The 144,179-nt window shown below is 40.8% G+C and overlaps 3 protein-coding genes across 3 annotated transcripts; 2 read left to right on the forward strand and 1 right to left on the reverse strand.

Moving 5' to 3' along the window:
- Positions 1-1,991: 1,991 nt before the first annotated feature.
- Positions 1,992-68,952, forward strand: Nme8 (NME/NM23 family member 8). The gene is made up of 15 exons (XM_052156628.1): positions 1,992-2,024; positions 2,102-2,159; positions 2,330-2,436; positions 4,444-4,515; positions 6,781-6,897; positions 7,472-7,538; positions 8,745-8,818; positions 17,376-17,468; positions 25,845-26,038; positions 27,075-27,250; positions 61,184-61,328; positions 63,145-63,252; positions 63,911-64,062; positions 67,447-67,591; positions 68,715-68,952. Exons 1-15 carry the CDS (start codon positions 1,992-1,994, stop codon positions 68,950-68,952), a joined length of 1,779 nt encoding a protein of 592 aa, XP_052012588.1.
- A 14,321-nt stretch (positions 68,953-83,273) lies between these two features.
- On the reverse strand, positions 83,274-91,894 carry Sfrp4 (secreted frizzled related protein 4). Its single transcript, XM_052157075.1, has 6 exons — positions 91,450-91,894; positions 90,173-90,253; positions 90,021-90,086; positions 88,374-88,572; positions 85,610-85,673; positions 83,274-83,689 (listed from the first exon to the last, which is right to left on the reverse strand). The coding sequence occupies exons 1-6, from the start codon at positions 91,892-91,894 to the stop codon at positions 83,498-83,500; spliced, it is 1,047 nt and encodes a 348-aa protein (XP_052013035.1). The 3' UTR covers positions 83,274-83,497.
- A 4,172-nt stretch (positions 91,895-96,066) lies between these two features.
- On the forward strand, positions 96,067-128,050 carry Epdr1 (ependymin related 1). Its single transcript, XM_052157290.1, has 3 exons — positions 96,067-96,595; positions 118,928-119,136; positions 126,527-128,050. The coding sequence occupies exons 1-3, from the start codon at positions 96,327-96,329 to the stop codon at positions 126,721-126,723; spliced, it is 675 nt and encodes a 224-aa protein (XP_052013250.1). The 5' UTR covers positions 96,067-96,326; the 3' UTR covers positions 126,724-128,050.
- Positions 128,051-144,179: the final 16,129 nt, after the last annotated feature.

The raw sequence follows: 144,179 nt of genomic DNA on the forward strand, positions 1-144,179 counted from the left end.
CAGCAACCGGAAAATCAACGCAAAGCCCCGGGCGTAGAAACCCAGAGCTCTTCGTATCTTTGGTGTCCCAGGTTGTCCAGTGCTCCTCCGTATACTTCAGGCAGCAAAACTTCAGAGCCCAGGAGACAGCGCGTGGTCAGAGATTTTGTGCGATTTCCTCCTGGACAACTTCTGTCTAAGACACAGAAGTGCATACTGCCACCTGATGGACATCCTGAGAAGTTGAAATTAAGGGTTTCTAAGTTTCGACTAGAAGAGACAGTAAACAAAATAAACATACAAATGTGAAACATGCATATATAGACTTCAGGAAGAACATACTAAGGTGAAAAGATCGAGATTTTGTTGAATGAGTTAAATAGCATTAGCAAACAGAAAATTCTCAAAGCTCTTACTGTTTTAATATTTTTAGGAACCAGGGGTTCATGAACCTCTGTGAAAGTTTTGTTAGAAAACTCACTCTCAGCACAGTAATTGGTAATCTGATATTTATTACACCGAGATCTGGCCTAGGCTGGCTGTTCATGTGGACAGCGCTCTGCTGAACTCTGTGCTCTCTGGCACATTGTATGTCTTTTGAAGTCATGCTCTGTCACCAGGTTTTGTTTCAAGAGGAAACAACCAAAGAAAATAGGAAAGAAGCAAACACACACGGCCACTCCTTAACCAGTGTCTTCATTTAGTCCTTTACGATAATGGACCTCACAACCACACGGCTACGGAGTCACTGGAGCCTGGGGACAGAAGGCGATGCTGCAAGGAGCATGTATGTAGACGCTGGCCACTGTGAAGGGGAACAGAGAGGTGAGACCATCAGAGTAGATTAGCAAAGGTGGAGTCAGCTCAGCGGAAGGAAAGACTGTTTCTGCTCCAATTGGAGCGATTTCTGTGTTTACTATAAGGTGTGGCTCATCACACAGGATTCAAAGCCTAGGAGAGAGACTTCAGGTCCGCTCTTGAGAATCCCTGGGAACTTGTAAGGCTGAGGTGCACTTGGGTATATTGATGGGGGAGGGGTGGCTACCCTGTACGGGCTCAGAGACTGCAACTCAGTAGGAGGCAGCAGAGGGAGGGATCTTGAGGAAGTAGAATCAGTTTCCGGAGCAATGCAGCAGGCGTCAGGGAGGATTTTTAGGCGCCAACTGCTCTGCTTGGGCTTGGTGTCCAGTTCTACCTGATGTGAGCAGCATCCTCGAGCCTCCACCACAGGGACGGACGGGCCGGCGCCCCAGCCGGGCCTCGAGGGCTGAACGTTGGCTTCCTTGCCCTTCATCTTCCAGGGGGTGATGCCAGGCCTCCCTCATCCCCTCCTTTGACTGGACCTGCTGGGGAAGAAGGCACAGCAGGAGCCCTGCCACCTTCAGCCCGGGGCCTGACCCAGCGGTCCAGGTACTGAATTTCAGGAGTTCATATTATCAAATTATCAAGGGCCGTAGATCCCAGAAAGAGAGCCCATTTAAGTTGTCTTTAAGGATCCCAGTCTAACAGAGAGGATCCATTTCGCTATGGTGTATAGCAGCTTGGTTGGGAGCTATTCCTTTCTTTCACCTTAATGTCTTCTTGATGTTATTACTATGGAATATTTATGTTGTACTTGAGAGAACAGGAGTGATTTTTTTTAAAAACTCAATAATATTGGAGTATATATATCTAAAAAGCATGTTTACCATTAATTAATATGTTCTGCTAAACGTATAGAAAACCACCACTCTATTAGCACACACAGACACACACACACAGACACACACACAGTAGGACTTCAAATAAAAGCCTGCAACATGCTGGCATTTCTTAGGTTTGTTGAAAGAATCCCTGTCCAGCATGCAGTAGTCTGCCTGTGACACTGACTCTTCTCTAGAATACTGAGCCGGCCAGTATTTTCTAAAGGGAATTGGATGGTACTTGAAGATGTGGTTTTGGGTATACAAAGAGACCATTGCTTAAATTCCATGTTTTGTATCTCTTTTCCTATTTCATGCAGAAGTAGACAAATGGCAGGCAAAAAGCGTGAAGTCCAGCTCCAGGTGGGTCTGTCCTGCCAGCAGGTCTTCTTCTGCTGCAATGACGCTTGCTGTCTCTTACCATAGTTTGCTTTTTGCAGACAGTTGTCAACAATCAGAACTTGTGGGATGAGATGTTGCTGAACAAAGGCTTAACAGGTACTGGGGCTCTGCTGTTTGGGCTTGTTTCCAAGCACCTTGCAGAGTTCAACTCCCTGTTTCAAAGCTGCCCTCCTGCCTTCCTCCCTGGGATCCCTGACCTGGGATGGGAATGTAACAGCCTCCAGATTCTTTGACTCTGCCTTTTGATAAATGGCGCCATTTTCCAGTGATTGATGTTTACCAAGCCTGGTGTGGACCCTGCAAAGCCGTGCAAACTTTATTCAGAAAACTAAAAAACGAACTGAATGAAGATGAGATTCTTCATTTTGCCGTTGTAAGCTTTTCGTTTTTTGCTCAATGTGTTTGCTGTGTTTTAAAGGTCTCCCTGTACGTCAAGTATTTTGTTTGCTTAAGGAACCTGCCAGTCTTCACTCTAAACAAGGCTGGCTTGGCAGTTTTAATTATACACTTAGTTCTACTAGGTTTGAGAATTAGTATGGTTTTCATCTAATTGTCATGATGCTGAGATAACTCATAATGACCGAAAATCTCAGAAAAATATAATAATGGACATATATCTGTTGATATTGCCACATGGCATGGTGAATATGTGTCTGGAGTTAAGATTATGAGGGGCTGTTCCTGGGTGTCATAGAGTAGATCCCTGGGCACCCATCTATGCAGAAATATTTCAAAGTAAGTGATTTCTTCTTCACTGTTAGTTATCAAAAGTGACAAGAGATTAAATATCACAGTCAAATTCACTTGACTCAATTGTACTGATTACTCAATAGTATAACCCAGTATACTATAGAGTTGAATCTATATCCAGCTAACAGTTAGAGTTTTATGTCCAATATGCCTTTATGCACAAACAGAACACTTGAGAACTATCTAGATCAACTGTAGAAATGCATTTTCAATTTTAATTAATTTAAGTTTGAAAATTGAGGGCTATTGAGCTAGTTCAATCAGCAAAGACACTTGCTGGCAGGCATGAGGATATAAGTTTGATTTTTGGGACACAAATGATGGAAGCAGAGAAAGACGCTCTCCATTTATCTGTCTGTCTGTCATGTGTCTGTGGGTCTGTCATGCTCTCCTTTCTCGATCTCTTACACAAATAAATTTTAAAAATTATAAAACTCATGCTACTAAATTAAATTATTGTTAAATTTAGTGTTTGAGACAATTTGGCTATGTGAATCTAGTTTTTATTAGAGTTCAATTATGAATTAATAATTATTTAATATTAATTAAGATATGCTTTAAATGTTAAAATTTTATAAAATAATAATTTTAAGATTTTTATTACATTGATCCATATTGAACAGATAAAGAATAGCTTTCTACTAATTAGGTGCATACCTGAGCGAGCCCTCTGTAAACTGCAGAGACAGATAACTGGTATGTGCACTTTCAGTCTAGGTCTCTTAACTCCATTGTCCATGAGGCAGACATAAAACCTCCAGCCATGGGATCTTTTAAGTGCAGGCCTTTGTTGTCTTTTAAGAGACTCTTGCTCAGTTTGCTTCCTGATCTCACCTATCAACTAGCCCTCCCCTTCTGAAGAAACAGTCTGTAATTCTTTTCTTTATATTTTAAATTGTGCTCATGTGTTAGTCTGAATATATCTGTATCTCTGGATGTGTATGTCTGTGTGTGTGTGTGTGTGTGTGTGTGTCTGTCTGTCTGTCTCTCTCTCTCTCTCTCTCTCTCTGTGTGTGTGTGTGTGTCTGTCTGTCTGTCTGTCTGTCTCTCTCTCTCTCTCTCTCTCTCTCTCTCTCTCTGTGTGTGTGTGTGTGTGTGTGTGTGTGTGTGCAAGTGTCCCAAAAGGACAGAGGTATTTAAAACCCTGGAGCTGGAATGACATGTAATTGGAAAATCATTGCTTTGCTAACAAAGCAAGTAAGACAGCCCCCACCCCTGCCTATAGTATAGTATTGAAAGAGACAATCTGTCCTGGGTGATGGACAGTGGCCTGTCAGGAGGGAGCAACAGACACTCTTTGGATCAAGAACATGTGGGCTGGAATGGAGGAGTGATGGATGGCAAGACCAGACAGCGAGGAAGGTAGAAACAGGTGAGTTTGACTAAGGAGAGCACTTTTGTAAAGGAGAACTCTGAAAGGCACAGTTGGCTCCAAACAGCACAGGGCTCGAGTTGCTAATGCATGCTGTTTCATGCATTATCATACAATTTCATACAACTATCACAAACCCAGAAATGTTGCTGTCCCCAGGAAAGTTGTGCATGCTTCTAAATCATTTGGACATAGCATAGAGACTAGTGTGGATATTGCTTTCTCATTATTGTATAAAATGTTTACCATACCCTTCAGGCTGAAGCTGACAACATTGTGACTCTGCAGCCATTTAGAGATAAATGTGAGCCTGTGTTCCTCTTTAGTCTCGTAAGTATAGCATTCATCATCTCATTATCTGATTCACGTGAAGGAGCAGGTAGCCCTGAAAATTACCAGGAGCTATTTGCTGGTGTGGTGACTGCACAGTGTTTGCCTTATCTCTATTTGTCTAATAATAAAATTTAATAATTCACCTCATGGAAGTTTTTTAAGACTATCACACACCAAGCTGATTAGAAGGGAAAAAAAGACAAATAAGACTGCATTTACCAGCATGAGGGGCTGTTCTCAGAGGAACTGCAGGAGAGAACTGGCTCTATTCATGGGTCTGTCTAGTCACTCTTTCTCATGCATTTTGCTTTCATCTGCATGTTCACAAATGTTCAGAATTAGTGTAGCGAGCTTGTTCCTGGAGCTGGAATCATTGCTTTCTACCTGGGCTGGAGGAGCTGTTTCTTCTTTATACTTGCCTACACTTTACCTATATTTTCTAATAGGTACACAAATGTAACAGTCAAGAAACAACATAGTAAAACTTATTTTTTAAAACCAGTCTAAAGTTAAGTACTCAGCCACGTGGTAGTCAAGAGAAACTTCAATGGAAGCATATACCACCAGGCCAACCTTCTGGTGCAGGGTACTTGTCTCTCGACAGTAGAAATAATTATTAATAACATCTCTATGCATAAGCTCTCAATCCTATTAAATAATAGACTTGCAACTATTTCAGGAAATGAATTAGTGAGTTAGTCGAGTAAAAAATGTGACATGTTCTTGCCTCATGTTGAATTATACAGTTTGATGTATAGAAATTTCACCTTTTAAAGAAATATGGTCTTTGTAGAGAATGTCAGTTTGGTGCCATCTAGTTTAAGGAAAGAGAATAAGAAACTACACAAAGGAGAGGATTGCTTAGTTTGAAACCTGCCTGCAGCCTGAAAGTGGTGGGTTTTTGTTTGTTTGTTTGTTTGTTTGGTTTTGTTTTGTTTTTCAGATCTTGTCAGATTCCTGAGCAAAATAGATCTCTCTCTCTTTCTTTCCTTCCTTCCTTCCTTCCTTCCTTCCTTCCTTCCTTTCTTCCTCCTTGCTTCTTTCTTTCTTTCTTTCTTTCTTTCTTTCTTTCTTTCTTTCTTTCTTTCTTTCTTTCTTTCTTTCTTTCTTTCCTTCCTTCCTTCCTTCCTTCCTTCTTTCTTTCTTTCTTTCTTTCTTTCTTTCTTTCTTTTTCTTTCTTTCTTTCTTTCTTTCTTTTCTTTCTTTCTTTCTTTCTTTCCCTCTCTCTTTCTCTCCCTCCCTTCCTCCCTAACTCACTCCTTCCCCCCTCTCTTCCTCTTGTTAATGGTTTAGTTGCTTTATCTACCTTTGTTATTTAGAATCAATTACATTTGATTACTTTTCCTTTTCTCCCACCTACGTCCTGTCATTTCTCGTCTTAGCACGAACCCTGCTCATACCCTACAATTCGGCATATGGTGCAAAGTATGATTTCCAAACCCACGTCCTCCTGCTCCCAATTTGGTTTCAGACACCCCACTCTGCCCTGGTTTGTGAATTCTTTATTCTCCTTTCCATGAAAGATCTTTCCTTCCAACATACCTCCAACTATTAAGTCCGGTGTTCACGCCTCGAGCGTCTTTCTCTGAACATACCGTACTGATGACCACTTATGGAAGAATAATATTCCCTAACCACAAGGCTGCCCTCCAGTGCATTGCTCACTTACTTAAACACTTACACACCAACCTCTTTGTATTAGGCAGCTTTTCTAGCTGACAAAAACTTCAATCTAGCTAGTGTCAGTGGGAGCAGGCCTTCTCGAGAGAATTATCAGGCTGGTATAGAACTTAGATAAGGAAGTATAGTCCAGATAAACCTTTTCTCTCAAAATTACCCTTAAGCAGCATGTTTTATCCCAACCAACAGAAAGGAAACCAGAACATCATTAGAGCAAATTAAAGGTCCTGTCTAGAATCCCTCACATATAAAGCAAGAATGAATGAGGCAGGTGCTCCTGATTGGTGATAACGGGTAACCACTCCTGTAGGGTGGTAAGGTGTTGGAGGTGATGGGGTGCAGTCAAACCTGAGGTGCAAGGAGATGGAGACAGAACCATGACCTATATAGAGGACAAAGTGTGGAACTCTAATTGGTGGAATTAGCACTCAACTTTCCCACCAGCACTACTTCCAAATGGCTGATTATAGGAGCTGTAAAAGCCGGTGGGGGTTGGGAGCAGGGAGAGGCAACATCGTTCAGAGTAAATGATAATCATTGACTTACTATGAAAATGAAACTTTTTTTTACTTCCTCTTGTAGAATGGTAAAATTATTGCTAAGATTCAGGGTGCAAATGCACCACTTATCAACAAAAAAGTCATTGCCTTGATAGATGAAGAGAGGAAAATTGCAGCAGGCGAAATAGCTCGCCCTCAGGTAATATTGGTGAATGGCTATTATAATATCTTAAATGCATTCACTGTATTTTATATTTTCCTAAGGTATTCTCCCTAGCTATATGTGTTAGCCCACTTTATGAAACTGTGATAAAATACCCAAAACAGTTAGCTGTTAAAGAAGATTATGTTTTGACTACTGGTGGCATTCCATTGTCTTTCCTTCCTGTTGCTTTAAGACTGCAGCGAGCTAGTCACACAGGGACAGGCAGTTTGTAGTAGACCAAGTTGCTTAACTCGTGGGGGCCAAGAAGTGAAAAAGAAAGAGGAGCGGAAGAGATCCTTTAAGGACGTGTCCTAAATGAACCACCTGCTTCCTGTTAGGCTTTAACTTAAAATTTTCCACAACCCCCCAGTAGCACCACCGACTGGAGCTTCAGCCTCTGACATAAGACTCTTCACTCTTCTATAACGAGCAAGGTGCTGGATGCATGGTGCCAATATAAAACAAAGGGGTCTTTCGTGTTTTACACTCTAATCCCCTGCCTTTTGTTTACTAGAATCAAAATATCTAGGAATACTTCCACTGTTACACTTGCATTTCTCTTTCACAGTATGTTGAGATTCCACTAGTAGATCCAACCGATGAAGAATATGGGGATGTACAGTATGAAAGTGCTGGTAAGTCACAATGTAAGAGTCGAGCTACTGTTTCTGCACATGCTCCTTCGCTACACTACCATAGCAACAAAGAGCTGCTTTATCTGTGTAGGTCAGTACAGGGCTGTTGGAATTCACAATGGCTCATACATTGCAAGACATGGCACCTCTTTTGGTTTCTCCTGCCTCTTCTTCTGGTTAAAGACCCTTCAAAGCTTACCCAGGAACATGAGCTTCTATCTCCTGCAACTGATCTGGGCAGCCAGTTTCTAGTTCATTTTTCACCTCCTAACTTTGTTCAAATAATTTCTCCTTTGAATTCAGTAGTTTTTACTTACATCTCAGTTGAAAATTTCATGGCTTTACTGGATTGTTTATGTATTTGTGTGTGTGTGTCTGTTCTACTGTGTACATGTATTCATATGCTTGTATTGTTCTCAGGAGCACCTGCACACTCTTGAGTGTCTATGTTTATTTTCTGAGGAGCAGCAAAGGAAAGAGTTACTCATATCCTGTGATCTGATATGACAGTTAGTGTTAAATGTCGACTTGGCAGAATCTAGGATCATTCAGGGCAGAAGTGTCTGTGTATGCCCTTGCAAGATTCCTTTGATCAGGATATCTGAGGTGGAATGATTACTTGTAGATAATACTGTTCTCTAGGTTGGACTCTGAAGTGCATAGGCAGGGACTAATAGCTGAGCAGCAGTGGTCACTCTTCGCACTCCACCTCTCAGCCGTAGTATGATATGGCCACATGCCCCTTGACTTCCCTACCATGGGAGCTGGTTTGCTTCATCTGTGAGCCAAAAACCCCTTTCTGCTGAAAGTCATTTCTGTAAGGCCTTTTGTCATAGTAAGAGGAGAGGTAGCTAAGGCACAAGAAATCTGTAGTAAGAGAGTACTTCTTATATGGTAGCTCTGTTGGTTTTTGCACAGCGCGTAGCTGAAACTTCAGTAATTGTTAATGCTGAATGGTAGGAACCATGGGAGGAATTCTAATCTGTGAGAATTATTTCAAAAGTATATGCCTATATATAATATGTATATATATATTATATGTTATATATATGTATGTGTATGTGTATATATATATATATATATAAAGTCTCCTTAAAAATCCAGACATTATGAATTCATATTTCTATTGCCAGACCTTTCATTATCCTGTATCTGAACTAAAATAATAGTAATAATAATACAAATAATTTTTAAATTTTCTCTTAGTAGAAGTTTACAACATGGCAATTATCAAACCTGATGCTGTACTCATGAGAAAAAATGTAGAAGTTAAGGAAAAAGTAAGTAATACTTATCAAAAATTGTTTAAATTAGTTATAAAATAATAGGTTAAAATAAAACTGAATTGCTACCCCTTGCTCTCACTAAAGGAGTTTGATTATTCTGTCTTACAAAGATCCCATCTACTCCTATATCTTCCTTGAATTCATTGCTTTACCACCATCACCCTACAGAACTTGTCAGGATTTTAGTGTTATGTGGAATTGTTGTAAATGTTAAAATACAATTAGTGACTACTGTCTTTTATTCTGTATTTTTATTTGGTATCTTAAAGAGTACATTATACTGATATTGTTTCTCATGTTTGGTTGGGTTTTATTTCTATGCATTTTCTTTTTATAATAATATAATAAGGTATTAGAGAGCTTTTGTGGATCCCACCAGCAGATCAATAAGACAAGGAGACTTTTATACAGTTTAACAGTTTAGGCCTTTCACTGGGGCAGTCTCTCAGTTAGCTTATCTAGATTTATCGTAGTGTTTATACCATATGGCTAGCTCTTTACTGCTCTTATCTACTCATGTCTCCATTCCCTCTGTATCTGATTCAAATCTCTTGTGTCTTCTTGCCTCCCCCGTGTCACCCTCTCTGCCCAGAAGTTCTGCCCCCCCCACTTCCTGTCAAAGCTCTTGCCTGTCAGTTCCTTATTGCAAGCATTCAGAAATGAAATAATGTCTGATACATCTCTCTACTACTCATCTACTGCCTAAGGAAAGTGAGGAAGGACAAATATTTACAAAACAGAAAACCCTGTGATGGGCCATAAAAGCAAGACCAAAATCCTGCCAGCACTTAGCTCTTTGCCCATACAGAATTAACAATTGAAAATATAGAGACAAACCTTCACACAAAGTGAAGAAAGATTATTCCAACATCTCCCCCTTTTAGCCCAAGAAATATCTTTATCTCTAACATCAATAAGAAAAATTATGAGAAATATGAGGAAGGAATTACATTCATAATGTAAATGAGTTGTATGTGTACATATACCTTAAGCAAAAGTTGAATCATATGTACAATATGTTATAGTAATTATAACCTTAAATTTCTATCAATATATAAAAATCCATGCCAATGTAAAATATTTAAGACTTGTTGCTTTCTAGTTTAAAAGTAATTACAATAATCTCCCCATCTTTTCCCTATCAATGATCTATCCTCTTATCCCCCCTTCTTGTCCTTTCATCTCCCTAAATAGGAGACAAAAAATGATAGAGGGAAGACAGACAAGGAGAGAAAGAAATCCCTGGATCTAACATCCTTTACTTTGTTCCTGACAAGACCAGTAATGACTTGTATCCAACCCCCCTAAATGACAACAAGTATCTATATCCCGTTGTAAAAGCAAAAACAACCCACCACACCCTTCAAGAATGAGCTCATCGGGCTTTTTAAATTGATGTTTGCTGTCTTGGGTGGGAAGGCATCTCTTGGGGTTCCTAAGAAAATTGGGACACTGGCCAAGTCCTGGGAAAGCTTGCTGTTTTGCTCACTGTCTAGGCTCTGTAAGATCATCTGAGACCAGAAAAATGCATAGCTTACCTGCAGTCCTGGCTGAAACATTCTATGAGTCTGTACCACCTGGGGCTAGCTACTTAGAAGCTGTCCTGGATACAGTTTTTGAGGAAACAGTAGTTGAGGCATTCAGTAAGGCTGGGTCACCTGGGCTTGTTTTATCTTCATTGGTGTCTTGTCTGTTTCTTCTGTGAACACACAAGGTTTAAAGGTAATATTGTAAGGATGTTTTTATATTAGCACATGTATGGAATGCTCGGTGTGCACAAATCAACTAATGATGATTCTCTATGTCTGAGAGGGTGAAAGGCATCTGTCAATCTCTATAATCTGCTAGTACTGAATAACAAAGCTGTAATATAAATCTCTATCCATTCCATATGAAAGGATAGCATGCAGTAGTAAAGCATGAGGATACAGTTGCCAAAAAAGATTTGTTGCCTCTTCCCGGAACTTTCATGTCTCAGACAGCATCTGAGCTGTTTCCATGTAAGGGAGTCAGCATTTGTGCCACAATTCTGATGTTCTTCTGGGTCTCTTCTTCCACATTATCAGCCAAGATTTTCAGGATTTCTTTTATGGTCAAGTCTGATCTTAATTAACTTTCAAGGAATTAATATCTTCTTTTTGCTTCCTGTCAAAAAAAAAAACATATCCTCTTCTCCAACACATTTTTGACTTCCATTCTGTGGTAAACACATCCTTAAAGTCTAAAGGATGAATTAATTCAGCAATGAATTTTCTGTAAACCTAGTTCATATCCCAGATAATTAATAAAATCTCTTTGTATATTTTCAAGAGCAATTTGTAATAACCAGCAGGGAAAAGTTTTCTGTACTTTGTCAAACATTTTTTTCAAAGGTATCTGCATCTGAATGGGCCAGTAAGATATCATCCATATAGTAATAAATTATAGATTAAGAAACCTGTTTAAAAATTGTTTCTAATAGCTGTTGCATAAAATACTGACAAAATATGGGACTGTTTAACATTCCTGAAGACCCTACATTGGTATTTCTTAGTTGTTTTTTCATGGTTAAATATGGCACAATGAAGGCAAATCTTTACCTTATTTCTCTAGGGATACTGAGAAAAAGCAATGTTTAAAGTAATCACTATAATAGGCCATAGGTAACAAAAAACTTAAGGTTATTCCAGGTTGTAAGAAACCATAATCCAAATAATTTTATTGGTTGCTCTCAAATCTATCAGTATCCTCAATTTTCCATATTTCTTTTTAATGAGAAATATAAGAGAACTCCAAAGGCTGGTAGACTCTTCTATATGTTGAGCCTCCAGCTTCTCTTCAACCAGCTATTCTAGAGCCTGTAACATTTAAGGAATATACCCACACAAGCTTGTTAGGTAACTATTTTAATAGTAGAGTGGTTGGTACTCTATCAGCAGTGACCCTCTACATAAATTTGGAGAGCCAACTTCTGCTGTGGACAGCCTGGATAGTCTGTATCTGGTTTTGATACCAATATTGAAGAACCTCATCAAGATCATCTCCTGTTGTATGGCTTGTCCCTGAAGTTGGAGGAATGCTAATCTGTGTTTCCCACTGTAGCAATAGTTCTCTCCTGCATACATTCATTGTTATATCTACCACATACGGCCTTAATATTTGGTCTTATACATTTTACCCTCTGGTCTTATACATTTAATCCATTTTAGACCTTTGTTTTTCCTGAGTCAATATCTCAATCAATTGGAGCTATGTAGATAACTTTAAAAGTTGGATTTAAAGAATCTTGTAAAATTATTGTTATATCTGTTTTAGTATCTGCTAGACCTCCAATCTCAATTTTATCTAAGTATAATTTCAACTTTGGTCTCTGGTAATTTATGGTAGTTTGCCAAAATACCTGTTTTCTAGAATCTTCAGACTCTCCTGTTCTACCCTTTGGAGCTGCTCTGTCTCTGTTAAATGCTGCCTGTCTTGCCAGGCATTGACTTTTCAAGTTGCTCTCTAGCACAGTCTCTCCTTGGCAGACATGGAACAAATGGCTCATGTTGGTTTTTTGTCAGGGCCTGAGCAAAATCCCTTAGGAAGTTTTCCAACAATAAAGAGTTGCCTTATAGACCTCTACATTCATAGAAGGAATTCTATTCCTTCCACATCTTTTATATATCCCAGGAAGCTTTCTCCCTTTATTCCCATTAGAGAAAATTGCATCTTTAAAAACTATTTGTCTACAGTCCTTTAGGAAACAACGTGGTTTTCCCTAGCCAAAGCATTGGACATTCTGAGCTCTCATACCTTTTACCTGTCCAATCAAAACTGAATTGTAAGTATTAGATCCAACAACTACAGTAGTTTTAATTCATTCATAAATAGATGCAAATCTGGCCTTTTAGGGTCTAATAGCTTTTTGCACTCAACATTAGAATTCTCAAAAGCTAAAAATTCCAATAAAGTTTTTGTAGTATTTGGATATTTTATTGCTCTATTTACAGATGAATTCAATCCTTGTAAAAAAGTCAGTAAAAGATTCTTCTGAACCCTGGAATATCGTTGTAAATGATCGATATTGTTTTTCCTATTGTTCAACCTTATCCAAAGCACTGAAAGCTACTATATGACATTTCTTCAAGTGACATCATTAAATATAATCTGCATTCTCAATTCAACATATTGAACTTCACCTAGCACCCGATCCTTGACAATATTAATGCCTCTAGTCCGATTATATCTCTCCATAGCTGAAGCCTCTTCTTTCCACCATGTTAGCCATTGTAGTTGAGGGCCAGCTTTTATACTGCTGACATTAAATCTGTCCAATATTTTGGAATTATATGGTTTTGCATGACCCAGTTATTAAGTATTTGTTTCACATAAGGAGAATGCATGCCATAGGCCATTATTGCTTCTTTAAATCTTTTTAGATATAGCACTATTATGGGTTTCCACCCTAATCCTTTATAGCCTTGTGTATTTATCTCATCTCATCTCATCTCATCCTCTGTCTGTCTGTCTGTCTGTCTGTCTGTCTGTCTCTCTCTCTCTCTCTCTCTCTCTCTCTCTCTCTCTCACTGAGTATCTTCATTTACATTGCCAATGGTAAACCCTTTCCTGATTTCCCCCCTCCCCAAAGACCCCCAACCCCTCCTCCCACCCCCTGCCTCCACGTATATGCCCCTGCACCCGACCCACTTCCACCATCCCACCATCGATTTTTCTTTGTTGGGGCATCTATTGAGCCTTCACCTGACCAAGGACCACTCCTTCCACTGATGCCCAACAAGGCATTCCTGTGCCACATTTTTGGCTGAAACCATGGTTGATGGTTTAGTTCCTGGGAGTCCTGGGGTGTCTGGGTGGCCGAACTCATTGTTCTTCCCATGGGGCTCTAAACACCTTCAGCTCCTCCGGACCACCCTCCAGATCCTCCATTGGGGACCCCATGCCCAGACCAATAGTTGGCTTCTAGCATCTGCCTCTGTATTTGTAAGGCACTGGCAGGGCCTCTCTGGAGACAACCCTGGAGCTATTCTTTTACTGTGGTTGGAAAAACCATTGTAGGCTTTCTAATGGGCCTAGACTGCTATCCTACAATGTTGCCACAAGGTTGGCATTCTTCTGACCTATGAGAAAACCTGATTTAAAGATTCTATAATTTTTGTTCTATTGCCTTTAATCTAGCATTCCATCTCTTAGTCTTTCCTTGTCTGAGTCTGATTTATTTTGATCTTAGAGGGGATATAGAAAACTATAACTATTACTGAACAAATTATAATCATTTCCAGACTGATAATCCTAACAAAATTATATAAGGTCCAAATGCCTTAGTGTTTTCCATATTTTAACACAAAAATGTTTTCTACTTTAATCTCTGTAACACTCTCATTTCATCAGAGACTTCACCTTATTATTTAATTAAATATCTTCTAAGACTGTTTATAGTCAGTTTCTTTCCTTTTTTTTTCCAGATTCAAAATGATTCTACTTGTTCTCCTTTTACTTCTTTTAAACTTAATGTTTATTTCCATATCTATGTATCTCTAAACTCTCCTATGCTAACTGCACATTTGTGCACGCATTTCTAGTTCAGAGGTCTGCTAGCATTTGCCAGAGTGGCTATGAGTTCCAGGAAGGTGCTCCTTGTCTATGCTATCTAGATCTGGTTTTAGGTCCCCGCTGGCCACCTTTGACTCTAGAAAGCAGCAGGCAGCATGCTGCAAACTTCCAGAGACAGAGACTATGGAGTCTGAAGGACCACAGCTCCAGTTCCGACTGCAGGTCCTGCTCCCGACTGCAACTAGCTAGCTGGCAGCTCTGGACAAAGATGCTTCCCAGTCCGATCAGTGTGAGGTCTCTAGGAAACCATCCAACAACTGCTACTGTACCCGGGGACTCTTGTCTGTCTCTCGTGTCTAGAAATTTGTTCTAATGCCTGGATGCAGTGCTTGAGCTTGGATTTCGTGCCACATTTGGTGTGTCATATATTGTGGGACTTTCACGGATCCCACTGAGGTTCAGTAAGACACAGAGACTTTTCAATAATTTAAGGTTTTAGGCATTTCACTGGGGTAGACTCTCACCTAGTTCATCTACACTTATCTTAATTTTTCTGCCACATGGCTAGCTTTTTACCTCTCCACTCTACTCTAGAATCCCTTCCCTGCTGTGTCTGCTTCAAATCTCTCATGTCTGCTTGCCTCCCATGCATCACCCTCCTTTCCTTACTAAAGAATTTTCAACTTTGTCAAAACGTTCTCTGCTCTGATTGAAGTGACCATGTCTAGCTTTTATTTCATTTACGTGCTAAGTTGCACTTATAGATTTGTGTCTATAAAATAAAACTTGTATCCTCCAGTGAAATCAACTTGATCACGATGTATGTTTTCATAAAATATTTTTAAATTCTGTTTGCAAGACTTTGATGGAGCATTTTTGTTTGTTTGTTTGGTTTATGTTCACTGGGGAAACTGATATGCAGGCTTGTTTCCGTGTTGTTTCCTCATCCCTCTTTGGTATCAGGGTGATGCAAACTTTAGAGAGTGACTTTACTAATAACTCCTTCCTTTTCTTCTTTATGGAATAGTTTGAATATTTGCTCCTCTTTAAATGTTCGGCAGAACTTAACAGTGAATTCATTTTGATGTGAACTTGTATTTTGAGAGGTTTGTGTATTCCTGCTTCAACCAGACTGACTTACAGATGATCCATCTAAGTTGTTTGTGTCTTGAAGTTTTGCAGGTAATATGTACTGTCTTAGGATTTCCATTGTTGTGAAGAGATACCATGACCAAGGCAACTCTTAGTGTAACATTTAATTGGGGCTGGCTTACAGGTTCAGAGGCTCGGTCATTATCACGGCAGGAAGCATGGGGCTGGAGGAGCTAAGAGTTCTACATCTTGTTCCAAAGGCAAGCAGAAAACTAGCTTCCAGGCAGCCAAGAGGAGGTTTGCCAAGCCCACCTCCACAGTGACACACTTCCTGTCAAAGGCCACACCTCCTCATAGTGCCACTCCCTGGGTCAAACATATTCAAACCACCATATACATAGAAGGTTAATAATTTCTTCTGAATTTTCCTCATTTTTGAAACATAAATCTTCAAAGTACTTATTAATCCTTCTCTGTGTTAAGTTCCCCTATTACCGGTTCTTATTCACGGATTTAGGTCTTCTTTCTCTTAATTATTTTGATGAGATGTTTTCCCATCTTATTTTATCAAAGAACTGAATCTTTGCTTGACTGGCTCTATGTACTGTGGTTTTAGTCTTTAATGTCTAACCTGAACCTTATTATTTCTTGCTAACACTAAAAGTAAGCTTGAGGTACAACTATGAGTTGTTTCCTTGCAAATCCTCAGATGCTTCTTTTTCTTCCTTTTTCATTGCATATTTGTCATGTATAAATTGATAGCTACAAAGTTTCCTCTTACACCTGTCCTAGCTATGTCAAAGGAGTTGGTACCTGTTGCTTTCATCGCCATTAGTTTCCAGAGACTTTTAAATTCCCTCTTTCGTTCTTTCAATGACTCACTAGTGTTTAATCTCAATGAAATTATGTAGTTTTCATGTTATGGGTTTTTATTTTAATGGGACAATAATCAGATAAACTACAGAGAGCTTCTTTTCTAGTGTTTGATAAGTCTTGATTTATGGCCTAGAATGTGTTCTATTTTGATACAGTTACATGTACTGCTGAACATAGTGTGTTTTGTATCTTCAAATGGAATATTCTGTATCTGTCTGTTACATGAGCTTACATTGTTGAATGATGAATCTGAAATTGAGAGTAGGGTGCCAAAGTCACTTATATCCTGTTCAAATTGATCTTTGAACTCCATTAGTGTGTGCTCCATAATATTTGTGGTTGAGCATTTGGTGCATATATATTTATTGTTGGCCATCTTAGATATGTAATGTCTTCAAGAAATTTTTGTGACTAATTTTGGTTTGACATATACCTTATCAGATATCTAGATTGCTATGTCAAGTTGTTTTCAGTTTCTCCTTGCTTGATAGATCGTTTCTCATCGTTTGATTCTCAATCTGTAGATGTCTTTACTGGTGAGGTGTGCTTCCTGGAGACAATGTATTATGGAATCTAGTATTTCACTTGAGTTAGCCTTCAAAAATGGAAACATTGGAACAAAAGAACCTAAAATAATTTTGAGCATAGTTAAGAAGTATTTTTAAATTTCTATCTTATTCATAATTCAGAAAGTTTATATACTTTAATATATTTATATATGTATGTATGTATACATACATATATATATGGTTTTTGGAATTGTGCTTTTATTTTCCTCATTCTTTTATGTTAGCATTTCAAACTTTTAGGCAGACCACTCTAATAAAAATGTTGTGAAATCTTTGAAGTTTTAAAAATATCGATATCTAGGGAGTATCAAAAGATATATTTTATGCATTTTTTGAACCACTTCAAATCATGGATTTTCTTGTGGCCTTTACCTGAAAATATTAAAATCTAGGTAGTTTAGTGAGTTCTTAAGAAAATATCTCTAATTAGTTTTATGTGTTTTCCTTTGTCATGTTTGCTTCTGATCTGACCTCAATTGAAGATAACCAAAGAAGGATTTGTCATAGAAATACAGGACAACATGATTCTCCCTGAAGAGGTAGTGAGGGAATTCTACATTCATATTTCAGACCAGGTAAGAAACTTTTAAAAATCCATAGTATGTATACTGAACTACAAGGATTGGTATAAATTGGGATTTCCATTACAGATTAGAAAACTGATAATTCTAGCCAATTGAATAAATTTTGGTGTCTTGAAGATGTCCACACATTGATGATGCCAAAGATGGTATCTCTGAGACCATCTCCTGTGGAAGCAGTAACATCTGGCATGATTTCAATGATTAGTTTTGTTGAATATTCCTTTCTGGTATGTTCTCTGAAAATGATATAGGGTTTTAGAATTGTGCTTTTGTTTTCTTTTCCCTATTTTATTTTATGTTAACATTTCAAATTTTGAGGCAGTCCACTTTAACAAGAATATTGTGAAATCTTTGAAGTTTTAAAAATATGGATATCTAGAAAGTATGCATGTATGTCCATCTGGTATGCAGGGATTCTCTAATTGACCCTTTATCTGAATAATTTCTCTAAGGTCGTATTCCAGCAGGATTTTTTTCTCGGGAGAACATGGTATAATATTTCAAAAAGAATTTTAAAGTGGGTGTGTGACTTGGATATCAGGAGATCTATCTTCAAAAAACATTCTTTCAATATGATGGGCAGTAAATACATGTTCCTATTTGAATTTAAGTTCATTCAAACTAAACCACATTTAATTTAAATTGGAGTCTTATTTACACTATGCACATTTCAGGTGTTCAATTGCCATATTCAGGAATATTGTTAGGGAGTTTTGATGAAGTATGTTACCCATGAGAAAAGTTCTACTACTCAGCACTTTTAAACTGATCTAGTACTCTGTTTATCCAAGTTTCCATGTGTGTATGTGCATGTAGAATTTTGCCAGTTGTGTTACCAATATGTGTGGACTTTTATGAAACACTACCTTAGGCATGTTACCAGCAGTTTGCCAGATTTCTATCACTGTGTTCAAATATACCAGAGAACATTAACTGAAAAGGAGGAGAGTTTTATTTTGGTTCATGATCTGAGACATTTCATTCCATAGTGGCCTGGAGCCATAACCTTGGTATCTGTGTTGAGACAGAACATCAAATTCAGGAGATCATGGTTAACAAAAGCTCCTTCCTTCCTGAAGCCATAAAACAAAAAGTGGTAGAAAGGAAATGTCCGGGTCCTGATAACTGTTTCAACATAATGCCCAGTGACCGTACAGCCTTCCATCTATATGTTTAATTGCTTTTGGTAGCAATTGCATGTTGGTGACCAACCCTTTAGTACATGGCCACTGGAGACATTGGATCCAACTGAAACAATTAATTTGGGATTGAGCACCAAAAAAAAAAAAAAATCTCTCTGTCTCTCCCTGTCTCTGTTTCTGTCTGTCTCTGGCTCTCCTTTCTCTGGGTGTCATGTGTGTTAGTTCTTTGAAGATTTTGTACAATATATATAATCCTTTCCTCCCTTTCTCCCAACTCTTTCCTGATTTGCCATGCTTCCTAACCCACCCAATTTTGCGTCCCCTTTAAAAAGACAAATAAAAGAAAAAGAGAAAAAAGCAAGAAGAAAAGAGAAAAGAAAAAAAAGAAAGCCATTAAGTTTGATTGTGATACCATGCATAAGACCAGACGAAGTTTCAACATGGAAAAGGGAAGAGGGCACAAGGTCCCACCTTTAGTTAAGGACCTATTAGAATGACAGCAGCAGGAGAGAGAGAGAGAGAAAGAGAGAGAGAGAGAGAGAGAGAGAGAGAGAGAGAGAGAGAGAGAGAACTGATGTCATCCTGGTTTTCGAAAGTAGTTCGGCTACACTGTATTTAAAATCATTTTCTGGGCTGGAGAGATGGCTCAGTGGTTAAGAACACTGACTGTTCCTCCCGAGGTTTTGAGTTCAATTCCCAGCAACCACATGGGTGGGGAGGCTCACAACCATCTGAAATAGGATCTGACGCCCTCTTCTGGTATGTCAGATGATAGCAACACTATACTCACATAAAATAAATAAATAAATCTGGGCGGCAGCAGCGGTGGTGGCAGCAGTGCTGCAGTGGCTGGTCCAGCTGAAGGGCCATCAGCAGTGGAACCAAGGCGACACAGGGCCCAATTAGGCCCTGTGCCCATGACCACTGACCTTTGCTGGCCAGCCGGGCTGCAACCAGCTGCAGATTTACGGTGCCTTTCACTGCACAGAAACCACTCCAGAACTCTGCCTCCTGCCAGTCAGGAGAGACTCACCTCCATCTTGGTTTCGGACTCCAGAGAGATCAGACAGACTGAGGTACACAAACATAACCCAAGGCCAACATCGCGGGGGTCTAAGCCAGACGGGCGTTGGCCTGCACCCAGGCCCTGGGCTGTTCGGGGGGCCATGGGGTGCCAACCCAGCCAGGAGGTTTTTTTTTGTCTGGGCCAGCACACGCACCGCCATTTTGTCTACAGGACGCCAGAGAGCTCTAGCAGGCAAAGCCAGCTAACAGGCATAGCCTGAGGCTAACAAAGCGGGGGTCTAGGCCCCAACAGGACCTGGACTGACCCCAAGAACTGGGCGGCTTGGTGGGCCATCTGTGTGTGTGTCAACCTGCCCAGGTGGTTGTTAGCCCAGCAGACTCTCCCGGCACATTCAGGGAGCACGAGCACACACGCCCTCCATCCTGGCCACCTGACAGACCCAATTAACAGTCATAGGCCGAGGGGAACTTTGCTCGGACCTTGGCCTCCCAGGCTTTTACCTGAACCCAGGGCCTGAGCAGCCAGGCTAGCCTTGTGTGCACCAACCTGGTTGGGACATCAGTTGCCCAGCAGAGTGATCAGCATGCAGAAAAGGTCCCGGCAGCACACACCATCAGCACTCCCTGAAGTTGCAAACGGGCTCCATCTGGTTCACAGACACAATCTGGGGCAAAGCACACTAGAGCTGCAAGGGCACCCAAGAGGAAGACAGCACATCAGCAATGTGCTACAGGGGAAACCCAGCGATATAGTGTTGCAGTAATAGCCCCAGAGCCCCTCAGGGGGCCCAAACACCAGCCAGGGACAAGACCAACTAACTCCAGAGAACAAGATGGCAAAGGGCAAACGCAGGAACACTACTAACAGAAATCTAGGCAATATGGCAGCATCTGAACCAAACTCTCCAACATCAGCAAGTCCTGGTTATGCCAACACACCAGAGAAACAAGATTTGGATTTAAAATCACTGATCATGATGCTGTTAGAAAAACACAAAAAGGACATAAATGAATCTCTTAAAGAAATACAGGGGAACATGAATAAGCTAGAAACCCGTATAATGGAAACACAAAAATCACTTAAAGAAATGCAGGAGAATAAGGCTCAAGAGATAGAAGCCAATAAAGAAGAAACACACACACACACACACACACACACACACACAAAACTTAAAGAAATGCAGGAGAACTTGAGTCAAGAGGCAGAAGTCATGAAAGAGGAAACACAAAAATCTCTTAAAGAATTACAGGAAAACACAAAGGGAGACAACTTTGGAGATAGAAAACCTTGAGAAGAAATCAGGGGCCATAGATGCAAATATAAACAACAGAATACAAGAGATGGAAGAAAGAATTTCAGATGCCGAAGATACCATAGAAACCATTGACTCAACAGTCAAAGAAAATGCAAAATGCAAAAAGCTTGTATCCCAGAACATCCAGGAAATCCAGGATACAATGAGAAGACCAAACCTAAGGATTATAGGTATAGATGAGAGTGAAGATTTACACCTGAAAGGGCCAGCAAATATCTTCAACAAAATTATGGAAGAAAACTTTCCTAACTTAAAGAGAGAGATGCCTATGAATATACCATGAGACCATGAAAGCTGGAAGATCCTGGGCAGATCTCATGCAGACTCTAAGAGAACACAAATTTCAGCAAAGACTACTATACCCAGCAAAACTCTCAATCACAATAGATGGAGAAACCAAGACATTCCATGACAAAACCAAATTTACACAATCTTTCCACAAACCCAGCTCTCTAAAGAATAATAGGAGGAAAACTCCAATACAAGGAGGGAAACTACACCCTGGAAAAAGTAAGATAGTAACCTTCCTTCATCAAACCCAAAAGAAGATAATCACTCAAATATAAAAATAACATCAAAAAATGACAGGAAGTAATAATCTCTATTCCTTAATATCTCTTAACATCAATGGACTCAATTCCGTAATAAAAAGACATAGACTAACAGACTGGATAAGGAAACAGGACCATACATTTTGCTGCATACAGGAAACACACCTCAATGTCAAAGACAAAAACTACCTTAGAGTAAAAGGCTGGAAGACAATTTTACAAGCCAATGGTCTCGGGAAATGAGCCGGAGTAGCCATTCTAATATCAGATAAAATTGACTTTCAACCTAAAGTCATCAAAAGAGACACTGAGGGACACTTCTTCCTGGTCAAAGGAAAAATCCACCAAGAAGAACTTTCAATTCTGAACATCTATGCGCCAAATGCAAGGGCCCCCTCATTTGCAAAAGAAACTTTACTAAAGCTCAAAGCACACATTGCACCTAACACAATAATTGTGGGGGACTTCAACACTCCACTCTCCTCAATGGACCGATCAGAAAAATAGAAACTAAACAGGGACACAGTAAAACTAATTGAAGCTTTGGACCAATTGGATTTGACTGATATTTATAGAACATTTCACCCTAAAGCAAAAGAATATACTTTTTTCTCAGCACCTCATGGTACCTTCTCCAAAATCGACCATATAATTGGTCACAAGACAGACCTCAACAAATACAAGAAGATCGAACTAATCCCATGCCTCCTATGAGATCACTATGGTATAAGAGTGGTTTTCAATAGCAACAAAAGCAACAGAAAGCCCACATACACATGGAGACTGAACAATACTCTACTCAAAGACACCTTGGCCAAAGAAGAAATAAAGAAAGAAATCAGAGACTTTTTAGAATTTAATGAAAATAAAGGCACAACATACCCAAATCTTTGGGACACAATGAAAGCAGTGTTAAGAGGAAAATTCATAGCACTGAGTGCCTCCAAAAAGAAAATGGAGAGAGCTTAATGACACACCTGAAAGCCCTGGAACAAAAAGAAGCTATTTCACCCAGGAGGAGTAGAAGACAGGAAATCATCAAACTCAGGGCTGAAATCAATCAAGTGGAAACAAGGAGAACCATACAAAGAATCAATGAGTCCAGGATCTGGTTCTTTGAGAAAATTAACAAGATAGATAAACCCTTAGCCAGATTGACCAAAGGGCACAGAGAAAGTATCCAAATTAACAAAATTAGAAATGAAAAGGGAGATATCACAGCAGGAAATGAGGAAATCCAAAAAATCATCAGATCCTACTACAAAAGCCTATACTCAACACAACTGGAGAATCTGGAGGAAATGGATAATTTCCTAGACAAATACCAAATACCAAAATTAAATCAGGACCAAATAGATCATCTAAACAGTCCCATAACCCCTAAAGAAATAGAAGGGGTCATCGAAAGTCTTCCAACCAAAAAAAGCACAGGACCAGATGGTTTCAGTGCAAAATTCTATCAGACCTTCAAAGAAGACCTAACACCAATACTCTTCAAACTATTCCACAAAATAGAAACAGAAGGAACACTACCCAATTCCTTCTACAAAGCCACAATTATGCTGATACCAAAACCACACAAAGATCCAACAAAGAAAGAAAACTTCAGACCAATCTCGCTTATGAACATCGATGCAAAAATACTCAATAAAATTCTTGCCAACCGAATCAAAGAACACATCAAAATGATCATCCACCATGATTAAGTAGGCTTTATCCCAGGGATGCAGGGTTGGTTCAATATACGGAAATCCATCAATGCAATCCACTACATAAACAAACTCAAAGAAAAAAACCACATGGTCATTTCATTGGATGCTGAAAAAGCATTTGACAAAATTCAGCATCCTTTCATGCTTAAAGTCTTGGAAAGAACAGGAATTCAAGGCCCATACCTAAACATCGTTAAAGCAAAATACAGCAAACCGGTAGCCAGCATCAAACTAAATGGAGAGAAACTTGAAGCAATCCCACTAAAATCAGGTACTAGACAGGGCTGCCCACTTTCTCCTTATCTTTTCAATATTATACTTGAGGTACTAGCTTGGGCAATTAGACAACATAAGGAGGTCAAAGGGATACAAATTGGAAAGGAAGAAGTCAAACTATCATTATTTGCAGACGACATGATAGTCTACCTAAATGACCCAAAAAAACTCCACTAGAGAAATCCTACAGCTGATAAACAACTTCAGAAAAGTGGCAGGTTATAAAATCACCTCAAGCAAATCAGTGGCCTTCCTATACTCAAAGAATAAGCAGGTTGAGAAAGAAATTAGGGAAATGACCCCCTTCACAATAGCCACAAACAGTATAAAGTATTTTGGGGTGACTCTTACCAAACATGTGAAAGATCTGTATGACAAGAACTTCAAGACTCTGAAGAAGGAAATGGAAGAAGACCTCAAAAAATGGGAAAACCTCCCATGCTCATGGATCGGCAGGATCAATATAGTTAAAATGGCCATTTTGCCAAAAGCACTATACAGATTCAATGCAATACCCATCAAAGTCCCAAACTCAATTCTTCACAGAGTTAGAAAGAGCAATCCTCAAATTCATCTGGAATAACAAAAAACCCAGGATAGCTAAAACTATTCTCAGCAACAAAAGAAATTCTGGGGGAATCAGTATCCCTGACCTCAAGCAATACTACAGAGAAATAGTGTTAAAAAACTGCATGGTATTGGTACAGTGACAGGCAGGTAGATCAATGGAACAGGATTGAAGATCCAGAAATGAACCCACACACCTCTGGCCACTTGATCCTCGACAAAGGGGCTGAAAACATCCAATGGAAAAAAGATAGCCTTTTCAACAAATGGTGCTGGTTCAACTGGAGGTCAGCATGCAGAAGAATTCGAATTGATCCATCCTTGTCTCCTTGTACTAAGCTCAACTCCAAATGGATCAAGGACCTCCACATAAAGCCAGACACTCTGAAGCTAATAGAAAAGAAACTGGGGAAGACCCTTGAGGACATCGGTACAAGGAGAAAGTATCTGAACAGAACACCAATAGCGTATGCTCTAAGATCAAGAATTGACAAATGGGACCTCATAAAATTACAAAGTTTCTGTAAGGCAAAGGACACCATCAAAAGGACAAATAGGCAACCAACAAATTGGGAAAAGATCTTCACCAATCCTACATCAGATAGAGGGCTAATATCCAATATATATAAAGAACTCAAGAAGTTAGACTCCAGAAAACCAAACAACCCTATTAAAAAATGGGGTACAGAGTTAAACAAAGAATTCTCACCTGAAGAACTTTCGGATGGTGGAGAAACATCTTAAAAAATGCTCAACTTCATTAGTCATTAAGGAAATGCAAATCAAAACAACCCTGAGATTTCACCTTACACCAGTCTGAATGGCTAAGATTAAAAATTCAGGAGACAGCAAATGTTGGCGAGGATATGGAAAAAGAGGAACACTTCTCCACTGCTGGTGGGGTTGCAAATTGGTACAACCACTCTAGAAATCAGTCTGGTGGTTCCTCTGAAAACTGGGCACCTCACTTCCAGAAGATCCTGCTATACCACTCCTGGGCATATACCGAAAAGATTCCCCAGCATGTAATAAGGATACATGTTCCACTATGTTCATAGCAGCCCTCTTTATAATTGCCAGAAGTTGGAAAGAACCCAGGTATCTCTCAACAGAAGAGTGGATGCAAAAAATGTGGTATATATACACAATGGAGTACTATTCAGCCATTAGAAACAATGAATTCATGAAATTCTTAGGCAAATGGATAGAGCTGGAGAACATCATACTAAGTGAGGTAACCCAGACTCAAAAGATGAATCATGGTATGCACTCACTAATAAGTGGATATTAGCCTAGAAACCTGGAATACCCAAAACATAATCCACACATCAAATGAGGTACACAAAGAACGGAGGAGTGGCCCCTTGTTCTGGAAAGACTAAGTGAAGCAGTATAGAGCAAAATAAGAACAGGGAAGTGGGAAGGATTGGGTGGGAAAACAGGGGGAGGGAAGGGGACTGATGGGACTTTCGGGGAGTGGGGGTCCAGAAAAGGGGAAATCATTTGAAATGTAAATAAATATATCAATAAATTTAAAAAATAAATTTCTTTTTAAAAAAAATCATTTTCTTCTGGCTATAAATGTTTACTGTGCAAAAATTATCCCGAAAGGAGAAGGTTTATAAGGACAGCATAAGATTGCTGATGACCACAAAAGGAAAGAGTTCACTGTTTTTTGTTTGTGTGTGTTTTTGTTTGTTTTGTCTTTCACAATGGCTGCTGTTGAAATACAATTGCCCCAGGAGCCTCAGGGAACGTTTCTCATTTTCTCTTGTAGCCTGACTTTGAAGAGTTTGTATTTTCTATGACAAACAACCTTAGCTGTGTGTTAATTATATCTCAAGGAGAAGACCCAGAGGTTGTTCAGGAAGAAACTCTCCCCCCCAATGAAACAGAAGAAGAAGAACCTGACAGTTTGGAAGAGCCTCACGTTAGGTTTGCACCTGTGCTGGTAAAGAAGAAACGGGACAGGTATAAGACACACCCTTTATCACCTATAATGTGTTACTGGGTGATGGCCTATGATGCCCAGATGTATCAAAACCTAGTGTGTTTCTATAGGTACAAGTTTCCTTTTGGTCAGCCTAGAATATTATATATTCAGAAAATGGGGGGTTTCCGTAATTGTTCATGACAAGAAAATTAGGAAGGGCATAACTTCCTTGCTTACTTTTCTAAGCTTGGAACCCAATCTGGCCTCATTCTCTATTGCTTAGGGAGTATATCAGAGCTATGCATCGCCTCAGCCAGCCCTGTCCATTCTCCCACACCAACCATTTCCTTTCGTCTCCTAGGGCTCTGTTTTACCTCAGACGTTCACTGGTATAAAAATTGTTGGTGACAAAAATCATGTATATCTTAGTAATCCACTTTTAAGTATTTCAAAATGAGCAAGCAGTTTTCAGAATGTTGGCTTTACATGTTACTGTTTGTAACTTTTACTCAGCTAAAGACTAAGAGCCAGAGTTTGATACAAGAGCCTTTCAGGACACACCTGAAAGAGTTTGGCGAGGAAGAAGTTATTTTGATATTTGAGGCTGAAGGCCTTGTGGCTAGGTCTGCTGCTGCTCTGTGACCCAGTACTATAGCATTGTCTGTCTCAGGTGCCCAAGATATTTTTCCTTTCCATATGAACTGTGGGATTTTCTTGTGGTTTCTGTTTACAGCATATTTTTTAGGTAGCAGATAACTTTAGACTTTGTTTTGCTGTTGTATTGCTGGGCCCAGAACCCAGAGCTTTCTGTATGTGTTCCCCTCCTATGCAAGGTTACGATGTCATTTAGTATCAAATTTTAAAGCAGGGTAGAGCGAAACAGAAGGGAATTCTGTGGATGCCAAAGGGCTTTGGAAACGGTGGGAGTTTACGTTCAGAGTGATAATGTGGGGCAGAAAGAAGCATTGCATTATATCATTAAATTCTAAGTCATTCATTAACATAAAAATTTCAGACATAGCTCTTATGCCATTAGCTCATAATGATCTTTGATTATACTTTGTGTTTCAACAGTTTGCAAGAGTATATGGACCGACAGCATATGTCTGATTACTGTGATGTCGAGGACGATGCCGTTAAGGTTTCTAAGTTCATTGACGTATTATTCCCTGACTTTAAAACCATGAAAAGCATGAATGTACAAAGAACGCTAGCATTATTGCATCCTGACATCTGTGTGGAAGAGAAAGGTAGGAAGTGACACACAAATAAGAACGTGGAGGGTAGGACCTGAATATTGACTCATCACTTTCTCAGTAATATAAGGAATCTTTAGCTAAAGAATTTACAAAGCGTTGTCTAACCTGTGACTTTGCTGGAGTCTATCTCAGCACTGTCAGTGCCTTAAAAGACAAAGAGCAGTTACCTCATGACCGCAGTGCCTTTGCACAGAGCTCTAGGAGAGGCCGATCACTAGTGTGATTTGAATACAGTACGGTACTGGGTCTATTAATTTGTAAAAATCAGAAGATGGGAAAGCATACATAGAGTGCCTGGTACTCAGAGTATTCGTTTTTATTTGGTTCCTTGTTTTTCAGTACTGGGGACAGTGCCCAGGCTCTCACTTGTAGGTAAGCACACTGACACAGGGATACAGCCTGAAGCCCCATCCTTAAATTCTGGTCATTTAAAACCCATTTCGTCATCACACAGCAGAGAAAACCCTCCAAAGTGAGAATGGAAGTTCTATACAGCATTGGTCATTCATTTACTCATTCATTTATTCACTCATTTATCCATTTATTCATCTAAAAACACCATTGCACTCGTATGGGAGTTTGGACACAGTATCAGATATATCATAGAACACTGCACTGTAACACTAGCTCTATGCCTATTTGGGTTAGGTCATTTTCTTTTGTGGGATATAGGGTGGGTAGCTAACCACATGCTAGACTGCCAAACGCTTACCATCACTCTTGGCCTCTAGATGTTAGGAGAATCCCTCCTAAGTTAAATTATAACAACCTTCAATTCTAGACATTGGTTGTCAAATTCCCTAAACAAGCCTGAGAATCATTGTTAACGCAAGTCATCTGTCTGGGAGACATACAGATTCTCACTTTCCATCGGTGTGCCTAGATTTCTTTTAGTTTTTCTCCTTAGACAAGCTGACATGTCCATGTGATGCTGCGTTGGTGTTGTACAGTGGTGACACACCAGATCTTAAAGCAAAAGGTTCAGTTTCTGTAACATTAGTGCAACGTTAACTATTGATATGTTTTGGAAGGTTAAGGAAATTTCCAGGTATGACATGGCCTAAGGCAAATTGTCTTTATATATATATATTTTTCTGTATTTACATTTCAAATGCTATCCCCTTTCCTGGTTTCCCCCACTCCCTGAAACCGCATATCCCATCACCACTCTCTCTGCTTCTATGAGTGTGATCCTCTACCCACCCACCCACTCCTGCCTCCTGCCTCCCTGTCCTCTATTCCCCTATACTGGTGTATCTATTGAGCCTTCATAGGAACAAGGACCTCTCCTCCCATTGAGGCCTGACAAGGCCATCCCTTGCTACATATGCAGCTGGATCCATGTGTACTCCTTGGTTGTTCGCTTAGTCCCTGGGAGTTCTGGGAGCTCTGGTTGGTTGATATTATTGTTCTTCCTGTGGGGTTGCAAACCCCTTCAGCTCCTTCAGTCCTTTCTCTAAAACCTCCATTGGGGACAATGGCTAATATTCACTTATCAGTGAGTGCATGTCATGTGTGTTCTTTTGTGATTGGATACCTCACTCAGGATACTATTTTCTAGTTATATCCATTTGCCTAAGAATTTCATGCAGTCGATTTTTTTAATAGCTGAGTAGTATTCCATGTGTAAATGTACCAAATTTTCTGTATTCATTACTCTGTTGAAGGACATCTGGGCTCTTTGCAGCTTCTGGCTATTATAAATAAGGCTGCTATGAACATAGTGGAACATGTGTCCTTATTATATGTTGGAGAATCTTTTGGGTATATGCCCAAGGGTGGTATAACTGGGTCCTCAGGTAATAAATACTATGTGCAATTTTCTGAGGAATCACTAACTGATTTCTAGAGTTGTTGTACCAGCTTGCAATCTCACCAGCAATGGAGGACTGTTCCTCTTTCTCCACATCCTCAGCAGCAACTTCTGTCAGTTGAGTTTTTGATCTTAGCCATTCTGACTGGTGTGAGATGGAATCTCAGGGTTGCTTTGATTTGCATTTCCCTGATGACTAGGGATGTTGAAGATTTCCTTAGGTGCTTCAATTGAAAATTCTTTGTTTAGATCTTTTCCCAATTTGTTGGTTGCCGATCTGTCCTCTTGATGGTGTCCTTTGCCTTACAGAAACTCTGTAACCTTATGAGGTCCCATTTGTCAATTCTTGCTCTTAGAGCATACGCTATTGGTGTTCTGTTCAGAAACTTTCTCCCTGTACCGATGTCCTCAAGGGTCTTCACCAGTTTCTTTTCTATTAGCTTCAGAGTGTCTGGCTTTATGTGGAGGTCCTTGATCCATTTGGATTTGAGCTTAGTACAAGGAGACAAGGATGGATCAATTCGCATTCTTCTGCATGCTGACCTCCAGTTGAACCAGCACCATTTGTTGAAAAGGCTATCTTTTTTCCATTGGATGTTTTCAGCCTCTTTGTCGAGGATCAAGTGGCCATAGGTGTGTGGGTTCATTTCTGGATCTTCAATCCTGTTCCATTGATCCTCCTGCCTGTCACTGTACCAATACCATGCAGTTTTTAACACTATTGCTCTGTAGTATTGCTTGAGGTCAGGGATACTGATTCCCCCAGATTTTCTTTTGTTGCTGAGAATAGTTTTAGCTATCCTGGGTTTTTTGTTGTTCCAGATGAATTTGATAATTGCTCTTTCTAACTCTGTGAAGAATTGAGTTGGGATTTTGATGGGTATTGCATTGAATCTGTATAGTGCTTTAGGCAAAATGGCCATTTTAACTATATTGATTCTACCGATCCATGAGCATGGGAGGTTTTCCCATTTTTTGAGGTCTTCTTCCATTTCCTTCTTCAGAGTCTTGAAGTTCTTGTCATACAGATCAGATAGAGGGCTAATATCCAATATATATAAAGAACTCAAGAAGTTAGACTCCAGAAAACCGAACAACCCTATTAAAAAATGGGGTACAGAGTTAAACAAAGAATTCTCACCTGAAGAACTTCGGATGGCGGAGAAGCATCTTAAAAAATGCTCAACTTCATTAGTCATTAGGGAAATGCAAATCAAAACAACCCTAAGATTTCATCTTACACCAGTCAGAATGGCTAAGATTAAAAATTCAGGAGACAGCAGGTGTTGGAGAGGGTGTGGAGAAAGAGGAACACTCCTCCACTGCTGGTGGGTTGCAAATTGGTACAACCACTCTGGAAAGCAGTCTGGCGGTTCCTCCGAAAACTAGGCACCTCACTTCCAGAAGATCCTGCTATACCACTCCTGGGCATATACCCAGAGGATTCCCCACCATGTAATAAGGATACATGCTCTACTATGTTCATAGCAGCCCTATTTATAATTGCCAGATGCTGGAAAGAACCCAGGTATCCCTCAACAGAAGAGTGGATACAAAAAATGTGGTATATCTACACAATGGAGTACTATTCAGCCATTAGAAACAATGAATTCATGAAATTCTTAGGCAAATGGATGGAGCTAGAGAACATCATACTAAGTGAGGTAACCCAGACTCAAAAGGTGAATCATGGTATGCACTCACTAATAAGTGGTTATTAACCTAGAAAACTGGAATACCCAAAACATAATCCACACATAAAATGAGATACAAGAAGAAAGCAGGAGTGGTCCCTGGTTCTGGAAAGACTCAGTGAAACAGTATTTGGCAAAACCAGAACGGGGAACTGGGAAGGGGTGGGAGGGAGGACAGGGGAAGAGAAGGGGGCTTACGGGACTTTCGGGGAGTGGGGGGGGGCTAGAAAAGGAGAAATCATTTGAAATGTAAATAAATTATATCGAATAAAAAAAATTCAAAAAAAAATAAAATACATACTCATTGTTACCGATTCATAATGATAAAAAAAAAGAAAATTCTTTGTTTAACTCTGTACCCCATTTTTAATAGGGTTATTTGATTCTCAGGAGTCTAACATCTTGAGTTCTTTGTATATATTAGATATTAGCCCTCTATCAGATATAGGATTGGTAAAGAACTTTTTCCAATCTGTCACTTGCCATTTTGTCCTCTTGACTGTAATTTGTCCTTTGCCTTAGAGAAGCTTTGCAATTTTATGAGGTCCCATTTGTCGATACTTGATTTTGGTCCATACACTATTGGTGTTCTGTTCAGAAAAATTGCCCCTGTGCACATGTGTTTGAGGCTCTTCCCCACTTTCTCCTCTATAAGCTTCACTGTATCTGGTTTTATTTGGAGGTCCTTGATCCACTTGGACTTGAGCTTTGTTCGAGGAGATAAGAATGTGTCTATTCGCATTCTTCTGCATGCTGACCACCAGTTGAACCAGCTCCATTTGTTAAAAATGCTGTCTTTTTTCCACTGGAGGTTTTCAGCTCCTTTGTCAAAGATCAAGTGACCATAAGTGTGTGGGTTTATTTCTGGGTCTTCAATTCTATTCCATTGATCTTCCTGCCTGTCTCTGTACCAATACCATGCATTTTTTAAAATCACTATTGCTCTGTAGTATAGCTTGAGTTCAGGGATGGTGATTCTGCCAGAAGTTCTCTTATTGTTGAGTGAAGCTTTCACTATCCTGGATTTTTTTGTTATTCTAGATGAATTTGCAAATTACTCTTTCTAATTCAATGAAGAATTGAGTTGGAATTTTGATAGGGACTGCATTGAATCTGTAGATTGCTTTCAGCAAGATGGCCATTTTTACTATATAACCCTGCTAGTCCATGAGCATGATAGATTTTTTCTTTTGTTATAGTCAAATGTTTTATTTTATTTTATCTTATTTTATATTTTTATTTTCTATATTCTTTGTTTACATTCCAAATGATTTCCCCTTTCCCAGATCCCCCTCCCCATATGTCCCATAAACCTTCTTCTCTCCACCCATTCTCCAATCACCTCTCTCCTTTTTCTCTGTCCTGATACTCCCCTCCAACGCTAGATCAATCATTTCCAGGATCAGGATCCTCTCCATACTTCTTCATGGGAGTCATTTGTTATGCTAGTTGTGCCTTGGGTATTCAGAGCTTCTGGGCTAATTAATATCCACTTATCAGAGATTGCATTCCATGTGTATTCTTTTGTGATTGGGTTATCTCAAATAGGATGATATTTTCCAGATCAAACCATTTGCCTAAAAAATTTGTGAATTCATTCTTTCTAATTGCTGAGTAGTATTCCATTGTGTAAATATACCACATTTTCTGTATCCATTCTTCCTTTGAGCGACATCTGTGTTCTTTCCAGCTTCTGGCTATTATAAACAAGGCTGCTATGAACATAATGGAGCATGTGTCTTTATTGCACGCTGCAGAATCCTTTGGGTATATGGCCAGGAGCGGTATAGCAGGGTCCTCCAGAAGTGTCATGTCCAGTTTTCTGAGGAACCTCCAGATCGATTTCCAAAGTGGCTGAACCATCTTACAGCCCCACCAGCAGTGGAGGAGTGTTCCTCTTTCTCCAAATCCTCGCCAACACCTGCTGTCTCCTGAGTTTTTGACCTTAGCCATTCTGACTGGTGTAAGGTGAAATCTCAGGGTTGTTTTGATTTGCATTTCCCTAATGACTAATGATGTTGAGCACTTCTTAAGGTGCCTCTCAGCCATCTGAAATTCTTCAGGTGAAAATTCTTTGTTTAGATCTGTAGCCCATTTTTTAATAGGGTTATTTGGTTCCCTGGGGTCTAACTTCTTGAGTTCTTTGTATATATTGGATATTAGCCCTCTATCAGCTGTAGGGTTGGTGAATATCCTTTCCCAATTTGTTGGTTGCCATTTTGTCCTTTTAACAGTGTCCTTTGCCTTACAGAAACTTTGTAATTTTATGAGGTCCCATTTGTCAATTATTGATCTTAGAGCATAAGCTACTGGTGTTCTGTTCAGGAACTTTTACCCTGTGCCCATGTCCTCAAGGGTCTTCCCCAGTTTCTTTTCTATTAGCTTCAGAGTGTCTGGCTTTATGTGGAGGTCTTTGATCCATTTGGAGTTGAGCTTAGTACAAGGAGATAAGGATGGATCAATTTGCATTCTTCTGCATGCTGACCTACAGTTGAACCAGCACCATTTGTTGAAAAGGCTATCTTTTTTCCACTGGATGTTTTCTGCTCCTTTGTCGAAGATCAAGTGACCATAGGTGTGTGGGTTCATTTCTGGGTCTTCAATTCTATTCCATTGGTCCATTTGTCTGTCACTGTGCCAATACCATGCAGTTTTTAACACTATTGCTCTGTAGTATTGCTTGAAGCCAGGGATACTGATTCCCCCAGAATTTCTTTTGTTGTTGAGAATAGTTTTAGCTATCCTGGGTTTTTTGTTATTCCAGATGAATTTGAGAATTGCTTTTTCTAACTGTGTGAAGAACTGAGTTGGGATTTTGATGGGGATTGCATTGAATCTGTAGATTGCTTTTGACAAGATGGCCATTTTAACTATATTAATCCTGCCAATCCACAAACATGGCAGTTTTTTCCATTTTCTGAGGTCTTCTTCCATTTCCTTCTTCAGAGACCTGAAGTTCTTGTCGTATAGATCTTTCACTTGTTTGGTTAGAGTCACACCAAGATACTTCATATTGTTTGTGGCTATTGTGAAGGGTGTCATTTCCCTAACTTCTTTCTCAGCCTGCTTATCCTTTGAGTATAGGAAGGCAACTGATTTGCTTGAGTTTATTTTATAACCAGCCACTTTACTGAAGTTGTTTATCAGCTGTAGGAGTTCTCTGGTGGAGGTTTTCGGGTCACTTAAATAGACTATCATGTCATCTGCAAATAGTGATAATTTGACTTCTTCCTTTCCAATTTGTATCCCCTTGACCGCCTTATGTTGTCTAATTGCTCTAGCTAGAACTTCAAGTAAGTACTATATTGAAAAGATATGTAGAGAGAGGTCAGCCTTGTTTGGTACCTGATTTTAATGGGATTGCTTCAAGTTTCTCTCCGTTTAGTTTGATGTTGGCTACCGGTTTGCTGTATATTGCTTTAACGATGTTTAGGTATGGGCCTTGAATTCCTACTCTTTCTGAGACTTTTAGCATGAAAGGATGCTTAATTTTGTCAAATGCTTTTTCTGCATCGTCTATGATAGTAGGCATGAGATTATTTCGATCTTCTTATATTTGTTGAGTCTGTCTTGTGACCAATTATATGATCGATTTTGGAGAAGGTACATGAGGTGCTAAGAAAAAGGTATATTCTTTTGCTTTTGGATAAAATGTTTTATATATATATATATATATATATATATATATATATATATATATATGTGTGTGTGTGTGTGTGTGTGTGTGTGTGTGTGTGTGTGTGTGTGTGTGTGTGTGTTAAATCTAATTGGTCCAAAGCTTCAATTAGTTTCACTGTGTCCCTGTTCAGTTTCTGTTTTCCTGATTGGTCCATTGAGGAAAGTGCAGTGTTGAAGTCACCCACAATTATTGTGTTAGCTGCAATGTGGACTTTGAGCTTTAGTAAAGTTTCTTTTATGAATGAGGGTGCCCTTGCATTTGGCGCATAGATGTTCAGGATTGAGAGTTCTTCTTGATGTATTTTTCCTTTGACCAGCAAGAAGTGTCTCTCAGAGTCTCTTTTGATGAGTTTGGGTTGAAAGTCAATTTTATCTGATATTAGAATGGCTACTCTAGCTTGTTTCCTGAGACCATTTGCTTATAAAATGGTCTTTCAGCCTTTTACTCTAAGGTAGTGTTTGTCTTTGACACTGAGGTGTGTTTCCTGTATGCAGCAAAATGTAGGGTCCTGTTTACATATCCAGTCTATTAGTCTATATCTTTTGTTGGGGCATTGATCCCATTGATGTTAAGAGATATTAAGGAATAGTGATTATTACTTCCTGTCATTTTTGATGTTATTTTTTAAATTTGATTGGTTATCTTCTTTTGGGTTTGATGAAAGAAGGTCACTCTCTTTCTTTTTCCTGGGTGAAGTTTCCCTCCTTGTATTGGTGTTTTCCTCCTATTATCCTTTGTAGGGCTGGCTTTGTGGAAAGATATTGGGTAAACTTGGTTTTGTCATGGAATATCTTAGTTTCTTCATCTATGGTGATTGAGAGTTTTGCTGGGTATAGTAGTTTCGGCTGGCATTTGTGTTCTCTTAGAGTCTGCATGAGATCTGCCCAGGATCTTCTAGCTTTCATAGTCTCAGGTGAGAAGTCTGGTGTGAGTCTGATAGGTCTTCCTTTTTATGTTACTTGGCCTTTTTCTCTTACTGCCTTTAATATTCTTTCTTTGTTTAGTACATTTGGGGTTTTGATTATGATGTGACGGGAAGTAGTTCTATTCTGGTCCAGTCTGTTTGGAGTTCTGTAGGCTTCTTGTATATTCATGGGCATCTCTCTCTTTAGGTTAGGGAAGTTTTCTTCCTTAATTTTATTGAAGATATTTGCTGGCCCTTTAAGTTGTAAATATTCACTTTCATCTATGCCTATAATCCTTAGGTTTGGTCTTCTCATTGTGTTCTGGATTTCCTGGATATTTTGGGTTGCAAGCTTTTTGCATTTTGCATTTTCTTTGACTGTTGAGTCCATGGTTTCTATGGTATCTTCAGCATCTGAGATTCTTCTGTCTCTTGTATTCTGTTGTTGATATTTGCATCTATGTCCCCTGATTTCTTCCCAAGGATATTTATTTCCAAAGTTGTCCCCTTTAAGTTTTCTTAGTTGTTTCTACTTCTGATTTTAGATCCTGGATGGTTTTGCTTAGCTCCTTCACTTGCTTCTTTGTGTTTTCCTGTAATTCTTTAAGATATTTTTGTGTTTCCTCTTTCATGACCTCAGCCTGTTGACCAAAGTTCTCCTGTGTTTCTTTAAGTGATTTTTGCGTTTCCTCCTTATTGACTTTTGTATTCTCCTGAATTTCTTTCAATGATTTTTGTGTTTCCCTTGTAAGGGCTTCTAACTTTTGATCCATTTTCTCCTGAATTTCTTTAAGTATGTCCTTCATGTGTTCCTGTACCAGCATCATGACCAGTGATTTTAAATCCAAATCTTATTTTTCTGGTGTGATGTGGTATCCAGGACATGCTGTTAATGGCGAATTGGGTTCAGATGCTGCCATATTGCCTTGATTTCTGTTAGTGATGTTCCTGCGTTTGCCTTTTGCCATCTAGTTCTCACTGGTGTTAGTTGGTCTTGTCAATTCTGGACTCACCAGTGCAAGCTGCCTCTTCCCAGCTGGCCTCTGGTGCACAGCTGACCTCCTGCCCTGCCGGGAGACAGGGTGCTGTGGCCCAGGCTGTTCCAGAACCAGAAGCAGAGACATGAAGGCTCCTGCCTGAGGCCTTAGGACTGGATCCTCTGCTCTGCAGGGCCAGACTCACCAGAGTGCACTGACTCCTCCCAGCCGGCCTCCTAAGTGCCCTGCTGGCCTCTTGCAGGGCCTGGAGATGAGGTGTTATAGTCCAGGCTGTTCTGGATCCCGAAGTGGAGACCTGAAGGCTCCTGCCAGAGGCCTCAGGACTGGAACCTAAGCTCTGTGAGGCCGGACCCACAGGAGCACGAGAGATCGTTTCATCTTCTGTGATCTTCTTCAATTTCTTTCTTCAGAAACTTGAAGTTCTTGTTATACAGATATTTTGCTTGTTTGGTCAGAGTCACAACAAGGTGTTTTATATTATTTGTGACTATTGTGAAGGGTGTGGCTTCCCTAATTTCTTTCTCAGCCTGTTTATCCTTTAAGTAGAGGAAGGCTATTGAATTGTTTGAGTTGATTTTATATCTAGTCACTTTGCTGAAGTTATTTATCACCTTTAAGTGGTCTCTGGTGGGATTTTGTGGGTCACTTTAGTATCCTATCATGTCATCTGCAAATAGTGATATTTTCACTTCTTCCTTTCCAATTTGTATCCCTTTGACATTTTGTTGTTTTATTGTTTTAGCTAGAACTTCATGTACTATATTGAATAGAAAGGGAAACAGTGGGGAGCCTTGTCTAGTCCCTGATTTTCATGGGATTGCTTCAAGTTTATTTCCATTTAGTTTGATGTTTGGTACTGGTTTGCTGTATATTGCTTTTACTATGTTTATGTATGGGCATTGAATTCCTGATCTTTCCAAGTCATGAAGGGGTGTTGGATTCTGTCAAATGTTTTCTCAGCATCAAATGAAATGATCATGTGGTTTTTTTCCTTTGAGTTTGTTTGTGTAGTGAATAACATTGATGGTTTTATATATATTGCACCATTCCTGCATCCCTGGGATGAAGTTTAAGAGATCATGGTGAATGACCTTTTTGATGTGTTCTTGGATTCAGTTGGCAATAATTTTATTGAGTATTTTTGCATCAATATTCATAAGGGAAATTGGTCTGAAGTTCTCTTTCTTTGGTCTTTATATGGTTTAGGTATAAGCATAATTGTGGCCTCATAGAAAGAACTGGGTAGTGTTCCTTCTCTTTCTCTTTTGTGGTAAAGTTTAAAAAGTATTGGTATTAGGTCTTCTTTGAAGTTCTGGTAGAATTCTGCACTAATCCTAATCCCATCTGGTCCTGGGTTGTTGTTGTTGGTTTTGTTTGTTTGTTTGTTTGTTTTTATTGGGAGACTATTAATAACTACTTCTATTTCTTTAGGGGTTATAGAACTGTTTAGATGGTTTTTCTGCATTTGTTTAAACTTTGGAACCTGGTATCTCCCTAGAAACATGTCCATTTCATCCAGATTTTCCAATTTTGTTGAGTATAAGCTTTTGTAGTAAGATCTGATGATTTTTTGAATTTCCACATTTTCCTTTGTTATGTCTCCCTTTTCATTTCTGATTTTATTAATTTGGATACTGTCTCTGTGCCTTCTGGTTAGCCTGCCTAGGGGTTTATCTATCTTGTTGATTTCTTTTTTTTTCTTTTTCTTTTTCATTTTTTTCCTTTTTCTTTTCTTTTTTTTTTTGGTTTTTTCGAGACAGGGTTTCTCTGTGTAGCCCTGGCTGTCTTGGAACTCACTCTGTAAACCAGGCTGGCCTCAAACTCAGAGATCTGCCTGCCTCTGCCTCTGCCTCTCAAGTGCTGGGATTACAGGCGTGTGCCACCATGGCCTGGCCAATTTAATTTCTTTCTTTCTTTCTTCCATGACTAAGTTATCATGGAGTAGAGCATTGTTCAGCTTCCATGTATATGTGTGCTTTCTGTTGTTCTTATTGCTATTGAAGACCAGCCTTAGTCCATAGTGATCTGATAGGCTGCATGGGATTAGTTCAGTCTTCTTGTATCTGTTGAGACCTGCTTTATGACCAATATATGGTCAATTTTGTAGAAGGTACCATGAGGTGCTGAGAAGAAGGTGTATTCTTTTTCTTTAGGATAAAATGGTTTTTTTTGTTTGTTGTTTTTTTGTTTTTTTTTTATTCAATATATTTTTTATTTACATTTCAAATGATTTCCCCTTTTCTAGCCCCCCCCCACTCCCCGAAAGTCCCGTAAGCCCCCTTCTCTCCCCCTGTCCTCCCACCCACCCCTTCCCACTTCCCCGTTCTGGTTTTGCCGAATACTGCTTCAGTGAGTCTTTCCAGAACAAGGGGCCACTCCTCCTTTCTTCTTGTACCTCATTTGATGTGTGGATTATGTTTTGGGTATTCCAGTTTTCTAGGTTAATATCCACTTATTAGTGAATGCATACCATGATTCACCTTTTGAGTCTGGGTTACCTCACTTAGTATGATGTTCTCTAGCTCCATCCCTTTGCCTAAGAATTTCATGAATTCATTGTTTTTAATGGCTGAATAGTACTCCATTGTGTAGATATACCATATTTTTTGCATCCACTCTTTTGTTGAGGGATACCTGGGTTCTTTCCAGCATCTGTCAATTATAAATAGGTCTGCTATGAACATAGTAGAGCATGTATCCTTATTACATGGTGGGGAATCCTCTGGGTATATGCCCAGGAGTGGTATAGCAGGATCTTCTGGAAGTGAGGTGCCCAGTAGGATAAAATGTTTTATAAATATCTGTTAGGTTCATAATTTATGTTAATTTCCCTGTGTCTCTGTTTAGTTTCTGTTTCCATGATCTGTCCTTTGTTGAGAGTGGGGTGTTGAAGTCTCCCAGTTCTATTGTGTGGGGTGTGATGTGTGCTTTTCGCTTTAGTAAAGTTTTTCTTTTGAATGTGGGTGCCCTTGGATTTGGAGCATAGATGTTCAGAACTGAGAGTTCATTGGTAGATTTTTCCTTTGATGAATATGGTGTCTTTCCTTATCTTTTTTGATAACCTTTGCCTGAAAGTTGGTTTTATTCAATATGAGAATGCTACTTCTGCTTGTTTCTTGGGACTATTCATTTCAACAATTGCTTTCCAAACTTTTACCCTGAGGTAGTGTCTGTCTTTGTCACTCAGGTACATTTCCTGTATGCAGCAAAATGCTGGGTCTTGTTTACATATTCAGTCTATTAGTCTATGTCTTTTTTATTGTAGAAATTATTCTATTGATGTTAAGATCTGTAAAGGAGCCAGTCAGTGGTGGTACAAGCCTTTAATCTCAGCACTTGGGAGGCAGAGGCATGCAGATTTCTGAGTTTGAGGCTAGCCTGGTCTATGGAGTGAGTTCCAGGACAGCCAGGGCTACACAGCGAAACACTGTCTCAAAAAAAAAAAGAAAGAAAGAAAGAAAGAAAGAAAGAAAGAAAGAAAGAAAGAAAGAAAGAAAGAAAGAAAGAAAGAAGAAAGAAGGAAGGAAGAAAGAGAGAGGAAGAGAGAAAGAAAGGAAGGAAGAAAGAAAGGAAGGAAGGAAGAAAGAAAGAAAGAAAGAAAGAAAGAAAGAAAGAAAGAAAGAAAGAAAGAAAGAAAAATATTAAGGAAAAGTGATTGTTACTTTCTGTTATTTTTGTTGTTAGAGGTGGAATTATGTTTGTGTGCCTATCTTTTTTGTGTTTGTTGAAAGATTACTTTCTTGCTTTTTCTAGGGTGTAGTTTCCCTCCTTTTGTTAGTGTTTTACATGTATTATCCTTTGTAGGGCTGGATTTGTAGAAAGATATTGTATAAATTTGGTCATGGAATATCTTGTTTTCTTCATCTATGGTAATTGAGAGTTTTTCTGGGTATTGTAGCCTGGGCTGGCATTTGTGTTCTATACGACATCTGCGCAGGATCTTCTAGCTTTCTTAGTCTCTGGTGAGAAATCTGGTGTAATTCTGATATTTCTCCCTTTATATGACCTTTCTCCCTTACTGCTTTTAATATTATTTATTTTGTGTATTTGGTGTATTTGACTATTCTGTGACTATGCTGGTCCAGTCTCTTTGGAGTTCTGCAGGTTTCTTGTATGTTCATGGGGATCTCTTTCTTTAGGTTAGGGAAGTTTTCTATAATTTTGTTGAAGATATTTTCTGGCCCTTTAAGCTGGGAATCTTCACTCTCATCCATACCTATTATCCTTAGGGTTGGTCTTCTCATTGTGTCCTAGATTCCTGGGTGTTTTAGATTAGGAGCTTTTTGCATTTTTCATTTTCTTTGACTGTTGTGTCAATGTTTTCCTTTTTTAATTGAATATAATCTTCATTTACATTTCAAATGCTAAAGCCTGTCCTGGTTCCCCCTCCCCACAAATCACCAATTCCTCCTCCCACCCCCTGCCTCCAAGTATATGCCCCTCCACCTGACCCACTCTCACCCCACCCCCTCCCCAAAAGACCCCCAACCCCTCCTCCTACCCCCTGCCTCCACAGATACATCCCACCACCAGACCCACGTCCAAATCCCCCACCCCCTCTATTTCCCTTTGTTGGGGCATCTATTAAGCCTTCACCTGACCAAGGACCACTCCTCCCACTGATGCCTGACAAGGCATTCCTCTGCCACATTTTTGGCTGGAACCCCTTGGTTGATGGTTTAGTCTCTGGGAGTCCTGGGGTATCTGGGTGACCAGCATCATTGTTCTTCCCATGGGACTGTAAACCCCTTCAGCTACTCTGGACTACTCTCCAGCTCCTCCATTGGGACCCCCACACCCATTCCAATGGTTGGCTGCTAGCATCTGCCTCTGTATGTGTAAGGCTCTGGCAGGGCCCCTCTGGAGACAACCATGGATTGCTCCTTTTGGTATGCACTTCTTGTTGTCCATAATAGTGTCGGGGGTTTGGTGACTGTGTATAGGATGACTCCCCAGGTAGGGCAGTCTCTGGGTGGCCTTTACTTCAGTCTCTGAACCACATTTGTCTCCTTTATTGCTCCTGTGAGGATTTTGTTTCCTTTCTCAGAGAAACCAAAGCACTTCCACTTCAGTCCTTCTTCTTTAGCTTCCGTGGTCTGTGAATTGTAATTTGTTTATTTTGAGCTTTTGGGCTAATATCCACTTAACAGTGAGTGCATACCATGTGTGTTCTTTTGTGATTCGGTTACCTCACTCAGGATAACACTTTCTGTTTCCATCCATCTGCCTAAGAATTTCATGAATTCATTGTTTTTACTAACTGAATAGTACTCCATTGTGTTATATATACCACAGTTTCTGTATCCATTCGTCTGTTGAAGGACATCTGGGTTCTTTTCAGCTTCTGGCTATCATAAATAAGGCTGCAATGAACACAGTGGAGCATGTGTCCTTATTACATGTTGGAGCATCTTCTGGGTATATGCCCAGGAGTGGTGTAACTGGGTCCTCAGGTAGTACTGTGCCTAATTTTCTGAGGAACTGTCAAACTGATTTCCAGAGTGGTTTTACCAGCTTGTAATCCCACCAACAATGGAGAAGTGGTCCTCTTTCCCTATATCTTCATCAACATCTTCTGTCACCTGAGTTTTTGATCCTAGCCATTCTGACTGGCGTGGGGTGGAATCTCAGGGTTGTTTTGATTTGCATTTTTCTGATGACTACAGATGTTGAACATTTCTTTAGGTGTTTCTTGGCATATACCCAGAAGTGCTATTCAGCTATTAAGAATGATGAATTCATTAAATTCTTAGGCAAATGGATGGAACTAGAAAATATGCTGAATGAGGTAACCCAATTACAAAAGAACATACTGATTAATATATATGAGCCCCAAAGCTCCAAATACCCAAGATACAATTCAAAGACCACATGAAGCTCAAGAAGAAGGAAGACCAAAGTGTGGGTGCTTTGGTTGTTCTGTGAAAGGGGAACAAAATACTCAGGGGCAAATATGGAGGCAAAGTGTAGAGTAGACACTGATGGAAAGGCCACCCAGAGACTGTCCAACTAGGGGATTCATCCCACATACAGTCACCACACTCTAATACGATTGTGGATGCCAAGAAATGCTTGCTGAAAGGAGCCTAATATAGCTGTTTCCTAAGAGTCTGTGCCAGAGTCTGACAATTACAGAGGCAGATGCTCACAGCCAACCATTGGACTGAGTACATTGTCCCCAATGGAGGATTTAGAGAAAGGAGTGAAGGAAGGTGTTTACAACCCAATAGGAAGAACAACAATATCAACCAACCAGACCCCCCCCCTCCCAGAACTCCCAGGGACTAAGCCACAATCCAAAGAGTAAACATGGCTTCAGCTGCATATGTAGCAGTGGATGGCCTTGTCAGGCATCAATAGGAGGAGAGGCCTTTGCTGTATGAAAGCTCAATGGATGCCCCAGTGTAGGGGAAGTCAAGGGTGGGGAGGCAGGAGTGAGTGGGTCAGTGGGGGAATACCCTCATAGCAGCAGGGGGAGGGGCTGGGATAGGGGCCTTGGGAGGGGAGCAGGAAAGGGGATAAGATTTGAAATGTAAATAAAATAAATTTCCAATAAAAAATAGAATAAAAAACAATCACACAGCATGTGGCCTTTTCAGACTGACTTCTTCCATTTATCTATACCCATTAGAATTCCTCATATCTTTGAAGTTCCACAGCTCATTGCTTTTTATTGCTGAATAATATTTAGTTGTAAGAGGGCAATGAAGTTTACCAGGTAATTTGTTAAAGGACATTTTGCCCCATTTTAGTTTCTTTCATTTTCATGAATAAATTGCCATAGACATTACAGAGGTTCCTGTATTGACACAAGCTTCCAGTTTAACTAGGGAAATAACTGGGAATATGGTTCTTGGATCATGTGCAAAGTCGTATTTACCTGTGCAGGAAACATCCATAGTACACATCAGTGTTGGCTCACTATTTTCTGTTCCACAATCATCAAGTAAGAACTCTTCTTAGTCTGCATCACTATCAGTCTTTGTATTGTCAGTTTTCATCTGACTAGTGGATGCACAATGATACCTTACTGATGCCCTTATTTGAGGTTCTCCATGATGTGCATGTGTCTCAGTATTTTTTGTCACACATAGTAATGATGCTTATATCTTCCTTTATGGTGTGTCTTTTAGATCAAATGTGTCTGACCCAATGACATGCTGAATATTTCAAATAATTAAAAACATGCTCTATTTTAATCAGTTTATAAGATCTATTATGCCTTAGTGCCAAGGCCTGCCCATCATCCAGGTCACTGAGAAAGGCAGTGTGCATGGCATTAGCAATTGGGGTCTGCGCTGATAGCAGCTATTGCCTCCTCTGCTGAGAGTGGTGGTCAATTGACAGGGTCAGCACAGTTGAGAGAACAAAACTTAATTATCTGCCAAAAATGCCTAGCAAAAACTCTGAACTTTTTTTTAACTCTTAAGAGGCTGCTGGGAAAAAGAAGGAAGAGAGAAAATCATGTGCTCACATACTTGGCAGGCCTAACCATCAATTTCACAAGTGCACATGCATACTTATATACATATATACCTACATACTTACGTATGTACATATGTCTAGACAGACAGATTATACATATATACATATTATGCATACATATATTCATTTGGTGGATGGAGCAAAACCCCAACTGACACACTTTAGTTTTTTTCTCTTGGCCTTTTTAGACCTTCTTAGATAAAAGTCCTCTATAAAATTACTCCAATGATAAAACACAAAAAGGCAGTTACAGAGAAGGTCCATAGTAAGTTAAAAGTGGTGTTCCAACCTATAAGGTCATTATAAGCTAAGGACCAGTTTCACATGACCTTGCTGGCTTTACCATAGTGCATACCTGTGGCTTCATCCTTGGACCTGACCTAGAATGCATGCTTTTTCTTGATCACAGATTTGTACTAAGCCTGTTTCTCTTCTTTATGCAATATATAGAAGCTCATTGTATTCCTTGTTATGCAGCCTTTACTCACTATTCTCTGAAGAGAAGTCACATTATATTCTTGATTCTAACTTTATTACTTCTTCTGGAAAAAGAACTAGAACTATGTCATTAAATTCTCTTTCTAAAATTATTTTACTCAAATCAAATCAGGAATTCTATAAATTTCATTGATTTATATACACAGCATTAATTCATGAAAGTTCATCTTCCTGTTGATCTGCAGGAAATTTACCCAATAGGATAGGCTATCATACAGAAAGTAACCCACACAGGGCAGTGAGGGTCTCTTGGTGTCCACTCAGACCGAGCCAAATAACTGAGGACTGTGGCCATGACAAACATTACAAAGCACAGCAGTAGCAAGAGGCAATTCTGCGACTAAGTCTCTGGGTCTACTCCTCACGAAAACACACCTAACGCAGAGCACAGCCAAGCAAGATGGGTGGGCCGTCTCCAGGGAGCCCACTTGTCCACTCCAGCCCTTTATGAATGGGGTCTGCCACTTTAGCTTGTATCCCAAGCTGTTGATTTCTTCTTATTAATTTTTTTTTTATTTTTTGGATGTTTTGAACCTAAGTCCCTTTCATAGATGCGGCTTATGAATGTTTTCTCTCAGGTTTTGTTTGAAGATTTTGACAGTAATGTATTTTATAGAAATTTTTTATATAGTCCAACTTAAATGTCATATTACAACCATTTACATTACTATAAAACGATTATAGATAAAACTGATGAATGCATATCATTTATAATTGGACTTTATGCTTTGCAATTTTTCTAAGCTTTTTATGCCTCTTTTTCTGTCTTCTTTTACTTTAAATGAGCATTTAAAGATTTTTTCTTCACTTAGCTTATTGTGAGAAACTAATATTTCTCACCTCAAAAGTGAGAGCGTATATGGTAACAGGGCCTTTAAGAAAATTGTTCATGTTAAGTGAGATCATAAAGGTCAGTCTATATGGGAATCAATGTCATGAATCTACAGAAAATGCTGTTCTGATATGATGAGGCATATTAATTGCTCTTCCCCATCCCACCCCCACAAGACTGACCATAGGAAGTATGACCCACAAGTCCATAGGAAATTTATACGAATCCCTAAGCCAGAAAGGGAGACCTTAGAAGAAACCAAATGTTCTGGCATCTGTATCTTTAAGTGCTTGTAAATCTATAGGAAAACACATTTCTGCTGTTCAACCCACCCAATCACTGGTGTTTTCTCACAGAAACTCAAGCTGACCAGTGTACATTTCAAATATTCTCTGACAAGCACATTCTAGTGACTACCCTAAAGTCTGAAGTCTCAATGGGTAGTTAAACTATGTCCACTTTGAAATAATACTGTGCTCATTTTTTAATACAAATTAATTTGTAATTTATGTATATGAGAATTTTGCATCCATGTCTGTTTGTGTACAACCTGTATGACTGGTGCTAATGAAGGCCAGAAGAGGGTATCAGACCGTCTGGTATTGGAGTTATAGACAATTATGGCTCAACATGCTAGGAACCCTGCTCCTGTGTAAGAGCAGCAAGTGCTCTTACCTTCAAGCTGTTCAAAGCCTTGAAATAATACTATACTTTTGATGGGTAGTTCAGATATCAGGCAATTTCTAGTGGGTTCAGTCTGCCACTTCCATTAGCAAATTCACGTCTCCAGCATAAGTGAATAAATACTAATATACTGAATGCTAACACTGAGCTGAGAACTGTATTTCTCAACTCAAAACCATTGCATGCAGTGGGCTTCTATTGATGTTCTTTTCCCTTGGGAATAATTTGATGTATTCAGTTTTCCTGTATCAACTGCTGTCTAGTCTTTCTATGGCCATCTCAGATATGAGTGGGAATGTTTCAGTGAGCACTGTGCACAAACGTATTCAGAGATAGAGCATTTATAAATAACATTTATACCAATGGTAATAAGTTGTTAAACATTGTTCTGTTTTATCTGGGTGTGGTAGCTAACTCAAGAAATCCCAGTACTTTGGGAACCCAAGGCAGGAAGATTACCATGTGTCAAGGCTAGCATGGGCTATAGAGTTAGACTACTCAGACTCTGTCCACCCTATTACAATGGCTCTACTCTATAACTAGTATTTTCTAATCTCTTATGTGTATGCATGTAGGAAATGATACAAAGTTTCAAGTATTCACTACTACTGAAAGACTTCTCCTAAGCATTCTGTTTCCTTTTGTCCCTGATAGAGCAATTACAGACAGAAAAAGTGTTTATATCCAAGTCTAACTTGGTGCATCAGTGACCTTCATTAGCATTAATTATCGAAGAGGCAACTCCTGTGTAGCTTTAACAAGAGAGGGCCTCCTCCCAGGGTTTGTTGACTACTTATAATGGAACCTTTTTGGGGAGTTATGTCATGTATCCTGTGAATCTCCTGGGCCTCCTGAGCTTTATTAGACTTCTCTGTTCCCTAAGGGGATATTGTGGTCTCGCCAGATGAAGGTCTTGTGATGGTGATCCATGTCATGTATGGAGGAGAGTGACACATTTAGGGATCTTGAGAAGCATCCACTAAGGCTGATGGTGACAGGACACAAGCACAGTAACACAAACAATAAAAGCATTTCTTGTGTTTCTTTTTATCACCTCTATTTTCTGAGACCTCACAGCTCTTTCTCTATCTACATTTCCCACCGAAGCTTAGCAATCATTTCTATTATCACTTGGTCCCTTCACCAGTAATTAGCCCTGAGTATGTAGTCTTAAAAGCAAATCTAGTCTGAACATCTGTCTTTTAATTGCTGTACATATTACATCTCAATTAAATGTCATTATCAATTTAGAATTGTCTCTTTCCTCTTTCTCGCTTTCTTTTAGAACCTGCCTGATTTTTTTAAGTGCCTCATTTTAAATCAACTATAAATTGTATGAATAATTTATTGCGGGGCTTTTGTGGGATCCAGCTTGAGGTTTAATTAAGACATGGAAACATTTATATAGTTTAAAGCCGGCTGCTTTTTTACTGGGGAAGGCTCTCAGCTGGCTTCTTACTTAACATGACTTCTCCCCCATTCCATCTCTCCACTTGCTTCTAGCTGCCTCCTTCCAGCTCCTCCCCACCTTCCTTCTACCTTCTACCACCATCTGCATCTCTGTTTGCCCAGTGCCTTTCCATCTGACCAGAAGTTCTGCCCAAACTTCTTGCCCCAACTCTGACTGCTTGATCTTTATCACAGAGGCACCTTCCCCAGGCAGCTTTCTTTTCTTTTCTTCTCTTCTCTTTTCTTTTCTTTTCTTTTTTTTTTTTTTGTATTTTGATAACTTTTTTTATTCGCTATATTTTTTATTTACATTTCAAATGATTTCCCCTTTTCAGGCCCCCCACTCCCCGAAAGTCACATAAGTCCCCTTTCCTCCCCCTGTTCTCCCATCCACCCCTTCCCACTTCCCTGTTCTGGTTTTGCCCTATACTGCTACACTGAGTCTTTCCAGAACCAGGGGACACTCCTCCATTCTTCTTGTATCTCGCATTTGATGTGTGGATTATGTTTTGGGTATTCCAAATTTCCAGGCTAATATCCACTTATTAGTGAGTGCATGCCATGATTGATCTTTTGAGACTGGGTTACCTCACTTAGTATAATGTTCTCCAACTCCATCCATTTGTCTAAGAATTTCATGAATTCATTGTTTCTAATGGCTGAATAGTACTCCATTGTGAATATATACCACATTTTTTGCATCCATTCTTCTGTTGAGGGATACCTGGGTTCTTTCCAGCTTCTGGCTATTATAAATAGGGCTGCTATGAACATAGTGGAGCATATATCCTTATTACATGCTGGGGAATCTTCTGGGTATATGCCCAGGAGTGGTATAGCAGGATCCTCTGGAAGTGACATGCCCAGTTTTCTGAGGAACAGCCAGACTGATTTCTAGAGTGGTTGTACCAGATTGCAACCCCACCAGCAGTGGAGTAGTGTTCCTCTTTCTCCACATCCTCGCCAATACCTGCTGTCTCCTGAGTTTTTAATATTAGCCATTCTGATTGGTGTAAGGTGAAATCTCAGGGTTGTTTTGATTTGCATTTCCCTAATGACTAATGAAGTTGAGCATTTTTTAAGATGCTTCTCAGCCATCCAAAGTTCTTCAGGTGCAAATTCTTTGTTTAGCTCTGTACTCCATTTTTAATAGGGTTATTTGGTTTTCTTGGGTCTAACTTCTTGAGTTTTTTGTATATATTGGATATTAGCCCTCTGTCTGTTGGTATGGTTGGTGAAGATCTTTTCCCAATTTGTTGGTTACCTATTTGTCCTTTTGATGGTGTCCTTTGCCTTACAGAAACTTTGTAATTTTATGAGGTCCCATTTGTCAATTCTTGATCTTAGAGCATATGCTATTGGTGTTCTGTTCAGGAATTTTCCCCCTGTACCGATGTCCTCAAGGGTCTTCTCCAGTTTCTTTTCTATTAGCTTCAGAGTGTATGGCTTTATGTGGAGGTCTTTGATCCATTTGGAGTTGAGCTTAGTACAAGGAGATAAGGGTGGATCAATTCACATTCTTCTGCATGCTGACCTCCAGTTGAACCAGCACCATTTGTTGAAAAGGCTATCTTTTTTCCATTGGATGTTTTCAGCTCCTTTGTCGAGGATCAAGTGGCCATAGGTGTGTGGGTTCATTTCTGGATCTTCAATCCTGTCCCATTGATCCGCCTGCCTATCACTGTACCAATACCATGCAGTTTTTAACACTATTGCTCTGTAGTATTGCTTGAGTTCAGGGATACTGATTCCCCCAGAATTTCTTTTGTTGTTGAGAATAGTTTTAGCTATTCTGGGTTTTTTGTTATTCCAGATGAATTTGAGAATTGCTCTTTCTAACTCTACGAAGAATTGAGTTGGGATTTTGATGGGTATTGCGTTGAATCTGTAAATTGCTCTTGGCAAAATGGCCATTTTAATTATATTAATTCTGCCAATCCATGAGCATGGGAAATTTTTCCATTTTCTGAGGTCTTCTTTCATTTCCTTCCTCAGAGTCTTGAAGTTCTTATACAGATCTTTCACATGTTTGGTAAGAGTCACCCCAAGGTACTTTTTACTGTTTGTGGCTATTGTGAAGGGGGTCATTTCCCTAATTTCTTTCTCAGCCTCCTTATCCTTTGAGTATAGGAAGGCTACTGATTTTCTTGAGTCGATTTTATAACCAGCCACTTTGCTGAAGTTGTTTATCAGCTATAGGAGTTCTCTAGTGGAGTTTTTTGGGTCACTTAGGTAGACTATCATATCATCTGCAAATAATGATAGTTTGACTTCTTCCTTTCCAATTTGTGTTCCTTTGACCTCCTTATGTTGTCTAATTGCCTGACCTAGTACCTCAAGTACAATACTAAAAAGATAAAGAGAAAGGGGGCAGCCCTGTCTAGTCCCTGATTTTAGTGGGATCTCTTCAACTTTCTCTCCATTTAGTTTGATGCTGGCTACCGTATATTGCTTTTACTATGTTTAGGTATGGGCCTTGAATTCCTGTTCTTTCCAAGACTTTAAGCATGAAAGGATGCTGAATTTTGTCGAATGCTTTTTCAGCATCCAATAAAATGACCATGTGGTTTTTTTTTTTTTTGAGTTTGTTTATATGGAAATCCATCAATGCAATCCACTACATAACCTGTCTTTTAAATGCTGGTGAGGATGTGACAGTTACATATCCTGCTCACTGGGTGTTTCCAGAGAGCATAGAAACTTGGAATACCTAGTACATAATCTACATGTCAAATGATGTCCAAGAAGAACGTAGGAGTGGCCCCTGGTTCTCGAAAGGCTCAATGTAGCAATATAGGGCCATACCAGAACAGGGAAGTGGGAAGGGGTGGATGGGGGAACATGGGGAAAGAAGAGGGACTATGGGACTTTCAGGTAGTGGGGAGCCAGGAAAGGGGAAATCATGTGAAATTCAAATAAAAAATATATCGAATAAAAAAAAGAAAAGACAATAAACTCATTTGATAGCCAGGAAATACAATTTTGTGGGTCACTCCAACATCTCCCTCTTTAGTTCAAAAAGTGCCTTTACCTCTAACATCAATAAATTATATATAGTAAGAATAATTAGAAGAACTATCCCCCTGTTTTAGGGGGAGGGAAGGGGACTGATGGGACTTTCGGGGAGTGGGGATCCAGAAAAGGGGAAATCATTTGAAATGTAAATAAATATATCAATAATTTAAAAAAAGCAGAATTAAATACTGGGGTACTATCAAAAAAAGAAGAAGAACTATCAAGGTGAGAATTGTATTTACAATGTTTATTTTATTTGTACTTGGTAACTTTGGAGAAAATATTTTACTATCTACTTGGGGTATTTCAGTCCTTTTATATATCTTAAATCATTTTCTTATCACCATTTAAGCTTTCACATCCTCTAACCTTAACAACTTGCATTACCAACCTTTCAACATTTTCTTAAACCCTAAAAATGTTTAGGTCCTTCGAAGTGAAAGTTTTATGCCTTTTAACCTTTGTAAATTTAGCATCTCTTTTGTGAGTTTTTCTTTTATAAATCTGGTAGCAAGAAAAACTGTTAAACTGTAACTATCTGGTCATCAACAATCAGAAACCTGAAAGAATAAATTTTACCTGAGTGAACAGGAAGTGCAGAGTGATCAGCTTCCAAATATAAAAAGAATGATAGAGATTTGCTGTCGGCCTGCACAGTCGTCTAAGTGGCCTTCATGTCACTCGGGCATCCATGTTTAGCTGCCAGGCCCAGAAGATCTCACAGACATTTTTGTGGAGTGGGAACTGTGCTAGGACTATGCTACCTTGTCTAGGCAAAGTAGAGCAGTCAACTTCCCGGTATCCTGCCTGTGCACAGTTTGGACAGCTTGCTGTCAGCAGTCAAGGTAAAGGACAGTTTATGGCCCAGTGGGCAGCTTTGCCACATTTGAAGCAAGCTCCAGGTGGCAAGCTCCTGTCAATGATCGTCTTTGGAGGAGATTGGGAGTTGATGTGTCTCTCTGTCAGAAAAACCTCTTAGTATTATATCATCATAAATGTCATATTGTGCAGATCTCTGAAGTATACCTAGTTAAATAAACTTGTCTGATTTTGTTTAACTTTAAAAATATATATATATAGGAGGCTAAATGAAGCTTATTCCTACAACCAACCATTTTAGTACCTAGCATGACCACAAGTATAGTTCTGAACTCAATAAAAGATATGATTATTTATAGGTGACTGACCACTAACTTGTATTTCTTAATTATCAAACAGTTTACAATCGTAGCTTTTATAAGACAAGGACTGTACAATAAATTTCTAAATGTGTTATGTATGTACATAAACCTTACACAAGAGCTGAATCATATCCAGTATTTTATAGCAAATATAACCTTAAATTTCTATCATTATATAAATCTAAAATGTTTGAGACTTAACATCATATTCTTAGTCTTAAAAAAAAATAAAAATCCAGCTTTCTTCTCTCATTGATGCCCTTTTCCTCTTGCCCCTTTCTCTCTGCTTCCACCTCCTAACACTAGAGAGGTGAGAACAAACAGAGGGGAGAAAAAAGGAAAAAAGGAGTCGTGAATCTAACCTTTTCTTCTCTTTTTCCCTGAGCATGACCATTAACAACTTGCAACTAACCCCCCCAAATGGCAACAAACATCCACAAACCATAGAGTGACCAACAATCAGCCACCCCACCTCTTGAGAATGAAGGTGTTGTGCTCTATAGAATGCTTTCTACTGTCTGGGGGGTGATGACATTTTTGGAGATCCTAAGAAAATCAGAATGCTGGCCTCATCCTGGGAGAGCTGGTGTTTGGTTTGCTGTCCAGGAGGAGCAGGCAGTCTGTGAGGTTAAGCCACCTTGATGTAGCCACGTTGAGGCTGTCATGGATACAAGTTTTGAGGAAACAGTAGCTGAGGCAGTCTGTGCGTCTGGATCACCCAGGGCTAGCTGCTTTGTCTTCATTTCTACCTGATCCTTCTGTTCTTAAGACACACAAACTGTTAAAGGTAGGGACATTTCTGCATTAACACATGTATGGAATGTGCAGTGCACACATATCACCTGAAGGTCATTCTCTGCTCTATACTTGAGCACATGAAAGGCACCTGTCAATCTTTTTAAGTCTGTTTGGACTACATAACTGAACTGTAATAATATGATATCAATCTCCATCTATGTTATATGAAAGAATGGCATGGTAATAATACACCAGGAGGACCAGATGGCTAAAAAGATTTGTGGGCTGCTGCAGTGACATTCATGTCTCATCCGCTCTCCCAAATTGTTGTCATGTAGTGGGATCAGCATTTGTATTACCTGTTTTGTTGTTTTCCTGGGTGTCTTCTTCCTCACTTTCTATGTCAGCAGCCAACATTTTCAGGAGGTCTCCTGTGGTCAAGTATAATCTTTACTAACTTTGAGGAAATCTATAGCTTTCTGTTGTCTGTAGAAATAGAAACATATCCTCTCCCCCAATACAACACATTTCCTTACTTCCATTATGACTACCCCTGTGGTCAAGTATAATCTTTATTAACTTTGAAGAAATCTACAGCTTTCTGTTGCCTGTAAAAATATAAACATATCCTCTCCTCCATTGCAACACATTTTCTGACAACCGTTACGAGATTAACACAGCCTTAAAGTATATAGGAAGGTTTAATTTAGCAGTTCTTTCAATAATCCAGTGTTTTTCAGCAGTTGTGCTACCTGTCTCATTCACATTTAAAAATTTCAAAGTTAATATAGCATTATGTAATCAGCCTCTGGAAGATCTCATATCCCCCTTCTGTTTTATAAGCATTTCCTTTAAAGTGCAGTGAGATTCTTCCATAACTGTTTGACCTACCAGATCATAAGATGTGCCTGTAATATGTTTTATGTTATAATGTTTAAATATCATTACATTTTACTAGATACATATGCCAGATAACACAATCTGTAAAGGACATTTTAATCTAGAAAGCCATTGCTAAGAATAAATATGTAATTACAGAATCAGCTTTTTCAGAACTCAAGGCAAGAAGGCCTTTGGAATCCTGAAGAGGTATCAATTGTACAATTACAGACTTTATTTTTATAAACTCTGCAAAATTAAACATATCCATAATGACAAATACAGGAGAACTCCACAGACTGTTGTACTACTCTATATACTAAGCTACCATCTGTTCTTGAACCAGCTATTCTAGGGCCTGTAATGTTTTCTCATTTAAGAAATACACCCAAAGAGGCTTGCTAGCTAACCATTTTAGTGGAAGAGTAGTTGGTATCTATCAGTAGTAAATTATAGATTTGGAAAGCCAACTCCTGCTATGGTCTGGATGGTCTGTGACTGGTTTTGACAACATGTTTCAAGACCTTTACAGGAACATCTCCTATTTTACAATTTGTCTCTGAAGTTGGAGGAATGCTAATCTGTGTTTCCAACTTCTGCATTAGATCTCTTCCCCATAAATTCATGGCTATGTCTACCACATATGGCCTTCCTGTTCCTATATATTTAATCAACTTTAGACTTCATTTTACCTAAGACAATGTCTCAATGCCTAGGAGCTGAGTAGGTATGTTTTGAAATGTCTAAGTTGGATTCCAAGAATCTTGTGAAATTATTGTTATATCTGTTTTGGTATCCACTGGGCTTTCAATCTCAATTCTATCTATTTGTAATTTCAACTTTGATCTCTGACCTTTTATTGTAGTTTACCAAAGTATCTGTTTCCTGGTATCTTTAGCATCTCCTGTTCTAGTCATCAGAGTAGTTAAGCTCAGAGCAGCACTGTCTATTCTATCAGGTGTTTCTTTTTCTAGGTGCTATCTAGAACAGTCTCTCCTTGGCTAACATGGTATGAATGGCTCATGTGGGTTTTTTTTTTTTTTTTTTTTTTGGTGAGGCCCTAGCAAATCCCCTTCAACCATTTCCTGATTGTCTGAATTGCCTCATAAATCTCTGATCTACATTCATAAGCGCTGTGTCTATTCCTTCCACATCTTGTACATATCTCAGGAAACTTCCTTCCATTAGCATTAGAGAAAAATTTACCTTTAGGAACTGTTTGTCTACACTTCTTTAGGAAATGACTTGGTTTTCCATAGCCAAAGCGTTGGATATTTTGTTCTCTCATACCTTTTATAATTGCCTGTCCAATTAGAACTGAATTATAAGCATTAGATCCAACATCTGTAGTAGTTTTAATCCATTCATAAATCGATGCAAATCTCGCCTTTAAAGGCTTGATAGCCTCTTTGCATTCAACATTAGCATTCTCAAAAGCTAAAAACCCAATTAATACTTCTCTTGTATCTGGATCTGGTATGGTTCTATTTACAGCCAAAGTTAATCTTTGTAAAAAAGTCAGTAAAAGATTTATCTGAGACCTTGTTTATCTTGGTAAGTGATTTGGACTGTTTTCCCTGTTTTTCAAACTTGTCTCAAGCATCTAATAGGACTGTGTGGCATTGCTCTAAGGCAACATCATCAAACATAATCGATGCTCATAAATCAACATACTAACCTTCCCTGAAACTTACTCTTTGTGTGTTACTGCCTCAAGTCCTACTACTTTGTTCATAGCTGAGTCTCCTCTTTCTACCGGGTCAGCCACTGTAGTAGAGGGACAGTTTCTAAAATAGCTGATGTTAAGTCTTTCCAGTCTTTGGAATCATATGATTTTGTGTGGCCCAGTTACTAAGTACTTGTTTCACACAAGGTGAGTGCATAAAGTAAGCCACCATGATAGATCACTCTAGATCTATCATTTCTATGGACTGCCATCCAAATTCATTAGAACTTTGTGAGTTTCTCTCAGCTAGAGGCAACTGCTCTAAGGTAGCTGGAAAAATTATTGTAGGTTTTCTAAAAGGCCTAGAATGCCATCCTGCAATTTTGACATAAGGTGGCACCATAGGCTTTAGATCAAATTCCAAGGGGTTATCTTGAGAAAATTCTTTATTCTGATTTAAAATATCCTTCAATTTCTGTTCCATTGCTTGTAATTTAGCATTCCACCTCTCAGTCCTCTTCTTATCTAACTCTGTTTTCTTATGATCTTTCTTAGAGAGGATATAGAAAACTGCGATTATCTGAGGTCAGGAATTTCAGCTTCTCCATCTTTGCTCACGGATGCCTCTGTTCTACTCTCCTGCACCCAGATCCTTTGGTCCAGGTTGTATGTCTGGAAACCTTGTCTAATCCCTCTCTAGGCTCCCACACCAGGATCTTGGGCCCTAACCCAGATTTTGTGCCTCACCATGCAGTCTCTCACCTGGACTTCTCATTCCTAACTACAACGTAATGTAGCTTTCTTGAACCACCCTCCCCACTATAAAGACTCTCCACCTGCAGAGACAACCCTTATTTTCTTCTGGCCTCCAGAAGTCACTATTCTTTCGGTTTCTATATGGTTAGCCAGCCATATGAGATACCACATTCAAATGATATTCTTTAGTGCTTGTTTTTCCATGATTGGTTTGTTTTGCTTAATACAATGATCTCTTCGTCCATACACAGTCTTATAAGTGACACACTTTTATTCTTTTAATGAATAAGTGTTATTCTGTGGTGTGTGTGTTGCCTTGTTTTGCCCATTCATCATTTTATAGACAGGTGTTTCCATTTCTTGCCTCTTGTGAACAGCGCTATAATAACACAAGAGTATGCTTGTCTCTGACAAGCTGTCTTCATTTCTCCTGAATATATACCCAAGAGTAGAATTCTGGATCATAAAGTAGTACTTACAATTTTCTTAACAAAAACATGCAATTTTTGTTTTAATTATGTTTATATTATATATGTATGGGTTTATACATGTGAGTGAATATGGCAGAGAAGGCCATAGGTGTAGTATTCCTTTAGAGTTGGAGTTATAGATAGTTGTGAACTTCTCAATGTTTGCTCTGGGAAGTGAATTCAGGGCTTCTGAAAGAGCAGCCTAACCCTTAACCATTGAGCCACCTCTTTACCCCTTGGAACCGCTTTCCAGGATGCCTATATTAGCTTACGTTTCCAGCAAGAGAGCCAGGGTATCCTCCACATCCTCAACAGTAGTTGTTACTTTCCTAACCAGAAAAAAAAACCACTCTTCAATTATTTGAAAAATGAGTTAGCATGTATGACCCTGATGTGATTATCCAGAGGGTCCTGCTTCTGTAATTCCCCCAACACACTTTAGCAATTTAACACAGTTAAAACACAGTTTTTGTACTAAAACATCTCCAAGGACTGCTTGAAAATTCATATTAAAGAGGTCTTATATAAACAATATTAACCATTTAATAATATTTGGAAAAGAACAAATTTAAAAGAAATGATAGTCTATATATTTCATAAGCAGTTTGAAAACTTCCTTTTGGCATTTTCACATACATTCACATGCATGTGCACATACAGAGACAGAGAGAAAGAGGAAAAGAGAGATATTTTAATATATTTATTTTCAGTTTAACATTACAATGTAAAATGTAAAGATTTGTGTCTTTATTCTTTTAAAACAAAATATTTATATTAATGCATCATAAAAGTCAATGGAGTTCACTTCTTTGGGGTGTACCTGTGTGTGGTTACCTGCATGCCTATGCATGCAGGTGCACTTTGTGTATGCATGTATACACATGTATGAGTGTGTGTGTGTGTGTGTGTGTGTTACACAGAGAACAATCTCAACCTCAGCTGTCAGCTGTCCTTCCTCAGATACCATCTACCTTTATTTGTAAGACTGTGTCTCCCACCAGTCTGGAAAGGAAGTCTGGCCACACTGAACCCCGGGATCCCCCTGTTTCTACTTCCCAGTGCTGGGATCATGATCCCTGGACTTTTCTCAGTACTGGGAATCAAACACTGGTCTTCATTCTTGCAAAAGAAGCACTTTACCAACCAAGCATTCTCCCTAGCCCTTCAAGCTCTTATATATTGTTATATTGTTTCAATTTTTGAAAATTAAGATGATAATGAATATGTTTAAGTACCATTTGCTCTATTTCTAATTCATTCATAGAAGTAAAATATTATTGTGCCTAAGCGACTCTTCTATATATTGCTACATTGCTTCTTGAAGCTAATTGTTGCCATGTCTCACTCTTGAGGAATATTTAGAGTACCTATCGAGAATGCCTTTTAGCATTGTAATTATTGTCATTACTATTTGTGGCTTTGGGAAGTGAACCTAGGACCTGGTGCGTGATATAATGTCTCTATGACCATTTACAATTTATTTGGGACATGTAATTCTCTTCCTTAAAGATAAAATTAAGCATTACTCAACACAATTTATTTGTCTAGCTCTATATTTTCTGATTGATTGACTGCAGTGCTATAATTCTACATATATCACCTCTGTTGTGCAAGGACTCTCCACCTGCAGAGACAGCCCTTATTTTCCTCCAGTATCACTTTCTCCCCCAAGGCTGAAGTTTTCTAGTACTACAGAGATATACCCCAATATGTTAATAATCATAATCCAATGACACTCAGATTAACACCAAAACCTCCATTGGATCTCAGTATCCTTAGCCAGTAGCTCATATCTGTGTTCTCCTGCAGTGACACCTCTTCAACAGAGCATCTCTGAAGGCTTCTCACCCTTGTCACTCCTTAATCTTCCCATGGACTATCTACCAGAACTCCTGGTCATACTTGTCCTCTAGATGGTCAAAGTCATGATGGGTGCCTTTGTTTGGGCTTCACATGAATACCAGGCTCCCATTACTGGGCAACTGAGACATTCTTTCCATTTTTCTAAAGAAAACAAGCACACTCCAGTCAGTGCCAGAAACCTTACCCCTTTAAACAAAATCAGTTTTCTATCCTTTATACATTTTAATAGAAGCTATTAAAATAACAGATGTTCTCATGGTTCCAGGGACCTAAGTGCTGCCTGAAGCTTCTGGGATGATGATAAAGGGGGAAAATGGAAGTTGCTTCTCAGGCATCCAAATCTAATTGCCCTTGCTCTTTTTTTTTTGTTTGTTTGTTTGCTTTGTTTTGTTTTGGTTTACCATTTTTAGGCTTATATTATTGACAAATGATAGTGGCAATCCATCATACTTCTTTTCCAATAAAGTTCTATTAAATTTTGGTATTTTATTGTTTTGGACCACTTCAAGAAATTCTAAAGTAAAGCCCCAGTGGATTATTTAATTTATGCAACATCAACATATTTGGGGTCGGGTATTAGCTTGCTGTTCAAGAATAAGGACTTCTGATTCTATCACCTATAGAAAAAGTCAGGTCCATTCTTGTGATCTCAGCAATACAAAGATAGAGATTGATGGATCTCTGGGGCTCACTGGTCAGCCAGCCTTACACTACTTGGTGAGGGCCCAGTCCCAGTGAGACATCCTGCCTTAAAAAGCAATGTAGAGAGCTCCTAAAGAATAGTACCCAAATTCTTTGTTTAGCTCTGTACCCCATTTTTTAATAGGGTTATTTGGTTTTCTGGGGTCTAACTTCTTAGACAAATGGATGGAGCTGGAGAACATCACACTAAGTGAGGTAACCCAGTCTCAAAAGATCAATCATGGCATGCACTCACTACTAAGTGGATATTAGCCTAGAAAATTGGAATACCCAAGACATAATCCACTCATCAAATGATGTCCAAGAAGAATGGAGGAGTGGCCCCTGGTTCTGGAAAGACTCAGTGTAGCAGTATAGGGCAATACCAGAACAGGGAAGTAGGAACGGGTGGGTGGGAGGAACAGGGGGAGGGAAGAGGGCTTATGGTACTTTTGGGGAGTAGGGAGTCAGAAAAGGGGAAATCATTTGAAATGTAAATTAAAAAATATATCGAATAAAGAAAAAGAGTAGCGCCCAAGTTTGATCTCTAACCACCACACACAGAAATGTGCACATATAGTCACACATATACATATAAACACATGTACATATGCTTGAACATGTATGCTTACACATACACACACAAATAAAATTGTCACATTCATTATTTTCATTTCAAAAAATATAATGCACTTCTATTCAGTTTCTCTCTCTTACATATATATAGAGAGCCTTATGCTTAATATTATATGTATATATACATATATATCTTCTATTTAATATGACATTATTTCATATTTCTTATTAACTTATATTTTTAGGCAGAGTCAAAAATTGCAAATCAAAAATGATTTGCTCCAGAGCATGCTATCAGCAAATATTGGGGGTTTTGAGGTTGTTGGTGTTTTAGTGCAGACACATCTATTTAGGATCTTTCCATGTTTGGTTTGTTACTAGCTTCTCTCCTATTTTTAGTTTTTTTGTAAGAGAGATAGTAACTTCTGTATTTATTTTTCTCAGTGACATTAAGCATAAGACTCTGATCAAGGTAAAGCAAATACATCTGATATATTATCTCTCCCATGATGGACAGGTAAATCTACGAACCTAGAGTGCAAAGAGCAATTGTTAGGAAAGAAGAAAGCCTGAGGGCTATCCTGCATGTTTGCAGTTTGGTTTGCTTAGCAGTGACTTTGCTGTCTTGTAACAAATGACATTCGTAACAAATGAGGCAATTGGCCGTCATAACTTCTTATACTGACTTGGGAACAAAGCCTAGGGGAAGCCATTGGGGGTTGCAGCTAGTGAAACTGCACTTATCAGAAGAGTAGCAGTTGATTGTCCTTGTGTGTGCCTCCCTTAGCTTATACACTCTGAGTCAGAGGATTGGAAAAAATTACTAACCATGCATAATACTGACTGGGCTCTGGGTTAAGATTTGTATTTTTTGACTTATCCGGTGATGTCTACAGACTCCAGCATCATGTTGTTAACTGTTAAAAGCAGAAATCCAGTGTAGAGCAAGAAGATTTTCCTAGGAAGCTCTTTCAGAAACATCTCAGCATATTTTTTATAGTCACACATCACAGCTGGGTTCATTTACATACTTGGAAAGAAGTGAAGACACTTTATCTTCTGTTCTTCAGCTGAGAGAAACAGGCTACTGAGAAGGAAATGGAGACATACTTATGGGTATTCAGTCAACTTGTTTCTCCCCAAATAAACAAGTCAAATAATAGCCTGCTATTCATAAAGATTTATACTTGAATTGTTTCAATATTTAGCTAGCTATCTTATCTTAGCTTTTTTTTTAATTGCTGTGGACACTATAACCAAGGCAGCTCATAAAAGCAAGTATTTAATTGGGTGCTTGCTTAGTGTTTCAGAGGTTGAGTCCATGATCACCGTGGCAAGAAGCAGAGGCAGGCAGCAGACAGGTAGGCAGCAGACAGGCAGGCAGCAGACAGGCAGGCAGCAGACAGGCAGGCAGCAGACAGGCAGGCAGCAGACAGGCAGGCAGCAGACAGGTAGGCAGCAGACAGGCAGGCAGCAGATAGGCAGGCAGCAGACAGGCAGGCAGCAGACAGGCAGGAAGCAGACAGGCAGGCAGCAGACAGGCAGGCATGCTGCCAGAGAAATAGTTGAAAGCTTGCATCTGATCCAAAAGTGGGAGGCAGAGAAAGAGCTAAGTAGCAAGAGCATGAACTTCTGAACCGTGAAAGCTCACCCTCAGTGACACACCTCCTCCACCAAGGACACATCTCCTAATCCTTCAGTTTCACCAACTTGGAAGCAAACATTTAAATGTATGAGCATGGGGGTCATTTCCAATCAAGCTATCATATACCTGCAAAGACATAGTGCAGGTGCAGCAAAAGAAATTACTTCCTGAGACTTTTTTTGTGTAAGAGTGTGTGAGTAATTAGTATGTGGTCAGAAAAAAATTGAAGCAACATTCTAATTTATAGATTAAGAAGTGCCATTCTTCTCGAAACCCAAGAAGTTGTTTATATGAATTTTGCATGTCACAGGAGAATTTAACACATAAAATACCCTTCACAACCCCTTGCCACAGATTGTGTTTATAGCTAGAAATCTGCAAGTTTGGACCTTACTTTGTCATAACCGTTTATATTTAGATGACGTGCTGAACGTTATTGAGAATGAAGGGTTCACCATACTGATGCAGAGGCAAACAGTATTATCGGAGGAAGAGGCAAGAACAGTGTGCAAGATCTATGAGAATGAAGAGTATTTTGATAATCTTATAGGACACATGATCAGGTAAAGCAGTGTTCAGGGTTAGAAAGAGTTGTGATTATAGTCTGACCATTTCAATGTTTTCTTAAGCTTTTTTAAAAATTAGGTTGGAAAACTTAGAAATTCTATAAACAAGCTTTTGGTCTATGTCTTTGTCAGTACTGTTACTTTCCTCATTCTCTGTTCAAATATCTGTTTCTCTCCCTTTCTGAAATATTGTTAGAACAAATAATAGGTCCTATTGGCTGGTTTCCAGTAAAGAAGGATGCAACATTCCAGACTGAGCCATGCCCAAGCAGAGACCTGTCTGGCCCTTTGGGCAGTTGGATTACTGTTTGGGGGCCTTTGATAATCCTTCCATATGACATGTCCTGGACGGATGGGCGGTGGAGGCAGGCAGATTTCTGAGTTCGAGGCCAGCCTGGTCTACAGAGTGAGTTCCAGGACAGCCAGGGCTATACAGAGAAACTCTGTCTCAAAAAAACCAAATCCAAAACAAAACAAAACAAAACAAAACAAAACAAAACAAAACAAAAAAAGACATGTTCTGGAAAAGAAACAAGACCCTGACCAGAAAGTTGCCTGATATCTAGGGGAGCAAGCCAGATGCAGCTGAGGCAAAAATTGGTTTATGAGTACATAAACCTATCTAAGTAAGGCAGACTGGAAATAATCACCCCTTCCTCCCATCTTACTTCTCAGCTCATCTGAGTGTGCTTTTGAGTAGATGTAGACATATAGTATTCTTGGACTTGTTATAGATCATTTGACATGCAGTGTCAGTTTAACAGCCACATACTTGTGTTCTTCATAATCAGCTTCTAAGGTATTCTTTCATTGTTTTATTTTCTATTATTATTTTATTTATTTACATTTCAAATGTTATGCCCTTTCCTGATTTCCCCTCCCAAAACCCCCTATCCTGCCCTGCCTCCTGCTACTTCTCTGAGATTACTCCCCCCCCCCATTCATTTCTGCCTCACTGTCCTAGCATTCCCCTACACTGGGGCACTGAGCCTTCACAGGACCAAGGGCCTCCCCTCCAGCTGATGCCAGATAAGGCCATCCTCTGATACATATGCAGCTAGAACCATGGGCCCCTCCATGTGTACTCTTTGGTGGATTAGTCCCTGGGTGTCTGGTTGGTTGTTATTGTTTTTCTTCTTATGGGGTTGTAAACCCCTTCAGCTCTTTCAGTCCTTCCCCTAACTCCTCCAGTGGGGTCCCTGTGCTGGTTGGCTGTGAGTATCTACATCTGTATTGGTCAGGCTCTGGCAGAGCCTCTCAGGAGACAGCTGTGTCAGGCTCCTGCCAGCACTTCTTGGCATTGGCAATAATGTCTGGATTTGGTGTCTGCAGATGGGCCGCATCTCCAGGTGGGGCAGTCTCTGGAAGGCCTTTCCTTCAGTCTCTCTCTGCTCCACTCTTTGTCCCTGTATTTCCTTTAGACAGGAGCAACTCTGCATTAAAATTTTAGAGATGGGTGGGTGGCCCTATCCCTCAACCAGGGGCTGTGCCTAACCTCTGGATATGGTCTCTACAGGTTCTCTCTTCCCTTTGTTGGGTATTTTAGCTAATGTCATCCCTACTGGGTCCTGGAAGCCTCTTGCTTTCCTGGCATCTGGGACTTTCTGGTGGCTACCCCCAGTTCCCCATCCCCCAGTGCTACACATCTCTGTTCAATTTCCTGACCCTGTGAACATCTCCATTGTCTCTTCCCATACCTGATTCTGCCCCCTTTCCCCACCCTCTTTTCCCTCTCAAATCCTTCCCACCCTCTCCCTTCTATGATTATTTTGTTCTCCCTTCTAAGAAAGACTGTTTTTGTTTTTTCTAACAGTAATTACTCTTGTGTCCTTGCTCTACTGAGAGAAAATGGTGTGGAATATTGGAAATCATTAATTGGGCCAAAAACTATTGAGGAAGCTTATGCATCTAACCCACAGAGGTATGTAGGGCTTACATTAGGGCATTCCATACTTTCCCATGCAATACAGTTTAATTTCTTTTGATTTTTAAGATACAGGAAATACAGTTGTAGTTTGAGACGGCATCTTGGGAAAGCGTCTGTTCCTGGTGGAGTAACTATTTATTGTGGAGGACTGGTCTAACGGCAGCTTGAAGATGGCCATAGTTCCGCAAGAAAAGATAGGATGCTTGACTTGGCGCAATTAAAAACAAATTACCCAGAGAAAGTTGTGGTCATAGCTGCAGCATTTTCAATTGAGCATAAGAAATTTGAAATGTGGATGGGAAAAATCAAGATCAACCTTAACATCACTGTACAGAGATCTTTAATCTTACTAAGTGAGGTCCCATGGCTAGCCAGGAGTTTTTACTACTGGGGTCCTGTTCTTTATTTTTCTCCCTTGATCATATCCATTAACAATGAGATTTTAAATATGCACCTATTTTCTTCTTAATATCTACTACCTCTCCAAAAGGGCATAGTATTTCCAGTCAGCTGCTAATTATTTCCTTTTGTACAGTACTTCAGTCTGGAATGGGTGCTGTTTGCTTGTTTTCTTGCTGACTTAAATAGTGTTGTGTTACATTGAATTGTTATATTATATTCAAATTTTAACTTAGCTCTTTTCTTTTCCAAGTTTATGTGTACAGTTTGCTTCAGGAAATTTTCCTATCAATCAGTTCTATGGCAGCAGTTCAAAGGCAGCAGCTGAGAAGGAAATAGAGCATTTCTTCCCTCCTCAGAGGACTCTGGCATTGATCAAGCCTCACGTGACTCATGAAGAAAGAAGTAAGCATCTACTTTATCTTCAGCTCCTGACATTTTGTGTTCTGTTTGATTTATTCTACAGAGAGATTTCCCCCCTGAATTTTCTAATTGGAATATTAACTTTTTTTTCCATTTCATCTTTATTTTGGTTTTTGTTTCCCTTCAGTGTTTCTTTTTATTAAACTCAGTCTTTAAATCCTGATTTATCTCCATTCGCACACTTGGTTGTGTGGTTATATGTTCTTACTCAAGCACTTAGTTTTAGCTACCTGGAGTTCAGTGAAATGTATCTTTCTATACCTTCTTTAGATTCACTAATTTATTTGGTAAAGTTTATGATTGTTCTTCTAAATTCTACATTCTGGGTTCTCCTCTAGGACTAGTGGGTTTGATAGGAAATGGACTGTTTTGACCATTCATGTTGTTTTGTGATTTAATCGAGGTATGTGGAATTTTTTTCTTTGCTTCTGTGTTTGATATGATAGTCAAGCCTTTCTTAGGTTGGGCTAGTACTGGAGAACTGATACCCGAGTTAGGTCAGGTAAAGCTGGTTGATGGACTGTTTAACTGGACCAGGGAAGATTGCTCCCAAGCCAAGGGTCTAACAGGCAAAGGAGATTCATATATAAAAATGGTTCAAAGACTCCAATCTAGAACTTGGATTGTTGGTTTGAAGAAGGCAGAGGGCTTTGGTGAGGGGTGCTGTCTTGGTTTGGGTTTTATTGCTGCAAAGAGACACCATGACCAAAGCAATTCTTACAAAGGCAAAGATTCACTTGGGGCCGCCTGACAGTTTCAGCGGTATAATCCATCATAATCATAGCAGGAAGCATGGCAATATGTAGGCAGACATGGTTGTGGAAAAGGACCTGAAAGTTCTACGTTGTAATCCAAAGGCAGGCATCCACAAGACTGTTTTCTGTGGGCAGTTAGGAGACGAGATTCCACACTGCCCAGAGTCTGAGCATAGAAAGAGCCCTCAAGGCCCACCCCCACAGTGACACACTTCCTCCAACAAGGCCACATCTCCTTATAGTGCCACTCTCTATGGCAAAGCATTGAAACAATCTATTGTAGCCAAACCTATTAAAACCACCACAGGTACCAAAGGGAAGAAGTGACTTTTCTAAAAAGAAAAGAAAAAAAAAGGCTGTCCTGACATAAAAGAGGGCTCTGGGACCTATCTAGGAAAGGTGGTCCTGCAACTAGGCCTGGAAAGGCAACTATAAAGAGCCATTTTATTGATTAATTATTGAGTAACATGAGACCAGTTCACTGTGGGTGGTGCCAAGCCTCGGCAGGCACCACCTGCCAAGCAACTGAGTGAATACTGTTCTTCTAGGGATTCCTCTTCAGTTTGGGCTTCTTGAGTTCCTGCCTGCTCTAACTTCCTTCAATGATGGACTGTGATGTGGAAGCATATGATGACATAAATATTTTGATTTCCAAGTTAATTCTAATCATTGTGGTTTTATAACAGCAATATAAATCCAAACCAAGACAGAAATTGTTACCAGAGCGTAGACTATTGATTTGACAGAACCGACCATGACTTGGGGAGGATTGTGGAAGGATATTTGAACTTGGGGCTGAAGAAACCATCAGGGGCTCAGAGTTTAATGGCCTGTTCACTGATATCTTGGCAAACAAGAATGTTGAATCATGTGAAGTTCTCTCTTCACATTTGCTACTAGAGGGCCCCCTAGTCAGCCTCGCTAGTTTGAAAGGCCCAGTCTTCTTCATGTTCTCTGCAGGTTACATTTCACTCACCATTCCTCGAAGCCCAGCACCTCTGAATGACTTTTATTTGATGTGAAAAATCATTTATTTTTCTCTCTCTTCCTCATTCTCCAATTCCTCTACATCATTCATATTTCCCCCTTCTTTGCCTGAAAGCTCTAAGTCTTTCTGTAAGGTAGCTTTTGTTCTCTGAATTGTTTCTGGGCAGCTTACTGTCTCTGTCTGCTAACCTAGCCTTAGTCCTGTGTACAATCTAATCTAGACCTAGATGTTTTCAGCCTCTGAGACTTACTGCTCAGTAAGCTCATCCTTTCTTGTTCTTTCTGAACTCAAGCGGGCTGGTTCAACTCAGCTGTTCTGGCTCAAACTCCTCTCTCAGTTGAGTTATTCAATCTGGCTTTTCTCTCGGCCTCTGAATTGCTCTGCAATCTTTTCTAATCTTCTTCCTTCTTCTAATTCTCTTTCTCATTCTGTTTTTACTTGTGCCTAGCTTGTTTTCTCTTCAGTCTGTCTCTGTAAAACTTTCCTAGCAAAACTCTCTCCTTCTCCCTCTCTGTGAGGCTCTACCCTCCCTCTCAACTCTCTGCACCACTCTCTGTGAACTCTGCTGTATTCCTGCACTGTGCCCTCTTCTTCCTGTACTGTCTGGCTATCCCTTATGTAGCCTCCCTTTTCTCTCTCTTCTTGTGAGAATTAGACATATTCTATCCTGTCAAACCTTTCACTGACTCATCACCTTGCCACTCACTTAGACATCACTTTATCAAACTTGGGTGCTTCCTGTTTGGGAATAAAGGAGAGTGGTAAAAGATGAGTCATACCCTAACTAGAAATAAGTTCGAATATCCTGTAACATCTTTCAGTCAGTTCCCCTGGGTCTGGAGAATGCAAACTTCATCATGTAGAGTGTTGGTGAGATTCTTCCAGGATTGCCTGTATTGATGCACTCAGCAGGGCCTCTATGTTTCAGGCAAGAATGTTTGCCTTGACTCTCCCCCTAGCACTGACCACATAAGCCATTTGTAGGCATCTGGGGCATAAAGATGGAACATTTTCCATTTGATACTCTCTTGTTGATCAAAGTGGGACATCTATGCTAATATCCTGTCTTAGTCAGGGTTTCTATTCCTGCACAAATATCATGAACAAGAAGCAAGTTGGGGAGGAAAGGATTTATTCAGCTTACACTTCTGCATTGCTGTTCATCACAAAAGGAAGTCAGGACTGGAACTCAAGCAGGTTAGGAACCAGGAGCTGATGCAGAGGCCATGGAGGGATGTTCCTTACTGACTTGCTTCCCGTGGCTTGCTCATCCTGCTCTCATATAAAACCCAAGAACACCAGCCCAAAGGTGGCACCACCCACAAGGGGCCCTCCCCACTTGATCACTAATTGAGAAAATGCCCCACAGCTGGATCTCATGGAGGCACTTCCCCAACTGAAGGTCCTTTCTCTGTGATAACTCCAGCCTGTGTCAAGTTGACACACAAAACCAGCCAGTACATATCCTAAAGGACTTCTGGCTGTGAACTTTTAATTTTCACAGTGTGCTCTGTCTAAACCACAAGTTTAGCTATTATGTGCCTCTAGTATTTTTATACCCTTGCATGCACCACGGACATGAAATGAATGATCGACAATGGTACCTAATGTTTGCTTTCTTAGTGGAGATCCTGAAGGCCATTAAAGAGGCAAGATTTGAGCTGACCCTGATGAAGGAAATGCACCTGACTTCAGAGCATGCAAGCAAAGTTTATTTCAAAATAACAGGAAAAGATTTTTATAAAAATGTATTGGAAGTCTTAAATTCGTAAGTTTCTAAACTGTGGTTGTTTGTACTGTAGAAGTGGTAATTGTACATTGTAGAACCTGTGGGAAACAAATTATTTTGAACAACTTTATATCAAATCTGACTCATGAAAAGACACCTTGTTAACATTTAAAGTTTATAATTATTTTTTTTTTTTTTACGATTTCTTCTCCTTTCCCTTCCTCTTTGGATTTCTTTAGTTCTTTACACTACTTGTAGCAGCTCTCAGAGTTAAAGGTCTTGCTTAGCTAATGCAGAACTATGCTAAAATTTCCTTATTTGCAAAATGAAGAGAAATCCATAGGACCCGAAAGAATCAGGAATTTGTAATATGAACACTAAGAAAGCAGAACTCCAGGTGAATCTGTTGTAGGCAGATTTGCTGTGTGTTACCTTGAGAGTTCATGTTTCAGGCTATGCATTTAGAGGATTGTTTGGAGGAAAGGAAAAAGAGGTTAGCAGGGTAAGAGAAAGTGGTCAGGGCGTTCTACAGAGAACTGAAGTCTCTGCTGATCAACTAGTGGTCATTCAAGTGGTAATGCAGTGAGGTGAGGTAAGACATCTTTATAATTTATACCAGCAAATCACTGAATAGAGTACATCTTGGGAATGAAGATAGTCTGGGCAAAGTGGCTTTCTGCAGTGGAGGCATTCTCTAAAGGACCTGGCAGTTTGGGGTAGCATAGCAGCTACCCTGCCTATCAGATATTTACACTGTTATTTATAATAGTAGAAATTACCATTAACAGCAGCAGCAACAGAATAATTTTACAGTAGAGGGTCACCTCATGAGGAACTGTATTAAAGGGACACAGAATTAACAAGATTGAGAACCACTGGACTAGAGACTGAAGGGTGAACTTGAAGCAAAAGTCTGGGTCCGTGACGATGGTTGTGTGGTCCCCAAGGTAGTAAAAATATGAATCCATTTGCGTAATTTTCTAGGGTCAAAGTACAACACTCAAAACCACAAATGTGTAAAAAAGGAGAAAGCAAAGACAGCATATGATCATATTGATTAGGGAAAAACATCCTGTATGCATCAGAAGCATTCTGTCTTCAGCAATGTGTGTAACCCATACCCTTGAAGCACCCTGCCTTCTAAAAGAATTGCTATTTGCAGGGGCATGTCATTAATCATGGTTCTGACCAAGTGGAATGCTGTTGCAGAATGGAGGCGAATGATAGGTCCAGTAGACCCAGAAGAAGCAAAACTGCTCTCCCCAGATTCCCTCCGAGCCAAATATGGACTAGACATTTTGAGAAATGCTGTTCATGGGGCATCTAACGCGTCTGAAGCATCAGTGAGCATTAATAATGTGTTTACAGAAGCTAATCCTGAGGACCAGAACAAATTCTAGAGTAAGTACTATAAAGTATATACCACTTTAACAAATTTTGTTTTCCTCTTTAATTTTAGTTTTGAGACTATAATTATGGCATTTCCTATGTCTCTTTCTTCCCTCTAAACCCTCCCACATACCCATCCCTTCAAATTCATGGTCTCTTTTTCTACTAATTAGTATTGCATGCATATATATATATATATATGTGTGTGTGTGTGTGTGTATGTACACACACACATATATAATCCTAAATATAATATATGTATATTTCTATTATTTTTATTTATATTTTTGGCTGACCATTGGGCACTGAACAGCCAATTGATATGAGACAGAATCTCACAGCAAACTCCCTGATTCTCTGCTCCCATTTTCACAATGTTTCCTGGGTCTTAGATTCAAGAGTGTCTTGTAGATGTATCTATTGGCAGCAGGCTTCACAACTCTGCACTTTGATTGGTGGTGATTTTCTGTAGTGTTCCCTGTCTATCACAAAGAGAGCTTTTCTTGATGAGTGATTAAGGCTACACTTATCTGTGGGTATAAAGACAAATGTTTATAGACTGTTTTTAGGAATTATGCTGATTTAGTAAATTAGTGGTTATAGATTCTCCTTCAACAACCAACATGTCAATAGCATTGAACAGTTAGCTAGGTTTCCAGTACCAGGAGTTGTTTCCTTTTTGTTGAGCAGTTCTTGGGCATGCAAACCCATCTCTGAGGTCTGGGACCCACACCAATGACTGGCATGCCGTGATAACCCTAAGGATATGGTAGTGGCATGCCATGTCATATGAGATATGATGTGGGAAACGAGTGACACTTTCCTCCAAGCCTGCTTTCCCACCTTATGTTTGGAAGTAGACTTTAAATGTCTGCTGTATTGGGGCTGGAGAGATGGTTCAGTGGTTAAGAGTTCTGACTTCTCTTCCTGAAGAAGTCCTGAGTTTAATTCCCAGCAACCACATGGTGGATCATAATCATCTGTGATGGGATCTGATGCCCTCTTCTGGTGTGTCTGAAGACATTGACAGTGTACTCACATACATTAAACAAACAAACAAACAAACAAACCTTTTTAAAAACATATATCTGCTGTATGCCTCTGGCTGGAATTTCTAATAACAAACCTATGTGTGGAATTATGTTGACATATACCAGGCCAAGATGAAGTACAGTCTCTATAAGAAAGTGAGAAAACTCTGTGACCCTTTCAACAAAGTCTCTCAGGGATAGAAGAGAACATTGTGTCTTAGGGATACTATTGGTGTGATCAAACACCATAGCCAAAGCAACTTGCGGTTATTGGATTTATACTTCCTGATTTTAGTCCATATGGAAGAATGTCGAGAAAGGAACTCAAACAGGGCAGGAACGTGGGGGCAGGAACGTGGGGGCAGGAACGTGGGGGCAGGAACGTGGCGGCAGGAACGTGGGAGCAGGAACGTGGGAGCAGGAACGTGGGGGCAGGAGCTGATGCAGAGGAGGACATGGACGGGGGCTGTTTACTGGCTTGCTCCTCATGGCTTTCTCAACCTGTGTTCTCATCAAACCCAGGCCACCAGCTCAGGGATGGCACCACCCACAATACAATTTTTCCTGTTTAGAGTTTTTGTAGATGACGGAAGTTGAAAAGAGCCCCTGGGAAGGGGTGCTTTAAATGAGATGGGATAGTAGATCAAATCATAGGTAATTTGCAAGCAGAGAGGGTTTAATAGGACTGGAAAATTTTAAATCTGGAGGGGGTGGGAGAATAGTGGAGTGGAGCAGGGAGGGAGAAAACCAAAATGAAGAGGCCTGAAAAACCTATAATCTTATAAGAAAACCAAACTGCTCTAAAAATCTCTCTATAACATTGCCCTTTATTGTATGAAGTGTGTTTTTATTCATTTCACAGAAGCTCAAGGAGGTGATTGAAGAAGTTTTCATCAACATAAAATCACGAGGCACAACTTTCTATGAAGAGTAAGAAGAAAAATTGCTCCAAGGAAAACATGGAGACGAAAACTTGCATGGCTATGCATGGTAACAATAAAAACCGTAACCCCCAAACAGAATCGGCAGTTTATTTTTCATCAGTGACATAAGATGGATTCTGTAAACATGCACTGCACAATACAACAGAAGTGAGGAGAAACACGAGCTAGGAAGAGGTCAGAGTAGATGCAGCCTGCAGACTTGAGAAAGAACGTGTTAGGCTGGACACGAGTTGGTTGGTCATGGGTTTGACACTAAAGTTTCCAGCCAGAAAGGCTAAGAGTTTGGAATATAGATAAAAAACACTGATTATTTTTTCAGATCTTAAAAGATTTGTTTTATTTTATGTGTGTGACTGTTTTGCCTTGCATGCATGCATGTGTACCATGTAGTCGCCTGGTGCTGACAGAGGACAGAAATGGGTGTTGGGTCCCCTGAACCTGGAGTTATATGTGGTTGTGTGGGAGTGCTGTGACCCAAACCCAGGTCATCTGCAAGAATAACAAGTGTTCTCAACTCCTGAGCCATCTCCATGGCTCCAGAGGCTTGTTTAATTTGTATTCTTGCTATGGGAAGGCAGAGACCATGCTCCTAGCCCCCTGCAGTATAATGCTGACCCTATTTGCAGAGACAGGGACAGAGTGGGAGTTTTCATTGATTTTTATCTTTTCCTCTCTCAGGTGACACTGCAGCACCCTTTCTCGTAGTCAGGGACTCCCAAGTTCATAACCAGGTTCATGTGCAATTCTCAGCCACTAGATGTCATCTCCTTCTCCATCCACTCAAGAGTTTGCTATGCCTGGTGAGTTAGGAAGGTCTCCTACTTGTTCCATCAGATCTTAGTAATAGATTACTCACTTGAAAACTGTAGTGTTCCAACACTGCTTGATACTCTTGAGTGATACTTGTGAGTGGTTCTTAATTATGTAAGATCTAGTTACATGAAAATTGTTAAGAAAAACATGTATCATTTTAAAAATCCCAAGTGATTTTAATGTAATTATTTTTTAAGAATATCACATGAGTACTGTATTTCTCAACTGAGGTTCCCCCTCTGAGATGATTCCAGCTTGTGTCACATTGATAAGATCCACAAGTATGACAGGACATATATGGTCTTTGTCTTTCTGCATGTGGGGTTACCTCACTCAGTGTAGTTACTTCCTAGTTCTACCTATTTAGTTGCAAATTTCAGGATTCATTTTTATAGCTGAACAGTATTCTATTTTGTATGTGAATCACATTTTCATTACCAATTCATCAGATGAAGAACATTTAGGTTGTTTCCATTTCCTAGCTAGTGAGTAGAATAGAAAAGAATGCGATTTGTAAAGTAGCAGGCTGACTCCTTTGGGCATATGTCAAGAATTTGTATAGCTGGTTGATATGGTCAATATACTTTTGACTTTTGTGAGAATTTTCCATACTGACTTCCAGACTGTCTGTACCAGTTTGGAATCCACTAACAATCAATGAACTTTCCCCTTTCCCCAAATCCTTGCTAACATTTGTTGTCTACTTTTTTTTATCTTAGACACTCTGACTGGAATGAGATGAATCTCAAAATAGTTTTGATTTGCATTTCCCTAATAGCTAAGGATTCTGAGCGCATTTTAAAAATATTTCTTAGCCATTTCTTTTTTCTTTGAGTACTCTGTGTTCTTATGTATAGCTTTATTGTTGATGTTGTTGTTGTTGATGATGATGATGATGATGTTTTCAAGGCATGGTTTCTCTGTGTAGCCACAAATGTCCCAGAACTCACTCTGTAAACCAGGCTGGCTTTGAACTCAGAAATCTGCCTGACTCGCCTCCCAAGTGCTGGGATTAAAGGTATGCACTACCATGTCTGGCTAAATATAGCTTGTCTTTTAATTGGGTTACTTTCTTTTCTGAGTCCTTGTTGAGTTCTTTGTATATTAAGAATATCAAATCCTCTATTAGACATAGATCTGACAGAGAGGGGTTCCTACTCACAAGATGCAGAATAAACAGAAAACATTTATAATGGAACAAGTTACTAACTTTTTGTAACAGTTTGAAATATGAACTTGTAAGCACAGCATTTTAATCAACCTGTTCTAGGATGCAGAATTTCTGATTAAGCAAGACAATGAAGAGAACTGGAATTCAGACATATGAATCAATATAACTGAAATGTGAGGCCACATCACTACAGCTCTATGATATTTGATAAAAATGCCAAAAAATACACACTGAAGAAAGCATCTTCAACAAACAGTGCTGGGAAGCTGGATGGCCACATGTAGAAGGATGAAATTAAACCCATATTGATCACCCTGCACAAAAAAAAATCAACATCAGATATCCATTCACTTCCAAAGGCATCACATATATTTAAAAGATTATTTTTAGTGTGGTATAGTGGCCTATGCCTTTAATACCAGCACTTGGAAAGCAGAGGCAGGTGTGTCTCTGAGTTCAAGACAGCCTGATCTATAAAATAACCTGTAGGATATCCAGGACTACACAGAGAAACCTTACCTGGAAAATAAATGAATGCAATATTTATTGTTATTATGTGTATGTGAACACACATGGGTTCCCAGGGAGGTCCTGATGAGTTCTCCTAGGGTATCTGATGCCCCGAAGCTAGTGTGGTGGGTCACTGTGAGTCTCCCAGAACTCATTTCTTCTGTATTAAGCCGCAAATGCTCTTAAGAGCTGAATCACCTCTGTAGATCCCCAAGTCCATTTTAGAAATGAAAGTCACCAGCGTCTTTCTGTGGATTGCGCTGAGAAACAAGCAGAGTCAAAAACTTTACTTTCACCACTTCCTCTCTATCAAGTTGGGCTCCACTGGCTAGCCTCTGCTTTAGGTGGCTGTGTTCCAGTGCTTATTAAATAATTAGCATACTGTAATTGCCTAAAAGGTGATCCAAAACTTTGAAAATGTTATATTTTGCCAGCAGATGGCAATCTCCGTTCAGTTGAATACATACATGGCTCTGTGCAGAGATTTCATATACACCACATAGAGGAAAAAGCCATTTTGTCTCCTGCTGTTACTGTGGGATATTTTGTTCTTGATTGTTTCTTTCAGTTTTGTCAACTTTAAGTAAGCTAGAGTCATCGAAATGTGGGGTCCCCAATGAACAAGGGTACTCCATCATATTGGCTGCTGGCCAAGTCTATGGGGCTTTGTCTTGATTAATGATTGATGTGGGAAGGACCAGCCCACAGTGGACAGTGTCATCACTGGGTTGCATACAAATTCAAGCTGAACATTGTTCTCTGAGAGGCTCCACCCAGCAGCTGACTCAGACAAATGCAGACACCCACAGTCAAGCAGGGAATGGAACTTGGAAACTCTTATAGAAGAATAAAAGGAAGGATTGCAGGTCACAATGGGATAAAACTCCACAGGAAGACCAACAGAGTCAACTAACCTGGACTAACCCTTGGGACTCAGATTCTGAACCACCAACCAAAGAACATACACCAGCTGTACCTAGGCCTCCAAGTACATTTATGTAGTAGGTGTGCAGCTTGGTCTTCATGTGGGTTTCGAACAACTGGAGTGGGGGCTATCACAAAAGCTGTTGCCTGTCTATGGAATGTGTTCTTCTAGCTGGGCTGCCTTGTCTGGCCTCAGTAGGAGAGGAAGCACTCAGCTTCACAGAGACTTGAAGTGCCACAGCGTGGGGGATACCTACCCACTCAGAGGAGAAGAGGAGGGAGATGTGGGATGTGGGAAGGATTGTGGGAGGGCATGACTGTGAAGGGGGCAGTGAGTGGGATATAAAGTAAATAAGTAAACAAATTAAATTAAATTTTAAGCTGAATACTCCATGGAGGATAAATTTATTCCCCTCTTGCCTCTGTATCAGTTTCTCCTCTCTTTCCTCTAGACCCCAGGCCCCAGCCCAGAAACATTCTCCTGAGCAGTGATCTTATGCAGCCTACCTGCAGTTTTGAGAAGTCTGTTATTTTACAACATATCGCAAATTGTTTCAGCCCATTAGAGCTTTTCAAATCTTGGTTAATAGAAATTTTTGAAATCTCTGCTCCGTGGCCTGGCACTGGTGTGACACAATTGTGGTTTTATAAACCCTGCTCTGCCTTCCTCCTAGGTGGAGTTCTTTTTGGCATGAGCCTGCTCTCCACTGCTGGCATGTGAAGGACTCAAGCCGACCTCTGTTGAGGGGCGTTCTCCTCTTTCTGCTGTGGGTACAATAGTTTCTGACCTGCTGGTCAGAAACAGTCATAGTTAACAAGAGACCAGTACCCCTGGAGAGAAACCTGTTTACAGGGATGATTGATGCTGCCTAGCTGGGGTTGAAAAGCCCAGGGTGATTAATAAGAGACCTGCATTGCTGGGCTGAAATCTTCTGGAAGAATTTTTTTCAGGGTCAGTGCATAGCTGGGGTCTAAAGGGGGCCAATGCTGCATTTCCATCTGGCAGCCAAACTTGGTGATGTGTACAGGTTTAGGTGATGTGAGAGTTGCAGAATTGAAGGGGTCATGCAGAGAACACCATGAAAGGAAAGGGAGAGAGGGAGGGAAGGGGAGAGGGAAGGAGGAAGGGAGAGAAGAAAGGAAGGAGGGAGGGAGGGAGGGAAGGAGGAAAGGAGGAAGGGAGGGAAGGAGGGAGGAAGGGACCATTAGTGGTCATGCAGGTGGTGACCCCAGAATTGATGGAGTCAGGGGGTGAAGCTGAGGCTTAGCACTGTGCCAGGACTGGATTCCCTGCAGAGAGTGCCTGGTGAAGGTACAGTCTCAGTTTTCACCAAGGTCGCGGATTTGAAGGAGCCCAGTAGCATATGGTCTCCTTGCCTGCGAGTCAGTTTTGCAGGAACTCGAAGCCATGGGTTACTGCTCTATTGCAGTCATTCTGGCTTCCCAAGTCTTTACGTCCCTTCTGCCTTCAAAGTGGATCCAGGGCATTGACATTTACAGGTGGATGGGACAAGGATCTTCTACCAAAGAGCAGTGCTCAGAGTGACAGTGCAGGACCTGGTCTTCTTAAGCAGGCATGCCTCAAAATCCCACCCCTTAGTAGGCTGTCCTTAGCCTCTCCAGGAAGGTGACCCTGAGGCTGAGATTGAGCCCAGACCTAATGTTGGGAGCCATACCCTACCCAGCTATGTGCCTCACAACAAGCTAGGGACAGATAGACAGACTTCTAAGACTGAGCCTCTGCGAGTCCACGGCCCAGCGGCTAGGACACCAGTCTGGGTATCTGATGCCCCCCATCCCGTGCACTGCTCACCACTGTCCAGCCTTGTCTCCTTTGTTAGTCAGTCAGTGGTCTTTTCCTTCTCTAGCACTTTCTCAGAAAAGCCGCCCATGACCCTGTGGTGCTCTCCCTGTCTCCTCCCCTTCCCATCTCCCACTCTCACTTCTTTCTCCCTGTCTCCTAACCCCTGTTCTCTAGTTCAGTGTAGGGTTGTGGGTCCCTCATCTGCTCTAACCCAAGGCATAGCTGCTTGGGGAGGCAGAATGCGGGGAGTTTGATGGTGCTTGTCCCTTGCCTCAGAGAAGCATTGCTCAGGATGGGAAAGCACAATCTGAGGCGCAGGACAGCGGGAGCTGGTTCCGGGGTCCGGTCTGCCAGCCTGTGAGAAGACCAGGGCTGACTCCTTTTCAGGTTCTCCAACACCACCCAGGCACTCCTGGGAGCCGCAGAAGAGTTGAGAACAGAGTTGGGGGATCCCCGGGCTTCTTTTTGTCAGGGCTGAGGTAGGGGTGGGGGGAGGTGGAAGGGGGCGGGGATTGGGCTGGAGGTTGGGGGGGGGGGAGGACGGACGTGGGGGCAGGGGAGAAGGGGAGCTCTGGCTGGGCCCCAAGAGGCAGCTGATTCTCCTGGGTTCTAATAGCTTCGGAGTTGCCCAAATTAAACTACTCTGCTGGTTCAGGTGCTTGTTAGTAAATTAGCTCTGTAAGCCCAAACCATCCTGTCTCTAAAGCTCTGCACTTGTTCAGACCCTTCCCATCCACTGCCAATGTTCTAGAGACACCCATGGTAGCCCTGTGTCCCCGTGTGAGCCCCATGGGACCCAGAATGTTCAGGACCCACTATATGGGTCCTCTACATGGGTTCAGTCCCCACCTTGGAGACATGTTTGAGTTCATACTGGGATCCAGGACCCTCTCTCATCGACTGTACCCCACCGCCTTGCTTTCTTAAGCAGACTTAGAGATAGTGTCCTCCCTGCAAACACCTCCCCCAAGACTCAGATCTTTCCGAGGAATACTAATTCCTCGCTCTTTGTGGGATTTTTTTCTTCCTTCCTGGGATCATAATGTTAGAGGTCCCGTTTCACCTGGGTCCTCAGGGTCAGGTGGCTTCTCATTTTTTTAATGGGGAAGGCCAATCATTCCTCCATGGTTAATGAGTTCTGCTTCTCCCTCAGGGTTGTTGCAGGATGGAAATGTGGCCTTGTCTTTGGAGTCATGTTGCTTTTAGAATCCCTGTGGTATCTGTACTGGACTCCTCAGGTCACGTTTTTTAAGGAAGGGCTTTGGGAGGACTCCTGCTAGGGGAGAAGGGAGTTCAGTTGGCAAAAGATAGAAAAGCCCAGGGATTAGCGGATTTAGATGTTGTGAGACTCTTAGACTGTGCTTTAGGAACCAGGATGTGTACTCTACAATACAATCCTATGTTTCTTTCATTAGATACATATTTCCTTGGTTAAAATAGTGTCATGTAGTATATAATTGTAAATTAATAAATAAAAGCAACCTAGTTACTATAAAGTAGGCCACATAGGCTGTGCGTGTCCTCTTTTGTACTTCCTCTGTCACTAGCCCTCAGGTTTCTGCCTTCAGCCCTGGAGGAGCAAGACCTGTGTTGTCAGTTTACCATTGGAATTGGACCTGAATTTTTATAACTTTTCAAATGGGTTTGATTGCTCACTTCTTTCACACTACATAAATGGACCTGCCTCAGGTTAATCATTTCAGACAGTGTTTAAGGAGTCCTGGCTTACACCTGCTCCATTTGGTAAGGTCTGTTGACTGGGCCTTTGCAAAAAATAAATAAATAAATAAATAAAATAAAAATAAAAAATAAAAAAATAAAAAAACCCAGAATCAGGCCTTCTTTGGTTGTATTTGTTGGAAGATCGGAAGCTTCAGTCCCTTCCTGTCCTGACTAGACTGGCAAGAAGTGCTTGCCAGTGCCCTCTTACCCCCTCTGTCTGCCCCTGAGGTGTTCTGTAGGGATGAGGTCTCGATCCCCTGGAAGACAGAGGTCACTCAGGGACCATGTAGCCTTTGGGTACAGTTTGTTTCTTACAAGTTAGTGAATAATAATAATAATACTGAGGCAGAGGGAAAGAGAATCATTTTCTTGTTTTGAAATAAGATCTTGCTGTACAGCTCAGGCTGGACAGAAACTAGCTATGAGCCTGATCTGGCTTTGAACTGTTATTCCTCTTACTTCTACCATTTTCTAGGACAGCCAGAGCCAGCTATAGAGGTTTTACTACTCTTGTTTACAAGTGTTCGCACACATATGCCACACTTTCTATAAGTTTCCTGGTAGCAAAAATAGATTTAAAACTCCCTTGTTACATTTGTCATTTTTCTCACTAATGAAATGTGCTCTTATGTAAAGTCTCATCAGATAGCTCAGGCTAGCCTCAAACTCATAATCCTACGGCCTCATTCTCCTGAGTGCTGGGAAGCTGTCCTCTTTCAGACCTCTATGTCAGGGCATCCTCTGCATCTCCACAGCCAGATCTTGATGCTTCCCTTCTCCTGGTGATCTAAGGACAGATTCCACACTTGTGTCTTCACCTAGAGAGTCACACTATCACAGCTTCCTTCTGGATGTGGATTTAAAAAGTTCTGGGGTAGAGTTTCTTTTGTGCTTGGATTCGGCAATCTGTCTTGGCCCTTCTCACAGATGGGATTCTCTGAGTTGTGGGAATCCACTTAACCACTGGACTTTAACTCTGACAAAAGGGAAGAGTAGAGTTTGGAGATTCACATGCTTTCTCAAAAGTAGGTCACTCGCTCTACCACCGTGCCACAATGGATTGCTTGTTCAAACAACTCCTGGGGATACTGCAGGCAAATCTGCCTGAAATACAGGGATAGTATGTGGAATCTCATAGTGACCTAGAACGTGGTCTTCCCTTGCTCTCTCATATCGAGTGATTAGTGTATCAAATTCTGGGATGGCAGGGCTAGTGCACTTTGTAATGAGTTCGACCAACCATTCTGAGGACTCTTCCTGGGACTTCTGGCCCTGATACTGTCTAAACAGGTGGAAGATGCAGCTTTTGGCTGGCCACTAGGTGGCAACTGTGCTGTGATGTCTCCAGGTCTGAGAAAGGACACAATGTCTATTTATTGCAAAGTGGCCTTAGCCAATTATTCTCCTAAGAAGTCTTCCTCCTTGTGGCTTCTCTTGAGGCCAAGAGGATTCCTGCACTGCTAGTAACTGCTTCAGCTCTTGCTTCAGTGACTTCAAAGGAAGTTGGTGGGATTCCATTCACGAAGTCAACAGGATGATCAAGGTGCGGAAGTGCTGGACGTAGGCATATTCTTGACAGTCTGGTTCAGAATGTATGTATGTTGAGAGGGGGTGTCTTCTTCCACAGGAACTATGCCCCATCACAAAGAATGAACAGGCTCCGTACTTGTTCAGGGTCGGTGTTGTTTATAGATTTGGGTAAGACTTTAGCAGGATAGATTAGAGCAACTATTGATTGAAGCAAAATTCTCTTTGGAGCACAGTAATATCCCTGATGGTGCAGTTTATACACTGGGTCATCCTAAGGAAAGGAGTGGCTGACAGTGAGGCAGTGAGGGCCAGGCTTGGCTAGTGTGAGAGGGATGTAGGTCACTGAGAGCAGGTTGTGGGAAGAGCCTCGTAAGCATGTCCAGATTGGTGGTTGGAAGAAATCTGCCTTAAGGTGGGGCTTCTCTGCTTCTAGAACAGGCCTGGGCCCTGAGTGCTGAGTACAGACTTCGTGAGTGTGTTCTTTAGCTTTTGTGATGTCCCTGGGGTAAAAACTGGGAGACTGGCCTTCAAATGCCATCTCATCACTAGCTCCTCAACAGCAGAGAGGGAAGGACTCTCCTCACTCTACTGAGCGGGTCTGGCAGGCTGTGCTCTTTCCTGATTTGTGTCAGACAGTAGTATTGATGGTGGAGACACTGATGTTGATGGTGGGGAGGAGGCGGGGCCTCTCAGCCTGCCATTCTTTGTTCTTGAATGGTAGAGAATCCCTTCATCCTGGAGGTTACACAGTGGCCTTATGCTTAGAGGTTTCGTCTTCAATTTCTCTTTCTTTGATGGTTTAAAGTTACCAGGCTAAATTTTTTTTTATCTGAAATCAGTGAAACTATTCTGTACTCCTTACTGTGACCAACTTCCTCATCAGTCAGGAAACAGAACTGAAGATCTCTTTAAGAAATCAATGAACCAAGAATCAAAACTATTGTTGCATTCTAATAACTCTTGCCAGCTTGTTGTTTGCATGGGAGTGAATCTTAACCACTGCTCCCTGTGGTGTTCAATCAGCATGGGCCCAGGAGTTTATACATGAGTCTTTGTCTATACTTCCAAATAAACTTCCCTGAACTATCTGCACCAGATGTTTGGTGCATTGCATTGCTGGTAGCATAGAATATTTTTTATGAACCCATTTACTATTAATCCCCAAATCCAAAGCAGCTATGTCTGGTACAAAGACACTCCTAGACATTAAAGATTTCTGTGTAGACAAGAAAAACAGGCATTAGTGCAAATCTTATACGTGGATGGCTATGCACTAGAAGTGAGAAGAGTTGAGGTATCTTAAATAGTTGGGTAGATCGGGCAGTCACTGAATATTCTCTTTTACAGACAGTTTATTGCACTTAGGGATTCTGAATCATGCTGATGAACATGAACAATTGGCTAGGAAGTTCGGCTGAAGCAGCAGATACTCATATGGCAGCCCTGGCCTTGTCTGTCTACCAATCCCAGTGGAACTCCATGACAACAAGAATAACTGTGCCTGTTAATCTTTTGGATCTTGAAAATGTATCCCGCCCATCCCATTTCCCACTGGCATTGGGCTTTCTAGATCTGTTTTAGGGAATAGGACAAGCTCTCCATCCACGCACCCACATTCATATCATCCATGTTCTCTTTTCTTCCTTTCCCCAGTGTGTGTGGTTCCAGGGATTTCTGTCTTGTGCATGATTTACAATTAGAAAGTGATTGAGTTGGAGAGACAATTGGGGAGGGTAAAGGGGTTGGACTGGCAAGGGGATTTGCATTTTCAACCTTGCAAATATTGTAAATATGCTTTGGGGAGACAGGTGGGGTTTTAGCATTATGGTGGTTTGGATATTCTTGGCCCAGAGAGTGGCAGTACTGGGAGATGTGGCTTTGTTGGAGGAAGCTTGTCACAGTCGGGGTGGCTTTTGAGACCCTCCTCCTATCTGCCTGAGGACAGTCTGCTCCTGACTTCCTTTGGGAGATCATATAGAAAACTCACCAACTCCAGCTACCTGAACGCTGCTGTGCTTACAGCCATGATGATAGTGGACTGAAACTCTGAACCTGGAAGCCAGCTCCAATTCATTGGTCATAGTGTCTCTTCACAGCAATGGAAACCTTAACTATGACAAGCATACACTGGTTTCTAGAAATAACTGATTCTCCTCAGTAGGTGGGCTGGAGCCTCTGGGGCATTTGGCTTAAGGAACATTTACTGCAGGGGAGTAAGCTTCCTTGACAGACTCTGTCACTTATCTACGACTGAATATTGATACTGTCTACTGAGAGCAATGGAGCTGTCTGTTAGCAGCTGACTGTGCTGCGGCTGGGTCAGAGAAATGGGATGATTCCACTTGTCTCTCTGTAGGCGCCAGATTTTATGCCTGGACTTGAACTCCCATTTCCCGCAGGGATCTGCTTGTCTCCTCCCCAACAATGGAATCTCAAACACTGCTCTTCAGGCTCAGCTATTATACACGGATTCAATTTCAGTTCTTCATTTTTACACAGCAAACACTGAGCTGACTCAATCTCTTTCCCCAGACCACTATTTAGTATTTTGTGTAATGCTCACTACATAATTTGAGTTAAATATTTGACATAAATATTACTTAGGTTTATGAAGTCATTTCCCAACTTTTATTGCAGTTTTACACTTAAAATATTTTTACAGAAGTATTTTTCCTCCTTTTGCACAGAGTGTGATGAATTTTCTTTCTAACTCTCCTCTGTTAATCAATCTTCTTGTGCTAACAAGCTGCATAGGCTATTAGTAGTTCTTCATGACTTGTCCAGACATATTAGGGTTTAGATGCTATGTGAAATACCTAACTGGACTTCCTTAAGAGTCAGTGGGATTGTTTGGTACAGCAGGATCACTTACTTTGTATTCTATTGATATTGTTGGGTTTCTTCAGCAGCTTGGGGTCACACTGCAGGCAAAGTTAAAGCCTTCGGGAGGCAACTAGTATGCACTCAATACTTCTCCATAGAACTGTTTTTCCTCTTGCTCTTGTCCTGTTCATCTCAGTTTGTGTCTCAATGACTATGATTATATGTCTCTTAACTTTTCTGTGACCATAAGGGGCAAGGTAAATCTAAGTTTTAAGCTTTCATATTGTTCTGCTAATTTCATGTGTAGTAGACAGCCAAGTGGCCTCTGCTCCTTGTACCATGGAAACAGTATGATGCCTAGCACTGTGTAGCACACTGTGACTCAGCTTGGGCATTCTAGACACCATAGCACCACAGGCACTGCATGGAGGCTGGGAGTACTTGCAAGTGCACAGAGAATATCCTGTCCTATTCATGACTGGAAGAACTACAATACCCTGGGGTGAAATGGCCCAGCTCTCCTGATGCATTATCCAAGATGTCTCTTTATTGCTTTAGTCATATAAGGGAAAAGAATACTGTTTGTGGGGCAGCTCCTGGGTAACTGGTGAGGAGCATCTCCAAGATGGTGTGGTAGCCAGATGACAAGAACATAGACAATGACAGTCTGCCCCTCTTTACTTGTCATTTTTAGCTTTGTTTTCAAAGTTTCTAGGTAAAGACAGAATTGAAAGTCTGACAAACACACATTACCATTTCCCACATCCCATAGCTCTAAGCTTTTCAAAGCCACATTCATCCAAAAAATCTTTCTACAGACAACACACATGAAGATCTTTTAAGTACCATTCCTCCTGCCTTTGTCAAAAACATGTTTTCAATAACATTTAATATATCACTAACTCCCTAACAGAAGTCAAAGGATATCCAATATTTTTGTCAAAAAAGTTTTGTTTGACATAGTATGTGAACTTCATAATGTACATACATTATAGGTCAAACTCTCAAAACTGAAGGTCACACAGTATGCACACAGACCACTCTGAATGCAGGCGTCCTTCCCCCAGCTTTCCCTCTTCTACTTTCTATACCAGAAAACCAACAAATAACAGGGCTCTGTGGTTTAATGCGAAACACTGAAGCTATCATTAAGAGAAATGCTGCAAGATGTGTCTATAAAGAGAACCCCGGAGGGTCCTTAAGGCAAGTGGTGGGTGGCCTTCTGTAGGCTGGTCCAGGCAGCACCACCTTCTCCTGCAAGGGTGGCTCCATTGTGGAAAGTAATTAGCTTGCACTTTTCCTCAGGTTTGACTTTTTGGGGGCACTTCTTGCTTTGATGTTCTTCTTTGGACTGGCAGGCTTGGGAGCAGGTGGCCTTCCCTTTGGCTTTGGGGGGTTACTGTGACTGGGGCGGCTGGCTGTTTGCTTCTTGTCCTGAATTGTTCTCTGCTGTTCTCGAAGTCTCTCTTCCCACTGCTGGGAGGCAATTTGTCAATGTTACATGTCACCCTTTTATACTGTTCAACAGATAACAGAACTGACCTGTGAGCTTTCATATTAGTGTAGTTCTTCTGGAATGTCATGGCAATTACTGTAGATTCCCTTTGCTGGACACTTATGTATCCAGTGATTGGAAAGTGCTCTGTGTGCAAGGAAGTCCCAACACTCAGCAATTTCTTTGAAGCTCACAACAGATACTCTGGGTACTGTTTTCACAAGCAGTAAATGAGCATATAGAGCTTATTCTCACAGGACCGTAGAGCCACTTAAAATTCTTGCCAGAATTTAGCATTCTCCAACTGTTTCTAGAGCTCAAGCCCTATCTGTGTGCTCCTAATGGCCAGCCTCAAAACAGTATCTCTACCCAACAAAACTTTCTCAAATAATGTTGCTATTAATAAAAGCAGCAACGTAGTAACGTAGTCTCCCAGCAAAGCCAATGATTTACTACAGTGAAGAAATTACCTCTATCTAAAGCAGAACAAAACCACTCTTCACTGTGTCATTCCAAGCTCTCATATGCATAATCTCATGCACAAGACTGTGCTCTGTAGATGCTATGCCTTTTGTTGCCTATATATACCTCCTATAAGGTTTAACTAATATGTTAGGCACAGTAAAAGATAATATCAAGAATAAAACTATTGCAGCCATGCACTTTAATAAAAGTGATGTCCCTCAAAATGTCTTATTGTATTGTGTTATATTTTTGAAGTATGATCAGATGCAGAAAAACAAAAAAACAAAACATGAGACACAGAGAAGCAGATAGGGAGTTGCTGTAACCCACTAAAGTGTCCAGAGCACTGAGGAATGAGTAACTTGACACATAACTAAGTTTCCTCCTGAACAAAAGTTGTGGTATTCATTCATTCATTTGGTTGTTTATTTATTACTTTGATGTGTATGTATACACACACACACACACACACACACACGTAGAGTATGGAGATCAAAGGTTGAATTTCATTTCTCCGCTGATTTTTTTAATTATATTTTTCGTCTTGAGAACTAGAAATGCAATTCTGCTAGAATATTGTATCTCATAAGAGTAAACACACTTGCCAAGTAGCTCCGCAGTCTCTGATAGCAGTATTTAGCAAAAGTCTAACACAGTGATATTTGGTTCTATTTTGTAGACATGCTCAGTCTTTAGCAGTCTTCTTCCTAAGTGAATTCTTTGTATACTCTCGTGCCTTCCCTAAATATTTTTATTCTTGCAAACTAAAAAACTGAGTAGGAACAATTTCTTTTGAATAACTAAAATATCAATTCTCCTCAATATGTTCAAATTTATTTTGAAGAGCCAAGGAGCTTTAAAAATTCCAAACCAGTTACCATTTTAAGTTGCAGATGATTTTTCATCTGGAGTGAGAAGAATATTTAAACTCTAATATAATCATCAATATGGCAGTGATGGTACCATTGAAATTATACATTTGACCACAAATGAATCCCTTTTGCAACGAGACATGCCTTACATTATTTTAAATGCAATCTAGCATGGTTAGTTGTGGTATGTGTTTTAGAATTATTTGCATACCTACAACTATATGTTAATTCCAACCCCAGTGAATACCAAAAATTTTATACTCTTCACTATATTGACTAACATGTAATTCAATAAAGAAACAAAAAAAGCTCAATTTAACCTGGAAACAACTGCCTTATAATTGCATACAACTGTGTCAACTGTGAAGTTGAATGACAGTTTCTGATAGCAATTCCAGGTAAATTGGGTGTGATTCTCAACTGCAGATTCAAACAGCAGGTGCTCTTGCCATTAATGGCTCCTGTGAGAGCTTAGAGAGAAAGCATTGTGGAAAAAGCCCCAATCTGTAGAATTTTCTTACCTTAATTTCTACTCATTCCCACAATGTTGTTAATTATACTTACTATGGACCTTCTACTGAGTTGATCTCTCCATTTCTCAACTAAACAATTTTCAAGAAGCATCATTCTAAAAAAAAATGTAATTTTTTGGCAATTAAAATTTGATTATAAAGGCAAAATATCCATACAGAAAATCATACTTGTTTTCAAATAATCCTTATCCCTATAACTTGTATATCCACTGTTAAAGATCTATGGATTTTTCTTGTTAGTATATGTTTTTCTGAGCACATTGTATATGTAAACAATACTTTACATAGTTATATTTGTTTTCTGCGATGATTAGAAAAACATAAATAAAATATAAGCAATATGTAGTACAGCTGTGGCTATCTACTTAGCTGTTCTCCACTCTCTACTCACTGTGTTGAATATCCTTGCCCAGAGCAGTGTGCACTGGCTGACTGTTTCCTTTAGGTAGGTTTCGAAAGTAGAATGCTGGGACAAAGGGGGCGTTGTGTGTGTGTATGTGTGTATGAGAGAGAGAGAGAGAGAGAGACAGACAGACAGACAGACAGAGACAGAGAGACAGAGACAGACAAAGAAGAGCTGAGACAGAGAAGAGCAGAGAGAGAGGGACAGAGAGAGACAGAGGGGTGTGTAGTGTAGCGGTTAAAAGAACTGGTTGTTCTTGCAGAGGATCTGAGATCAGTTCCTAGCATCAACACAGAGGCCAACAAACAGCTGTTACCTCCAGTTTCAGAGGACATAATGGCTTCTTCTGGCTTCCATGGCAACTGCATACATAGGATGCACAGACATACAGATGGCAAAACAGCCCCCACACATAAAGTAAAAATAAATAAATAGTTTACCCAGGGGATTTTCAATAGAGTACACATTGTTTTAAAAAAGCCTCATTTTCATCTAATTCACTAACATTAAAATATTAATTAAAAGTAGAATCTCCTGCTCATTTGAGCTTTAGAAATACAAAGGTAAATTTTACTGCTTCTTTACTATTTATACTTATGGAGATTTTTTCTAAGTGGATTCATGCAGACATTTTGCATTGTGTCTTAACGTGTTAAATGCTAATTTTAGAGAACAATATCTCCATTTTCATCACATCCATTGGTATATCCTTTTCTATTTCCTTTTGTGATTGTTGTACACATATATAATATCATCTAGCAGCAATGTGCACTGACATTTTCTCTTGCATGTTTCTGCATTGGTTTTGTACTTATGGGGCACTTTGTCTTCCGAGGGTCAGATGTCTAATCATCTACTTTTGTCCTTTCTGACCACAGTTTTAAAATGGTACCCTATTTAATTCATTTTAAATTTGTTTCATAATGCAGTAAGAAAACAGACTGATTTTCGAATAAATGTATTTGCAGCTAACACATTTATATTCTAATGTTTTGTCACGTGTCCTTCATAATAAAGCATTCTTGTATTTGTTCTCATTGTTTCCAAGAACATTCCCCTTAGCTGGGTCTGCTTTCAGCATTCCTGTGTCTCCAGCTATTTGAAATGGAGACTGAGGTCGAAAGCTCACAGGTTTGGGGTCTGCCTGGGCTACAGGATGAGTTTGAGGTTAGTCTTATGAAACTGTCTTAAAAAATAAAAATAAAAAGTAAGGCTTGAAGAACTTGGCTCGTGGCGTGCTTGAGGCACTAGGTACTATCCTCCACTAGGATGGAGATTTTAAAAAAAGAAAAACATTTCCTTCGGGTTATCTTCCTGACTGTTCTTGAACTACTGGGATCCAAGAAGAGTAGCTTCATGCCAGGTTTGTGCCTCTCATAAGATAGAGCTCTAATTACTTTCAAAATCTTCTTTACATAAGTCCCAGACAAATAGAAAAATATTTGCACTGGATGAGTCTATAACCCACTCAGTTGCCCAGAAAGAATCTAGTGACTAATAACCTAGTATGTCCCTAAATGAACCCTGGTCTGCCACAGCAACATAATACAAGAGTTCAGAGCACTGCCTACTCTTGAGACAGTTGCAAGCAGACTAGCTGGAAAGCTAAGATCGCAGCACACAGGGGAGGGCACAGCAAATGATGAAAGCACAACTAGGCACAGAAATCAGGATATTTTCAAAAGACACATTTCCTTTTCTCTTTAGAGGAATGGAGTCTTGGGCTTTATCAAGAAGCAACATACAAGCATGAATGTCAGTGAATGAAAGAGCAGGCTTGTTACATAAAAAATGCATGAATTTTTATAGATGAAATTACAGCAAGTTATGGGGTCTGACCTCGGATGTAAGCTGCAGAGTTCATGTCTTCATTCTAATGAATGTACTGATACATGGGCGGGGGGGGGGGTTAATAGGAATAACAGCACTCTCAGCTAGAGGTGTGATTATTTAATTATACTTTGCTTTGCAATGATTCAATTTGAAAGTTATATATTCTCAAATCCAGAAACCGATTTAAAGTTTTTATGTAAGTGTGTGTGTGTGTGTGTGTGTGTGTGTTTGTGTGTGCGCACAATGTTCTATGTGACTTAAAATAACTACACTTACTCAAAATAATTTACTTGTGGATATATTTTAAATCAGTTAATGGATTCTGAAATAGATTTTTAAAGATTATTTTAAAATATTTTTCTAACTTCCCTTCATCCTATTAACTGGATTATATTATTTACATTATAAATAAACTGATAATTTGGAAATATAGTGTCTCAGAAGAGACGTTTACTAAAATATTTTTAAATGACAACTGATATTACCTTGTTCTTTAAAACCAAGACTACTGAGTGAGATTCACGCTTCATATGCGATACCTGTGCTCTCCGTAACCTACCTGGAACGCCACTCATAACACATGATCAGGACATCCTGATGGGGCAGGATGTGTGGACACTGGCAGGAGGAATTGGTGATGAGAGGGACTTGCGTTCGAGGGATAGGTGACGACGACTTGAAGATCTCTTTTACATCTACCACAGTTGTGACCTCATTGCAACCACTCCTCTGGACGGCTTTTATTTTGGCATGAATAACTGCAATCAAAAACTCAAGTAAGCATTGTTATGGAAGCCTTTGGGAGAAACTAGAGACATCATTTTGGGGCCAAATCCAGAGATTTGCTTAAAGTGTTATTTCTGTAATTAAGATCATGTCCAAGCAGCCCCAGTACAGGCAGAAAGCCCACAAAGCATCTTTTTGGCAGCATTGTCTGAAAATTAATGAATCACACCACAAAATGAAAAAGAGATTAGAATGCCAATGTTAGCCTGGAATTGGGCTTATAGACCAATCAGACATTTTGTAAACATTTGCATCTCTTTATACTTTCCCTGTGATGAGTTGGTGGATAGGCGTATTACCAGCTTTGGATGCCAAGGTGAAGCTTGTATTCATTCAGTCATCCATGCTATGTTTGAATTACTTTTTACAGAGGAATTCATTAGTCATAACTTCCAGGTCCCTAGGGAATGCTGGTTTTTATCTAACCACCAGAAATCCTCTCATTGTTCAGGCTGGTGAGCTCATTTCTAGATATTTGGAAATTAATATATTCCAACTACAAGGGCTCTGAAAGTTGCTGGTCTCAGTTCATTAATGTCTCATGATAATGCAAGTTCCAGGGAGTGGAGATGAGGCTGTTGTCACAGGTGCATGCTCAGGTCACCCCCTTTGATCAAGTCTTAAGTTCCATTTTCTTTGGATCTTGCTACTACTTAGTACTTCTACTGGAGTTGCAGGTCAGCCCAACCCAGGACTGTTTTGAATTCCACCATAGGAAGCTGCTTGAGGAGGAGCCAAAGGCACACCAAAGGAACAATTCATTATCAACATGGTGCCCCAGAGAGAAGGGTAGCAGTGAAGCTGGTTAGCACCAGTGGAGATCCTGGCAGCCGAAGCACTAATCAGAACAGATTAATACAATATCCACTTAGAACATGTTTCAAGAAAAAGAATTTTTTTCTGTAATTGAATTATTCGCGTTGGTTATTCATGATTCTAAGTTTGACAGCCAAACTACAGGTTACTTCCCAAGAGTTCTGTACCTCTCTTATTTTTATAAATAATCTAAAGTTTTTTCAGTTAAAATATGAAAACCCAGATAGGAGGCTTAACCATCTGTAGCTGTTGGTGAAGAAAAAGACGTGTGGTCAGGACTTCATTCCCCGGGCTGGAGATAAACAAACCCTTGCTGAAAGCCCTGTCCTTCCTTTAGGAAACAACCAGAGACAGAGCAGCAGCCTCGGCCTCGGCAGCTCTGTGCACAGCAGTTTTCACTGAGACCATTCTTATGTGAGTTACTTATCTTGTGCTTGATTTCCTTTATGCAGAAAAGAAGCTTCACAGTTGTTGAGTGGTCCAGAAGCCACGTAATTACCCATCCATCGTGCCCTTCTCCTTGACTACTATATCCAGTCTCCTGTGATGTCAGTGCCTTGCTGCACCAAGTCCCCAGAGTAAATGTTGTTATCAGAAAACTTACCATAGCTGTAGTTTTTGCTCAGGTATGTTGCCAAGGTTGGCTTCACCTTCTTGCACTTGCACCGATCTGAAAGAGACATAAAATACGTGGACAGTGGGGAAGAGACATCACTCTGGCCCCCAAAACAAAGGAAACCTGAGAATGGAACTCACCAGGGCTCAGACGTTTACAGTCCGCATCAAAGGACCTTTCTTGCACCATCATATCTGGTGTGATGTCTATCCACTTTACATCTGAAACACAAACAGGGCCACAGGGATATAGTCAATGACTGGGTCCTGTCATTCAAATGGAGTAAGGAACCATGGGAGGCCACAAGCCAATACAAACATCCAACACAATATCGCCATTGTAAAAATAATGTGATTTGTTACCTATCTTTCTCACTACAACTCAGGCCTAAGAAAAAAGTCTTGGAGCAAGAATCTGCTTATTCAAACAGAATTTGATGCAAATGAACATCCATGACACCAACCTGGATCAGTCTCACAGCTTCCCTCCATGAGCCACCCTGATCCTGCTGCTCCAAGGTAACAGGTCTTCTATCAGAACCACCAGACTGTTTCCACATTGCTACCTCACACTGCAGTGCAGAAACAGTCCACAGCTGCGTATCAACAATGCTAGGCCGAACTTCCAGGCTTAATGAAGTTGAAGCAATTGTCTAATTTGAAACTTTTTTTTTCCTAGTATTCCAAATAAGAGAGGAGTTTAAAGCAAGGTTCATAAATCACACCAAACCCTCTACCACTTGACTCACATCCTAGATGCAGTCTCTTTAAATAGAGGATGATCTGGTTTAGGGGAAGCCTTGATAAAATAATGCAATAATGTTCTCAGGTTTCGTTTCAAGAAACGAATTCATAGTGCTCCTTCCAACAATAACAGTAAAACAGCATCAGAGGAAATAACGGAGGAAGGGACACCGGATCAGAGTAACCAACATGCCACAGTGCTCGGCTCAGTGACCACAACATAGACACAGAGTGTAGTTTATCCAGGGCAACTACATTTACAAACTTTATTCTGGCTAGGGAGTGGGAATTTTTATTGCTCCTCGAGAAAGAACTCTCACTCAGTGTGAAAGGAGAGCATATCAGCCACCACGTGGTAAGACTGCTTCAAGCACCAGAGAAGGTAAAGGATTTTGCCTAGGCTATTGTTTCTGTTTTTTACCTTAAAGAAAAACATTTAAGTGGGTCATCCTCAAGCAGCCTCATCCCAATGTCCTTCAGGGAGCTCTCTTTCACTGCCCTGCGAAATCCCTAAGAGGTAATCTTCCAGGCCCTTCACCTCCCCCAAGGCTCCGTGAACTATGTTGGGGCAAGAGCTGGTGGGCTCTAAGCAGAAACCATCTGCTTCTCACGTGAATGTGTCGGTTCCCTACACAAGAATCTTTTGGCTTCCTTAATACCTCGCGTACTCTTACCTTCCGGAAGGTCAGTGACTATCGCCTCTGGAGAGATGCACACTCCACGGTCATAGACCGGCAGCTCATCACAGGCCAGGCTGTCTGGCCAGCTGTGGTTATACATCTTCATGAGGGGCTCGCAGTCGTCACGTGCGCGCTGGCACACAGACTTGCAGGGCTTGATGGGATCGTGCAGAAACTCCAGGGTACAGATGGGTGCGTACATGGCACAAAGGAAGAAGCGCAGCACGGAGCTGCAGTTCACGTCCACTAGTTCCTCATACTGCTCGATAGCAAGGATGGCGTTCTCCTGAGTGCTGTGGTGCAGGTGGTTGGGCATCCGGGTGATGTTCCAGGGCATGTGCCTGCACATGGGGATGCGCACAGCCTCGCAGGGCGCTCCGCGCACTCCCAGCGCCAGGCGCAGCCACAGGCATAACGCTACCAGGACAGAGAGGATCATGGCACTGTCCTCCTGGGCTGCAGTCCCTGCTGGGAGGACCCTTTTCTTCCAGCCCCGCTGCTCTCCTTATCTCTTTACCTAAGGGCAGTGGCGTGAGCTTTCCTGCTGGAGCTCCAGTCCGCACTGATGGGGAGTTCTGGGGCTTTAGCTGTAGATTGCCCCTGGGCACAGCAGCGCCAGCACTCAGCCTCCAGGGCACCGGCCTGCGCGGGAAGCTCCAGTCTTGGGCCCCGCAGCTCGGAGCGCAGCGGGCCACGGCCATTGTGGAACCCTATTTATCCAGACGCGTCCCCTGACGTGAGCTCAGCAGCCTTGGCAGCAGAGAGAACAGAGCGGGTTCCCACTCCTCTGCTCCACCCCCAGCCCCTCGTGCAGAAGCGATGACGTCATCTCCGCCGCTCCACAGCCAAGGGCTATAGTTTTGCATTTCCCCCCACAAATCTCTCTCCTTTTTTTAGTTTTCGAGTCTTTTTTCTTCAGATCAAGAAAAGGAGCATCTTGCTTTCAGTCATTTGGGACGCTGGATACAAGCTTGTGCAAGGGAGACTTTGCTAAGTCGGCCTTAAAGTTTCCCTAAGCACGGAGTTGGAGTGACTTGACCCTATTGTCGCCCTTTCATTTTGAAACATTTGTTTTTCCTTTCCCATAGGGGGCGAGAGAGGCACCTCTGTCATGAGGATGGTGTTGAACAGGGAAAGCCTAGCAGGGTAGGTGTTGGAACTAGCATTGGCAGTTTATATAAGCTTCCCCCAGCCTGCCCTGAATCGTGTGGAGTTTGTTATTGTTGTTGCTGATGTTGTTTTGTGGCCACTGGACTTAATTCTGGCTCAAATTTTTACCAGGCATTTGGTTTGTGCCTGCTCCAGGAACTTGGAACTGCCCAGGGGTGCAAGAGTGTCTTTGTGTTGGAGAAGTGTCTCTCCTTGCTTCTTTCTCTAAAATACTAATTTCTGAGCCCAACCTGATTGGAAAACAGAAGAAAACAAAGACAACTTGAGACGCCACATGCTGAAAGATTTTTTCCCAATCTAACAGCTTAATCTTTGATAAAATACAGGTTATTTTGCTTCACTAAGAATTCACTAGCTTTGCAAAACAAGCGTGTATGTTTGCTTTCCTCATCTTTGCATTAGAAAGAGACAGCGACATCAATGCTGGTTCGCAGAAAAGAGATGTTACTGTTGCAAGTTTACACCAAATGTCTGCCAATTAGACAGCAAGACTTCTGATGTAACCTTGCTGTCATCACTGACAATCAGAAAACAAGTCTTCTGAATGTTATCTTTAAAGGTATGGTTGAGCTGAAAACTGGATTTAAGGAAGTTCTTTTGCCTCTCCAAGCTGAGACCCACAAGTTAGCTTAGGTGTGAATCAGACTGAAGATTAAAACAGCTGCACAAAACAAACAAAGAAACAAACAAACAAAACAAAATAAACACAACTACATTTGCCATCTTTACTGTGTAAAGTGTAGAGACAAATATGAGACATTAATGCCTGTGAGTGGTCTGATACCATTTAGAATCTGCATAGAGTACCTATTCATCCAGAGCAATCAATAAAGGCATTCTGGAATAGGTCTCAAATCCCAAAGATGCCAAACTAGGATAGGAAGATATCAAGCAGAAGGGGGTTGCCCAACAGACAGCAAGACTACATTTTCTAGTAGTAAAATCCCAAGTCTAATCTAAACCCCCCCCCACTGAGCAAAAAAGTTTATCAGATTAACTTTCTAATGAGAAGAGAGAGTTGGGGGGGGGCGACTCTAATGGGAAAGACAGAGAGACAGAGAGAGACAGAGGGAGCAAAACTTCCTACCACTTTCCTCCAAGATAACATAGAGGAGATCCTAGGTTCATACCAACACTAAATGAAAACAAGAAAAGAACTAAAAGAAGGACACTGTTAAGACAGTCATTTGGGACAGATGGTAGACCTCATGGATGACACCCAATCATAAAATTATTTGTTTGATACTTTATAACTGTAATTTTGCTACTGTTTTGAATTGCAGTGTAAATATTTGATATACAGGATATCTGATATGCAACCCCCAAAGGGTTGGAGACCCACAGGTTGAGAACCAGTGTTGTAGCTCATACATTCTGCAAAAGGCTTTTGAGGATAGGTGGGTGAGGCCATTGATGCGCTCGTCCCCAGTTCGCGCTTAGCCTGAGGAAGCTGTCATCAATGCTGTTTGGAACCTATCAGGCCCACGGACAGTCAGAATGTCCCTGTGTTTCATAGACTGTTATATAGAGCTGCGGGACTCAGGAAATTCTTGTCAGTTGTCCTTCCTCTTCCTGCCCTCCAAAAAGACTTCCAGCTTCAGCCCTGCAGCCATTGTCCTCTCCTTGAGCGCTCCTCTGGGGTGACACCCCCTTAGACCCTCCATTCTTTCTTTTCTCCCCTCCTGTATGCCTGATGCTCTCAGGATTTTGACCCCCACTCTCAACTCACTCTTCACTCTCCAGTCTATTCTAGGTTTCCTCAGTCTCAGAACTTTTGAAACTTAGGTTGGAGAGTTCCTTGACAAATATCCCCTGGAGGGGACAGGGCAAGAATCACCCCCCCCCCAATTCCTATCAGTGACTATCTCTATGCCTGTGGCTTCCAAATCTATGACTTGGGTACTGTGTGCCCAAGTCATACAGAACTGTCTTTGGTTATCTCTATCTGGATATTCCCCAGTCATCTCAAAGCTGACTAGCCTAACTAGAATTTTCCTTCCTTCCTTCCTTCCTTCCTTTCTCCCTCCCTCCCTTCCCCCTCCCTCCCTCCTCCCTCCCTTCCTCCCTCCCTTCCTTCCTCCCTTCCTCCCTCCCTTCCTTCCTCCCTCCCTCCCTTCCTTCCTTCCTTCCTCACTCCCTCCCTCCCCCCTCGCTCCCTCCCTTCCTCCTTCCTTCCTTCCTTCCTTTCTCCCTCCCTCCCTTCCCCCTCCCTCCCTCCTCCCTCCCTTACTCCCTCCCTTCCTTCCTTCCTTCCTCCCTCCCTTCCTTCCTCACTCCCTCCCTCCCTTCCCTCCCTTCCTCCCTGCCTCCCTCCCTCCCTTCCCTCCCTTCCTCCCTCCCTCCCTTCCTCCCTCCCTCCCTTCCTCCCTCCCTCCCTTCCTTTCTTCTTTCCTTCCTTCTTTCCTTCCTTCCTTCTTTCCTTCCTTCCTTCCTTCCTTCCTTCCTTCCTTCCTTCCTTCCTTCCTTCCTTCCTTCCTTCCTTCCTCAGATGGAAAGCTCATTTACCCAAATCAGAAGCCCCTGCCTCCAACTTCAGTCTTTCTCTGTATTTTCAAGCTGCATTCCATCCATTCCCATTGCCTTCACTCAGCCCCTCAATGGCTGTAGTATGGCAGCTTCTGCCCTGATTCCTGCCACTCTGCCTGGCCCTGCTATTCTCCCTCTGCTACCGAGTGAGCTTTTTAATGTGCATTCCTTATGAGGTTCCTCCCGGGCTGGGCTTTTACAATAACAAAGCACTCAACAGCCTTTAAGGCCCTAAATGATCCGGCTCCAGATTGCCTTCAGATACTTGCTTGACCTCCAATCCTGGAGTTCTTTTAAAGGCACTCAGGAATGCCCAAAACCATTTCCTACTGGCTCAGTTTTCCTCATATTAGGTATTAAGTGGAAATGTAAATAACATTGTAAAGCAAAGGTCTTTAAAAATTGTCTCATTTCTGTCTTGTTTCTATATTATTAATCCAAACATTAAGCACACACACACACACACACACACACACAAAGTAAACCCCTAAAATACACAAACCTCTGGACTGGACTTGAAGGTTTGGCTTGTAGGGATAGAGAAAAGAATCTCATTGAATTGTAACTTAGGCCTGAGACTGGGAACTGCATAGTGAACACCAAAGCAATTTAGTGTCATTTCTTCAGGAAAGGACCTTTGTGACACTTTTAATTTGTAAAAAAAAAAAAAAAAAAAAAAAAAAAAAAAAAAAAAAGTCGCGATTTTCCCAAGGAACAAATTACAGCAACCAAAGAACATGCCACGGTCCTGCTTTGCTCCTGTCCTCCATGAAATCAATCCCACTGAGGGTTGTAGTTCTTGGAGAAAGGAATCCCTTCTCAGCGCATGCCCCCTTAAATCCCAAACTCTTAATGCGATGCCCTTCAGGATGCTAGTGGCATCACTGCCGCTGTGTTTCCTGTTGGCAGCAGAGAGCAGGAAAAACAAGCTTTACTAAGCCTCCGCCAGGGCAGAAAGAGCTCGGGGTGATTCACGCGGCTTCCCCAGGCAGGTGTCCCGAGTCCCCAAGCCGGGAGCCTCTAGAACGGAAAGTCCAGAGAGGCCAGGGTTCCTGCGCCGGGTTCCTGAGCGGGTCCCGGAGCACACCTTCTGCCTGCGCGCAGACGAGCACGCGGCTCGCCCACGCGGGGCCTCGGCTCCCTCCCCGGCTCCACTGACCCGGGCGCAGATCAGGATGCCGGCGCGCGCTCCCCGCCGCCTGGTCAAAGGGCCTCGGGGGACCTGGCTGCTGGGCGGCCTCTGGGTCTGGGTGCTGTGCGGCCTGGGGTTGGCGGGCTCCCTGGGAACCCCGCAGCCATGCCAGGCGCCCCAGCAGTGGGAGGGACGTCAGGTTCTGTACCAGCAGAGCAGCGGGCACAACAGCCGCGCCCTGCTGTCCTACGATGGTCTCAACCAGCGCGTGCGGGTGCTGGACGAGAGGAAGGCGCTGATCCCCTGCAAGAGGTAGGCGGCTTGGAAGGGCAAGACGGCGGCCAGGGGAACGCCAGCTCAGGGGCTTGGCACCCCAACTGGACCCCCCCCCCCCAGCAGCTCCTGGCTCTCCCCTAACCCCAATAACTTTATAGGGGCCCTTGGGAGCGGGAGCGGCATGGTCTGCCCAGTGAGGTAGAGTCAGGCAAAGAAAGGACTCACCAAGGGCAAGATGGAAAAGTCAGGCATTTCTAAGTCCAAGTTAGCCCCATGTCTTAACTGCTGAGTCAGGCTCCTGGCACATGGAGTCCCCTGCAGTGTAGGGCATGTTTTTTTCTAGAAGGGTCAAACAGAATATTCTATCATTTTTGTTTACAATGAAAACATTTTAAAATACAATGTGTGTGGGCGTGTGTGTGTGTGTGTGTGTGTGTGTGTGTTGCCTGTGTGGAGGCCAGAGGATAACATAGAGTCGGTTCTCTCTCCCAACATGTGGCTCTAAGTACAACACTATAAAAGGTGTGGGGGAATGATTTTTAAAAGTTCCTCCCAGCTCATTACACTATTACAATCTGAACATGTTTGTTTCCACCTTGATGATTTTCTCATTTGAAAAACTAGTTAAAACTCCCATTAGAACATATGTACTCTCTCCTTGAAACATCTGTTAGATACATGCACTGCCACCTTAAAACTACAATTTTACTTATCCTCCTCTCTTCTCAGTTTATTAGTTGGTTGGTTTTGTTTGTTTGTTTTTGTTTTTTGGTTTTTTTTAACCTATTTTTTAATGACCACAGCAATTGGAACATGGGAGGGCATGCTATCTATCAGACACATGCTCACACAAATGCATGCACATTTACACACACACACACACACACACACACACAGTCGTCTGTTTAGCTTTCCATTTTGTATCGATAGAGGACATACATTTGTAGAATGTCACCTTGTTTCTGGTCCCTTTAAGACCTCGTTTCTAATTTAAGATCACCACCTGTCTCCCTGGCCCAGCCCTCCGCTAACTTCCAGCGTGTTTCATGCAGTCACACTGACATCTCTCCACACCATTTGTACCACGAGGAGATGTGATGATGGCCAGAGTGTGAGGCTCCAGGGAGCAGTAAGGTTGGTGGGAAACCAGAACCATTAGCTTCTAGCACAAAACAAAGCTTGGTAATACTATTCCTCCTAAAAACATTTAAAGAGTTGGGCTTCTTGGTTAAAGTAGGGGAAAGACAACTTTCTGAACCTCCTTATCAGAGTGCAAGACCACCCATTACCAAAGGCAGGAGACCCACCATACTCTTGAATTTTTTCTACTTTTGAGGATTCAACAAACCATGTACAGAAAATATGTGAAATCATATTATGTACTCAGCACATACATACTATTTTTCTTATCATTGTTAAACAATACAGAACGTATTTGTATGACATTTACATTATATTTGTTATTGTGAGCAACCCAGAATATATGGAAGGGTATTTGTAAGCTGCATGCAGTTTTTTGTCATTCTTATATCAAGGACAAGAGCATTTCTGGGTTTTGCTATCCACAGAGGCACTGGATCCAATCCTCCCTGGTTATATAGGGACAGCTTTACATTAGCCTGGAAGGTGAGACATAGTAGTGTCTTTATGGAAGATTCAGACTGTGCAAAGACTTTCAAGAACATGAATATTTTTCATTGGGTCTTGAGGGACATAATAATATCTATCATTTGAGTGTACACATATATAGTGTACTAATGCTGAAACTTAGCATGTTTTACATAATTTTGTTTAGGGTTCATAACATCACAGTGTAGGTTATATAATTTCCATTCACATAGAGACACTAAGACCTAGGGAAATTAATAAATTTTCCTTATATCACACAACTGAGAGTTAAGAAAGCTGCATGAATTCTGACATCTATAATATACCGTGTTCATATTCATTCATCCATCCACTCTTCATTCAGTAGGCTATTGTTCATGGCAGCTACTGTAACAATTATCAATGGAATGGGTCCTGGTTTTCAGGGGCTAATAGTCTGAAGGTGGAGTCTCATTTAATTATCCCTATGATAAATACATCTATGATGAACACATGACCGGGGCTTCCTGGAGAAGGTGATATCCTAAATTAGTGTTCCCCAGACACCCAAGGGAATCTACCAGGGGTGACATACAGAAAATACTTTGTTAGAGGCATAAATATATATGGACTCCAGGCTTAGAAGATTGTCATGTGGGAGTTTACATGCAGGACCAATATTCTGAGACCAGCAGCCCAGTCACTATGAGGAACAAAAGCACAGAGTGGGTTGAGAGGCCATGCTGAAGGAGTCTGAACAGTTGGAATGTCATCATTAGGTGGCATAAAGATCACTGGATGCATGACTGAGATTTTGTCCTCAAGAGATTTACAAAACTAGAGCAACACAGTGAGTGTAGAAGCAAACACTTGAGAGTTCTGTAGCAGCTTCAGATGCAGAGGTGAATGCAACTGGACAGGTGGTTGCGTTAGGGAAGTGTTAAAGAGGTTGTGACATATAAGTGATCAGAGGCAGGAGGGTGTGGAGGGACAAAGAGGAGACAAGCAAGTAGCCACTATTGGTACCTGGAGCTAACTGTACTGGTGGCATGGAACAGGGATCGCTCTCTTCACTCAGAGTGAGGGTGGGACAGGAAGCGGCATGTACTTAGGACACCTGTGCACTGGTTATCTGTTGGTGAGTAGACATGATAAACATGAGCTGGAACACCAGAGTCCACTGCTGATGCTAACTAAACAGTGTGACCTGGAGAAGACCAAGGGTCCACTCTCACCCAAGGACTATCATTAATTGTTTAAGACATTTGGCTGTGTACTCAGAATCTGGGTCTGAAAGTGAGCTTTTGTAGATTATTGTGGCTTTTTGAGACTCAGTTTCCTCTTTTACAAACTGGGAATGCGTATAACAACTCATTTATTAGAATACTGTGAGGATTCTACAAGTTACGTATACAGAGCACATGCTACGTTGCCTCATCACATAGTTGTGAGAAGGTGTGTCGTAAGTGGTCAAAAGTGGTTTCATCACTACCCACCATCATCATCTCCGTAGATTTCATTTCCCATGGTCTAGAGTCTCACTGACAGCCTCTCTTATCTCAGACACTTGATTGAGCGGCACATATAAGTATCCTCCCTCTGAGAACTGACTCAGGACACAGACTCAAATGCTAAACTATATTTTAGTAAGTTTTATAGCTGGCATGGAGACCAGTCATCCACTGAGATAGACTAGATCATTCTCGCCTTGATTCAAAATGAGGTGCGGAGCCAAATTATGATCAGGAGGTTATGAGCAAAGGCTTGGAGTAAGTACATGTACAAAGGCCTGGTGACTGTCTCTTCTAGGCATTGAGTTTTTTCCACCATAGATAAATGTTTCTTCCCAGGATAATATTTAACAATTGTCAGGTTGTGTGGCCATCCAGCAGCTGTGCATTATCTGGGTTACCTGAAACGGGGCTGGAAATGAGAGAGAAGGATGAAGCCAAGACAAAGTTTCTGATCAAGGCTCAAAGTTTAATATTTAGCACTGTGTTTATAGGAGAGCCAACAGAGTCCATCCTTTGTTTCAGCTGGGTTATGTTGCCAGGCAAGCTCAGCAGGCAGTCTATTCCTGTAGGAAAGTGCAAGTGCAGCAAGGTGGAAGACTCCACCTGGGTCATTAAGGTCCAACTGTGGCGAGCAGTAAGGTCTATTTAGCCGGCTCAAAGCTGGGGGAAGAGCACAGTGTGGGCTAGTTTTTTTGTTAACTTGAAACAAGCTAATGCCATTTGGGAAGAGGGAACCTCAATTGAGAAAACTTTCCCCACCAGATTGACCTGTGGTACATTTGATTGATACAGGGTTAATATGGGAGGGGCTAGCTGACTGAGGGTAGTGCCAATCCTGGGCAGGTGATCTTGGGTTGTATAATAAATCAGGTTGAGTAAAACAAAGGCAGCAAGCCAATTAACAGTACTCTTTCATGTCTACTGATTCAGTTACTGCTTCCAGCTCCCTCCCTTGAGTTCCTACCCTGACTCTGATGATGGACTGTTTAAAAGGAATGTAAGTTAAAACAACCCTTTCCTCCCCAAATTGCCTTTGTCATGCTGTTCAGCGATAGAAACCTTAACTACAATAGAAATTTATACTAGGAGTAGGGTATTGGCTGAGATAGACCTGACCATATGCTTTTGGGAGTATTGTGGTAACATTTGAACTTTGGGCTGGAAAATCCATTGGATGCTTTTTTTAAAACGTAATGTGGAAAGCAGTGTAGACAGTGGAGGCCTGTCTTGAAAAGTTCCTAGATGAAAGTTTGAGAGTCCCTTAAAGACTCTATGGTTATTCAACTATTCAGTAACAACCAAAGTGAAACATTGCGTTGCTTTGCTGGTACAATTGATGTTAGTCAGCTGGGGCTGAAGAATCAGCTGTGATTAAGAAGAGACCAGCATTATTAAGGCAGAATTTCTTCAGAAACGTTTCCCTGGGTTCAGTTCACAGAAGCAGTGATCCAGAGGGGGCCAAGGTTGTACCACATGCTAGCCACCTAACTTGAGTTTCTCAGATCATTCTGGTTGTGAGGTGTGGAGTCTTGGAGAGCAGGCTTGTCGCCATGCAAGGCCAGGAGAGGCCACTGGTGAACCTATGAGGCAGAGATGGAGATGTGGAGTCCTTGGATGAGCCTTGGTGATGATGAAAACACTGAGTGAGCCCAGGCGCCCCACACTGAGCTTTTCACAGTGTTGGACATTGGTTTTGCATTATTCTGGTTGTACCTGTACCCTGGCTTCTCTTTTCTGAAATAAGAAGTATGTAACTTGTCAAAATAGGAGACCACAGTTAAGGGAGTTTGGAATTGTACAGAGACTTTGGAATTTTAGAGAGATAAGTGTTAGAGAGGCTCTGATCTTTAAAAGAGTCTTAATATTTTAAAGAGCCCAGACTTCTAAATTGTGTAAAATTTTGAAGCCTGTGGGACTTTTAAAAGTTGGAATGCTTATATTATGATAGGAATATTAACATGACACCTTGGGGACAAATGAGAAAAGAAAGGATGTCGTTGAATAGTGATGTATTTGTATGTCAACTTGACAAGGGTCAATTGTGCCGAGTGGATTTTTTCAACTTGACATAAGCTAACAGCTAATGTCATTTGAGAAGAGGGAACTTCAGTTGATCAAATGCCCCCCACCATATTGGCCTTTGGGGCATTCTCTTGATTTAATAAGTGATAAAAGAGGGTCCAGCCAACTAGGGGCTGTGTGGTCCACAAGAATGTGGGCTGAACAAGCCAAGAGGGAGCAAGCCAGTAAGCAACACTCAATTCATGGCCTCTGCTCCACTTCTTGTTCCCAGGTTCGTGCCCTGCCTTCCCTGGATGATGGACTGCAAGCTGTAAGCTGAAATAACTCCTTTCCTCCCCACATTGCTTTTGGTCATGGTATTTCATCACATCAATAGAAACCCCAACTAAGATGTAGGTGAAATTGAAGGTAAAAACAATGCCTTTATTTTGCAATTGTGCAGTCTCCTTGCTACTCCCTACTATCCATTCTGTTGGTCTGGACTCTCCCCGCTCTGAACAGTACACAAGTTGGCATCATTCAAGTTTGTGTCAGGAAGTCTCTTTCCTCATAACTTAATAACTAATTAGTGTGGGTTCAGACATGTACACTATACTTGTAAGGCACAGCCTCAATCTTGCTGACCTAGATTTCACATCCTCAGGGTGCATCCCCATTATACCATCATGTGCTGGTTTTACAGTATGGCTTGTAGAAAGCAGTCGAATTCTTCTTCCCATGGGTCTCTCTCACAGTCCTGTCCCTTGCTCTAAATCAGGTGCCGAAAGGAGCATTTAATGTGTGGATATTATTTATATTCTTTATGCACAGATTTGTTAGTACAGACTCAAAATGGTTTCAAATAACAGCAGTATGGCCAAGGAACCAGATGTTATTTGAAAAAAACATGACGGTTGTCTCTTTGTATTTACTAGTAAGTTGAGACATAAGTGTAGAATTGGATCAACTTCTTAAGAGCCTCCTTCCCCATCCAGATAGTTACGGAAAATCCCAGTGATAGTTACCGCGGAATGACTAGGATTTTCCAGGATCTCTGTTCCCTGAGATGATGGAAAAGATTAAAATAGTTTATGAGCTTCAGATAAGACAAGCCTGAACCATGAATAGGAAAAATTAGTAATTGATACTATTTTGTTTTCTGGTTCCAACTGTCTCTTTTGATTTCTGGATTAAACTCATGGGGATTATACTGGGAAGGCTGAAGGAAAAGCAGGCTGATTATTTTTATAATTTAATCAATATGGTGATTTTATGTGAGGGGAGCAAAGTATATGTGAATGTATCCTACAGGCCACCAATAACATACTGCTACTTACCAATGGTGTCTTTGGATTAATGAAGCTACACATGTGGAGGCAGAGTCACTGGAGGAGTACACATGGTGATAGCATTTAATAAGGCTGCTCAGGGGTTGATCGTATGTACTCCACCAGAAATTTTTATTTATATGTAATAAAAAGTACATCACAGATTGAGTAGCAAATGGGTTCTCATTCAAGTTATGATTGTTTCATGTCGGATCTTAGTTGTTTCTAGAGAACAAAATAACATTTAGCTTCTCTGCTGCTGTATGAAACTAACTGTGTCTGGTTGAAAACTGTGAGGGAAGGATGTTAGACAGCCATAGGGTGTGAATCATTTATTTCACTTTTTTTTTTGTTTAGAAGATGTAAGATTGCCAATATCATGAAAGCATATTGGTGCTTTTGTTATATTCAGCTGATTGCTTTCTACAATGATATGGCATAGATTCTAAAATTTTTTTCCTCCCTGTCGTTTGTGTGAATTTAAGCTTCTTTCTCTCCCCCTCCTTTTCATTTAAGCTTGTCCTCAAGAGCAGAAAGAAAAAGCGACCATTCAGTGCTTTGGTACTGAGCCCAACACCCACCTCTTTTCCCTGACACTCCATGATCATAAGAATTGAACGGAGTTGCTTACAGGAAAGCTCCTTTAAGATCAATTCTTGTGCATTTGAGAAAGAAGATAATGATTCTTTACCAAACGCATTATCTTTCTTTATTTTTTGAAATTATCTTCTGCTTACATTTACAGTACAAAGAGATTTTTCTTTTAATTTCTAAACAATTGGGGAGTTCATTGACCACCAGATATGCACATGGTCTTCAGATACTGTGGTGTATGTTTTCTGCAAGCAAGGACATTCATTGTCTGTGCCTTCAATACAACAATGAATCAGAGAGTCAACATTGGCTCTATTTTACTGCCTGAAACCCAGGTATTTCCAGGTTCTGTTGGTTAACATTTGGATGCTCTTTACAGCAGAAGAATACAGAATATAAGCATGACACTGGGGTACTGTGTCTCTGATCTCTTTTTGTCTAGAACAATTCCTGAGGTCTTTCTTGCTGATGGTATTTTTAAAGATTACTACTCTGGTGTTTTACTCAGTGTTCCTCTGGTGTCTTGTATTCATGTTCAACTTACTTAGTATAGGGTTTGTCAAAGCTAAGACTGTATTGTATCTGTATGACCACTCTAGCCACATAAAGTTGTCTATCATATTGTATCATTGTGAAGTGATACCCTTTTCCTTCATAATAAGTAATTTTGTAGGAAGATACTTTTCTATCTTCTTCATTCTAATTCTCCATCAAACTCTAAATGTACTTCTTTGTTTCAGTACAGACTGAGGGATCTCATTGTATTCCCTGTTTGTTTTGCCTTCCCAGTTTCCCAGAGCAGCCTCTTCCAGTTGTCTTTTATAGTTTTTAGAACATTTCTCATTCTTTAGAGGCAGAGTAAAATATTCCACAATCATCTTATTTCTCCTGCAATAAGTTGTTCCTCAAGAAGTCCTGGTTACAGATACTGGAGAAAAACACTTGGAAACCAAAGTCTGTGGTCTAGTTGTACTCATTGTTCTCAGGCACTGCTGACAAGGAGTAAGGGGCCATAACACACACACACACACACACACACACACACACATACACACACACACACACACACACACACTCTACATATGCACAAACCCATGCATAGGTACACTCTCATGCACCCATTCACAAATATGCATACATTTAAATCTTTGTCTCTAGAATTCCAGTCCTTATTATGGACAGAATTCTGTGGCCCTTTCTATTCCAGTTCAACACAACATGGTGGATTCTCTACTTGACCCCATCAGTTTTGCAGCTCCCTTCTCATACAATAAACGAAGAAAACCTCATCCACAGATTCACTGAAGACCAATCATGCAGCTAGGACGTTCCCTCCCCACCGTGCCCAAGATCAGTCTTACAGAAATAGTTGGGTCTCTTTAATGGTGTTAGTCTATATTGTTCAAGCAGAGGAAGAAGAAAGGCAAGTCACATTGTTCCTGGATATTTGCTTTGTATTGAATTTATCAATCTGGCATTACCATAGGCCTGCAGAGAGTATCTGTAAGTCTCAGGGATGTAGACTTCACCTTGTTTTACACAGATTGGAATTTTAAAACTTTAAGGCTTGGGCATGGCTTCTCCTTGACCTGTGTTCTCTTTCTTCATTTCTGATAGCTAGAAATGCTGTTTTGTTTTTTTTTAATTAACTAAGGAAAATGTACTACTTTTGGCATCCTGACCCTCCCAAAATAAACCATATTGATTTGCAATACTGACATTTTCTCAGAAAAGGAGACATTCTTAGAAGAACCAAAAGTTGCTTCAAGAGGGTCTAGAGACCTTGGAGCTCAGGGATTTATTCCTTTTACTAAAGGCATAAAAATAGCTGAACAGAGCCAAGAAGAATAAAAACAAGACAAAACTAAAAAAAAAAAAAACCTTTATGAATGGAAGTCATCAGAAGTGGTCACCATACTGTTCTGGAAACATCTTCTTTTCAATAACATTGAGCTTTTTCTTTGTAAGTCTGACCTTAGAGAAGGTGGTCAGGGCCACAAGCCCAAAGATCTGAAAATATGCCACCAATTAGTGGTTTATTCTTCCTGGAAAAAAAATGAGATAGTCTTATATTTCCCAATTCCAGTAAAAATTTCTCATTCCTTCCTTCACAAATTTTTATTTACTCATCTTTAAGGAAAAAGAGTCTCTTAAAGATTAGCAGTGGAAACCTCATTCCCCCCTCTTATTTAAAGTATATCTCACATAAGTCCAATCTCTGTCCAGTCCTTATTTATGGACGGAAGGCTCTCTCAAACCTCTCCAATCAAACTGTCACACAGTTCCATGGAGAATGTTCTGGGAAGGACCACAAGCTTTAAACAACCTCAGTTCCTCAACAGCCCTGATTCTTGTACTCAGTACTTCCCCACATCTAAACAATTCTATTTACTTGTCTCTCTTCCCCCCCTCCAGTGTGTGTGTGTGTGTGTGTGTGTGTGTGTGTGTGTGTGTGTGTGTGTACATGTTTACATGTGTGAATGTGTATGCATGTAGCCAGTGGTCAATGTTGGCTTCCTTCCCACTCTGTCACTGGAGCTCATGGATTCCCCCCGACTGGCTGCCAGTGCATCTCCTATCTCAGCCTTGCCAGGAACTGGGATTACAGGTGTGTGCCAGCATGGCCAACTTTTTTTTTGTGGGTGTTGGGACTCCAAACTCCAGTCCTCATTCTTACCAACTCAGCCATTGTCCATCCCCTGCCTCATTTCCTCTTTTTAGTCTGCTTAGCTCTTCTTTCTCTCTGCACTGCTAATGAAAGGTCAGGGCTGGGCCTTCCATCCCTTTACTTTTTTTTTTCTGAACCCTCTATCTTGGTGAGTTCATGTAAGCCATGGTTTTAAATGTCACCTCTTCACGGGGGAGGGCAGTATCACCCACATGTTTCGTTCCTGTCCAGAGATCTCCCTGATCCTATGTATGGACCCATCTGCCTGGTTGATGTCTTCCTTTATATGAATGCAGCATGTCCAAATGAATGTTTCCTTTGCATGTAATCAAACTAACCAGAACCAAACCCAAACCAAAGAACCAAAGACATAAACTCAACTTCCCCTTTCTTTATCTTAGGTACAGTGGCTCTGCTTGGTCAGCAGAGACCCACGGGTCATCCTTCTCTTCTCTCTTGCCTGCTTCCAAGGAGGCAGGATATAAATCCAATCAATTCTGATTTCAAAAGCTACACAGTATCTGGTTACACCTTCTTTATCACCCTAGTCTTAGTTGTCACTGTTTCAGACCTGGAGTTTTGTAATCCTCCTGTTATACCCATAGTTTTGTTCTGGTCTGCTGTTTGCAAGTATGATGACCTAAGTGATTGTATTCAGATAAATGTCTGTGTCATGCAGCTCTATCTGCTTTAGATTCAATGCCTTCTTCATAGATGTCCCTGTGGGGCTGACACCTGGACCCTCCATGTCCTATCTTTTTGTCTTTGATGCCAGCCCATAGACTAGGCAGGTTAATTTGCTGGAACTTCTGTTGGTTATTCCCACTTACTTAAAAAACGTTTTTCATTCATAACTACTCTATTGTTTAATGGGTTCTCTTCCCTCTCACCATCCTCCTATACCCCATCAGTGTATTATATAGTCAAGTATTACAAGTCATATTTGTTATTATCTAGCATATTGTTTATTATTTTTATATTTTATCATTAGTCTTGCTTCACCTGCAGTCAGGAAGGAGGTCAGAGATTTCTGCATGGCTTTGCTCTCTCTCCAGCATCTTAGGGTAGACCCTGACTCTGGCTGTTTGATCCAGTCAGTTAAGAAGTGAGTGATACCCAAAACATAATACATGCATCAAATAAGGTACAAGAAGAACAGAGGAATGGCCCCTGGTCTGGAAAGACTCAGTGTAGCAGTATAAGGCAAAACCAGAACAGGGAAGTGGGAAGGGGTTGGTGGGAGAATAGGGGGAGGGAAGGGGGCTTATGTGACTTTCAGGGAGTGGGGGACCAGAAAAGGGGAAATCATTTGAAATGTAAATAAAAAAATATATCGAATGAAATAAAAAAATCTAATCCCAAAATAATTTTAGGACATCTAGCAAATCTCTTAAAATAAGAAAGAAATTACAAATCTGTCTTTCATCTAATGGGGTGTACTGTGGTCTAAATTTGTTGATTAAAACTTTGAACATAAAAAAAAAGAAGTGAGTGACAGTTACTCATGATAGAAGGACATCTAAACAAATGAACAAAGACACAATGATGAAGATCGTTCAAAATTTTTCGTGGTGCCTAGTTACTACTATGCCACCTGAATATTTGAGATTTTCACAGTGCACACAGGATGCATCCTGTAATGGACACTGCATTATTACTGGCTGCTTTTCAGATGTAGCACATGTCCAAGCTCACCCAACCTGACAAGTCTGATTACATTACCTCTGAGCTCCTAGTTCCTTCTCATTTCAGATTTTAACCAACCATACCCTCACAAGGGGCCTCTGTAATCACACAGTACAAGCCTCCCTCCCCATAAGGTCTTCCCCACAGGGACCTCCCCATCATGTCCCATGCTCCCTTCTTTTGGCTACTTTCATGGCTTGTCCTTGTCTCATCAGCTAACTCGCCTAGCCTTCACGATGGCTTTTTTCTGTGAATTGAGAGGATATGTGTGTGGTACCAGTATACTACCGGATCCCTTGTACTAAGGCATTCTAGGCAGAGAGTCAGTTTCAATAAATGTGTCAGGTACAGATGTAATAATAAATCCATGCATAATATGTGTTGTTTATGAATTTGGTGTTATTAGCATTATACATGTTCATGACAGAAAAATCCAGACAGTGTTGAAAGCAAATAAAATATTTGTTTTAGTCCATTCATAGTCCTTCAACCAGAATTTACAGCCATGGTACTTGTGTTTTCCAGTTTTTTTCCTATTCCTGTATTTATATTTTTAAAGCGGAAATACAGAGCCAAGCTTTAGCTGAACTTAGGAGGCCTGTATTCCATGTGTTTAATCTCCAGACCTATTACAGAAAAGTAAAATGGAAATATGCAATGTGATTTTTGTTGTTCATGAACCTCATGCTACTAAATGATAAGCAAGCATGAGCTAAAGGTATTGCATAACTTACTCAGGAAATCCCTTATCATGGGACTACCACATTCCCTTACCTCTGTTTTTAACTAGTAACTGACAGTAAAATGCATAGCCTTATATTTTTGTGCAAATGTATATTAAATATTTTTAACTTTATTTTGATAAGTTCCTAGATATGAAAATAATATTAATTGACTTGCACATCTGAAAAGTTTTCAACGGTTAATCAGATTGATTTTTAGACAGATTATTCCATACAGTGTTTCCAACCAACAGACTATGAGCATCCAACTTTCCATATCACATCTGTAAGGAGTCTGAGTGTGTGTAGTGATCTGTGGTACTAAAAACAAGAAATAGATGGTCAGAATAGCACATCTGGGGTGGTGATGTCATACTTTTGTGGTTTGGTTCTGTCTGTGGTGAATAAGGTTATAACTCACCATTGACCCTGAAAAGATGCTAGTTTAACAAGGACATTGATCATTTCAGTGAATAATCACTGGTAGATCTTATAAAGAAAGCTTTCTAGTTTGTGAGTAAAATATGGCCAATTCTGTGATTCATATAACAGACTGTCTAACATGACATCACCTTCACTTTTTTGAACTGAGTTTGGATACATAATGATGTGTAATTCTTTTGATAATGTACCTGAGCTAGCATATACTTGTAGAGATGGCTGTGATGAGTGAAGCAGGCCATTCCACGGGCTGCATGGGCTCCATGGCTTCTGAACCATTCACTTTGTATCTTGATGAGACACTTCGTGAGTCACCTGGAATCTAAAGTCTTACTGCTTGGAGTTCCTCAAAAAGCAGACTTGTCTTCTGAGGGAGAAATTGCGCTTCACTAAGCTCTCAGAGACCCGAACAAAACTCTGGCAGAGAAGTCTGGTTGAGTCCAGTGTGGGAGAATGGAAGTTCCACTTCAGAAGAAAGAACACAGTGGACCAGGAATGGTCTCACAGGCTCACATCCTTAGGAGCAAAGAGTTCTGGAGGAAGAACTTAACATCTCCAGCCTTAACATCCATGGAGATGCCCTGTTGGGTGCTAGCCTCTGCACAACTTAGGAGCTCTTCATTTCAGACCCATGTCCTCTCTCTGCCCACTCGGTCACACACCCTGTGATTGTGGAGACTGGAGCTCCTGACAGCTCCAGGTTTGGCCTGTGTACTCTTAGGGCCCCAGAGAAGCCACCATTATGAGATCTTAATTTTCCTTAAGGAGTTGAAAAAGAAAGTTTGGGGGTCTGGTTTTTCTAACATGAGTACAGTCCCTATTGAACAAAGCAGGTATTTATTTAAGTCCCACTTACCACACTGAAAAGAATTTAACGTGTGTTGTTTGCCATGTTTCCTCATCTGCGATCCTGGATCCAGCTCCTGAAAGATCAACAACTTCCCTTGGCTCCCCACAGAGGGATTTCTGTAAAGTATGTGTTCTCTCCGGTATCGAAGGAGCTTGGTCATGTTTTAGGGGTCCTCCTGTCTCTGTTTCCCTGCATTTGGATAAACACTCCATTGGGCTCAGCTTTTTGGAGCAGGTGCTGGGAATTGAACTCAGGTTCTTATTCTTGCATAGCAAGTATTGTACCATCTTGACAACCTCTGCCGCCCTAAATTTAATTTGAATATGCTTTTCTCTACCCTCATTTTGAAGTGTTTTTTTTTCTATTGTTTTTAAATTTGATGTCTCTAAGTCAGGTCTAACACTAAAAATTTTAAATCTTGTTTCTTGAACAAGTTGAAATTTTGCAGTTTTCTGGCTTGAACCCAAAGACTTTCATATGCTAGGAAACTAGTCTACCTTTGGCTATCCCTATGTCTCCTTATCATCTATTTCTAGAGGTTTAATCTTGTTTTTAACAGTTTCATCCATCTCTTCATTTTTAAATTTCTCTTGTCAAAATAATATCTTGAGAATCTTCTCTTCATCACCATCATCACCATTATTCACTACTTTCTCTTCCTTGAATTGGCTTGTGCTAACACCACTACATTTTTATCTTGACTTCCTTTTTTTCAAGGGTTTTATTAAATGGCCTGTCAATGTGTGTATGTGAGTTTCTATTTCAGCTTGCTGGGAAAGGATACTTACCCGCTTAAAACCTGAGGGCTCACTGCAAGCCCAGCTTCACTGCCCCCACCCATCCCGTCCCTGGGCCATAGCTGGAGAAACATTATGCTTCATGGCAGCACGGTCTCTTCAGTACTAACGAGGCCATTCCTCTGAGTGTCTGTAATTAGCTTGAACTATTGCCTCAAGGAAAGAATGCAGTGTCTACCATCAGATGAAAGAATATTCCTACATGTGCCAGCATCCATCAAGCTGTATTTTTGGAAGAGAAAGCACTTCAATTTTTTGAGCATTTCTTTTCCTTTTGAACTAGTGTCCAAGGACTGAAGGTCGGCCACCTATGGCTTCTTACATTACACACATAAATTATACTTTTATTTAACTTTAACCTCAGACCGCCTTCTTAAATAATCTAATTTTTCTTTTAGTTATATGTGATTGGCAGAAAGTCTACAGTGAATTTTCCAAGTGCTTTTCTTTTTTGTGTCTCATCATTACTGTAGGGTGTAACTCACACTTTGTGTGTGCCAGATTGCAAGTGGCTGAAGCTCAGACTTTCCTCCTGAGAGCTAAGATTACTAATCTACTTATTGCATGTTAAATAAATCCAAGATTTGACCAATAGCTTCCATAGAAGCCAAAGTCCTTCTGTGATTAAATTATATCAGTGCACTCCGTTGTCTGTAATTTAGTGTCTGAGATGGTTATATAGTTATGAGTGGGTGGGGAGCCATTGCTTCCTTTGTGGAGGGAGTGGGAATAAGTCTGATAGATGAGCAGACTTTGAGTCTAATACTGACCCCAATATTCACTACTAAGTTATAATCTAAAATGCATATATGTTTTTAAATATGATTTTTAAAATACAAGTGTTAGTGACAATCAGCTGAATTTGCCAGTGTGTAGACTCCACTTCAGGCTTTTCACCTTTCTCCTGAATATCCCAATTCAAGCCAGAAAACACTTTTATTTTAGCTCTTCAGGCAGTACCTAGTTAGGTTAACTCACCACCAGGCTTGACTTCAATATTTTAGAGTCTAAGATTAGCCAAATGCTTGGGCTTTGCTCATTCTGCAAGGAAAGACTCCTATACAACTTCCATAAGGGTTCCATGCAGTGTCTGTGATGCGAGGTTTTAAGTACCCATTAGTGATACTGAACTAGTGTCAGAAAAGCTGGTACTAGGAGAGGTTTGCTGCTCAGAACTCTTTGATGTATTTGTGACACATGTTTCTAAGTGTCATGCAAGTTTCTTCAAAACCCCAGTCTTTCCTCTGTCTGTTGCTATTCCCTTTCCAGGATGTCTCAGAGCTGCCAGCTGGCACATTGACATACAAGCACCATGTCTTTATCCAACTACATTCAAAGACAGAAATACATACAGTAGAATTGGACAAGCAGCCTTGTCCAATTTTCTAAGAGAAATCTCCATTATTCCTTTTTCAACTTTCCCTACAGTCTGCAAGGCCAGAGCTAATTATGCTTTTAGCTCAAAACGCAAGCAAGAATGAGTTATATGATTCTCCTAGCTTCCATTTTGAGAGGAAGATGAGGTGAAGAAGCAAAAATGCCTGTCGTACCTCTTTTGAAGGTCAATAACTTTCTACTACATACTTGGGTGCAAACACATGTGTAAGCCTTCACATCTAGTTGTGATGTGATGACCTATTTACAGGAAGCAGTACTAGCTCATAAAAGGAGACCTTCCTAGAGCAATCCCTCTATATAGACCATTTGAATACAGTGAATTGAAAACCAGCTCACAATATATACACAAGATAAATGGTACTCTGCTAAAAATACTGTGATCTCCCTTATAAATATTATGTAACTGATGATTAAAATCTCCTCACTAGCAATGATAGTCCAATAGTACATAAACTATATAAAGTACATTAAAAAATACAGCAGAATCAAGAAATATTTATCAGAGGGATGCAAGAATAGTTTATTTTTTAGAAATCTTGTTATGGATACATGTTCCACTAGGATACATGTTCCACTATGTTCATAGCAGCCCTATTTATAATTGCCAGAAGCTGGAAAGAACCCAGGTATCCCTCAACAGAAGAGTAGATGCAAAAAATATGGTATATATACACAATGGAGTATATTCAGCCATTAGAAACAATGAATTCATGAAATTCTTAGGCAAATGGATGGAGCTGGAGAACATCATACTAAGTGAGGTAACCCAGACTCAAAAGGTGAATCATGGTATGCACTCCTAATAAGTGGATATTAGCCTAGAAAACTGGAATACCCAAAACATAATCCACACATCAAATGAGGTACAAGAAGAACAGAGGAGTGGCCCCTTGTTCTGGAAAGACCCAGTGAAGCATTATAGGGCAAAACCAGAACAAGGGCGTGGGAAGGGTTGGGTGGGAAAACCGGGGGAGGGAAGGGGTCTGATGGGACTTTCAGGGAGTGGGGGTCTAGAAAAGGGGAAATCATTTGAAATGTAAATAAAAAATATATCGAATAAAAAATAGGTTTACATATAAAAAAAAAAAAGAAATCTTAATACACCTTAAGACAAGGTGCATGTGAGAATGTCCTTAGTTTGATGGAAAGACAATTGATCAAATTCAATAGACATGACTGATAGAAGGTACTTTACAGGAAATGATGCTACTTTCTTAGCATGATAAATAAAACCCATGTATTTTAATACTGAATTTGTATTCTTTCTGCCACTCAGTGAAGGATCTGTCCTTTCTACTCCATTTAATGATGCTGGTTTTATAGCCAGAGAAAGTGCTTAGATGATGAGCGCTAACACAGACGGAGAAGTGTAGACACATCTTTTTCAAGGAAACAATGTAGTTGGCTTTGAAAATAAAAAACCAAAACTAAATTCAAGCAATATGAATTTAGTATGATGGCTGAGTATAATGAATTCTATACTCTCCATTTATATAAACAATGACCTGCTATAAACTTAACAGTCAAGAAAAGATTTAATTTATTCTATCAACAAAAGATAAAGAATAATTAAAAGAAATGCGCAAAACGTGTTAGAAAAAAAATTATTACTGAACCATAAAATCAAAAGTGGGCACACATATTTGGAGGGATAGAATGTCTTTACATATTATTATTCATTCAGTAGTAATACATACATTTAACTCAAAATAAAATTATTATCTTAGGGTTAGTTGATTTGAGCTAAACAGTTCATTTTTAAAATTTATTTGGAAATTTTAGATCTAGATATCTAGTAAAACTCTAACAAAGAAGAAAACAATTGCTGATGAGTACTATAGGTGTTTTTAAATAAACCAGTGTGACTTTGATGAGCAGACAGGCAACCCAGCAAGATAGAAGTGTCCTGAAGTAGATCCAGGGACAGATGGGGATTTGCTCTTATATCACCAAGGAAAGATGGACTGGTTGACAATGCTCTTGGAGCAACTGTAACATAATAAAATTACGTTTCAGATATTAAATCATGTGTGAAAATAGATTTCAAATTCACTTAAAGTTCTCAATATAGGAGGAAAAAAAACAGACACAGGGAGCATGGAGCCATCCCTTTATAAACATGCTATGGATAATAATTTAGAAATGAAAAAAATTCAGAAGCAATAAAATAGGTATTTAAATTGAAAAATACTTTTTATTGTAAAACTAGAGCTAAGAACATCTGTAACTAAGACATAAAGGGCAAATTAATAATAATAAAAAAAAAACAAAAAAACTGGAGATAATGTGACTAAACTTGATAGAAGATAGTTGTTTTTCGAGGAAAAGCAAGATGTTGTTTAGACAGGTGATGGCGTGTTCAACTGCCCTGCATTAATAAAAACCACCTCACTCATCCTAAGGACAGCACCCAGAAAGCGGGGAGCCTGATTTCTCTATTGTTTTAATATGCCCGTGACCTCCTAGACTATGCCCTGTGTAAACTAATCAAGCATTATGCTTTAGATTTGTGTCTTTTGTAAGGGCTTTTTTTCCCCTCTCCTTTTTAAAGACCTAAAGCATAGCCTTGAGATTCTTATTCTCTAACCTGCTTATCAGATGGGCACAGATACAATTTTGGCAGCATCCTCTTTTGGCAGGGCTGTAAAGAAAGCAAGCACTCATGTATTGCTGGTAAAAGTACAAAACAGAACAGACGAATGGAGAGAAATCTGGTAATGTTTAAAGCAACCACTGATATTCTCACCTTTTGACCTGGGTATTCTGTTTCAGATGATGTTGTGTTTCCCAAACAGAACGGAACAAAGTTATTTGTTATGGTGCTTTTGTCCATGTAAAAATGGCAACAAACCGGAAAAAATTGAAGCTGATGAAAAGTATCCATAAGGCATGTGGGGAAGAAAGGAAGAGACTGGAGCAGGAGAGAGATTTCTCTCAATATGCTTCTCGAGAGGATTTTGAGTTTTAAAACATGACATTCTCACATTTAAATAATAAAGTTAAACCAAGGGAGAAAAATATATCATTTCTAAATTTAGAACAAACAGAACCAAAAGAAGCTAATGATTATTAATCTGAAAGTATAACTGCATAGGGAGTCGACTTATTTCCATTATTAATTTTGGAAACATGCTATTTTTATTTTAATAGAAGAGATAGATAAATATAAGAGCAGTGAACAGAACCTATGATATTAATTTCAGCTAGAAATAGCAACATTACTTTATGATCTTGTAAACATGAGAGGCTGTGATTGATGAAAGGCCATCCCAGAACAACATCTATTGCCTCATTCTGGTCCCATCAAGTCTGATCAAGAGAGCCCACAGTGAGCCTATGATATCTGCTATCATAAAGTCACCAAGCATTCAAAGATCCATAGTTTCACCAAGCATTCAAAGATCAGTAGTATTGTGTGAGCAGATACTGGCTGGAAGGAACTCTCAGTGACTAAACAGGATATGGTGCTTGTACACTTAATATGTGGGGCTTTGAGAGTAGAGAGATTCTGCACAGATTAGGCAACATAGACAGATGTCATTTCTTCTGCCGTTAGTTTTATCATACGAACCTCTAGTGAAATGATTAAAGAAGTGATTTTTATTGAAAATTTCTAGGTCAAGGCTGCCAAGGTATCGCAACAAATAAAGCTGTTTGCCACCAAGCCTAGCTACTTGCTTTTCCTCACTGGAACTTGGATGGTAGAGGAAAGAAGCTTCAAATACATGTAAAATATTTAAAAGCACCTAATGGGTAATGGAAGTTATTAAAACCAACACTAGATAACAGGATATTCCTAGCATCACAATGTATTGCTCACCCATGATGGCTGGTTGCTCAGGGAGAGATGGGTATTATCACATATCTTGGTGGTCAAAGTTAGCAGCATAACAGTGAGAAGCTGAATTAGTTGTTTTCTTGTGCAATAATGCTGGAGGCACAGGCTTGCCACAGATGTGTTCCTTCCAAGCATCCTGAACCAGTCTCATCAAGCCTCAGGTTGATGCAAGAAGAAATGCAATAAGGCAACTGTATACTTTGTTCAGTGTGGATGTGCCATAAGTAGCCCACTTGTCATTAGTCTCTAGAATTGGTCATTGTTCTACACTTTGAATTGCTGCCGTCCATGCTCCCACCCTGATGCCTTGCTTTGTAGGTCCCAAAGCAGCAGGTCCTGTGGAGCTGTGAGCCGAGTCCACCTTTCTTCCTCACTCCTTGTTGACTTGGGCCTTCACTTGAAAGCTGATTAAACAGAATTCTTGGTTTGGACTCTACCTGGAGCCCCAATTTCCTTGACTCTATCAGAAATGAGCACTGGTCATGGGCCCTACAAAGTCACAAGCCAAAAATAAAGCTTTTTAAGAACAAAGAAAGGTAAACATGCCCTAGGGGAGTCGCCGAGCACCTCAGAAAATGATGCAGATGTTGGAACCCCAGCCGGCTAGTTCTTTCTTCTTGCCCATTTGTTCTTTTAGTCTTACTCATTTCATATGGTAGAAATCATCCCCACAGCTTCCGAGTTCCCATATGACAGTGCATTTACACAAAGAGGCTGACCAATAGGCCCTCAGTTCCAATTCTACACACGCAGAGCAGTCTGAATATGGCACACTAGGTCCCATATTCTCATGTAGGACAGTAAGCCCAAGTGATGGTACCAAGGTCTGTATGGGAGATATAGACGGTAGGATGGATTTGGGATTGCTGTGAGTGGGCTCAAGAAGCTGTCCCCATATACATAGATATGAGTCCTTCAGGGGACAGTTATCACAGTTTGAACATCTTGGACCTAGGAAAAGCTTGCATGATGCTAACAGTAGGGAGAAAAAAATTCCATTGTATAACTCTGAGGGTACATACGCCAGAATGTTGGGTGGTCAGCCTGTCATAAAAAGCACCATAGGATAGGATTTGCTTATGGGCAGAGGTTTTTATAATTACTCATGGGCTGTGTCTCAGATTTGTTGCTGACATTTCTAAACTCAGTCAATGAATGGTTAGGCAATATTGTGTTGGAGACTTAACAGGTTGTGAGATAATAGAGAATACTGGCTTATTCTTTGTGGACCCTACATGCATGCTAGAAGATATTAGCTCTATTTAAAACATTTCTGTGTGTGGTGCATTGTAAATATGTGGCGTGCGTATTAGTGAGTGTGCGTGCATGCATGTGTGCATGTGTGCTTGTGGGTAGGTGTGCTCATACACATGGAGACCAGTGGTGGACCCCAGGTACCTGTCTTTGGCCACTCTTCACTTTGATTTTGGATTTGTCTGTCACTGAATCTGAAACTATGCTGCCTATCCAGTGAGCTTCAGGCAACCCTCCATTTCACCCGGTACTGGAACTGCAGGAACCTTTTGACAAACCCAGGACCTTATGCTTGTCTAACAAGCACTTTGACCACTGAACCATCTCTGTAGCCCAACATCACCTCCCTTTTTAAGCAATATTTCATAAATGCACATTTTTTTCTTTCTACATTCATGCCTGCCTTTAAGTGCATATCATCTTTTGATTCACTTTCCCCCCTTATAATCTGGTTCTTGCTTTTCTGGAATAAGAGGGATATAGATATAGATGTAGATGTAGATATAGATATAGATAAATAAAATGAGGTCATGATCATAGATATAGATGTAGAGGTAGATGTAGATGTAGATATAGATAAATAAAATGAGGTCATGATCATATTTCTATACCACCTCATGGAAAGTATAATGCTAACAGTGACACTTTTGACAAAATGGGTAACATTATTGATAATACTTTATTTTGACAAATATAATTTCAAACACAGACTTGGAATAGAGAGCATACATCCTGCATGAACATGATTTGTGAAGCCTGAGGCTCATCGAGCAAAGATCGTTATTGGTCGCCCATTTTCCTCATGGTACTGGGATGGAAGCCATGCCAGGCAGGTGCTCTGCCACTCAGTTATCCTCCTGGCCCATAGTGAGCAGTCTCCTTTCACGTATTAAAAGCATTCTCTAAGGTCTTGGCTTCACTCTGAAATGGCTGTGTGCCCAGGGGCTTTTCAAAGAACCCAGATCACTTAGCTTTAAGAGGGACACCATAGCATACCTAGAGATTTCTGCATCAGATACAGGTGTAAGGCTCATGAGTCCCCCTCTCACCCTGCAGGCAGGGTGTGTATGAGGTCACTAAAGGAGGTTAGGAAGCAGGCAGGCAGGCTCTGTCACTACAGGAGATTAGGAAGCAGGAAGGCAGGCTGGCTCTGTTAGTCGTTTACTCTAAAGGTTCCTTGGCCTTTGCCTTGCTGCCCCAGGCTCATCAGGCTATACAGAGTGCCTTCCATCAAGATAGCAATTCATTCCTGAAGGTTATCTAGGCAGCAGATGCAGGTATTTTGTCTATCTCTCTGCAATGAGTTCTGACTTTCAGGATATTTCTGTAATTCCTTGATTTAATGCAACAAACGTGAAATTTTCCCTTATCCTACCAAACAAGTCACTGTAAGCCAGCTGTCAAACCCACATGCCTCTCATTTCAGGGGCTTAAGCCTGGGGTCCAGCATGTAGTGCTTCACAGGTAAAAATTCACCTTGAAAAGTCAAGTTCAGCCTCTAAGTTTTAATTTTTCCACAGTTGGATGGATAAGTGTGAATAAAGTTTATAAAGAACAAACAATTTGCAATCTTTTAAAAATAATTTATATGATCCTTTATATCAAAGGTCTTTGGACTCTGTGTTGATGAAAGGCATGCTTATTTTTAACATAAACGTTTTTAACTATTTTCTGTGATTCCTTATTTCAGATTATTTGAATACATTTTGCTCTATAAGGATGGAGTAATGTTCCAGATTGAACAAGCCACCAAACAGTGTGCAAAGATCCCCTTGACAGAATCCTGGGATCCTCTTGACATTCCCCAGAATTCTACCTTTGAAGATCAGTACTCCATCGGAGGGCCTCAGGAGCAGATTGTGGTCCAGGAATGGTCTGACAGAAGAACAGCCAGATCGTGTAAGGATGGGAAGGGCTCCCATGTTGCATCTCGGGGTGTATGCTGGGGAATATACTCTTCTAAGTGCCTTACTGGATGTAGTCGTTGGGGAAAGTCACATGCTAATATGTGGTTTTAAAGCCCATGTAAGTCCCTTGTGTACTTGGCAATTATGTGTTACTATTTTCTTTTTTTTTTTTTTTTTTTTTTTTTTTTAGGGTAAAATCATAGACAAGTTTATTGAAGATCTATAAGGCTAGCTTGTCAGAGTGTTACTATTTTCTTATCAGGTTGTTGAAACACATCCATCTTCTAGTGTCATTTGCATGCCTCTGTCATTTTGAATCTAATGGGGTGACCCTTTGCTGTAGACTTTTCATGAAATTCTTTTGGTCTGTAACCTAAAGGAATTTTTTCCAATAATACTCCTGAATTAGGTGCCAACATTTACTTCTCTACCATTGCTTCCTAAAACTGCCATGTCCAGGCCTGCTCCATTATTCTAAACACACACACAGGCCTACTTTGATACAAAGCATTTTTTTTAAATTCTGAGGTGGTTTTGAAACATGTAGACATTCAGTCTGTGAGAAACAATATGGCATTTAACCAAAACATTAAACATAAAATTGCCATATGGTCCAGAGCATCAAACTCTGAATAAATGCTCAAAAACAGGATGACAGAAGCTGAAATAGCTATTTGTACACCCTTATTTATACTGGTTTGTCACTACTAAATCAGTCCAGCCGAATAAGGGAGACTCTTCTCGAGGCAGTTTATTCAGGAACGTTACTTCAGGAAGCGCCCGATCCTAGCCCGTTGCCCCACTTATATATCCCAGCCTGCACCAATCAGCGACTGCCACATGGAGGCTCATGATAGGATCAAGATGATGGCCCGGGCATGGCCTAATAGGACGTCAAAGGGCGCATGCGCACTTCTCCAGTGTGTACGTGACTCTTAAAGGGGAATGTGGGGGAGCGTTGCTGAGTGATGTCACTTGGCAACCAGCCCAGGCGCCATTTTAGACTGGCTGCTGTGCCCACTCCCCACATTTCCTCCTTCTTTATTTTACAAAAATGGCAGAGAGAATGCCTGACTTAGGTTGTCCCGTGCAACACTGTTCCTTACCCATCATCAAGATACAAACAGCATTGGTTTGCTCTGTGTCTTAGGTTGGTAACACGTCCACGAGATCTCACCCGTCATTGACTACTTCTCTAGCATGCCGAGCCATACTTGAGGGGATTGACCCACCTCGATAGCCCTGAAGGCTTGCACCATTAGCACTTGTTATCTCAACTGTCTCATCCTCATTTTATACACACACCTCAACACGAGGAAGCTAATCAGAGTCAGGCATATGACTAGGGACCCAATGCCCGCCCACTCCTTCAGATGGGACATGGCTTCAGTCCTAAAAGGCAGCTATATCTCCATCGAAAGGTAAGGCAGGAAGCATCAGTGGGAGCAGTCCCACCAACAGTATCCATGGCTTCATCTTCCTTGTACTATGAAATAGGTCGTGTGGCGATTACCCCAGTCAATCTTGGGATCCACAGTGGTTTGTCTTGATCCTGTGGAAAGACACAAACAGACCCTCTCACCCAGATAACACAGGGTCAGGGCCATGCCATTTGCCCATCAAAATATCCTTCCACATCACTTGTCCCTTTTCAGTGGTATCAGGATAAGCATGATGCTCAGCAGCGGAGCGCCCTTGTATATCCAATTGAAAAAATTCAAAGTCAGAAGAGCAAGAGAGACACGTTCTTTAGGGGTTCTGCCTTGGCCAATTCCCCCTTTTTGTTTAAGAAGACATTCTTTGAACGTGCGATGGGCACATTCGATGATACCCTGACCCTGAGGATTATAGGGTAAGCCATGTACTAAGGAAATTCCCATAACTTGGCAGAAGGCAACAAAGGATGAAGAAGTATATGCTGGACCGTTATCAGTTTTCAGAGAGCTGGGCATACCCCATGCACTCCAAGCCTCCAGGCAGTGAGCAATAACATGTTTAGTAGCCTCTCCACTATGGAGGAAGGCAAAAATTACACCAGAGGCAGTATCTATAGAAACATGCACAAATCTTAATCTTCCGAATTCTGGTATATGAGTCACATCCATCTGCCAAACATGCAAAGGGCGCAATCCTCGTGGATTAACACCCAAAGAGGCTTGAGGAAGTAAAGGGGCATAGGAGGTACAACTTTTTACTATATCCCTGGCTTCTGCCCTAGTGATCTTAAATTTAGCCATTAACGTCTTTGAATTTACATGAAAATTGGAATGAAACTTTTGAGCACAATCAAAAGGGGTGGAATTAAAAAACGCAAAAATAGAGTGAGAGGCTCTATCTGCCAAATCATTACCTTCAGCCAGTGGTCCTGGCAATCCAGTATGTGCTCTAATATGTTGTACAAAAAATGGATGATCTCTTTGCCAAATCATGGCTTGTAATTGAACCAATAAATCCCCAATAATACTTTTCAAATTTATTTGTCCAGTAATCTCCAAATGTTTTAATATATTGACAACATATAAAGAATCAGAAATCAAATTGTAGGAACCAAGAAACTGTTCAAAGACACACATTACTATTTGCAGCTCAATTACCTGTGGCGATGCAGGTGGGAATGAAATAACTACTGGCGGCGAGCCAGAAAGAACATAAGCTCCCGCTCCTGTCTTTGAGCCATCAGTATATATTACAGGGCTATCTTTCAAAGGCACGGTAGAAGTCCTTTTTGGAAATATTATGGGATGTTCTTTAACCAATTGTAACAATGGATCCTTGGGATAATGATTATCAATAGTGCCACCAAACATACAACGCACTATAGCCCAATCATCAACTGTGGCTGTAAGTACTTCGAATTGTTGAGAGGAATAGGGGATAATTAGACTCGCAGGCTCTGATCCAAAATACTGCAAATATTGTTGAATTCCCATTAACGCTAACTGAGCAACAGCGGTAGGATAATGAGACAACGTTTTAGCTGGAGAAATTCTAGGATGTACCCACAGCAAGGGAGCATGCTGCCATAGCACTGCTGTAGGTTGTACTTCAGTTGGTAAGATACATAACAAAATAGGAGAATTCACTTCTCGCCTGGGAAGAGCAGCCTGCTCAATATGTGATTCCACAAGACTCAAAGCCTTTTTAGCATTTTTTGTTAAAGAACGATGAGAAGTCAAATCTGGGTCTCCTGGCAAAATACCATACAGGGGTTGTAATTCTTTATTTGTTAATTTTAGATAGGGACGAACCCATTGTATATCTCCTAATAATTTCTGGAAATCATTTAAGGTATGCAAATGATCTGTTCTTAAACTAATCTTTTGAGGTTGCACCCTATCAGGATATACTTTGGCTCCCAAATAATTAACTACCTGATCCTTTTGAACCTTTTCAGGTGCTATATATAAATTTCTTTTCTTAAGATCCTGTATCATCACTGATAAGCTTCCTTCACCATCTCTTCAGTAGGCCCAGATAACAGAATATCATCCATATAGTGCAAACATGTAAGCTTAGGAAAGTGCTGCCTCACATTTTCTAAAGATTTACTAACATATAATTGACATATGGTAGGACTTTTCGCCATTCCTTGAGGTAAAACCACCCATTCATAATATAAATCGGGAGATGCATGATTTATTGAGGGAACTGTAAAAGCAAACCTTTGCATATCTTTCTCATAGAGTGGAATAGAAAAAAAAAACAATCTTTTATGTCAATAACTATCAAAGGCCACTGCTTTGGCAGAGTGGATGGAAGAGGCAGACCTCTTTGCACTGGGCCCATGGGCATCATTTGCTTATTAATTGCTCGTAAATCATGTAAGAGCCTCCATTTTCCTGACTTCTTCTTAATAACAAAAATTGGGGTATTCCAAGGAGAGGTAGAAGCTTGAATATGGCCCATGCTCAATTGTTCCTGCACTAACTTGTGGACGGCCCGTAATTTTTCTGAGGGTAAAGGCCACTGAGGAACCCATACTGGATCCTCAGACTTCCATGTAATGGGGAGAGCCTCCCCAGTGGCCCCTAGGAAAAACCCAATCCCTTTCTTGTGAGTTCTTTAGATATTACAGGGATCGGGGAGAAATATTTTCCCAACCCTTGTCCAAACCTGTGTCCCATCTTCTGCATCATTTGTTGTGATTGTGAGCTATATACCCCCTCATTGGAGAGTACATATCCCATTTCAGTCAAGAGGTCTCTTCCCCACAGGGAAATAGGAACGTCCAGAACATATGGTTGAAACTCCCCAACATGGCCTTCCTCATCTTTCCACCTCAAAATTTGTGTACTCCTTTTTGGTTCTTGTGCATATCCTAAGCCTCTTAACATTTGATCTGATACTTGCAAAGGCCAATTCGCTGGCCAGTTTTTTTTTACTGATTATACTTTTATCAGCTCCAGTATCCAGAAGCCCAAGTATGATTTTACCATTAATTTCTAAGGAAAGCAAAGGTCGAGCCTCCAGCTCCAAGGAGCAATACACCGCAGAACCTCCTGAAGAGCCAAACCCTTTATTTTCTCTTTGTTTGTTATGAGAAGGAAAGAGTCCATGGCAACTGGGCAGAATTAACAATTGAGCTATCCTATCACCGGGTGAAACTGAAAACACTCCTCTAGGGGAAGAAGCCATGATTTTGACTGTACCTGTAAAATCTGAATCAATCACTCCAGGATGAATAACTAAACCTTGCATGGTAACTGAGCTTCTTCCTATTAGTAAGCCTACAGTATTTGGTGGCAAGGGCCCTTTAAAATCAGTCCCAATTAATTGAGGTCCCATCTTAGGTGTTAATATGAGTCTGGTGGTGGAACAGAGGATGAGTCCTGGGCTTCCTGAGGTTGCTCGCCTGCGCGGGCCAACTGCTTCCACTGCATTGGAGGCCAGAGATCGGGCCATGTTTCCGACATTGCCCCATATATTTGAGGGCCCTGAGGACGAGGGCCCCGTGCCCCGTTTTTTGGCCTGGCTCCACCACATCCAGCTGTCAAGGGTTGTCCTGAAATATCCTTCACTGATCTACAATCATTGGCCCAATGATTACCCTTATGACATCTGGGACACAGACCAGGCGTTCTAGGCCATGGTCTTTCCTGATTTTGCATCTGGGCACATTGCCGCCTTAGATGGCCAGGTTGGCCGCATTTAAAGCAGCTCCCTTGCTTACCTCCAGATTGTTTGTGGGATGCTTGCATGACAGCAGCAGCTAATCCAGATTAGTTAGGGGACCTCCTAACTCTCTGCATATTTTCATCCATACCTCTAGGCCTTTGCCCTTAATTGCTTGTCTACATTCTTTAGTACATTGTTCAAAAACCAATTGTTTCACTAATGTCATGGCCTGATCAGCGTCCCCAAAAATTCTGCTTGCTGCTTCAACCATTCGTGCCACAAAATCAGCAAAAGGCTCAGTTGGTCCTTGAATGACTTTAGTTAGACTTCCTGCTACTTCCCCTCTCTGTTCAGAAGGGCTTTCCAAGCTCTAGTAGCAATTTGATTAATTTGATCATACACTTGAAGGGGGTATCCAGTCTGAGCATTGGCAAAGCGACCCTGTCCTAGAAGCATGTCCTGTCCCCAAGCAGGCTGGTCATTGGCTGCATTTACTGCCGCTTGCTCAGCCGAATGTTCAATGAAGATCATCTTCCAGTCCAGATATTGCCCAGGGGAAAGGCAAGCACGAGCCAAATTTTGCCAATCATGAGGGGTCGTGCAATATCGGTGGAGGTGTTCAAGCATGGAAATAACATAGGCAGCACTAGTGCCATAGGCACAAACCCCTTCTGCTAATCTTTGCATGATCTTCCAATCTAAAGGCTCATGATGACGGTTTCCCTGCTGGTTTTGAAAAACAGGAAAACAACCCTGGGTGCTCAACTCTTTCCAAACTTCTGGGCACAAACTACGTCCTCCAGATGCCGTAGATGGCTGAGGAGCATACGGGGGAGGACAAGGTGGTCCTGGGGCTGAGGGCTGGACTTTCAGCTTCACGGACTCCATTTCCTCCACTAACTTTTCCAGCTCATCATCCTCAGAACTATCAGAGATGTCACCCTTCTCTGACTTTACTGAATGCTCCTCTTTGACTTGCTCAAGAGCTGCACTTCCTCTTTCAATCTCAGCTGTACACTCCCCTTCTCGATCTACAAGGCAAGAACGAACGAGCTTCCATATCGATTGTGTACCTGGGCTTACAATTCCTTGCTCCCTAGCAAAATCTATATTCTTTCCCAACTTATCCCAGCTTGGGAGAGTCAAATGTCCTGAGACAGCAAACCAGGGAGCAACTTCATCCACAGCCCAAAGAAATTTCTGCAATGTAGATTCTTTCAGTTCTAACCCTTTTGCTTCTAACAGGCTCTTAAGCGCTGCAAGCAAAGATCTATTAGAAGATATGTTACCCATAATGAGTTATAGTCCAAACCTGGAACCTTATTGTCTCTTAACCCGAGAACTTTCACTTGTCCCACTTACCCGGGAACTTACCAGCTAGCTGCCCTGACTGCGAAGAGTTCTGAGATCCCCGTACAGGCCACCACTTGTCGCTACCAAATCAGTCCAGCTGAATAAGAGAGACAACACGGGAGACTCTTCTCGAGGCAGTTTATTCAGGAACATTACTTCAGGAAGCCCCCGATCCTAGCCCGTTGCCCCAGTTATATATCCCAGCCTGCACCAATCAGCGACCGCCACGTGGAGGCTCATGATAGGATCAAGACGATGGCCTGGGCATGGCCTAATATGACGTCAAAGGGTGTATGCACACTACTCCAGTGCATACATGACTCTTAAAGGGGAATGTGGGGGAGCGTTGCTGAGTGATGTAACTTGGCAACCATCCCAGGCGCCATTTTAGACTGGCTGCCATGCCTGCTCCTCACACTGGTTTTATTCCTACAATTATACTGTTAGAAACAACTCAGGTGCCATCAGCAGATAAGTAGATAAACAAAATGTGATACTATGTAAAATTATTTCCACCAAATAATTATTTCCACCAAATAATAATTTCAATAATTTGAAAGGAAGGGAATTCTGGTATATGTAATAACATGAATAAAACTTGAGGCTATTATGTAAAGGGAAACAAGCCAATCATAAACGATAAATACTGTGTGCATGAAGTGCCCAAATCTATCAGACAGTCAGTCAGTAGCATGACTGTTGCAAGGTATGTGAGGAGAGGAAGATCAGAAACCACTCAACAGATAAGAGTTCTCAGTTTGGGCATGTTGTAAGGTAAGTAATTACGATTGTTATAAACCAATGTGAATGCCTCCGTACTGAGTCCTTGAACAAAGTTAAAAAGTGCATTTTATAAAAATGCTCCAGATTTTGCCTGTCTGCTCTCTGAAAAGGTCAACTTTTTTCCTCTTCAGATGAAACCTGGATCGGTGTTTATACAGCCAAGGATTGCTATCCAGTCCAGGAGACCTTCATCAGGAACTACACTGTGGTTCTGTCCACGAGGTTCTTTGATGTACAGCTAGGCATTAAGGACCCCTCTGTGTTCACCCCACCGAGCACATGCCAGACAGCACAGCCAGAGAAGATGAATGAGGACTGCTCCTTGTGAACTTGCAGGAGCAGAAGCCACAACCTCAGTTCTTAGTGACCTTGTATGGAAATGGATTAGAGACTAGTTGGAAAGCACTGGAAATAAAGCTAATTCTAGGAAGATAAACCTTATGTGGACCTGCTTGAACATCTGACTGTGACTACTCAGTTATGTTTTTGGAAGGAAACTGGGGCCATCCTTTCTGTGAGCAGGTGTGTAGTCAGTGCCATAGAGTAGGAAAGGGTGGGGGTGGGGCCAGCACAAGGAGTTTGCCTCTGGAGAGTGAGACTTTTATTATTGCCAATAAGAATTGAAGGTGATAATAAGAAATAGAATAATTTTGCTCAGTTCTCTCCTTACAAAGAAAGTCCCTTGCTTGTCTGCACCAGGGTAGCGACAGTTCCCAGTGATACTACTCTGGCACCTGGCTACTACGAGATGACCCTTTAAGATTCTTTCTAGACTTGAATTTTGCGGCATGGCCTGCTGGATGTAGATAATTCTGCAAGGAAGTAGAAACTTGTAATACAAAGTAATGATTCCTCTGAAGGGAAAGGAAGTTTTATGTGGGCGGCTTGGACAGTCTTAGCATTTACATGGGAAGTGAAGCAAGAGCCCTGTGTGCTGCTTTGTGTGCAAGAGTGCTGGCTGCTGTGCTGAACCTTCGTGTCTTCTCTAGTGAGCAAACAGGCTTCCAAAACAGCACTGAACAGGAAGACACCCCAAGTAAGGCCTAGAATTCTCTGCTACTCTAATTCTTTAAGTATTAAATGCACTAGGCTAGCAGCCCTTGCCTCGTCTTTCCTGAAATCTCTTTCACCACAACTGTGTCTGTATGATTACTGCTCATGCTTCCAAGGTTAGCTCACATGTGACCTCTGTGAGCTGCTCCCATGCCTGCATTCATTGCACCTTACAGCTTGGCATGCCTTGCTCACAATACTCATTATGCTGTGTAAGGATTTCTTGATTATTAGCAACTGACCTCTGCTATCCTGGGTAAGAACCCCTTGAGTACGGGTACCATGTTCTGTTTACTTTAATATCTCCAGCCCCAAGCAAGTGCCTGGCACGTAGTCTGTGCCCTTAACTTTTATAGAAAGGAGCTCACCAGCTCTGTCAGTGTTTCTTTTCCTCACCTAATTAAACAGGGTTGGTTTTTCTGGTTGCTAGGGAGACTTGTAGTAACACAACTTACTTTTCTAGATTCTTCTATCGCTACGTTTCATTTTGCTGTGTATCATCTTTTGTTATCAAGAGAACTGTATGATGCTTGCTTTATGATATAGCCATCTATATTGTAATTTATCCATACAATTAAACAAATTTAATGACACCCTACAAATTATTCTTTGAAGTTGTTTGTTTTTGTCATAAATACAGATGAACTGAATTGTAAGGAAGATAAAATCCTTCTATAAGTAAATAAAGTACTTCCCATAATCAAAACCAAGTTAGTTTTCTTCAGAGCAACTAAGACTCATCTTTCATAAAGTTCAGTTTTCAGTTGCCTGGGTCAGAAGAGAGCTTCAGAGGCAGTATTGATCTGTCTTCCTGAGTCAGTCCTCACCACTAATCAGAATCCCAGGTAACATCATAGTGCAGTTCTTACAGAAACCACTTCTATCCGTCTCCTCCGCTGCCACTAGGTCTGGGTTCACGACATCTTCAGCTTTGGGAGCAATATTCACACCCACTATCCTTTCTCTGGCCTATTTCCTAAAAACCATCCAGTTCTCATTTACCTATAATGCATTCATAGTTATACTTTCATACATAGTCATATATGTTCATAAATGAGCATCAAGCCCCTGTCCTCTACAGTAGCTAAGCTGATTCCTGAAACCACGAAGGAGAGTGAAGGCCAGCCAAAGACCAAGAAGCATGGCACAGCCACATTCCAAGAATTCCAGGCTATAAAGAAACTGTGGCACTGCTTGCCTTTTTCCCATATCCCCAACCACAGAATGGCCTTTGTCCAGTCCAAACCACAAAGCTCTGCTCAGCCCTGTGACTCTGGGCACATCCCAGGCTATATCCACAATCAAAGCAGAAAGTAAAATGTATCTTATTCATGGACACAGAAAATGAGAGTGTCTTTCTTTTTCATTTGACTCATTCTAGTAATTAAACCCCATCACAGAGAGTAATAAACAGCCCAGAAAGGGATTTTTATCTGATGAGGAACTCATCCTGGATCTTTGGATCCTGGGGTACTATGTTTTTCCACCACCTAATCAGCCAGCAGAGTTCCTTTAGCATAACAAACTGGCCTTTTGCACCAGGCTGATGACTCTTCACTATTCCATAAGAGATAATGCCCGGGTTACATCTAAGTATCAGGAGGATTCCTTTAGTCAGCAGGCCATAGAAATATGCTAGTGGTCAGCCCTCCAAATGAAGATGAATATTAAAATATTCATCTTTTACTACACCTAATATCAGGACTACACCTAATAAAAGGACTAGGCAGTGTCCTTGGCATTCAGAAGAATATTCGCACCTGCTACCCTTCCGCTGATCTATTTTCTAGAAACCGTCTTAGAATGGGGGAAAACTCACTTTCTGCACCCATGAGTAAGACAGAAAATTTCCTGCTTTGAATAAGGATATAGTTTGGGATGTTCCCAGGGTCACAAGTGGAGTGGAATGCTGTAGTTTGGAGTGGACAAAGACCATTCTACTGCAACATGGCATTGGGCCCCAAAGTTTCTGTCTCCCTATTCTACACTGGAACAATTTATTTCTTGTTTTTCCAAGGCAGCTCTGCAGCTTTTAAATTTCCAAAAATCTCACATGTACCAGGGAGTGCTCAGTATCAGTTCTGCCTGGTCAAAGAGGGTTCCAAACTAACATAGAGCCTTGGCTGCTTTCTGCGATGGTATATGGGCATCAAGGTGCCCACCTGGACATGCTGGTTCTAATCAATACCTTATAAAGACAAATTTCTTATCAGAAGCTTTGTCACCTACCACTTCTTAAAATTGAAACTTGGGATATACCTACAAAGTTATTCAAATATTTAAAGAACGTCAAAAGTTGCATCTCTGAGGAAATGTCCTACAAAGCACACACAATTCCCTACCACACTAAGTCCACATCACCCAAAAGCTCAAGTTTAACCTTTAAAAAAAAAAAGATCGTGAAATATTTATTTTTTCATTTTTATTAGATATTTTCTTTATTTACATTTCAAATGTTATCCCCATTTCTGGTTTCCCCTCTGAAACCTCCTAATCCATCCTCCCTCCCCCTGCTCACCCACCCACCCACTCCCAATCCCTGTCTTGGCATTCCACTATATTGAGGCAACAAGCCTTCACAGGACCATGTGTCTAATCCTCTTCTCATCAATGTCCAACAAGGCCATCCTCTGCTACATATGTGACTGGAGTCATGGGTTGCTCCGTGTGTACTCTTTGGTTGTGGCTTTAGTCCCTGGGAGCTCTGGGGGTACTGGTTAGTTGATATTGTTGTACCTCCTATGATGCTGCAAACCCCTTCAGAACCTTGGGTCCTTTCTCCAGCTCCTCCATTGGGGACCCTAGTCTCAGTCCAATGGTTGATTGAGAGCATTTACCTCTTGTATTTGTCATTCACTGGAAGAGCCTATCAGAAGACATCTATATCAGGCTCCTGTCACCAAGCACTTGTTGGCATCTACTATAGTGTCTGGGTTTGGTAACTGTATATAGGAAGAATCATTGGGTGGGACAGTCGATGGATAGCAGTTCCTTCAGTGTCTACTCCACAGTTTGTCTCTGTATCTTCTCCCATGGATATTTTGTTCCCCCTTCTAAGAAGGACCAAAATATCCCCACATTATCTTCCTTCTTCTTGAGTTTCATGAGGTCTGTGAATTACATCTTGGGTATTCTGAACTTCTGGACAAATATCCACTTATCAGTGAGTGTATGCCATGTGTGTTCTTTTGTGATTGTGTTACCTAACTCAGGATGATAGTTTCTAATTCCATCCATTTGCCTAAGAATTTCACAAAGTCATTGTTTTTAATAACTCCATTGTATTAATGTACCACATTGTCTGTATCCACTCATCTATTGAGGGACATCTGGGTTCTTTCCAGCTTCTGGTTATTATAAGGCTGCTATGAACATAGTGGAACATGTGTCCTTACTACATGTTGGAGCATCTTCTGAGCATATGCCCAGGAGTGATATAGCTGGGGCCTCCTGTAGTACTATGTTCAATTTTCTGAGGAACCTCCAGACTGATTTCCACAGTGGTTGTACCAGCTTCCAATCCCACCAGCAATGGAGGGGTATTCCTCTTTCTCCACACCTTGCCAGCATCTGCTGTCCCATGATTTTTTTTTTTTTATCTTAGCCATTCTGACTGGTGTGACGTAGAATATCAGTTTTGTTTTGATATGTATTTCCATGATGACTAAGAATGTTGAACATTTCTTTAGGTGCTTCTCAGCCATTCTGTATTCCTCAGTTGAGATTTTTGTTGTTGTTGTTTAGCTCTGTATCCCATTTTTAATAGGGTTATTTCTTTCTCTGGATTCTAACTTCTTGCATTCTTTGTATATTTTGGATATTAGTCCTCTACTGGAACTGGTAAAGATCCTTTTCCAATCTGTTGGTTGCCATTTTGTCCTATTGACAGTGTCCTTTTCCTTACAGAAGCTTTGCAATTTCATGAGTTCCCATTTATCAATTCTTGATCTTAAAGCATAAGCTAGTGGTGTTTTGTTCAGGAAATTTTTCCCTGTGCTCATGTACTTGAGGCTCTTCCCCACTTTCTTTTCTATTAGTTTTAGTGTCCTTGATCCACTTGGATTTGAGCTTTGTACAAGGAGATAAGAATGGATCGATTTGCATTCTTCTACACACAAATTGCCAGTTGAACCAGCACCATTTGTTTAAAAAGCTCTTTTCCCCCCACTGGATGGTTTTAGCTCCTTTGTCAAAGATCAAGTGCCTGTAGGTGTTTGGGTTCATTTCTGGGTATTCAATTCTATTCCATTGATCTACCTGTCCATTATTCTACCAGTACTATACAGTTTTTATCAGGATTGCTCTGCAGTAGAACTCAAGGTCAGGGATAGTGATTGTCCCAGAAGTTCTTTTATTTTTGAGAATAGCTTTCTCTATCCTTGGTTTTTTGTTATTCTAGATCAATTTGAGAATTTCTCTTTCTGACTCTATGAAGAATTGAGTTGGAATTTTGAAGGGGATTGCATTGAATCTGTAGATTGCTTTTGGCAAGGTGGCCATTTTTACTATATTAATCCTGCCAATCCATGAGCATGGGAGATCTTTCCATCTTGTGAGATCTTCAAATTCTTCAGAGAGTTGAAGTTCTTATACAGATCTTTCATTTGCTCAGTTAGAGACATACCAAGGTATTTTATATTATTTGTGGCATTGTGAGGGGTATCATTTCCCTAATTATCATTCTCAGCCTGTTTATCCTTTGAGTAGAGGAAGGCCACTGATTTCATTTTATATCCAGCCACTTTGCTGAAGTTGTTTATCAGGTTTAGGAGTTCGGGGGGGGGGGGGGGGGGGAAGGATTTCTCAGGTCTTAAGTGTACTATCATCTGCAAATAGTGTTTTCTTGCTCTCTTCCTTTCCAATTCTTATCCATTTGACCTCCTATTGTTGACTAATTGCACTAGCTAGGATTTTGAGTACTATACTGAAGAGGTATGAAGGCTGAAGAGTGGCAGCCTTGTCTAGTCCAGATTTTAGTGGGATTGCTTCAGGTTTCTCTCCATTTAGTTTTATGTTGGCTACTGGTTTGCTGTATATTGCTTTTACTATGTTTAGGTATGGGTCTTGAAATCCTGATCTTTTCAAGACTTTTATCATGAAGGAGTGCTGAATTTTCACAGCATCTAATGAAATAATCATTTGGTTTTTCTATTTGAGTATGTTTACATAGTGGATTACTGTACAGAGCCATATTGGGGCAGTCTTACACTTGGTCAGAGTTTGACTTTGGTCAAGGTTAACTTCTCCCAGTTAGCCAGGATCCTGCTCCACCTAGGGTGGAGCGCTCGAAGTAAAGTAAAGGTTAAGTTCATTGTTCCTCCAGGTATAGGAATCCCTGAATTAAACAGGTGACCCACCCAGCTGCCGGAGCAGTCAAGACGAAGACCTCCAAGAGAAGCTAGACAACTTCCACCGGAACTCAGCCTAGAGTCTGGGGGAAGGGTTTGCCCAAACTGTTAAAAGGTCTGGCGCCATTAAAGTTTACGGCTTTGATCAGTGAACATTGACTTGGCCGCGCTTCCTTTTCGCCCCTCTTCCCTATAACCCCAAAATTCTCTCAACAGGTAACCCGGTTTACATGTGGCTGCGGGCAGCTACAGATTACTTGGATGGATTTCTATATATTGAACCATCCCTGAATCCCTGGGATGAAGCCTACTTGATCATGATGGATGATGGTTTTGATGTTCTTGGATTCAGTTTTAAGAATTTTATTGAATATTTTGCATCACTATTGGTAGGAAAAATTAGTCTGAAATTCTCCTTCTTTGTTGGATCTTTCTGTGGTTTAGGTATCAGAGTAATTATGGCTTCATAGAATGAATTTGGGTAGTGTTCCTTCTGTTTCTATTTTGTGGAACAGTTTGAAGAGTATTGGTATTAGGTCTTCTTTGAAGGTCTGATAGAACTCTTCACTAAACCTGATCCTGGGCTTTTTTTTTTTTTTTTTTTTTTTTTTTTTTTTTTTTTTTGGTGGGATACTATTAATGACTGCTTCTATTTCTTTAGCAGTTATGGGACTTTTTACATAGTTTTTCTAATCCTAACTTAGCTTTGGTACCTGGTATCTGTCTAGAGCATTGTCCATTTAATCCAGACTTTCGTGTTTTGTTGGGTATAGGCTTTTGTAGTTGGATCTGATAATTTTTTGGCTTTCCTCAGTATCTGTTGTCATCTCTCCCTTTTCATTTCTGATTTTGTTCATTTGGATACTGCCTCTTGGCTGTCTGGTTAGTTTGGCTAAGGATTTATTAATTTTATAGATTTTCTCAAAGAACCAGCTCCTGGTTTGTTTGGGTTTTTGTATAGTTCTTTTTGTGTCTTTTTTTTTTAAATTTCATTTGATATATTTTTTATTTACATTTCAAATGATTTCCCCTTTTCTGGTCCCCCACTCCCTGAAAGTCACATAAGCCCCCTTCCCTCCCCCTATTTTCCCACCCACCCCTTCCAACTTCCCTGTTCTGGTTTTGCCTTATACTGCTACACTGAGTCGTTCCAGAACCAGGGGCCACTCCTCTGTTCTTCTTGTACCTCATTTGATGTGTGGATTATGTTTTGGGTATTCCAGTTTTCCAGGCTAATATTCACTTATTAGTAAGTACATACCATGATTGATCTTTTGAGTCTGGGTTACCTCACTTAGTGTGATGTTCTCCAGCTCCATCCATTTGCCTAAGAATTTCATGAATTCATTGTTTCTAATGGCTGAATAGTACTCCATTGTGTATATATACCACAATTTTGCATCCCTTCTTCTGTTGATGGAAACCTGGGTTCTTTCCAGCTTCTGGTTATTATAAATAGGGCTGCTATGAACATAGTGGAGCATATATCCTTATTATATGCTTGGGAATCCTCTGGGTATATGCCCAGGAGTGGTATAGCAGCATCTTTCAGAAGTGACATGCCCAGTTTTCTGAGGAACTGCCAGACTGATTTCCATAGTGGTTATACCAATTTGCAACCCCACCAGCAGTGGAGGAGTGTTCCTCTTTCTCCACATCCTCGCCAACACCTGCTGTCTCCTGAGTGTTTAATCTTAGACATTCTGACTGGTGTAAGGTGAAATCTCAGGGTTGTTTTGATTTGCATTTCCCTAATGACTAATGATGTTGAACACTTCTTAAGGTGCCTCTCGGCCATCCAATTTCTTCAGATGAAAATTCTTTGTTTAGATCTGTACCCCATTTTTAATAGGGTTATTTGGTTCCCTGGGGCCTATCTTCTTGAGTTCTTTGTATATATTGGATATTAGCCCTCTATCAGATGTAGGGTTGGTGAATATCCTTTCCCAAGTTGATGGTTGCCATTTTGCCCTTTTAACAGTGTCCTTTGCCTTACAGAAACTTTGTAGTTTTATGAGGTCCTATTTGTCAATTCTTGATCTTAAAGCATAAGCTATTGGTGATCTGTTCAGGAACTTTTCCCCTATGTCCATATCCTCAAGGGTCTTCCCCAGTTTCTTTTCTATTGGTTTCAGTGTGTCTGGTTTTACATGGAGGTCCTTGATCCACTTGGAGTGAAGTTTAGTACATGGAGATAAGATTGGATCAATTCGCATTCTTCTGCATGCTGACCTCCAATTGAACCAGTACCATTTGTTGAAAAGGCTATCTTTTTTCCACTGGATGTTTTCGGCTCCTTTGTCGAAGATCAAGTGACCATAGGTGTGTGGATTCATTTCTGGATCTTCAATTCTGTTCCATTGGTCCACTTGTCTGTCACAGTGCCAATACCATGCAGTTTTTAGCACGATTGCTCTATAATATTGCTTGAAGTCAGGGATACTGATTCCCCCAGAATTTCTTTTGTTGTTGAGAATAGTTTTAGCTATCGGGGTTTTTTTGTTATTCCAGATGAATTTGAGAATTGCTTTTTCTAACCCTGTGAAGAACTGAGTTGGGATTTTGATGGGGATTGCATTGAATCTGTAGACCCGCTTTTGGCAAGATGGCCTTTTTTAACTATATTAATTCTGCCGATCCACGAGCGTGGCAGATTTTTCCATTTTCTGAGGTCTTCTTCGATTTCCTTCCTCAGAGACCTGAAATTCTTGTCATATAGATCTTTCACTTGTTTCGTTAGAGTCACACCAAAATTCGTTATATTGTTTGTGACTATTGTGAAGGGTGTCATTTCCCTAACTTCTTTCTCAGCCTGCTTATCCTTTGAGTATAGGAAGGCAACTGATTTGCTTGAGTTGATTTTATAACCAGCCATTTTGCTGAAGTTGTTTTATCAGCTGTAGGAGTTCTCTGGTGGAGCATTTTGGGTCACTTAAGTAGACTATCATGTCATCTGCAAATAGTGATAATTTGACTTCTTCCTTTCCAATTTGTATCCCCTTGACCTCCTTATGTTGTCTAATTGCTCTAGCTAGAACTTCAAGTACTATATTGAAAAGATATGGAGAGGAGACAGCCTTGTCGAGTCCCTGATATTAGTGGGATTGTTTCAAGTTTCTCTCCGTTTAGTTTGATGTTGGCTACCGGTCTGGTGTGATTCTGATAGGTCTTCCTTTATATGTTACTTGGCCTTTTTCTCTTACTGCCTTTAATATTCTTTGTTTGTTTAGTACATTTGGTGTTTTGATTATTATGTGATGGGAGGTATTTCTGTTCTGGTTCAGTCTGTTTGGAGTTCTGTAGGCTTCTTGTATATTCATGGGCATCTCTCTCTTTAGGTTAGGGAAGTTTTCTTCCATAATTTTATTGAAGATATTTGCTGGCCCTTTAAGTTGTAAATCTTCACTCTCATCTATGCCTATAATCCTTGCGTTTGGTCTTCTCATTGTGTCCTGGATTTCCTGGATGTTTTGGGTTATAAGCTTTTTGCATTTTGCATTTTCTTTAACTATTGAGTCCATGGTTTCTATGGTATATTCAGCATCTGAGATTCTTTCTTCTATCTCTTGTATTCTGTTGTTGATATTTGCATCTATGTCGTCTGATTTCTTCTTAATGTTTTCTATCTCCAAAGTTGTCTCCCTTTGAGTTTTCGTAATTGTTTCTCCTTCTGATTTTAGATCCTGGATGGTTTTGCTTAGCTCCTTCACTTTCTTGTTTGTGTTTTCCTGTAATTCTTTAAGATATTTTTGTGTTTCCTCTTTCATGACCTCAGCCTGTTGACCAAAGTTCTCCTGTATTTCTTTAAGTGATTTTTGCATTTCCTCCTTATTGGCTTTTGTATTCTCCTGAATTTCTTTCAATGATTTTTGTGTTTCTCTTGTAAGGGCTTCTAACCTTTGATTCATTTTCTCCTGAATTTCTTTAAGTATGTCCTTCATGTGTTCCTGTACCAGCATCATGACCAGTGATTTTAAATCCAAATCTTGTTTTTCTGGTGTGATGTGGTATCCAGGACATGCTGTTAAAGGAGAATTGGGTTCAGATGCTGCCATATTGCCTTGATTTCTGTTAGTGATGTTCCTGTGTTTGCCTTTTGCCATCTAGTTCTCGCTGGTGTTAGTTGGTCTTGTCAATGCTGGACTCACCAGTGCAAGCTGCCTCTTCCCAGCTGGCCTCTGGTGCACAGATGACCCCCTGCTCTGCCTGGAAACAGAGTGCTGTGGCCCAGGCTGTTCAGATCCTGAAGCAGACAACTGAAGGCTCCTGCCCAGGGCCTGCTGGACTCACCAGAGCAAAGTGACTCCTCCCAGCTGGCCTCCCGGCTGCCCCTCTGGCCTCTTGCAGGGCCTGGAGATGTGGTGTTGTAGCTCAGGCTGTTCTGGATCCCAAAGTGGAGATCTGAAGGCTCCCGCCAGAGGCCTCAGGACTGGAACCTAAGCTCTGTGGGGCCGACCCACCAGAACCTACTGTGTCCTCCCTGTTTGCCTCCAGGTGCACACCAGGCCTCTTGCACTTCCTGGAGACTGAGTGCTGTGGCCCGGGCTGTTCAGATCCCAAAGCAGACACCTGAAGGCTCCAGCCTGGGGCTTGCTGGACTCACCAGAGCACACTGACTCCTCCCAGCTGGCCTCCTGGGCGCCCCTTTGGCCTCTTGCAGGGTCTGGAGATGTGGTGTTGTAGCCCAGGCTGTTCTGAATCCCGAAGCGGAGATCTGAAGGCTCCCACCAGACGCCTCAGGACTGGAACCTAAGCTCTGTGGGGCTGACCCACCGGAGCACACTGTGTCCTCCCAGTCTGCCTCCGGGTGCACCTGAGCATTTTTTAAGATGTTTCTCCGCCATCCGAAGTTCTGAAGGTGAGAATTCTTTGTTTAACTTGCTTTGAGTTTGGTTATTTCCTGCTGTCTACTCCTCTTGGGTGTATTACCTTCTTTTTGTTCTAGAACTTTCAGATGTGCTATCAAGATGCTAGTGTATGCTCTCTCCAGTATCTTTTTGGACACATTCTGAACTATGATTTTTCCTCTTAGCACTGCTTTCCTTTTTCTTCTTCTTGTTGTTTTGTTTTGTTTCGAGACAGGGTTTCTATGTGTAGCCCTGGCTGTCCTGTAATGCACTCTGTAGACTAGGCTGGCCTCAAATTCAGAAATCCCCATGTCTCTGCCTCCCAAGTGCTGGGATTAAAGGTGTGCGCGACCACTGCCCGGCACTGCTTTCCTTATATCCCTTAAGTTTGGCTATGCTGTGGCTTGATTTTCACTAAATTCTAAAAAGTCTTTAATTTATTTCTTTATTTCTTCCTTCACCAAGTTATCATTGAATAGGATGTCATTCAGCTTCCACATGTATGTTGGCTTTTTATTGTTTTTGTTGTTATTAAAAATCAGCCTTAGTTCATGGTGATCTGATAGTATGCATGGGATTATTTTAATCTTTTTATATCTGTTAAGGCATGTTTTGTGACTTATTATATGTTCCTTTTGGAGAAGGTACCATGAGGTGCTAAAAAGAAGGTATATTCTTTTGTTTTAGGATGAAATGTTCTATAGATATCTGCTAAATCCATTTGGTTCATAACTTCTGTTAGTTTCACTGTGTCTCTGTTTAGTTTGTGTTTCCATGTGTGCATTGCTGAGAGAGGGTTGTTGGAATCTCCCACTATTATTGTGTGTGTTGCAATGTGTGCTTTGTGCTTTAGTAAAGTTTCTTTTATGAGTGTGGGTGCCCTTGTATTTGGAGCATAGATGTTCAGAATTGAGAGTTCTTCTTGGTAGATTTTTTTTCTTTGATGACTACAAACTGTCCTTCGTTATCTTTTTTGATAACTTTTGGATGAATGTTGATTTTATTGGATATTAGAATGGCTACTTCATCTTGTTTCTTGAGATAATTTGCTTGGAAAATGGTTTTCCACCCCTTTACTCCGAGGTAGTGTCTGTTTTTTACACTCAGGTGTATTTCCTCTATGCAGCAAAATCCTTGGTACTTTTTATGTATCCAGTCTGTTATTCTATGTTATTTTATTGGGGAATTGCATCCATTGATGTTAAGAGATATTAAGGAATAATGATTGTTGCTTCCTGTTATTTTTGCTGTTATTTTTATGGTTGTGTGGCTATCTTCTTTTGGGTTTGTTGAAAGATTATTTTCTTGCTTTTTGATGGTGCTGTTTCTCTCCTTGTGTTGGTGTTTTCCATTTATTATCCTATGAAGGGCTGGATTTGTGGAAAGATGTTATGTAAAATTGTTTTTGTCATGGAATATCTTAGTTTCTTTATCTATGGTAATTGATAGTTTTGCTGGGTATAGCAGCCTGGGCTGGTATATTTGTGTTCTCTTAAGGTCTGTATGACATCTACCCAGGATCTTCTTGCTTTTATACTCTCTGGTGGGAAGTCTGATGTAATTCTAATAGTTTTTACATGTTACCTGACTTTTATTCCTTACTGCTTTTAATATTCTTTCTTTGTTTAGTGCATTTATTTATTATGTAACAGGAGGAATTTCTTTTCTGGTCTAATCTATTTGGAGTTTTGTAGGCTTCTTTTGTGTTCATGGGCATCTCTTTCTTTATGTTATGGAAGTTTTCTTCTGTAATTTTGTTGAAGATATTTACTGACTCCTTATGTTGGAAATCTTTGCTCTCTTTTATACCTATTTATCCTTAGGTTTGGTCATTTCATTGTGTCCTGGATTTCCTGGATATTTTGGGTTGGAAGCATTTTGCATTTTGCATTTTCTTTGACTGTTGTATCAATGTTTTCCATGGTATCTTCTGCACCTGAGATTCTCTTTTCTATCTCTTGTATTTTTGTTGTTGATGCTTGCATCTATGTCTCCTGATCTCTTTCCTAGATTTTCTATCTCCAGAGTTGTGTCCCTTTACTATTTCTTTATTGCTTCTACATCAATTTTTAGATCCTGGATGGGTTTATTCAATTCCTTCACTTGTATGTTTATTTGCTTTTTCCTGCTTTTTTTGTATTAATTTTTTTAAAAAAATATTTATTGCATATATTCTTCATTTACATTTCAAATGCTAAAACCTTTCCTGGTTTCCCCCTCCCAAAACCCCCCCACCCCTCCTCCCACCCCCTGCCTCCAAGTATATGCCCCTCCACCCAACACACACCCACCTCCCTCACCTTGATTTCCCTTTGCTGGGTCATCTATTGAGCCTTTACAGGACCAAGGACCTCTTCTTCCACTAATGCCTGACAAGGTATTCCTCTGCCACACTTTTGGCTGGAACTATGTTCACCCCTTGGTTGGTGGTTTAGTCCCTGGGAGTCCAGGGGCATCTGGGTGTCCAACATCATTGTTCTTCCCATGGGGCTGTAAATCCCTTTGGCTCCTCCAGTCTACCCTCCAATTCCTCCATTGGGGACCACATGCTCATTCCAATGGTTGGCTGCTAGCGTCTGCCTCTGTATCTGTAAGGCTCTGGCAGGGCCCCTCTGGAGACAACCATAAAAGGCTCCTTTTGGTATACACTTCTTGTCATCCATAATAGTGTTGGGGTTGGTTTATAGGATAAATTCACAGGTAGGGCAGTCTCTGGGTGGCCTTTCCTTCAGTCTCTGCTCCTGCATTTTGTTCCCTTTCTCAGAGGAACCAAAGCAACCCCTACTTCAGTTGTCCTTCTTGAGCTTCCTGTGGTCTGTGAATTATAACTTGTTCATTTTTATATTTTTTAAGAGATTTCTTTTGTTTCCTCTTTAAGGACTTCTGCCTGTTCTCGTGTATTTCTTTAAGAGAGTTGTTTATGTTCTAAAAGTTCTCTATCAGTATTATGAGCTATGATTTTAAATCCAAATCTTGCTTTTCCAGTGTTTTGGGGTATATAAGACTTGCTGTTTTGGGAGACCTAATTCTTCCTCTGAGCATATAAAAGAAAACAGTCCTACAAAACTTTGATGTTAAAGGCTCAGCCTCCTGAACTATACATAATACATTTCTGTTAGTTAGGTGTATACTGCTATGTTAAGGCAAGTCTGGGAAATATATAGAGACATTCTCTAAAACTAGGATACTTCATGGATATGACTAACTTAGATGCAATTGGATCCTTCATGGATATAACTAACTTAAATATAATTTTTCAGATGTTCAAGTTTCCTCTGAAGCTTACCTATCAAAATCTCCCTTGATAAAGGCAAAGAACAGAGTTGGCATCAGTGACTGCATGCCACTGAGAAGGCCCTTGGCTATTCACTTGTTACCTGTTTCTTGACTAAATCTTCAAAAACAATACAGGAAATGCTACATCTTCACTTCAGACCCTGAAGTATAATTTTCTGGTTGTGTTATGTGATTCAGACTCACTTGATATTTTGCTGAAGAAGACTCGTGTGAAACTTTGCTGAGGACCCATGAAAGGAAACATGATTTTTGGAAAGAGTATAGTTAGAACTCAATGGACAGTGATGGAGTGCTTGCATAGATAGCTCTACAATTCTGCATTGGTCTCAAGTTTTTGCTGAACCTCACTTTGTTGAGAGAGATATGGCAAAGAACTGTCATTCCAGCCCATCCTGGTCCCTCCCGCTGACTCATGCCAATTTGATGGAGGCCTGGTTGTTTCTGCTAGATCTTGCTGCCATTTCTGATTTGTATTTGGTGACACTACTGAATTGGACTGTTGGTATCCTGACACTACTAAACTAGATTGTTGGCATCCTGACAAACTGAGACTGTAATTGTACACAAAGAACTTCTTCAAAACAGGTCCACATCCCCTTGTCCTATTTACCATCTTTTCTTTCCTACCTTTGGACAGTAAGCTAGAGGGGGTAGAAGCATTTGAGAACCATTATTAAAGTAGGTTTTGAAAAATCAAAGTCTATAGTACCCTACAAGATTTAGGACCACATACAGATGCCAGCATCTAGAACATGGCTATGATGGGGACAGAACTTGCATTCACTTTACTCTGACCACGGTGCTTTTCATTTTTTCAGAGCACATGTGATCTCTCAGATCGCTAGCACATGATATGTGGCTTCTCAGGCCAAGGATCAGGGTGGTCAAAAAGGAACCATGTTAAAGAAGTTTCACCTTTTGAGTCTGGGTTACCTCACTTAGTATGATGTTCTCTAGCTCCATCCATTTGCCTAAGAATTTCATGAATTCATTGTTTCTAATGGCTGAATAGTACTCCATTGTGTAGATATACCACATTTTTTGTATCCACTCTTCTGTTGAGGGATACCTGGGTTCTTTCCAGCATCTGGCAATTATAAATAGGGCTGCTATGAACATAGTAGAGCATGTATCCTTATTACATGGTGGGGAATCCTCTGGGTATATGCCCAGGAGTGGTATAGCAGGATCTTCTGGAAGTGAGGTGCCCAGTTTTCGGAGGAACCGCCAGACTGATTTCCAGAGTGGTTGTACCAATTTGCAACCCCACCAGCAGTGGAGGAGTGTTCCTCTTTCTCCGCACCCTCTCCAACACCTGCTGTCTCCTGAATTTTTAATCTTAGCCATTCTGACTGGTGTAAGATGAAATCTTAGGGTTGTTTTGATTTGCATTTCCCTAATGACTAATGAAGTGGAGCATTTTTTAAGATGCTTCTCCGCCATCCGAAGTTCTTCAGGTGAGAAAACTGGAATACCCAAAACATAATCCACACATCAAATGAGATACAAGAAGAAAGCAGGAGTGGTCCCTGGTTCTGGAAAGACTCAGTGAAACAGTATTTGGCAAAACCAGAACGGGGAACTGGGAAGGGGTGGGAGGGAGGACAGGGGAAGAGAAGGGGGCTTACGGGACTTTCGGGGAGTGGGGGGGGGGCTAGAAAAGGGGAAATCATTTGAAATGTAAATAAATTATATCAAATAAAAAAAAAAAAAGAAAAAAAAATAAAAAAATAAAAAGCTTAAAAAAAAAAAAAAAAAAAAAAAAGAAGAAGTTTCAGTTGTTTCTGAGGCAAAAGGAGAACAGTTGAATAAAGTTAAGGATCATATAAAGATCTCTCTTGGATTCTCTGCTTTTTCTTTCATTTCATAGCAACACGGAATCTTGCAGTCACCAGGGATTTTAGCACACAGGCATTTCCTTCTTTGCTAGGAAAAGTAGAGACAAAACCTGTGTTCACCTACCTGAGACCAGACTCCATGCTCTGTAGACATGTTATCAGCATGGAGTTTCCAATGTAGAGGGCAAGGCCAAATATTTCACTGGACAAGGAAGTAAGGGGAATGGTAAGAAATAATCTGAAAACTGAAACAGCAAACGATAATGGCTACAGTCCCTGCTCCTCAGAAGGAACCGAATTCTTAGAAGTGGCTCCTGGAATGGAAAGTGGGAAATGAGATTCTAACAGAGAGTACATGGCACCACTCTCCATAAGCTATTAGCAGGCACAAAGGGTAGAACTGCTTGGGAGCAGACTCCTATGTGATAGAGACTGATGTCCTTTTGAGAGCAGGGAAGGCCAATAATAATTTACAGACAGAATAAGTTCAGTTGAAGTTATTACAAGCTGTGTGAATTGAGCAATTCTGTAAATCTTTCTGAATCTCAGTGGTCTCATAATAAGGGATAAGTAGGGCTCCTGTGAAGAATGAATGAGTCTTTTAACAGCGTTCTCAGAACAGAAGCCCAGGAACGTGGGGCTTTCACTGTGACAACAGCCCAGTGGCCTGCTGGACACCCACAGCTTTCATGTACAGTGCTCCAAGCTATGGCTTTGTCTCAGCCATTCTCCTTTGAACTGTTCCCAGTGACCAGGGAAGTAGTGGTAGCCCATGCACAACTCTTGCACCCCATCTAAAGGGCTAATGGCTCATGCTACTCCATGGCTGTCTCTTCATTGTCCAGGCAGAATTTGTCACCCCAACCTTTTAAGGGCTCTGTGCACTATCTCTTTTTCTCCCCACTTAGAGTGCTAGCTTTGTGAGGCCTGGAACATGTCTTTGACTATATCCCTTCTTTCAAGTAAACAGTCTTAAACTCAGAAGGGATATGGCCAGAATTCAGTTTGAATGTGTTCCCCAAATGGTCACTTGTGAAGGAAGTTTATTCCTCAGTGAATCAGTTTTGAGACAGTGGAACAGTTAAAAGGTAGGACACCATGTGTACTCTTTGGTTGATGTTTTTGAACCTGGGAGCTCTGGAGTACTGGGTGGCTCATATCGTTGTTTCTCCTATGGTGCTGCAACCCCCTTCAGCTCCTTGGATCCTTTCTCTAGCTCCCCCACTGGGGACCCTGTGCTCAGTTTAATGGCTGGCTGAGGGTGTCCTCTTCTGTATTTGTCATGCACTAGTAGAGCCTCCCAGGTGATAGCTATATCCAGCTCCAGTCAGAGTGATTGTGGGCATCAATAATAGTTTTGTAACTGTATATGGGAGGGATCACTAGGTGGGGTAGTCTCTG

This window comes from Apodemus sylvaticus, chromosome 14, assembly GCF_947179515.1.
Source record: "Apodemus sylvaticus chromosome 14, mApoSyl1.1, whole genome shotgun sequence".
NCBI classification, from domain to species: domain Eukaryota; kingdom Metazoa; phylum Chordata; class Mammalia; order Rodentia; family Muridae; genus Apodemus; species Apodemus sylvaticus.

Excerpts from the sequence above, each read along its gene's own strand:
- Nme8 (XM_052156628.1), top strand. The coding sequence starts at position 1,992 with ATGGCAGGCAAAAAGCGTGAAGTCCAGCTCCAG. Across the intron at positions 2,160-2,329 it reads GCTGAACAAAGGCTTAACAG|TGATTGATGTTTACCAAGCC; the intron begins GTACTGGGGCTC and ends GCCATTTTCCAG. Across the intron at positions 64,063-67,446 it reads CGTGACTCATGAAGAAAGAA|TGGAGATCCTGAAGGCCATT; the intron begins GTAAGCATCTAC and ends TTGCTTTCTTAG.
- Sfrp4 (XM_052157075.1), bottom strand. The coding sequence starts at position 91,894 with ATGATCCTCTCTGTCCTGGTAGCGTTATGCCTGTGGCTGCGCCTGGCG. Across the intron at positions 88,573-90,020 it reads GAGCAAAAACTACAGCTATG|TTATTCATGCCAAAATAAAA; the intron begins GTAAGTTTTCTG and ends TTTTGATTGCAG. Across the intron at positions 83,690-85,609 it reads AACTCAGTAGAAGGTCCATA|CAGTGGGAAGAGAGACTTCG; the intron begins GTAAGTATAATT and ends ATTGCCTCCCAG.
- Epdr1 (XM_052157290.1), top strand. The coding sequence starts at position 96,327 with ATGCCGGCGCGCGCTCCCCGCCGCCTGGTCAAAGGGCCTCGGGGGACC. Across the intron at positions 96,596-118,927 it reads GCGCTGATCCCCTGCAAGAG|ATTATTTGAATACATTTTGC; the intron begins GTAGGCGGCTTG and ends TCCTTATTTCAG. Across the intron at positions 119,137-126,526 it reads CAGAAGAACAGCCAGATCGT|ATGAAACCTGGATCGGTGTT; the intron begins GTAAGGATGGGA and ends TTTCCTCTTCAG.